Source organism: Embiotoca jacksoni, unplaced genomic scaffold (genome assembly GCF_022577435.1).
Source record: "Embiotoca jacksoni isolate LCO1_2020_lvr unplaced genomic scaffold, fEmbJac1.0.p SCAF_6, whole genome shotgun sequence".
NCBI classification, from domain to species: domain Eukaryota; kingdom Metazoa; phylum Chordata; class Actinopteri; family Embiotocidae; genus Embiotoca; species Embiotoca jacksoni.
This window is the reverse complement of record NW_027185414.1, coordinates 12,705,645-12,849,823: the sequence shown is the minus strand read 5'-3', so window position 1 is coordinate 12,849,823 and position 144,179 is coordinate 12,705,645. Positions and strand designations below refer to the sequence as shown.

Below are 144,179 nucleotides of genomic sequence, written 5' to 3'. Positions count from 1 at the left end.
GTCATGCTTCTTGGTAATGTGTTACACTGAAAGAAAATTATTATTTTTTTCCTTCACATGACCTCATTCAAACCTAAAAGTAGGTTTGTGTGAAAGTTTATTCATGCTGTTGATATATGTGGGTGGTCACGTGTGAGTGTAACATGATTGCATGGCAGGTCCAATTCTTGCGCTGACCACCCTGTGGTCTTCCACCGGCCAGCAACCAATTTTATGTGGTTTGTGGTCAACAAACAGCCTTTGACCTCAGAGAGTGGCTCGTGTGAGTTCTGAGGGCAAGGGTGGAAACGTCAGACAGCCAGCTCTGATTGAGTTACTTTAGGCCTCAGCTCTATTACCTACTCCTCTCTTGTTTTGTTGAATTATTTAATAAGTGTCCACAGCATCCCAAGGACAGACTACTAAGAGCTTAAATCACTGGACATCTCTTTCTTAAAAAAAAAAAAAAAAAAAAAAAAAAATGGCCTGGAAGAACTGTACTCTACCAAGTCATAAAATAAAGTTTATTTTCAATTCCATATTTACTTTTTGCTTTTAAGCTTCAAATGGCCAGCATATACAAAAAAATAAAAAAAATAAAATATATAAACAACGGAAACTTTTAGCTGACACAGTATTATTGTGTTGCCATGTACATTTTGTACCTATGCTGCCAAAACTAATCTTGTGAATGAGTCAGTTCCTCAAATTTTAAAAATATAGTTATGTAATTTTTCATACTTAAGTTAAAAGAACTATTTTAATAGTGTATTAATTTGATCAACTTACAATCATACTCTTTGCACTACAGGTAAATTTTTCTACAGTAAGTGCTATTCTTGTAATCTGTGCATTAAAGGGAAAATTATTTTGGGAAATAGGACAACAATTTTTGAAATTACTTCATTATTGAGTGAGATGGCTTCAACCGTCAGCCACAAAATAGGCTACAGTGTAATACTTGAGGGCAATTGTACCCTGCCAATGTACATGCATTAAAAGTGCTTTTTTTTTTTTTTCTTTTTCACTGACTAGCTCAGATATAGCTCTATATTAGCTTTTAATATAACTGACCAACTTCATAGAAAGGATCCCTTACAATAAATGGTTGTTTTGCTTTTAAATCTCACAAGAGACCAGTTGTTGCAGAAATACAACAGTGGAAATGCAAATAAACTCTTTTTCTCGTTTTGAATGTAGCTGATTGTTTTCCAAAAGATCATAAAAACAACAAGGGTTTGTCTTTGTGCATTTCTGAATTGCACTAACAAAATGTCTTGCAACACTTTATGCAGCTTTCATAGCCTGTCCATGTTAGATTGGGAAACACTAAAGTTGTGACTAATTGTGCTACAAATGGGTAATAACACTCCTGTCCATACACTGCGCCGGGCAGACCATCAGCTTGGCAGTGACCATTTTAATTGGGGTGACCTCTGCCAGCCAGAAGAGAATAAATCCACATCAAGGACAGAGTGGAGGTAATGCTTTCAGCTAAAGTTTTTGTGTAGGGAGAGAGTTTAGGGAGACTTCTGTTTCGGGTTAGGGATCCTTTTGATAATATTGTCAGACAGCCATATTAAAGCAAAAACAAGATCTTTTAGTAGTTGTACTTTGATGTGGCGCAACTGACCCAAAATATGACACTGCAGCCTGTTTTGTGGCTTCTCTCTTAGTACTGGACCAATTTCAAAAATTGTTGTCCCCATTAGTCACTTAAATGAAATGATAGGGAAAATAGGGTCCAGGTCAAAAATAATGCCGAACTTTGCCTTTAAACTACTTTGACGAGACGCTGCTACTCGATAGAGGGAGTTTGGCTGAGTTATGAGAGGTAGGCACTTTTCCAGGCAGGCCTATGAGGATCCAAGAAAACTTTTTAACACATGGCTCAATTGCTTGCAGGTTAAATGACAGTGGAATAGCCAGGCTGGTAATTTCCTTAACAGATCCAGATGTTGGGAGTGTGACAGAGGAGGACTTAGGTTTCACAGACGCATGCTAGGGATTGCGTGTCAGGGCTGCCTGGTGAGTTGTGTGTGTGTGTGTGTGTGTGTGTGTGTGTGTGTGTGTGTGTATGTAGTACTGCGTATCCACAAGATTGTTTATTTGAGTCCTTTTTTTTTATTTTTTATTATTATTAAAATAATTTCCCGTCTCCTCTCAATAAAAGCATTTGTGAGCACATCTGTACATGTATTTTAGGTGCCAAGAAAAAGTGCCCACACTCACCACATTGGTGGGACGTTATGTGACCATTCTTCTTCATGCATTCATCCAAGTTGCTTGGCAAACTGAACCAATGCGTGTCTCGGTCCACAAAGGCCTCCAATGCGATGCCCATTTGCTGGTAATGGCAATGGATTACTGTATTGTATTCTGTTTATGATCTGCATTGATCGCTTTCCTTCTGCTCTGCGCACTGTGCAATGTCATTTGCCCACTCACAGTCAGACATCCAATTTCTCGAGCAGTCTTTTTCAATATATATGAAGCATTGTCCCAGTTGCAAAACAGATCCTTGAAATCCTATTCAGCATGTCGACATGGGACTTTTCTGTGGTGAAGCGAGTGTGTAGACAGGCATGAAATAACATGATTTAGATATTTCATGTTCCACTAAAATTATATCATCAGACATGACTGTCCTTTGCTCCTGAGCTAAGTGACTAAAACACTGCTTTTCCCTTCATGTCTGTCTCATTGGCTTTACCATCTGTTCTCACAAACTCTTTAAAAAGACAAAAAAATCGGGTTTTAACAGATGTTGCTGTAGGTTAAAATGTAAATATAAAAGATTCAAAATATACAGTTTTCCTTTTATTAAATACTTTTTTTTTAAGGTTTAAGATCATTTGAGACAAAACATTTAAGACAAACTTTAAAATAACAGAACACGACATATGAAATACAATTTGTACTAATCTTCCGACTCTTAATACTACAATTAGTTCTAATAAAGGAAGTGTGTAATTGTACAATTATAGCATCTAGAGGTGGGCTTGCTGATTTCAACCCATTGAAAACTCTTTGCCTCACCATCCTCTTCCAAGTCTGTATGATAATCTATAATGGCTGTGAAACTCACTAGAAATGCCCATTCTTGAGCCAGAGTTTGCTTTGTCCCTTCTAGGCTGCTGTAGAAACATGGTGGTGCAACATGGAGCGTTCCGTGGAAGAGCACCCGCTCCTCTGTAGATATGAACCTCTCATTCTTGGGTAATTAAAACACAACAATTTTTTGTTTCAGTTGATTTTACATTTATGAAAACTTTATTGTGAATATTAAATTATATTTTTTGCCTATGGATACCCCCCAAATCTGTGACACTAGTTGTTGAAATACATATGTTATTTTATATAGATTATCAAATAAGTAGATATAAATATATCTATAAATTATATTATAAAATCTACAAAATTATCCTTTAATGGAATTGGTGCAAGCCCATCTTTCTAACATGTGAGCTCTTGGTTTTCCTGAGTGACAGATGCTTTTTCTGAAATAGTTCAGCCAGGGTTAGTGTGTGTATTCATGTGTGCAATCATGTGTGTATTCATGTGTGTGTTCATGTGTGTATTCTGTGTGAGTGATTGAGCACACCGCTGTGTGTCTGCATGTGTGAATGTCTGCATGTTGGCTGTTGGGTCGTTGGCTCCTGTTCATTATATTTTCATGAGGCATGCAGTATAAAGCGGACTGTTCCCCCCCACATGCTCCCTGTTGCCCTCCAGTCCAATCCACTCTGATGGCAGTGAGCTGCAGTACTCCCTACAGGCTGTATATCATCCCAACCTTCCTCTCACTGGGTTTCCTGTTTGTTTTTCCAGATGCTCTGCCCCGTCTCTCCCAATGAGACTATAAGGAAACGATTCTTAGAGCAGAGCAGTGCTGGACACACGACTTGGCTTCTTTAAAAGAGGGGGAAGGAGGCTGGGCTTCTCTAAATCAATACGATGGCTCTTCAATCTGAAGCAAAGCTGAGTGGTCAGGAGACTGTTGCGCATATGGTTGTTATGTACTGAGGTTAAGTGGATGCATGCACTGTACATATTGACAGTACAGAGTGCATATAACTCTTGTATAGTACAGCCACCTAAATGTTATGCTGAACCTTGTTGGATAGCTGAGAAATGGTCACTCCTCTCAGATTATGTCACGTAGTGATGAAAATAACAAGAGTCCTGTTTGATCAGTTCCAGTGAATTCTGAGAAAGTATTTTGTCATTTGTTTTTTTTCTTCAGAGCAACGATCCATTTGTTTAATATCTCATCCGTACATTCAATTCCTGCTTAGCACAAAGACACTCTCAACAACCTATCTTGCTGCCTGATTGGGCACCAAATGTTCTTGTTTTCAAATGGTTGTTAATGCTTTAAGGCAGTCTCTCTAAAACTCTGTGTCCATCTGTCCTGCTTCCCTCGTCGTCCTCTCAGTAATTAGCAATCGGTGAGATACATTTTTTTCAGTGGTGTATCCTCAAGGAGAGATTTGGCTGTGATGCCCTGGACCCTTTGAGAAAACATATAATTATCAAGAATGTGAATGACCCTTTTACAGTCTCTTTTACAGTCCGAGCTGGTAGCGAGTGGCTGGCGGTGGCCCTTCTCATCAGTGGGGAGACAGTAAAAATACAAGTTCACTGCAGTGGTTTTGATGAGACTGTAGTGATTGGTGGACAAAATGTAATGATCCTGGGAGTTCCTGTGAATGAAATGTGGGTATACTTTACAATGCACAGATTATTTCTTTCTCTTAATAATTTTGTGGCATAATGCCACATTTTTTTCCACCACTAAGCCATTTACATGTCTCAGTAAGGATTGGCTTTCTCCACACAGTCAGCCCCACCTGGCGTATCTACAGGCCACTAGTAAAGCAGAGTTTAAGAGGCTCAGTAGTATCCTGCTGTAATACCATTAATTATTATTGGCATTTAAGAGGATGAGCACGGCTGGTAGGTATACAGGGATATGGTTTTTACTGTGCGGTGCGCTCTCTGGTTTGCATTGAAGCTCTCTCCTGCACTGCTTGTGGTTCAGAGTGACAAATGTTGTGCGAAAAAAAAGAGCAGAGCGATAACCTGTAGGTGTTCTTAGGTTTCATACATTTGTTATGTAAAAAGTCTCTACTTCATGCATGTTTTCAGCCCTATTTACAGCAGGAAAGCATGAAAAAGTTGGATGTTAATAAAAGAACAGTCATTAGGTTCGATTTAATTAAAAAAGGCAGTAGTGTTGCCTCATATTTCCCCCTCTCTCTGTGTTCCCCAGAAAATGATAAAGATTTAATCCAATTAGCTCGGCACTGTTTCACCAGACTGCAGAGGGGAATAGACTCTAATTGGGCTGAAGACAATTAGCTGAATTAATTCCAACAGAAGTCAGAGAATAACGCCAGATTTAAACAGTATTCTCTCCGTCAGCTCCACCAGACGTTTTATTTAATTCAAATAAGACGATGCGAGCGAAGTTAAGCAGCAGTGTAACTCTGGCTCATCTCTTGTAGAGCAACTGCTAAAAACATATTTATTCATGTTGGTGTGCTTTTCATTTCTATTGTAAAATAGTTATCTGCGTAAACGCTTTAGGAATGAAACAACAGACTCTTCAAGATTAATGAGGAATGTGCCTTTTTTTTTAAACTCCTTTTGATATTGCACACATATTTATTTTTGTAATTAATTCCTTAATTTTCAAAATTGATTTTCTTGACAGTTTCACAGTCATGACGATGCCGCTGAACAGTTGCTTAATGTTTAGTGTTTATATTGCAAAAAGTAAAAGACTAACCCAGCATTAGATGGCTAATTGCCATGAAGGCAGAGTGGGAGCGAGCCAGACGTTTGTCGCGGCAGCCCAGTGCTTCGTCCCTCATCGGCTCGATGGCACCATTCGGCGTCTCTCACGGCCGACTGCAGCGAAAGACTGGAAAATAGACGGTGAACGGAGAGTGGAGAGCACGGAAGGGCTCATGGAAGGCCTCTGGTTGGATCAATAGAGATACGGCGAAACGGCGAGGTTCTCCGCGCGGACAGGTTTACCTTCCCCCCTTTTGCTCTTCTAAACAAATGCATTTCAAACAGGCTCAGGGAGCACCCCTGCTAACAATGACAAACGACAGCACATAGAGTTTTCTCTCTCTATTAACATAAAGTAATATAAACCGAAGGACACTAGTCTATAGAGAGAGTTAGAGGCTAATGTTCCATATCAGATGTGGACAATGTCAGGACTGAATACAGATTAGGCTGTGTCCTTCCCTCCCGGGGGGAATTAAGGGGTTGACACCATTCTAGCTGCCAAGTGTATTATTATAACATGTTGGTGCCAGGCCTGTCTTCCCTGGACTATTAACCCCACTGTTCCCAAAGCACTTTTCCCACTGTCCCTCAAAACCATAACACCAGATAGCCTTTTGCCACCTGCAGCCCAGTTGTACTTTAACTCTCTTACTTATTGGTAAGACTTTTCTCAGGCCTCTGCACAGTTATTTTATTGCACTGATCCATGTAAGATCAGTTTATGTGATGCCTCTCATTCAACACTACAATGTAATCAGTGTATGAAGGGGTCAGAGTTTGATGGGTGTAGTGCTGAGTGACTGAACCTGTGCACTTGCAGAGAGCAGTAGGAGTGCAGATGTCAGCTTCATCTGCTTGCTGACGATAGATTGCTGTCCATTTTCAGTATTGGTAAGGCTCATTGCTCATCAAGTGGGTGGGAAGATTATCGGAATAGCAACGCTTTGAAGAAAGCGGAAGCTGATTGTGTCCTGTTGCGGTTCTGTGGGTGTCTTTCGTATGAAATCTTAGTAGAGGTTGCTGGAACACCGTTTTGTATGTGCCATTTGTGTGTGTGTCTGTGTCTGTTTAGGTTTTTAATCAAGTTAGAGTAGTCGACATTGGGCATAAATCCACGCAGGCCGGTTTTAGTGGCGACACATGGAAAATATTCCATGATCTCTCTTCTGGGGATAATGAAACTGTTTTAAAACTGTCACTTCAATACTTTACAAGATAAAATGTGAGATTTCCTGTTCATTGTAGTATTTGAGCTGGTTGTGTGCGAGTTCTTTGTTAAAAGTGACGATCACACTGTCCATTCACAGAGACAACAAAGAACAATCACTGAAAACACAACCCGTATGAAGAGTGTTTTTAAAACTCTCCTGTGTGTTGATATCTTTTGTGATTCACAACAGAAGTCTTATGTACTATGTCAGTCGTGATATCTGGCTATTGGCTGCATCCATCAGTGAGTTTTTACATTACTCTGCTTTGCATGCGTTATGAGTTATTGCAGCTCATCATATAAAACATCTTCCCTCCGCTGTTGTTTTCACAGGTCTGGGGAAACACTGTGGCCTCTGCACACAGGAGCCAGTGTGGCTTCTGTTACCACTTCTGTGTTTGGGCACTTTAATTGCCACCACACATGGAAACATATTACGCTGGGTGATGAGATGCTGGTACTGGAAAATTCCATGCAATAATGCCTGTGGGTGTCGGTACCATGTGAGCGATAATGTGTGGGCAGAGGCTTATTTTCTCTTTAATACGGGCATGCCCACACTGGCACCCACAGAGCCCCCGTTTGAGCTCGGTAATGAAAGAAGCAAGCCGTCATGGAGGCTGGGGTTTGAGGTGTTGTTAAAGTCTTTGAGGTTTTCTCCCTGTGGGCCTCTGTCTGCTGCCCCGAATAAGAGGGGCTTTGTTAGATCAGCGACAGAGGCTTTGGTGAAGCTTGTTGGACAGGCCCTCCTCTGCTGGATCCTAGGCAGGCTCAACCCTGCATGTAACGAGCCCATTTCACCTCCCATCTCACGCTGTCAGACACAGAGAGACAGAGATCGCACACAGGCAGACGTAGACACCCACTCTCTTTTTGAGATATGATACAGTTCAGAAACAACATTGCTTTGATTAGTGGTAGTGATGTCACAGCTCAAGAGGAACTCCACGAAACCTCAGTGATTATGTTTTCACTGGTTCAGATCACTCACATCTTATTCTTGGTTTGGACAGTAAAAAAAACTTGTCCACTCAAAGAGAAGAGACATCATTTGGTTTATTACTGAATGACTGTTTTCATCAAATAATATAGAGTGAACACACAAAAACCTTTTAGTATTTTTGTATCCACTCTTCCTTCATTTACTCCATTGGAGGGTCGTTCACTCTCATTTTAACATTCACCCTCGACCTGACATTCAGTGGACTCCACATTAACCTCTCCGCATTCCTTCTGTCCAATCAAGGCATGCCTTACTGACCCGCCTGAATCCCCTCTTGACCAATCAAAAGTGCATGTGAGCAGCCAGCAGGAAGATGTCAGCATTCCTCTTCTCTCCTGACAGGAAGTCAGTCTCCTTAAAGGCCTGCTGGGAAACGTTTTCCTTCTTCTTTTCTTTTCCTTTTCCCTCCCCTGACAAACAGTGATAAACTAGTCATTAATATGGCTGCCACTCTGCCAAACAGACCCTTCTTTGTCAACTCCCTGTCCCATGTGAGCGAGAGATCTTCCAGGGCATGTCATTCCTCATGTCCCTTCTGTCTCCAACTCCCCACCCTTGACCGCTCAGCGGTGCAACCCTGCACAACAGGAGCATGTCAGCCATATGTCTCTTTCTTTACCTTTTCTCATTTTTCTCTTGGCTGTCGGCGCTGCCCTCTGAGCTCTTGAGATAATCAGGATTTACCTGGGTGTGTTAAAATCATCTGTGCTGCTGAGAAGACAGAGGACAAGCATGTTTCCATGTTATCTACATGAACAGTTTGGACAGTCCCATTGCTTGGCAGTTTACTGTGAAACATGAACCACAGTGATCCCTTCACACTCTATTCAAGATCTGCTCATTCAATTTTCTTTTCTCCATTTACTTGAAACTTCTTTTGGTCGGAAAGATTGTTTTGAGTTGGATAGCAGTTGTACACTGCATGGTATAAAAAAAAAATCCAATGTCTCCTCATTTAGTTGTTGTATACAAATGATGGGTACAAAGTTAAATCATTTGGAACGGTAAGGTAAGAGTGCTCAATTCTAACTTTGGCTTGTCAGAGTAAAGTTACAGTGTCATACTACTCATCTTTTTATAAACAGTGAATAGTGCTGCGAAACACAAGTGTCAAACAGTGCTTTATGAGGAGCAGTGGAGTTCTCTTAGTATTGCATCTGATGGTCAGCTAAATGGAGAGAGGATGTGTCTAGCCTATAGTGGTGTGTGTGTGTGTGTGTGTGTGTGTGTGTGTGTGTGTGTGTGTGTGTGTGTGTGCGCGCGCGTGCGCACGCACCTGTGTGTGTGTGTGAGTGCTTAGCGGGCAGTAGAGGGGCTTGGGGCAGTGCCATGCCCCCTACAGTAGTTTATCTTGGGCTTGTACATGCCCCCACTTGGCGGGGTCGATCCTCGGGGCGCCCTGCCCCAGTACAGCTCCATTAGCGGGTGTGCTAACCTTGCAACAATGCTGTGACACCCTCGTTTTTCATCAGGCCCTGCCTTCAGCCTTTCTTCCCTCAGCCCAGCCCCAGGGGTTTCCAGATGAGACAGAGGTGAGAGGGGCTCTCTGGTCCAGCTGTAAGAGACAGCCCTCTGCCATGCCACTCAAAGAAAAATATACTTAACATATCTTTTATATGACCCACACATTTATGCTGGAAGCATACACTTAACTTTTGGCACGTAAACTCCACACTGTATTAGCCTAGATTTTCAAGTCAGAGATTCAAGTTAAACAACACAAAAGACTGCATTAGGTTTTTGATTTGCATGTTTCTTATCTATATTCATGAGCAGTGAGTGTCATTGAATCTGGATGAAAGAGCAGTTCAACCTTTCCTTGTATACTGGAAAAACTGACTGCTCCCTATGTCTTCATCCTCTCATAAAAGAAACATTAAAGAAGCTGCGCTCCCCTTCATCGAAAGTGTCTTTTCAAGTGTTACAAAACGCTCCCTGCTTGCTTTTCTTCCTGTTGCCTCGTTTTTCTCTCTTTCTGCTGCCTCTCCCTTCATCTGTAGTGAAGTGTGAGTCCTTCAAAATCCCAACTTCAGACAAGGAGCAGTTAGGTTGAAAGTAGATGGCTCTATGTTGTTATTTGTTGGTGTTAAAGGCCTAACATGTGGCACAGGACTCTTTCAATTAAGGACAAGCGACATGTTTACATTTTAGTACTGCGAGCAGCTCGGCGTTCTGTAAATGAAATGCAGATGACATGTCCTGTAAAATCGATTTAAGACAAGATCTCTAATCACCATCAATCACATCATCACTGCGGAGATGTGTCTGGCAGCCCCGTCTCACAGCTCCTTTTTTTCCCCATTCATGCAGATCACACTTCATGAATACATTTATCCAGGATGACCTTAATGGCCCGGTTTCATGTGGGTGTAAAAGCTGCAAGTATTTTAACTCCGAGGTTAAATAAGGCCTAGGGCGTCAAGACAGATACGTGCTCGGAGATGATGATGAGATTCTAAATCCAGTGAGCACCTTATCAGTTTTCCATGTTTTTGTATGTATTCTTAATGACCTGCTTCCTTTTACAGGATAGTAATTCAGTATCCTCTAACTTACAGCTGTACAAACTACGATAACCTCACATCACTGATGAACTTTGGCCTCCAGTGTCCCAGTGCCACAGTGAGAAAACTTGTCACTGTGGCACTTAACAATCCACAAGTGGCAAACGGCTACGAGGGCAGTTTTTGGACTTGGAGTGGTACATCTGGTGCCGCTGTGGGAGGGAGATAGATTTCCATCAGTACTCTGCACACTAACAGTTATTTATCTGGGTAGCAAAGCAGTCATCCATTCTTTCCTTTCGCAGTGTCTCCTTCCATGTTTTTTGTGTATCAGTGAAAAAGCCCCCTCTTCTTGGCAGGTGTTTCGCAGCATTGCTCCCGGCCTCTCCGTATATAATCAATCTGCGCAAAGCTTTTGAAGGCGGCACGACTAGAGAAAGCAGGGTCCGCCTGCTTCCTAACTCGCGCGGATTATTAAATGGATGCCATGTATATTCCTGCCCGTTTTGGCCTCGCTGTATTTTGCGTTGCATGTCTATTCATCCCAGACACCGCTGTGATCCATCACATGCACTGCTGATGGATATCCATGCCCTTCCTAAGCTGCCCTGGACACATACTTATTGTATCCTTTTACTGAGGCGGAGTGATGAACTCATGTGGCCCTGGTACTACAGTGGCAGATACTCAATAGGTGAATGAGCGAGGGGGTTATAAAAAGCTGAATTACAGCACACGATACCTACCACACTGTGGAGCTGAGTGCAAGAAGAAAGAGGGATGAAAAGACATGAATAACATGACAAATCAAAGTGCTCTGAAATGGCAAAATCTCAGAGGAATTACATGGTTGTTACAGTTCTTTACTTGAGCAGGATGAATGAATTAGTTTCTTTATTTCCGCCACTCAGGATTGTCTGTGATAAAACATTCAATCAGAAGTAGCCGTGGGTGATACTATTTTAGTGCTGGGTAAAGTGTCCTCCTGCATTCTTCTTTCCAGGGAATTTAGCTTGATTTATGGTGAAGCCTGGGCTACATAGATGAGAGTTTTCCTGCTAGTGTGTTATATCCATGTATGCCTATAATGAAATTCTACAGCACACAATTCAAAATTTGTCATTGAAATGATGAAAGAACTAATTAAAGCTAGACACATATGGAGTTTGGTGATTTGTAAAAATGTAACCCCATCCATTAATCTCCATCATGGTTTAATACATTAGGCATTTATAGGGCAAAAATACTTTAGTTGCTCCTGTAGATAAATTAAAAGCGTAAAATAAATATGACCTGTGCTGTTAGGAAGGACTTGTACAAGTGAAATGAATAGGGACTCAGCCTTTTATCTGAGGACCTGCCACCCACTAGCTGTTATCAATAAAACAATCAGATCCAGATAAAACACTCAGATCTCTGTGAATTTCAAACAAAAATCCCTTTCAATCCTTTAGGCACTGGATTTAGCTCATGTATCTGACATCCACAACTATCACAAATTTGGGAGAAGTGAGGGCCAAATCTGATATTAGTGTGCGGTCTCCATCTGGTCCGTGCTGTTTAAACTTAAGATGAGGGTAGCTCTCTCATCAGCTGCAAATGTAGATGTAAGCCCCCTAATAAGGAGGCTTAGGGGCCGATAAGAGAGGGCCACACAATGAATTAGCTCCTGATTATTTGCTATCATGGCAGCATAATCTTTTATAAGCCGCCTTTTTCCCTAACCCTGTGCAGAACCTTTCTTTTACCCATACTGATGGGATGACCTGACTCACTGCTCTCCTGCCGGAGGGCATTAGTGGAACTGATAAGGGGAATGGTATGGAAGGAGTGAGAGGGAATACTACTTGTGTGTATGGAAAGGAATTAGAGAAAGTAGAAAGTCCTTCTCCTGTCAGCCCGACTGTGTGTGGAAAAGGGTTCTTTACACTGAGTGCCCTTCGGAGACCGGCCGAGCAGACATGTTTCCCGTGTGTAGCTCCATCTGGAGGGTTTCCACAAGGATATCATGTGAGGGTTGAGGAGAAGGACAGGTGTGGTTGGCAGAGGACCCAGGTGACCTCGGTGTGCCCTGGAGAGTGTGATGCCTGTGTGGGCACAGGTGTGGTTGGCACTGAGCTGCTGTGTAACAGCGCACAGCGTGTCCCATGCAGTCTCACCAGCCGGCGTGCCCTGGCAAGGAGCCGTGTCCTTCCCCTCTTCTGCCTTCACGGCCACAGATGTATAGAGTGTGATGACTTAATTCTCACAAGCTGTGTGTAATTAAATATGCTCTGATAGTGATTAAGAGTATAGCACGTACTGAGTGGTGTGTGAGTGTTCGTCCTGTTGTACTTTTGTTGTATTTACCCAAAGTCTTAAGCTGTAGGCAGGACGCATAGCGTGAGCAGCGCCTTGGCAGAGCAGCAGAAGCTCCGATACTCAGTATTGTGCCTCAGTACCTCCTGTGCAGACACATACTGAGTTGTAGGTCATCTGTGTTTAAGAAGCGCTAAGGCCCCAATACACTATTGTGCTAGTTACATGCATATAATGCAGGAAAATAGGATAGAGTTTTTGAGCGATACCCAGCCCTAAAAGAGACACACTTTTCCCTCCGGGATTTGTAGAGACCAAAGTGGAGACTGAAACCAGAGCTAAAAGAGAGTTATATTGAACTTCCGCCTGCCCGTTGTCCAGAAACACAGCTCCAAGTAAATCATCATATTGCTGCATAACTGCTGGATGTGTAAATGAGCAAAGTTTCCCTTATCAACTAAATAGATAATGCAACGTGAATGCTGTTTTCACAACTTTTATCTGTGGCCTCTGAAAGCCAAAACGATCAGGTCAACTTTAAACATCATAAGTTCCCCACTTCATCTTACATACATACATTGAACCTACAAAAAAATGATGCTTCAATCACAGTTCTTGTTTCATTGACACTGTTTTAAGATTCAGCAACAAGAGTGCAGTTCCCTCACATTTTTACGGCTAATTTCCGCACCCGTTTTCTGGCTCAAAGCCTTTCATCCATCTTACAGTGGTGAACATGTCGGAGACATGGAGATAACATTCTTTATGGCACCACAAATTAATGACTTTTACGGGGATATTTGTTTTGTCCCTGTGTGTTTTTTTTCTCTTTGTGAAAGCCAGTATCAAAGTGGGATAGTCATTATACAATATCAGTCCACGTGTTGTACATCAGAGATTTAAAATGTCCACAGGGGATTGCCTCTCTGCTAAAGACACTCCTCACATCTAAAACTTCAAGGACACCCTTTAATTTAAAGATCTGCTATAAATGATTAATTTAATATTGATGAATATTTAACATTTCTTAATAAATTATCATGTATGCTATTAGGCACTACATGTATCTGCATAAGAAGGACTGAGCTCTTTGGATGGCTGACTCTTCTAAGCATGTGTATCTGCTGTTTGCGTATGCGTGTGTGCTATTGTGCGTATGTGTGCGCCATGGGAATTGTCTTGCTCCGGTTGTATTTTGACATTTGATTTATGTTAGTGTGAAACCATTTTCATGCAAGCCATTATGCAATCTATAAAAGCGAACGTGTGGTTTTCACTGAGCATGGGGACCTGCTGCCGCATCACTGGCATACCAAGTGGCTCTTCTTCGTAAATTTCATTACACTATAGACACTGCTGCTGCTCTGGCCATAAGCTAAAGGTGCCATTGGCTAATGAAGGAGGAGGCTGCGGCTAAGTGTAGATGGATGCTGGCACCAGTGTTGTGGGGTTTGTCATAAATACGTGTGTATATTTCGGAGAGATATTAGGCTGATACTGTTGCCTTGTCCAAGATGGGACTGCTCTCGACTGACTTGTAAATAAAGTAATATGTATTGGCAAAAATAAAGAGGTTGGCACAGAAAAAAAAACAGAAAGTCAAAGAGGGAATAATTCTCATACCTTTTTGTCAAATCGTGGCTGTCGCAAACTTAGCCGTCCATACTTGTACTCATCCTCACTTGTCCAATAGATAACTCAGATGAAATAGGTTAAGACTTACATAATCCTATTAGCTGTCACTGCCATGTGAACAATGGAGTTGAGTGACAGGACCAAATATTTTTTATAACGGTCTGGTTTTGTGATTCTTGTGGTTTGAGTAATTATTTTTATTATTTATTTTTCAGCCTTTATATACAATATAATAGTATTTTTATGTCATCATTTATTCAATGGCCGATATGAAAACTATGAAATAAACTGTGCAATTAAAGCTTTCATCTACAATTTTTGTCTCTTCCTGATCAACTAAAATACAAATTTGATGGTTCTTGCCACAATTGTTCATGAGAGATTTTGGGCTGTATTTTAACAATCTAAGCACACGGTCTAAAGCGCATGAGGCAACTCCATGTGGGGCGTGTCCAAATCCTCTTTTACTAGTTTAACTGTGGATAATCTGAGCGCACAGTAAGAAGCATGCTTCAAAGGGGTTGTACTTAGTTTTGTAATTCATCATATGTGTTTTTTTTACCGTAACGTCAAATAAACCACTTAGTGTTATCTGCTTTTTTCTTTTAAAGCCCGGTGTGCTTGCTCTTTGGTTGATTGCTATTATAACAGTGGATTTGCCAAATAGTAGGAAAGAAAATTCAAGTAGAAAACCTTGAATGAAATAAAAATATCCAAAGGGGACAGTATAGCAAAAAAAACAACAACAACCTTCAAATGAATTCAGGTTGCAGTATATACAAAGGTTATGTCTGTATTCAGAAATGTGCACGAAAAAGACAAAGTAACTAAAGCATATTTTTTTAAGTAATGTTATATTTTGCTTCCCTGTAGTCACAGACATAAAAGATAAATTGTATGGCTATATTCGTTATTTTTATCGAGTTGTCAACACTCAGACCAGCAACTCTTTAAAACGAATATAGAAAATAAGGTAATACTGTATGCATACTGAAGATTAAAAGATGTGCAGTCATATGTGAGTATATTCAGCATGCAGTACAACATATGATGGATTAGTCAGGACAAGGAGGACAGCTTTCAAACAAATCATTGCCAAATGGAATAATTATCCAGATACTTGCTAACTCTTTTAAATGTATGCCTGTTAAAACACAATCAGATTGCCACTGGTTAAAGTACACAAATGAACCACATGATATTTACACTGCCCTCCATAATGTTTTGGACAAATCAAACAGTTCACATGTGATTAAAGTGCAGATGGGTGTACAGCAGACAATAAATAAATACATACAAAGAAAACACTCATTATGATTATGATTAACTCACAGCTACAAAGGGCTTTGGCTTCGTTAAGAGCTATACAGTTTAAACTATCAATATTATAGGTTGAATTAAATTACCACGATACATTTAATTCATCTCAATGGTCAAACAAGTCATCATGTTGAAATTAGCTTAAAGAATGTTCCTCTTTGCATATTTAATCATGAAGGAAGTTTAATGTGTACCGTGCTGAAAACCATTAAACTGCTCAAAAAGCGATCGAGACAGCAGCCAATCACCTGCATTTAGAAATGGCCAGTAAGTGTCAGCTGTGAGATGGCCCAAGGATAAGTAGACAGAACAGAGAGATGGAGACCTCTCTCTCTCCAAATGACCTTGAATCATGACCTGACATTAATTCAGATACTTTGGTTTTTCTTTTTGTCTTCATTCCTTTGTGTTTTTCTTTGTCTTCCTCTATTTTGCTTTATCATATTCTCCTTTTAAAAATCTTTTTCTGATGTTAAGGGATTTTCTTCAGGAAATAAGAATTGATTTGTCATAATAAGGATTGCTTTCTTAAAGTTTTACATTTTTGTAATAGATTCTTTCTTTAATCAGACTCCCTGTATTGTTACACATATTCTTGCCATTGTGTCGGTGTGTGTAAAGATGGCAGTAAATTGGGATGATACTGAGATGTTGGGTTTTGATTACTCCAGTGCATCATTCCAGCAGAGCTCTATTGTGAAGCCTGAATAACACCACTACTCCAAAGTGCATCTTAATACTATACCAGAGTCCTTTAAATCAGTTTAAAGTCACCTCCACAAGCCTCAGACCTATTCATCTACACTCCAATCTCTTCATGATACTGAAAAGAGATGCTTTTTACATTGAAAAGCAATACAATGACAATTACATTATGGTGGCTGCACTTTGGTCAGCCATGCGGCTGCTCTGACCCCAATGATTGGTTAAGCTCTGACTGCGTGGCTCAGCTGGGAGACAGAGGTGATGCTCATGGCAGCTCCATTGTTCACTGGAGAACTTCTTTATGTGCAGCTGGTGTTGCCTCTGATGTGATTTGGCCTTCCTCTCGTCCTCACTTTGGATGATAAAAAGCTTTCCTTTAGGGTGTGACTGGAGTGGCTCACAGGCCTGTTGTGGGATGAAAGTTATTGGAAAGACTGTAATTTAAAGAAGTTTTTGGATGATCCGCTGTCTACCAAACAAAATATCTCGAGTACCACTGCAGATACCAACAGTTTTTTTCATAAAAAAAAAACCAACAACTCAGACTCCTCTTTGGCGCTGAAAGATTCATCTGACCTGTCAGGTCCAACATTGTCACCTGCCTCTCGACTTTTCTTTTTGTTCTATCTAGTAGCCTTTTAAAAATTCCATTCATTCTTCTCACTAAAATCAACGACTGAGGAGTTTGAATTGGACTGTGTCAAGTTAACAACCAATTTTTCCATCATCGTAATGCAATGTGTCTATTGAATAACTGTTGGTCCAGTTGGAGTAGCTTGGTGTTATCAGACCTGTGGGTCTCGATACACTACATAGGGAATTTTTTCCAGTCATTTCATTCTATTCGGCTTACAGACTGGTTAAATTTAAAATGATTGCATTTAACCAATCGGCATTGACCACCATATGTGCTGAAACTCTACCACCACTGCAACGTTATTTACAAAAATTGACTTGACTTCCATGTCATCGCACTAAACCACCCCGACAGTTGGCTTGATGGTCAGCCCTTCAGAGTTGCTGACTAACCATCACAATATCTGCAGGAAGAAAACTGAAACTCTGGGAAATACCTGGTGGAGACATGCTTGAGTTGGAGAGCATTTGTTAGGCCTTTCAGAAAGACACTCCAGGTGGATCCTCCCATACTTCAGTTTGGGAATCACTTACTTAGAACGACAGTTACCCACCAATGCTTTTTGTCAAGTCTGACTTCACTTTAACGTTAATATAATTTCTTTGACCAACCATGAGCGTTTTTTTCACTGAGTGAATTAGTAGTATTCTGTCAATGGCACTGTGAATGAATAAAGTATAAAGTTGTTGAAAGTGTTTTCAACTTTTAGCACTCTGTCATTTCCAAAAGCACGTAAAGCAGAAATGAAAAAGATGACTGGCCGGGTCAAATGATATGCACAACTGTTAAGTAAGTTTATTGTTTCTTTTGAAGCCACTCTGTCTTCATCTACAAATGTCTCTGTTGCTGTCTCTCTAGCGGGTATATCTGATGAAGAGAAATAAGGCCTATTCTCTGATGCTCTACTTTTACATACTCCTTCTTACACATACCTCCATGCCAGCAACACCACAAGATCGAGATAAGAGAGCGTTCCTTTAACCACCCTCTTCGGTCAGGTCACCATTTCTCCGTTATGTACTCGTACCTACTAGTATCATATCACTGTGGTTGGGAAACAGAAAAAGCCCCGTAAACAGTCTCAAATAAACCACATATAACTGACTGTGCCTCAGTAGTAGAATATTGTTTCTTACTCAACCCATGAGGCTTTCTTAGATTGGCTAAGCATCTGCCTGTGGTGCTAGTTTGTATCTGGTGCAGGCTGTTCTTCCTTTCCTGTCAAACATACAGCAGAACACATAGGCCTGCTGTCAGAGAGTATTTTCCAGCAGCCAAAAGGTTTTAAGAAAGGGAGACAGAAGCCTCCCAGTATTCAGCCTGTTTGCTCCACACCTCTCAGAGCACCGTGGTACGTGGGAGAGTAGCTGTCTGACAAGACCACCTCTCTTGCCAGACTCCGAGAGAAGGTGGGAGAGGATGAAAGGAGAGAGGGAGAGAGGGAGAGAGAGAGAGAAAGAGAAAGAGAGAGAGGAGCCCAGAGACTCTTTCCCTAATCTTTATGTATTAACAAAAACAACATATTCACTCAAGCTTGCCAAAGCTTTCACAATCTCCTGAAGGAGGAGAGTCTTGGACAGGATTTGTTTATCTATCCGACAGAGATTGTGTGTGTGTGTGTGTGTGTGTGTGTGTGCGCGCGCGCGTGCATGTGTGAAAAAGAGAGTGTAGCATGACTTTTTGTTGGTTTGAGTGTGTCTACGTTTACCTCTATCAACATGCATGTGTTGTGTCCAGACAGTTGAGTTTTAGACTGTAATTGGTTCGTGTTTGTGAACTGTGTGCTCTCCGAACGGCGTCTAGGTAACAACAGTGTATGAATTTTTCATCACTGGGAGCAGCCGCTAGCTTCTCGCCCCTCTCTGGGCAGATCCGTGTTTGTCTAAACTAAACTTAGGGTGACATGGCATCTGCATCTGGGTGTCAACAGGAGTGTGAGAGTGGGGGAATTCATTAGCACCCCAGTCCCTCAGCCTCAGTGTGTCAGCTTGGGATACAGTAACTAGCACAATGTATTGTAACTCTTTTTCCCTAATGGGCAAGATATTTTCTACCAGCCACTCTATTCACAAGAGAATGACACGAAGAATTAAATGAAAATCTTTAATGAAAACATTTGATTTAGTCTGAGCCTTCCTCCACATTTCCACCCTTCTTGCTTTGATTTGATCTACCTCTGCATTTCTTTCTTTCTCTCTAACCTTTTCCTTGTCTTTCTTTCTCTGGCTGTGAGGATTCTCTGGGGCTCCTCATGTTATCCAGTCAGTTGATAGTGTATGCCTCCATGCATCACAGCTCCTAAGCTGTGATTGAAACATCAGACAAGGAGCACGGGGCCCCAGAGATGCTCCCAGCCTGACACCGCCTCTCAGCGCCAAGTTTTATCATACCCAGCGCCCGGCTCCCACACACATCAGGTATGCTCCACAGCACCAATGTATATTAATCAATGACAATATGATTACCTCTGAATGGGCCGTATACATTATTTAAAGCAGTGTCCCCTGGCTTACAGTACGTCTGCCTTTCAAATTAAACTCAGAGTCAATAATTAATGTTGAGATTAACTGAGAGCACATTCAGAGGGCAGGTGTTGAGAGCACATGGACAGAGAGAGAAAAAGAGAGAGAAACTCTGTGTGACTGCACACCCGTGTGTGTGTGTGTGTGTGTGTGTGTGTGTGTGTGTGTGTGTGTGTGTGTGTGTGCGCGCACTATTGACATGGAACCAGTCATGTGGAGGAGTGATCATGATCTTGGCCCTGTTCCCTCAGGGATCATCTCTGACAGCCTCAGGCAGAAACTGTAAACTTCCCCACTTCTGGTTGGTGAGACAATCTTTCCTCCCTCTCACAGACATGTGGATGACACTAACAGAAGCCGGGGGATGGCGAGGTTTTGTTTTTCTCACGGTGACGTGGCCCGAAGCGTTATCTCCATCTCTCAGAGGCAGGGGGTCATATTGTTTGAGCGAGAGCCTGGGCTTTCTCACACGTGGATGGACTCTCTGCATGGTTCAAGGCCCCTGAAATCTGTCTGGGTGATAAGCTGCCAGCGCAGAGGGGAACAACAGCAGATAGGGCTTTTAAAGCAGTTCAGCTCAACGCGAGGGCTTCTGTCTGCCTGCCAACAGTCTGATTACTCAATCCAGCTTTTCTGTTGCTCACAATCTGCCCAAAGAGCTCCCGGGGGCTGGGCCTCACGGCTACCTGTCAATACCTGATACTGGCATAAATACTGCTGCTCCACAAAGACAGTACATGGAAGGTTACAGGAAGTGTAATCTCATGTAGCAGCAGCACCTTCAGCTCTAAACAACCTTAAAACCCAGCAGCTAAATAGAAAAGGCTGCAAGGTCGCCTGTTGTCTTCAGTCCAGCCAGTAAACTTTCAGCACTTACAGCTGGAGAAATAACAAGCAACAGTTAGTCAATGCATAAAATCTAATACGGTAAATCTCCCTGGGAAGAGAAGCAAGCCACAGATGCCAGTTCAACAAGCGTGGGCAAGAATGAAACTTCTAACCAAACCTCCACCAAGGAAACCTTGTTTTGCTCTGTGTTGTGATGAACCTCTGTGGCTGTGAACAAAGGTGCAGCTGTACTGATTAGAGTAAGCATGACATCAAACTTCTGTCAGCTATACAGAAAAATCTGCAAACTGAAGAGTCTGTTTTTGCTATATTTTTTTTTACCAAAATAAGCTTTGAGTAAAAAGGAGTTAGTGGTGAGGAATTTCATATCATTTATTGATTAAAACAACAAAAAAAAATCTAACAATAATTATTTTTTCCGTGCATCTCAATAATCTACGCCTGATTTTATGGAACTGGTTGCCCCTCAGTCTTTGAAATTTGAGGACGAATAAGATGGCATAAGAAAACAACAGAAAAATAATAAAACTACTTAGTGTGGCAGGTTTTTAATACTAGCACACAACTAAATTGCAGCTCCACTGACAACAAAGGGCACGTTGTGTTTCAACATCTTAGTTATTGGCATTCTGTTAGAGTGTAGCAGTCAGTCAAACATGAAACACATACATCTTTTGAGAAGACATCCATTATGATCCACAGTTGTTTCATTACCTGCACAATTACAGTGCTCAGTGCAGTAATTTAAGTAAATTGATTTTGGCTCGAAATGAAGACTCGGTTTAGCAAACAAATTCTCTCCACAAGTAAATTGCTTAATTTTCTACAGGCCTAAGCCCTGGTTTAGGGCTTTGGTGGTTTAGATGCTTATTTTTTCACAAAGTGAAAAGCAAAATATCCCCACAAACACCCTTTCCTTACCCCCAACCCTTGCACACGCACATATCCCACACATATACCAAACCGAAACACACACACACACACACACACACACACACACACACACACACACACACACACACACACACACACACACACACACACACACACACACACACACGATCATCTCTGTGATGACCTCTGCTTTCAGTGTATGATGGATCATCCGGCGTTTCAGGGCATCTATTTTGCTGCGCAGGAAAAGACACCAGCTTTGAGCGAGGACAGTTAGGGCCAGATGTAGGACTTTCTTAGGACTGAATTTTTTGGGGGTATCACACCAAATAACTTGAATAACCACTAGGGGCTGTATAAATGCACGTCATTCATTTCAGTCCTTTGAATAAATACAACAAAAATGGAAACGTCAAAAACAACTCGGGATCAGTGAGATTGATTTTAAGCTCTTAAAGGTTCACACAAAACTGGGAAGGTTTCACTTCAAAAAATGTCAAAACTCTCATTATGGACCATTATGCATCATTACGCGCTGAACATAATGACTCATAATGAAGGCGATTTTTGTATTCTCACACATTTTGTGTAAGTTTCTTTCACTAGGAGGCTGATTTAAGGTTGGATTTTAAAACAAACATCTGAGAAGTAGATCAGCCCACGGTATGTAAAAACAGGAATTACCACTCCTTTAATGAGCGCCACTGAAAGGGTGAAGAGTCAGCCAGCCTACGCTTCTAAAAACGTGACAAGGACACGTGATAACGCATCAAGATGAGAACAAAAGGAAACTTTTTCTCACCAAAAGTGACACAGGACATGAAACATATTGCGGGGTAACATCTTCCCCCGCTTAAGATCAATTGAAATTAGAAATGTAAAGTTGAGTGATTGCTGTACTTTCACATTACCACTCTTGCACTACTATATTCCACACACAACCAACTTCAAAATGCATTAATTTGTAATGTGAGTCAAATGTCATGTTTTTGTTAATAAATGTCTAATCTCATGTATAAGAGAGTTTTATTTATCAATTTTGAATTGGATGTTTAAGGTTAAACACCAGGCTGATTTACTTCTAACTTTCAAGTCATTGTCTTTTTTGTAAATGCATAAAATGTGTTGTTAAAGTGTCAAAATACAAATATTTAACAAGCCTTCAAGAAAAGAGATCTAAATTTGATGTCACACAAAAAACATGTTGCCAATTTTTTTTAAAGACACTTTTTGTTTTTTTATTTGACATGCCCCTGTAATTACCACGAGATCATAATGTTTTCCCTAGGCCTTATTCGACTCTTCCTCATTAGTCATTTAAAAATGTTTCAGTCTTTGTTATGTGTTGTGCAACACATGTCAACATGTGTTGCACAACATGACCTCCATAATAGATGAGGGGAAAAATGTCCTCTTTCTGTTTTCTTTGCAGAGAGCGTGACGGCCGGGCAGAAGTCTGTAGTGGTTAACAACGATGTATGAACCCACCATACAGAACATGCACAAATTTCCAGGTTTCTTCCCCGCCCTGCTAACCTATTTTTTCAATTGCAAAGGTTTACTTGTGGTAGCACAACAGACAAACGGCACATCTATTTTTGACTAATAGGACAACAAATGTCCCATTTATTTGTGGTAGCTGAATTTTCCGTGAAGGCTAGCATTTCTCAGCTAGACAGTGTGGGGCCCTTACAACCGCATAACACAATACAGCTAAGTGATGCCACTTTATCCCTTTTTTTTTTTTTTTTTTTTTTTAATAGTTTTTATCTTTAAGCTTTATCCTTTTTCATCTTGTTATCTTATTTGTCTTCAGTGGGCATGAAATGAAAACTGTAAAATTAAGAGGTTTTATCTTTTTACCATCATAATCTTCCAACATTCAAACAACTTAGGCCTAGCTATGAAGTCATCTCCATGCCATAGACAGCATGTGCTGTTATTCTATTGCTGTGTATCAACATTGGGACTGGGCTGATCCCTGAACACTTCAGACCTTTTCCCTGTAATTACCTACCTCTCACGTTGTTCTGGAAGAGTTGAGGTGAGCTTCCTCCTGCTCCTCCTGCACACTTTGGGGCATTATCATAAATACGGCACATTAACACTTGTTCCCAGCTTGTCAGGATATAAATTAAGTCTGCAGGTGTCCCACTGAGGTTTACCCCTGATACTAATTAAAGCATGATAATTAGGTTTGTTAAATTCGGTCCTTTCAGCCCTGATACCCCCCTTGGAATACAACAATCGCAGATTGCAGACAAGAGAAGGGCTTAGAGGATCCTCCCCTAGCTAACACACAAGAACAGACCAATGGGTGCCTGATAAAGTCATTTCGCAGCGCTGGGGGGAATATGTGGGCTTGTAATTATGATTTTGCGCGTGACAATTCTCATTCATCTGACTTGAATGTAGTCTCGTTTTGTGAAGGGAAGACACAACATTTTGATGAGGTTCTTCCTCTTCATCTTGAGAGAGATAGAACTATTCATTTACACCAGAGAAATAACCCCCAGCCCCCCTCTTCTTCTTCTCTCTCCTGTCTCCATGACCTTGGCGGCTGGCATGCCTTATCAAGCAAGAGACAAGAACAAAGAACCCGAAGAATAACAGAAGGTTATGGCAGCTCTTTAAAGCATTATGGAGGCTTAAGCACAAGTTCTCTCTCTTATAAGAGTGAAAACAAAGTCAGTGTAGCTGGTGATGCTCAGCTCATTAGGTGAAGCCAAGATGTAGGCAGAGGACTGTGCACCTTTACAAAGAGGTCAATAAAGGACAAAGATCTGACTATCATTAATCACTAGATCGAGAGCATCCATGCTACGATGCAGCTCATCTCTTCTTCTTTTAATACACTACAAGAGAAGCGCAGCTGATATTTATTGTATTATATTCCAGAAAAGACAAATAGAACACGTATTGAGAGTGGAGGGTCATTTTCCTTCATGAAATAAACATACTGTGACACCCAATACTGATTAATGACCTGAAAGTTGTTGCGATGTGTCACCGTTCATTACGACCCTCCTCCGAGGCTGCACATGTAGAGGGTCCCTCAGCTCCCTCCCTCCCTGCCACACTGGAATGAGGAAGAGGTGCAATGAGGAGATATGACGCGCAAAATTAAAGGGAGAAAGTGAGGAAGAGGAGAGAATGAAGGGAACAAGGGGACAGTTCTGCTGCTAAAGATTCAGCTGGCTCAGTTGTAGAGCTGTTCATCATCCTTTCCCCAGTGACTGCGACCTGTGGACCCTCCCGTAGAAGGCTAGAGAAAAGAGAGGAGAGAGAGTGGGAGTTACAAACAGAGACAAAGATGGATAGAGTGAGATAGAAAGAGAGGCAGTAAGATACAAAAAAAAATATATAAAAATTGTGAGAATGGGAAGGATCCCTCCCTCCTGTGTAGTCCAGATGTCAGACTGTGTGCAGGCCTCCCAGTACAGGCCTTTGGGACAGGCCCGGCCTGGTGAAGCCTACTGACAGCACGGGGAGAACAGCTGTGCACAGGTCCTCAGCTCTGCTGCTCGCCGCGCAGATGTGGGACAAATAGATACCGCTCTTTGTTTACACTTGGTCATTGTGTACGTATTGTGCTTGTTTACTTGCTTTTTGTGTACGCGTTGTTTTTTGATGTGCTCCCTTGACAGACATTGTTCTGCATGGTCATCATTTTCAAGTTCTAGCGTCTGGCAGCTGATGGACCTCGTGGGGTGCACGCCACAATGAGCATTTCTAAGAGACAGTTACATTTTAGGCCTCTTATTGAACAAGACTGCACCTGATGTCTGCGCCTGCAATTGTTCTACCGCTGATCTACTTTCATTGATTGAAATACACCCTGTATTCCCTTTTGTATTCTATTTTCCTTATGGAGTTATTAGTGCTACAGTCATGCGTGGTTAGAAAGTCACCTGGCTTCCATTATCCTAGTCGGCTCAGTTGTGATCTGTTATTTTGAACTTGATCTGTTTTCAGCGTGAACATGACAACAAGTGGATTGTAGGTCTTTAAGTGATTTCTCCTCTCTGAGAAACGCAGTTGGATTTTCAGTCATTGATAGACTCTTGGTGACAGCAGCCCCAAAGAGCTATCCATTATGAATGAAGCAGCGCGAAAGAGGACTGAATAGAGTGAAACTGAAGAAGGCCAGGCAGAGTGCCTCACATCACAGAACACTTGACTGAGTCCACAGACTGGATTGCTTTAGTAATGTCGTACAAAGAACAATAAACGTCTCCACTTTATGTGGTGGATGTGGAAGGGGGCAGAAGGTACCTGGATCCTGTTGCAACTACCTCTGTTTTGTGTGTGTGCTTGTGTGGTTTAATGCCAGTTATGCTATGAAAACATCACAACCAACATGCTGTTTAGGTTTTTGTTTTATTTGACAGTTGACAGGGGGAAATGACAGGAGGGATGGGATATCGGTACGATACAGTTTTGTAATGCCTCAAAACAAGACATCTAGAGAACAGGACACGAGTTATATTTTATTTGGGTATTTAATTAACATTTTTAATTTAATTAATTGCCGTTGTTTTTCTTTTCTCGATTGTCCGGTTTGTTTGTATGTTTATTGCGAGTATTGTTGTGTGTTGCACTGTTAATTAGCAGCTGTGGGTGTATGCACGTAGTGTATCATACTTTACACAGTGCATACGTACATACAGTATGCTGCCACGTAATGAGTGGCTGGAGGAGTGAAAGGGACCAAGAAGTGCATTGTTGCAGCTAAAGCTCCTCCCCAGCCATATTATCAGTATGTGTGCAGGACCTGAGTGGTTCCTGGCTTTCTGCTCTTCAAATGTGATAACCTGTCCCAACCCCCCTGTGATAACTCCAAGGTCTAGGGGGTGCTCTGGCAGCACTGCGTCCCTGTAAGAGGAGGGGGTAGCTGGGCCACAGGCATCCTGAAGACTGTCTTTATGGAGGGGAAACACAAGCGAACAAACAAAGGGGTCTGCAGCCAGGAAGCCTTAATCACTGCCACTACCATTAGAGTAATGAGGCCTGATGGACGCACAGTCTAGTGAGAGACGAGGGAGAGGAGAGGAGAGGGGGGGGGGGATTTTCCTCACAGATGAGGACTGATAACCCCCCTCTCATTCTTCTGCTACTGCCACCGTGGTCTCAGGGGCATATTAATGAAACAACACTGCCCCCCTCTCATTTCTTTCTTTCAAGGGTTTCTTTTTCTTCCTGAGATTAGCAGGGTATTGTTTGAAGGGGCGCCGTGTTGTTTTAAAGGAAACCCTGGTGAGATGTGTCGAGTTTTAAGGAGGTGCATATGAGAGACGAGGCTGAACTTGTGACTTCCTTCAGAAAATTTGAGATCAGATGATCTTGTCCCATAAAGATGTTTAAAGTCACCATCAAAGACTCAGACCCTGACACTTAAAGACAAAAAGGAAAGAGACCGATCCTTTTAAAGTGAGATCAAATGAAACGCCATCCCATAACTGTCAGAAGTGTGCCAATATGTTAAAGATGCTGTTGATTTTAACTGTAAGCCTCAGAAATTATGCGAGGCTGTGGTTATATGTGACCATCGTGCTTTGTGAGCTGTGTTGTGACCATCACTATCCAGGGATTGCCTGTTGTGTACTCTCCTGTTTATGGATCTCATAGCTCTTTACAACACACTTCAAAAATTAATCACCCCAGAGTCCTATACAAGTCTCTAGCATGCATCTGCTGAACTGCTCTGGCCAGGCTCCCTCACAATGGAAGCAGCTGCAACGACGCGTTCCTGTAGATACATGCTGCACAACATCAGGAGAATACGTCCTCTTCTCACTCAGAAGGCGGCGCAGGTTCTGGTCCAGGTTCTGGTCATCTCACGTCTGGACTACTGTAACTCCCTCCTGGCAGGTCTACCTGTTAGCGCCATCCGACCTCTGCAGCTCATCCAGAACGCTGCAGCTCGACTGGTCTTTAACCTCCCGAAATTCACTCGCACTACTCCGCTCCTCCGCTCCCTTCACTGGTTACCAGTAGCTGCCCGCATCCGTTTCAAAACATTGGTACTTGCGTACCGTGCTGCGAACAGATCGGGTCCAGTCTACATCCAGGACATGGTCCAACTCTACATCCCAGCCCGCTCCCTCCGCTCTGCTTCTACCAATCGGCTTGTTGCTCCCTCGCTACGAGCTAAACACTCTACAAAATCACGACTGTTTGCTGTCCTGGCTCCTAAATGGTGGAATGAGCTCCTCACTGACATCAGGACAGCAGAAACTCTGTACATCTTCCGCCGCAAACTAAAAACACACCTCTTCAGACTTTACCTTGAACAGTAGAACTTTAGTAGCACTTAAAATGACACTTACTGATAGAACTTTGTAGTTTGGCTTTCTTGAAGAAATTGTATTTTCTTGATTCCTGTTGTTCTGGGTTTTGTACCCTCATGGTTGAAATGCGCTTATTGTAAGTCGCCTTGGATAAAAGCTAAATGTAATGTAAAAGCAGCCACCAGTGAACAAACTGCTGCAGCACTGCATCTGCATTTCATTGAATACAAAGAAAATAATCTGTATATGGCTGTTGTTCAATAAAGTAGTTTGCTATTACCCATCACCCTTGAGAAGAATTAATAACACACTTGTGAAATGTCACGTAGCACAGTTGACACTGATGGCTTGTCACGACGGCGCTTGCTAATGCTACATGCTGCCGGTTCCCCCGTCTGCCTGTGTTGGCTAATATTTCCACCAGGTTTCAGTTTTAAAGCTCTCAGGTGGGCCTTTAAACGGTTGCTCAGACAACAGTGAAGGCCTCCCTCCGTTTTTCCATCGCTCTCTCCTCCTGTCCACTGTCCTTTTCAATGGCTGATTTATGGCCCACATAAGTGTGCAAGAGACGCTGAGATTTCAGAGGAAGTCATAAATAGAACAAAACCAAAGGAAGAGAGGAGGGAAGAGGAAACAGACTGAAGAGGTGACAGGGACATGCAGACTGAAAGCGAGAGCGTGAGAGGGAGACTTTGGCTTATTATTTCAGTCGGTTTTACCGTAGAGAGCCGGCTTTCTCTGCAACTCTATCTACTGTACTCGCTGTCTGTCTGGCTGCCTTATTTCTTTCCTTCCTGTCAGCTGACCTTTGAACTCCTGATGGTGGGTATGCCTCCCTGTGGTTTGTTCTCCTAATTGGAGTCAGGATGCAGATGCTCTGGCAGCTTGAGAGCGGCATGCGTACACACACCCTCTTTTTGAGACTGAACCAACGTGGAGAAGGGAGGATGATTTAAGGACAGTCGGTGTAGGAGCGAAGGTAAAAGAAGACGTGACGATTGAAGATTTGGACCTGTTATTATTATTATTTTTTTTTTTACATTAGCAGGGATTTAACTCAATAGATTGTAGGTAAATGCAACTTTTCCTGCATTTTAATGCAGTTGCTTTTTAAGAAATGGTGCTAAAAAAAATGTCAATCATAAAGAATATCATAGGCAGTGGCACAAATAAATTCCTTGCCAATCAGTTAAGAAAATTCCAATGCAGATTTTTCACGTAGATTCAAGAGGATCCCAGTTCACCTTGAACAGCCTGGTTGAATGGTCCAAGCCTGGTAATGATCCCGTGTCTCTGGGCTTGCATCTCATCGAGACAGTTGGCTCCCGAACACCACATTGGAGAAATGGTCTCACCATCAGATAACCTCTTTATCATAATGATGAGGAGGCTACTGCTCCTAGGTGTCCAATAAAGCCATAACTAGCCTACCTATCATCTGTCCCACTCAGGCACTAATCCAGGCTGGTATAAAACAGAATAGCTGGCAATCACAGACTGTATTTGTCCCTGTTAGACTGGTCTGACTGTCAGTTTTACTGATTGGTGACTGTTGAGTAATAAACATATGCTTCCAGGTCTGTGATCAAAGCATGATGGACTGCATATCCCAAAATGTTCCATTATTACTCATTTTAAGGTGTGTGGAATTGAATATAATTTATTTTAATGCTATGCAGTCTGATCCTCTATGTGCAGTATTAAGCAGTTTAACATGGTAAACATAAGAAATTCCGTTAGAAATAACTGTTTTATTTGTGCTTTGAAAGCAAAACCATCTCTATAAAGGAAAGAGAGAGATACTTTCGCCAGACCAACACTTAGCTTATGAAGGTGACCTTTTGATGACCTTTTTATAATAAAGACCTCTGCTGTACATGAGAGGAAACTGCTCCTCCTTTTCTCTTCTGGTTCATTTGCAGCTGTTGAGCCTGCAGTGTGATCCGGTGCACAAATCTGCCCTCTTCTGTCTCTCATGTTGAGATTCTCCTTAAAAACTCCCTACAAGAACTTTCACATGGCCTGTACTTTATACTGCATTCTTTGCTGAATGCATGTATGGATTTGCGTGTGCGTTGTGTGAATGTCTCTCCAGCATCATGCTGTTTTGCTTTACACCCTAATCAAACCAGATTACAGGCAGAGAGCTTTCTCTGAGTTTGAATTAGTATTGTAAGAAGAAGTAAAATTCATGTACCGCACCGGTCTGATGACCTTTACAGTATCAAACAGTAAGTAATGCATTTCATTTATATTGGTAGTTATGTGGGGAAGAAGAAAAAGGCAAACTATTTCTGTAGGTTGTTCTGTGAAGTACTGTTTCTTTGTTGTTTGTGTTGTTACTGTTTTGGTGTGTGTGTGTGTGTGTGTGTGTGGTGCACAGACGGCCCATACATCACATCCTCTTTACAGTGTTTCCCTGTAAGTCATTTGCATGTCATTACAGCTTTGTTTTATAAGTGAGTGGCTATTAAGGAAGCTGCTCCATAAAACGCCTGTTAAAATGGAGGAAGGCAGCAATACGGATCTTAAAAAGCCAAGAGCGTTCTCCATTTTCTCACCTTACGTGGTTGATGAAAAGTGTGTGTGAGTGTGCACGTGTCTCTGTGTGTGTGTGTGTGTGTGTGTGTGTGTGTGTGTGTGTGTGTGTGTGTGTGTGTGTGTGTGTGTGTGTGTGTGTGTGTGTGTGTGAGACAAGCCAGATGTCTTTCCTTTGGGACTCCCACATCTGTTGGGTTTTTTTTTAATGACAGAAAAATTCATGCAATCCCATTTCTCTTCCCACTTTCTCTACCCTCCCTCCCTGCTGCAGTCCCTCTGTTCTCCCTCTTTTCACACATCTGGACTTGGCTGTGTGAGCCCTGATGTGGTCCCCATCTGTGAAGGACGACACAACTGTTGGCACGATTGTTTCTCGTTGGACCCAGGATTGGACAGGGCATCCAGGGAGTCTCTGCATCCAAACTGTTGACTCCTTGATGATTTAACTGTGTGTCTACATTCATTCAACAGTCTGTACTTCCCTTAATCGTTGGAACCGAAACAGGCCGAGACTTCTTGCTCGTGTCTATCTTTTTAAACAACCTTTTTTCTTTAAAAATACACATTACATTATCAGTTTTCTGTAGTGTGTGTGTATGTAGATTCATAGATTTCACCTTTGAGCTTAATCACAGAGTCACTTTAAATGTTGTCGTTCAAGGACGGGATCTTTTGCATCGTATGAGACCGACTTGTTGAAGGCACATTTATACAGTAAGACAACTCTGAACAAGAGCAGAAGGCCTACATGTTGGCGTGTTTGTTTTTTTGTGAAACCCTTTTGCTGATGAAACTAACTGGAGTGTGAGGCCTCATTTCAGTTGTTAATAGTTAGCTGATTTGGGGTGTACTAGGCAAACCTCAGCTTTGGATTGGAAGCATGTGGCTCACATCTGGATCTGCTTACAGTGTCAAGGAGGGCACTTTCGTGACAGCTAGGCACGTGGCAGCAAAGTAAAAACTTTTGCAGAGAAAATGTCCCTGTAACTGACTCGTGAAATAAATATTAGTGTGGCAAGCAATTTTCACCTGCTTAGCATTGTATTTATAACAGACAAGAGAGGAGAGGTTGTGCAGAGTTGAACAACTTTTGGCATGAGGAGCAGAGGTTTCCGCTGCAAGTCCAGAGATATGAAGTGTCATTTTGGATTTCAATAACGGTCTGTTTCCATCGCCCTTGCATCCAGCACTCCAATTAATATGGTCTTACTTCACAACTGCATTTAAACCTTTGGATGTGTTCTTCAAATGAACCGTAACTTTGATGCTATGTAATAAATTGGTAGTCTGTGAATAATTCTGCGCAACCTTTTGACTGTTGTCCAGTTAGTAAGTAAATATGTCACAACTAATTTTTTGGAACATGAGACTATATTTTTCCATGTTGATACAACAGTCATGGATACAATATCCAACAAAGTCTTTTGAATTTTACAAAGTGTCAAATTTGTCTTCATGGCCAAGCAGGGTTTCCTCTTCTTTTTAATTCCTGTCTTGTCAAACAGTTAGTTGGAGAACTTTGGTCCAGACAACTGGTTCTCATTTGTAGCACAAAGGCCAGTCTGTTTGCAGGGGGTGTATCAGTGAGATTACATTCCTTTCCTTCGTTCCATGCATATGGTGTATTAAAAGAGGGATTTTAAAAGGTTTCTACGGCCGCACTGCTTTTTCCTCCCTCCTTCGTGCGTAAAAAAACAAACTTGTTTTATGTCTGTCAGGCTGGTATACTGCGGTGTGTACTATTCATATGTCTAGTTTACACTTTGTCCTTTCATGACTGTTCTTCACCAGCACTTTCTCTTTCGCCCTCTTCTCCTTCTAACTCCTCTGTCCTTCTCTCAGTCCACTCTCTCCCAACACTGTTTCTCACAGCTATTTCTCTCCCTCCCCCTCTGGCCCACTCCCTCTCATGGACATGACAGTGCGGGGGGATAAGGGAAGAGTAATTATGGTTCAGTGAGGCTGCCAGGTGTGATAAATGACTAATAAGGGGAGCGGAGCCCTGGGTCCTCTAAGGAGGACTATTACAGTCTTATCAGCACAGGGCTGCAGCTCACAGCCTGGCCTGGGACAGAGGCCCTTGTAGCTGTGCTCACTCCTCTCCTAACCCCTTCACCTCAGTCATCCTCCGCAGCCAGCATCAGTCCAGCCCACCCCAGAGACAAGCTTCAGCTTTAACGCCTTAGCTGCTGGTCCTGAAAGTGTGTTTATTCCTTATTAAGGGGTTTTCATGTCATATACATTTGTGTACTGGTGAATTTAAATGAGGAGACAATAAGCATGCTTACTGTGCTCTTGATCATAAAAGTAAGAAAATACAGTGAAATCCTGAGGTCAACAAAATGTCTTTGCTATGGTCAGCAATGAAATCTAAGGCCAACTATTTGTTCATCTAAAGTGCAGTACTAAAAATTAAGCTGTGTACTGTGGTAAAAAAAAAAAAAAAAAGGAGACAACCCTCAATTGCTTCAAGCTGTGTTTATATGTAATTCATCCGCAGATGCTACTTCTGATGGAGACCATTATCTGTGGCTTTGGGAACATTTTTCATTGGTCTCTTAAAGGCTTTTTTTCCCTTGCAAATATACAAAGTGTAATCTATAATACCAATAACGGTTAGCTTACCCATTTTATTTTTTCCAGTAGGTGGTTATCATGCATCTCTGTCAATTACTGCGTGGAAAAGAATTCATTTTCCCTCACTTTGGTAAATTAAATAATATTTCTATTTGTGACTGATGAGAGCTCGTTGCCTCTAAAGGAGATTTACAGGACGGTGTTAAATAAGACGACACAACCATGCAGTCGGTGCATTGAATACCTTCACATTCTACCAAATTGGAAAAGCTGATACATTTGAATTATGTGTTTCCTGTTTATTGCCAGTAAACTTTTAATCTCATTTTATGGTAAACAGCAGGAGTTTTTTTGTTTTCTCTTGTAGCCATACAAGTTCCACATATGCACTGTTCATGAAGGGACCACTGCTCGGGGCACACAATGCGGACATTCTTAGCCGGTTGAATGATATCACGTCTGGTTTAAATTGCCTTGCAGACAGTTTTATCTGATGGTAGTATGCCTTTCTCTATGAATTACAACAGAGAGATGGTGTTAAAACATGATAAGCCTTTGCTTAAAAAAAAACCCTCCAGTGTGACCGCTTGCTGTATGCTCTTCTATGTCTCCTTCCAACCATCATAATGGAGAAATTCGTATTCTAACCACTGTGCTTTTAATAGCTGAAAATGACTGGAGCATTCCTTAATGATGTAATTTTCTTGTCCTTAAGCTTGCACGACCGCAAACAATTCAGGTGTTATTATAACTTAAGCAGGGGCTCCACTGTATACAGTTTTCACACAACCTAAATTTCCTGGCTACCTGCAAATATTTCCAAAACGCCAGAATGAGGTTATCTACAGAACATAAAACAGCTTTTTCCATTTTCATTTTCTTTCCTTTTTTGATTTTGAAAAAAAAACAAAATAATTTTGAAGCTGTTAAAGAAAATGAGAGAGGGAAACGGTAAAGTGTTTGTGAGAATGAGCCAGAGACTAAATGAGATACAAAGAGGCGGAAACAGAGCGACGGATACTAATAGAAGTTCCCCTGATTAGCCTCTGCTTATGCTGGTTCATGCCTAAATGGCAGCAAACTAGTAGTAGCCCTCAACCACATCCCCCACGCTCCTGAGTGATCCTGATATGAGCTTGAATAATCCCCTGCTTTTCTGGATCCGTCCTTGGTTTGACTCCCAGTAGGATGCTCCCAGAATATCTCCATGGGGAGACGTCCCCAAGTCATTGTGATCGTGTGTTTTACTCACCTCTCATTGTCCTTGAGCTCCTTTGAGTTTTTTCCAGGTGAGCAATTTGACCATGCATGTCGACAATCGGGTTAGTCCGGTCACTGTGCAAAGCCTATGACCTAAACTGTGATCTTTCTACTTCTTCATTTGAGCAGCAACTCACTTCCAAACCACAGATGGAAGTTCACTGTTTTTTGACAGTCTACTATGACCTCAGATGTTGGCACTAATCTCCCACAGCTTCACACATTGCTTAAAACTGCCCCAGGGCGAAGTGGAGTTAATAGCTTGGTAAAGCCAGCAAAGCTACATCATCTGTAACTAACAGAGATACAAGCCTGAGGCCACCAAACTGGACATTGTCTTGATGCAACCTGACGTCCTCAAAAATAACTGGCTCTTGAGTTTCAAAAAGCGTGTGGTTCGTCCTCTAATCTGAGTTTTAATTATTGTCAACATTCTTAACACATCTCTAAGTCATTGTGGTGAAGCTTATTGAGCAAAGAACACAGTCTTCCATTAAAACCTTACATACAGGTAGACTGGATCGGCAGACTCTTGTGACCCCATCCGCATTAAGATCAAGGATAACACGTTCATCCAGCAACAACTGCATCTGTTTCTCTTACTAAGATTTCACATTCAGCCGCATGCTCGGTTTCAGCACCGTTTTAAAGCTCTCCAGATGGGGATGACCAGCCTGTCACCACAACCCACCCTTCCATTGTCTTCTGCCTCCAGGACCTTCTTTATCTGAAGATAAATTGTGCCACTCTATGCTTACGAACCACCTCTGTGTTCTCCAGGAAGATGGACTAGTTTACCTTAAAGTGTGACTGCTTTCTCCTGGCTCGGTCTATCAGCTTTTGTAAGCAGTAATGGGAAAATGAGCCCACATGGATACTTCAGGACTAAAGGTGATTTCACACCTATCTTGTTCGGTCCATACCTTTGGACTTTTCAGTTTAGTCTGAAGCAAGGTAGCAACTGTAAAAGGTCCCTGGGACCTTGGTCCACACCAAAGGCCCAAAATTGTATCTGACCAGAAGAGGTTGTCTTGGTCCTAATCAAACTGAACTATAGTTCATTTAATTTGCATTGTGAAAACCCTTTGGATGGCTCTGTTTAATGCAAAAGCACAGATAATCTGATAACAGTATGTCCTCCTCCTCCAGCGTGCAGACACTCAGTGTCGACCTTCTTGTTGTGCTTCGACAAACGCCAACTTAAAAAAAACCTTGTGAGCATCCAGTGCCGCATCTACATAAAGAACGTAGATCGCACTTGTGTGCATTTACCCTCCACATTTCCCTCTTCAAATGCCATCGAGTCCCAGTTCCTTCTCTGACCATAGATAGGAGAGCATATCGTTTTTAGCATCTTCTCTGGGTGGATGTTTTCAGAAGGAATGAATGACAAATGAGTAAAACATGCACCCAATCCTTTAACCCCCCGTCTAAAACTTACGGCTAATTCATAGCCCCGTTGATTACCCAGGGGAATTCTTTTATCTCCCCCATTTCATTCCTGAAGCGCTCGGCGGACATTTTAATGGCTGCACTTTCATCGTCTGTCAGATATTTAAATGGAGAAGCGTGTGTGTGTGGTGAGGAGTGAGGCAGCGCGGGGGCCATCTCAGATTCTGCATGTCAATCTTTAATGCCTAGAGATATGGACGGGCTCTGACCTCTCACTCTGTCATTCTGCCTCTCCCTTGCATAAATTGACCTCTTGATAATCATTTCCTGCTCCTATCTGCTGTAACGAGTGTTCTAGAGCACTTGGCGGTCACGTGATCCGAAGACAGCCATTAGGGTTGAGAGATTGACCCCAGTGCAATGGCTAGGCCATAGAGCCTTCCTCTGACATATGGACTACAGTAAGGCTGTCATGGCAAGTGACTTTCATTCTTCCTGTTACGACCATGAACATCACAGGGCGGCATGTAATAGAAGGTAGGGCCATTGGTATAATGGAACTGCAAGTGCGAGTCATTTGCCATTATTGCTATCCATTGGTAGTTGGAGCTAAAGGAATGCGTAGTTAAAGAAACAGAGTGAGAAGATGAATGAAGGACGAGGGTGCAGTTTGATAAATGTTAAGTTCTTTGTCAAATTTGGGGTATTCTCTTGTTGTTTGTTTTATATTGCCATGGTATTCTTTAATCTTTTGGCTTGAGTGCCACCAACCCATTAAGACATTGTCCCCTGATGGTACTTCCTATTGAGCACTGCTGCTTACCTGGTTTAGCACCAGTTTAATGAGTCCCCAGTTTCCTGTGTCCTTCCTCGGCCACACTACTGCAGCCAAGTGCATATGGTTACACACCTGCTCCACCGCAGTGGCTGTTCACAAATGACCCGACACCGCAGTCAACAGAGGCTGAGACCAGCAGAGCCAGTATAGCACTCCATTCTTGTTTCAGTCTTTCTCTCTTGTCCCTAATGATACCCTCACACGTTTGTGTGTTCTAGCCATGATCCCTTAATTTCTTCTGGTTTATGACTTGATGCCAATTTTACTCCTTCTGAACGGTAAGAAAGAAGGATAGCACACGAGTCTGACCTCATAGATCCTCCAATTCACTAAATGTATACACCCAATTAGCTCCAGATGCAAATTCTGCTTAATTCGTTTACTTAATCCTTACAAGAGTAATGGCCACACACCAGCAGTCCTCAAATGAACATTTAATCCTTTTGGGGGCACCTCTAATCTTTTCATATTAAAAGCTAAATAATCAAATGTGAGTATCGATCTAATTACACATGGATTTCTCTGGAGAGCTCAGGAAATTAAATGTGTTCCACATGTAGCATCCAGTCCACGTTGATATATCGGCAAAAAGGTAGTAATATTAAACAAGATCCCAGTTTGGTAATAATGGAGACTTTGGTATAATTGGATGCCAAATAAATAGACAAAAAAAAAAATCAAGTAAATCAATGTAGGCCCTGTCATAGAGATTAGAAGATTTGTGCTCATACTCAATGAAACAACAGCAGAGCTACTGTACTGCCTCAAGCCTTTTTCTGACATGGAATATACAACAGGGCTGATTTCATCTATCTGCTAAAGTCACTTTTTGTCATAATATAGCAGTCTTTTACCTCCTTTACAGTTTTAATACCATTGTGAGCATAAGTGATGCTTAACAATGCTTCTCGCAATGAACGTGCTGAAAATTTTATGTATCTCTTTCTCCATTTCATGTTATTAAAGTGAATACTGCATAAAATAGGACGTTAATTTGGGATGCTTTATTCCTGTTTGCTCACATGCTGTATATAAAGTATTTTTCTGAATAGCCTTTTTTTTTTTCATCTGTACAGTTGTCATAAATTAATGATGAAAATATAGAGTCTGTGCTGGACAAATTATTAGTTTAGTTGTATGAGAAAGAAATTTCTTTTAACGTCAAACTTAACCACCAAAATTGGCTCTTTACTGTGTTTTACAGTGTTCAAAGATTATTTGATTGTCTCTGTGCATTCAAAAAAAAGATTGAGATAGTACAACCATCAGGTGATTTTAGATGGTTGAACAAGATGCCCATTTAATCTCTCTCTTCACGTAGATGGTGTTGTGTTAAAGGTTTTTAACGGTTTTACGTGTGACCTAGTGAGGTCACTATTGTGACTTTTAGGTCAAAGTGACGTGGCTGCTTATTCAGACATGAGGCCAGATATGTTTACATCAGATTAATGTAAAAGATTTCATCCCTTCATCTTTATATGAGATTTGTTCAACTACTTGTCTCCAAACCTGGAGTCACATGGACCAGGACATTTTGTTTCCTTACAAAACATTTAGTGCGTTGCTAAAGGACACATGTTTTGTGCCCTTGGTTGTAGGTGGTGTACTGGACTGGAAATGTAATTGGTTTTGTTTATTTTGTGAGGAAATGCAGTTTTGTGCTTAGTAAGTGAATCGTTTTTAGACAAATATGTACCTCAACTCGGCTGGCTCATAGGAATACCACAGCTGTGTGTTGAAAAATAGATGGTTGATATAATCGCTGAGCAAGAATAATGTGTGGAGTCAAATCTTTTTAAATAACTACGTTTGTTCAAAGCAAGAGGACCAAACACCTCCCGATTTAGTAAATTATATTAGTGTTCTTGAAGGCTGTTTGTTTTTCTAATTTAGTTTCACCTTATCTGATAGAGGTTTCCTGTTGTGTGATCATGTATAAAAAAATAATTCAGCCAACCTGTGGTTATCTCAGTGGTAAACTTGCTTACTAAGACTTGTATCAGAAAAGAGGAGCATAAGGCAGAGGAAGGACAAGAAAAATTTAGGATTTTGTTGAAAGCAATAAATAACATCTTTCTGACTGAAATGAAGCCATACCGAGCTGATATTACCGTATCTGTATACCACCTTACTGGAAGTAAAACAAAACCTTAGCATTTAGCTACATGGTAATTAAGAGAATAATCTCCCTTTTACATAATGCAATCATGAAAATAAGAATTGGCATCTTTACATGCTTGGGATGTGTAAGCTGTCACTGTCATTGTTACAGTTATATGAGTGAGGTGCAGTTTTAGTGCATATTCTTCAGTGTGGCCTCAACAGTAATTTATATTGAACAAAAACACATGGAAACCGATTTGTTGTTGCTGATGACGTTTTCTATGATGGAATGCACAGCTGAAGAATATCTGCTACTTGATTTTCATACGGTGGGGAAAGAAAAAGAGGCTTGGAACGGTAAAAAAAATACATTGGCTTTACTAAAACACAACAGGTTTGCTGAATGCTTCACTGTGATGTAAAGTACACTTGAAATGCAATAAATGGGCTAAGACATGCAAACCACTGGTGTGGGCCTTCACAGACCCTGGGATGCTTATGAGGTCTGATGGGACTTCTGAGAAGTCTGCAGCACTAAACGGTTGATTCCTCCAGTCTATGAGCTCTCCCGGCCTGTCAGTGTTATCTCCCTCTCCCTGGTGGGAGGAGACATGCTCCATGGGAAGGGCTATCACCGTGGGCTGGTGTGGAATCAGGTTCTCCTATCACAGCTCCTGACCTCACTGTTATATGATAGAATGTGAAAGTTAACCTGGATCAGTGCCTGGGGACAGTGTCTGCCTTTGTCGGGGGACTATGATGTTTCACCGTTTCAAGACTCTTCTCTCTCCTCACACTGCACACATTAAATGACTGAAAGCTAGACCAGCCTGCAGAGCAAGTTTCTGCGATGTTACAGGTTACTTACAAATTTCTGTCACATTTTTTCTTTCATCATCCTATTTACTCACCAAAGGACATAAATCTCTCAAAAAATGCTTGCTAGTAAAAAAAAATATATGAAGTATATTTACAGAGAGTAAAGTAAAGTACATTATCTACAGACATACATGTTTATTGGCAGTTAATTCATGAAATTACTTATTCAGTTTAAAAAAAAAAAATCATAGTTGGTGCTCTAAACGCACACAGCAAGAGTGTCACCTTTTTATAGGGAGCAAGTCTTCTCCACAAAAGGGTAAAGAATGATGAATACTACTATCTGTGTTGAGTAAACCGTGTTCAGAACACCACAGCAATGCAGGTTATCACCAAAGCTGCACCCAAAATCAAGGTAACTAACAATGTTTCAGATTCTCACGTTAAACTTTTACCCTACAGCTGTAACTTTCACTCGATGTGTGGGAGGACGCGCTGCCTATAATCTGCTGGGAGGATCTGTACGTGCACTGTTATACCTTTATAGTATAAAGGTTAATGAAATTACACAGGAGGTTTTTGCCACAGCTGCAGGTGTGCTCGCTCTCACACACACACACACACACACACACACACACACACACACACACACACACACACACACACACACACACACACACACACACACACACACACAGAGGCTTCAGAGGGAGTTGGAAAACAGAACACAGTTCTTTGGTTGAAAACAGACTCATGTAAAGGTTTCTACTCGCAGTACAGTGGACCAGATGGAGATGTCCAATACACAGCACTGCTCATGATGGCATTGTTGATAGGATAACTTTGACTATTCTCCAAATAGGACTGTGAATGTGGCCGTCGAACACAACTCTGTCTGAGAAGGAACTCCACGTGCAGCAACTGTGTGTAGTGTTTGCAGCATTTGTGCTTCGCATCATAAAGTTATACTCTCATTAAGTCAGTGATGAATTTATAAATATTCAAGCCAAGTTTTGTATTGATTTGAAGCTCGATGTGTCGTGACACTTTTCTTAATGTCTTAGTTTGCTGCAGCAGGTCAGAGGTCACATAGTGATGAATTTCTCTCTGCCCCAGTGGGTATAAGTGAGCCAAGGATTAGAAGGAGCCAAAATACAAAAATGACAGAAGGACAAAGATATTAAGTTTCACTGTCTTCAGTCTGTTCTCTATTCTTACAGCTGTTTACAACTATGTCTGATCCCAGGGAACAGATGGTAGTCTCCTGCTCACTCTTTTTTTCTTCTTCTTCTTCTTTCATGTGTAGCAGCATTTGTTCGTATGTGTTCCAGTGTTCACATGTGAGTTGTATTTGTAATCTAGCGCCTATTCATTATATTTATTGTTTTTGTTTTATTTAGCTCTACTTTTTAGAGTTTCAAATTTATCTTTTTAAAGTTTATCTAACATTTTATAGTTAGCCACTTTGCAACAAACCATAAACAGATTTTATAGCTTAATCCCATGCATGGTTTATTAGCGGAATAAAAAATGCTGCATTTGGCTTCATGACATTAAGTCCAGAGCAGGTGGGAGGTGCATGCAAGAGTTTACCAACAAAGAGCAGATTCTGACAGTTCATGAGGATTTAAAGATGAAACATAGATTGTCATGGCATTGATAGGGAAAAGAAAAGAAGTTGCAACGATCGAAAAATTAGTAGATTGGAGGGGAGGATGGTGAAAGTGAAAACAAATGAGATAGAGTTGCATAGAGAGATCGAGTTCGAGACAGGGAGAGCTAGAGGGATACAGGCAGTGTTCTAATGACTTCACACCCCATTAGCCACTTAGTCTGATGCGTCACACCTCATTATGCTGCTGGAGCAGCAGTGCATGAACGCGTGAAACCGTCCACTCAGCCAGACCTGTCCACCCGCTCCAAACGCTCACTCACTTACAGCAATTAGAGTGTGTGTGTGTGTGTGTGTGTGTGTGTGTGTGTGTGTGTGTGTGTGTGTGTGTGTGTGTGTTTGTGTGTGTTTGTGTGTTGCTTGCATGCATGCATGCATGTGTGTGCAAAGGTAAAATCCAAGTGGGCCCGCCTGTTCGTAAAAACAAATGGTTAAAATTGATTGCTTAAAGCCCAATAAAGACCTTCTCAACAGAGATGTAGCATCTCCCACTCTGTGGCATTTCAACACAAGTTCGCCATGGCTACCCCGCAGCTCAAGCGGGAAATGCTGTGAACAGGCTAGAGCAGCGCTTTTTTTTTTGTCAGCCTACATGAGGGAGGAGGACTGAGTAGTGTGCTCCAGAGGACTCTCCTTAATCACTCTCCCTTAAACACGCAAATGCACATGCACACACCCGTGCACGGTGATGAACACGCACGCACACACACACACACACACACACACGAGGAGATTGAGAAGAGAGAGGTCCCTCCATGCCATCCCCTGCTCGGGCAGCCCCAGTTGGCAGAGTGTGAAGTGTTCCTCTCCAGGACAAGGCCTGCTAACTCAAATCCCTGGCTAGCAGCCACACTCCTCTCCATTACAAACACTGGACCCATTTATCCCGGTGTCCCCCCTCTCCAGTCACACTGCCACCCCAGGGGGAATGCCACATAATGGCTCTGTAGCCACTGTAACTGACATCTCTATTCAGCCAATGTTTATTGTTTTGCTCTGCTTGGTTTGTTGATATTCAACAAAAACGAAGAGCACAGAAGAAAAAAAAAAACTAAATGAGTAAATAATTGTATCATTGTTCCAAGCTTTGTATAATTTATGGATCCCAGACAAATATTTCATATTTAATCCAAATATTCTCCTGTTTCCAGCCAAGTTAGACTGTGTTAATACCCAGGAGATGAAGGAGCTACTCTATTATGCAGTTTAAATTTCTCAGACGGGCACTTCACTATGTCGTCGAACACTTGGATTATCTCTCCAGCTGCCCTTAAATGAGCCGTTCTTTCCGCCTGTCCTGAACATTTCTTTTGCCCCATGCCAAATCTGAACTGCGCTCTCACATTGTTTACTCTTTGGATTTCATTCATGTGCCAATTTGATAATATTTAAGAACTGCTTCCCTGATCTCTCAGCAGCCTTTGCTTGCTTTAGCCGTGCTGTGAGCCGGCTCCTTCTCTGTCTGGCTCCCTCCCAAGGTGACTTCTAGTTTTTGGAGGTTTTGTGTGTTTGTCTTTATTTTGTCATTTGTTCTGATGGCTCAGATTTTATGTTCTCAAATACGCTGAAGTTGATGTATGCCATTACCACCTGCGATAAAGAGCCAGCTGGATTGCATCAGGACACATGACCACATTAACATGACACATGGAAAAGTGTGAATTGCTGTTTAAATGATGCATAAACTATACAATACAAACTCATTCTGGCTGTTATGATAGTTGCGGCAATGTGTTATGAAATGCACGTTGCTTATCCTCTCAAAACAAACAAACAAGCAAAACAAAACAACCTCTTGGTAAATGTGAGGGTCCTAAAAGATGCAGTTTAGACTTGGTTTGTCAGGAAAACACCACACGAGAATAGAACCAGCCTGCTTATCGAGTATTAGCAGACCAAATTATTTGTAAATACTAATGTCGCATTGATTGATCATCATTCTGAAAAGATAGTTTTCCCTGTGTGCCATGAATATTAACAACTTGATAGCCGTCTAATATAGGGCAAATTAAAACTCAAAGTCCTTTCGATAATTGTAAATCAATCGTAAAGTCTTTCTTTACGATTGTCTCGCTAGTGTTTGGTTTTCCACACAATATAACCGGGGCTCTCCCCTGACCTTCAGCAACACACCGAGAGATAATGTAATCATGGTCAGGGAGTCGCTGCTGTCAAACCCGTCTCCTGTCTGTGATGAACGCATGCTGTGTGAGCATGTCAAACATCACACACCTGAGCACCTGCCTGTTTCCGTCTCCAGCCCCACCTCGCCCCCATCAGCCGGGACGAGCGAGGGAAAGGACAAAACCGGGGGAGGGGTTGTTGAAAAATGCAATGAAAGAGGAGAAATCCTCCTGTGTGCTCTGAGCACACAGTAAATTATGACTCCGAATAATTGCGTTGTTAATTTGCTGAAATGCGGGTTTAATTAAAGAGTCTTTATCAGTGTGTGGTACACATGGCGGGGTACATAGGTATCATAATTTGTTAGTGATCAAACCTAGCTGACTGGCAGCTGTGACAGCGGGCACAGCTTGGAGTGTGTTGGCCCCTGTGGTGTCCTGTTACTGGGTCACCGAGGCCTTGCAGCGACGCTGTGTGCTGCAGACACGGGGTGGCCTTTAGTGTCAGTCTTCCGTGACCTCGTGCTTGCATCCTCGCCTCTCTTCACCCTCTTCATCTCTGTGTGCCATCCTCCGGGATAAAATAGAGCTAAGTCGTATTAGCTGGCATGCAAAACATGTCTCACATGCTGGGATAAGAGTTTAGAGGGAGTGGATTCATTCTAGTGCAGTCACACGGATGCTTGTCTATTGTTGTGTGTGTGTGTGTGTGTGTGTGTGTGTGTGTGTGTGTGTGTGTGTGTGTGTGTGTGTGTGTGTGTGTGTGTGTTGAGTTGTGCATTTAAGAGGATAACAAGGTGAATAAGTGGTATATACCCTCTGTCATTTCTAGACATCCCGAACACGGGCAGGCTGTAACTTTTCAACCGTTGAACTTAACCCTCGCCGCTGGGAGGAAACAGCATCAGCGGACATGTCATGAACATGCCCTTGTCCAACACAGATGTATATACAGAATAAATATAACACTTTATTTTGAAGACAGAAGTGTGTGGGGGAGGGGTGATAATAGACTATGGTCAAACATTCTCATTATCCCTCTCAGTTCATTATTCCTTCCACTGCCTCCATTCACTGACCCCCCAAGTCTGCTTTCTCTTGCTCTCCACCTCCCCTCCTCTCTCTCGTTCACTCTCTTTTACTTCTACTTTCTACTCCTACCTCTCTTTTGGACAGAGGCATGGGTGAGATCATAATTATGTTTTGACACATGGCGTTAGCCCCCAGAGCGCCAGGATTTTAACTCAAAGTGGGAGTTGTCAGTGCGACAGCCCTTACCGCTCTTAATTGGAGGGGAGGGCCAAGAGGCCCGCCCACAGACCAGGGTGGCAGTTTTAATGAGGTTATGTTCATACAGGAAGTCAGAGTTGTGACAGGAGGAAACTGTCATTGGCCTGTTAAAGAGAGCGGCTGACATCTCAAAGCCTACTGTGTTTGTCAGTGAGAGGGGAAAACCTCTCCACTCCTCTCTCTACAGGTGGAAACAGGCAATTAAAACAGAAATGAAGAACTAGAAAACACTCAGGGCAGCCACAACAACTTGAGTACCACCAATCAGAGGAGGAAAAGCTTCGTATAGAATAATAGCTAAATGAAATACGTATTAAACTCCCTGGACTCACTTCAACAGGACTTAGTTGAAAGTGAGCAGCATAATTACCCCTATTAAATGGCAATTAACACAAATCATTAACATTATCTCTGTGCTTCTGTCTTTGCCTGTGCATTTACACATGTATGAAGTTCCCATCTTTGCATGCACATGCACTCTGTATGCTATTACATGTCTGTAAGCACAGTATGTCCATATTGTGTGCGAGTGTGTACCTCTGTTACTTTTCTCTAATATTTTTCAGCCTGTGCGTAGGTCTCAGTAAAAGGGGGAGAGAAGGTGTTGAAAGCAAACCTGCAGACTTCTCTAGCCAAAACACTGGCCTCAGTGTTCTCCAGGTGCACCCTGTTGAGAAAGGGCGCTGTTGCCAGAGTAATGTGGCTGTTGGTAGTCCGCCCTAACAAACAGGCAGTGCACAACCTTTGATCTGCACCACCCTCCAAGTGAGTTCCCACTTCCACGAAAAGTCCATTTACAAAATGTATTTCATTCTTTCTCGCAGTAACAACCAAATCCAAAATATTGGTCCAACATTTCATTTCAAACAGACATTTATTTGGAGAGGGGGCTGAGTTTATTTTCCTAAGTAGTTTTTGAACAGGTTTGAGTTTCACCGATGCTTTTAAGCACACACACGATGTGTGTCGGCGTCCAACCAAAATCATCACAGAGATCCTAGCCATTTCCTCGCAGCGTGTCCCTCCACAGACCTCTGCGTGTTTCAGGCACGGCAGTTTGTTTTTAAGACGAGACTACCTTTGCAGGCCAGGAATTTTGTGGGATGAAGGAAAGGATTTTTACAAAAAAAAAAAAAGGAAAGAAAAGAAAGAAAGGAAAAGAGATGGTTCAGCGGTTTTGATCTTGCAAAATGTTTCACTTTGTTCGTGCTTTGTTGGGTGTAGAGAGAGAAAGTTACCGTGGTGCTCGCTCCTGAGCTATATAAGAAAAAATATGTGGTCTTATTGAAGAAATTTGAGGACTGTGTCCACAAATTTGTGCCACATGGGCCTAAGCTGCACACGCAGAGCTGATGGCAGCTGGCCTGGTTTTGACATGTCACAGTCTGTGGACTGCTTCACCTGAACCTCATAGCATCAACTTAATAGACCCTCTTTGTCCACCATGACAATATGAGGCTTCAAACAATTAGAGAGGACTCCTTCCTGCCACACTATAGATAAGCATCACCTGCTGGCTCTATAGATTGGAACAGGCTCTTCAAGGTTGTCTGGAGGTCTTTCTGTGTTCGGCTCCTCATTCACACAAACACCACACAGAGTTTGCTTCTCTGAGGAGGTGGAAAGGAACGTGGGAGGATCTGTCACGACCTTGGGTGGCATGGGTCATGAGGAGTAAAATAGGGACGAGGTAAAGCAGTTGGTCCCAAGCAGAGAATAAAGACAAGGTCACTGTGCTTTTCTATGGACTGGAGGAGGTTGTTTAGTTAGTTGACATGGACCACAGCAAATGGGCTTATCAGGAGATGTGGACACCAAGGTGAGAAGGGGCAAAGTCTCATTTAAATCCAATCTGAATTTAATGCTATGGTGAACATGATTCTTTCCCATGTTGCACATCAAAGGCTTTTGTGAGTGTTTTCTTGTGATTTGATCAGAAAAAAAACAAGCGAGCAAGGTGCCTTTTAATAGCTACTCCATCAGGATGCAGGATTTCTAAGATCTAACAAGTATATTGAGTGGCTGCTGCCCTCAGGCGCGCAGGTTCCAGCGATAGTGTTCAGCTTATGGCCACTGTTCTGCTGTTAGCGTCGCCTGTGAGAACTGTGGAGATGTGACTTTTGAGGTGAAACTGTGTCGCCCGAGCTGGATTGCTTGTTTTTGTTTGAAATGAATATATATGTGTGTGTGTGTGTGTGTGTGTGTGTGTGTGTGTGTGTGTGTGTGTGTGTGTGTGTGTGTGTGTGTGTGTGTGTGTGTGAAGTTTTGGCTCAGAACTGAGCTCATCCCACCTACGAGGTATCCGTCAATGTGCTGCATTAAGGTCTGACTGTGTTCTTACCACAACTCGGGCTCACATTCACCTCCGGAACATTGTCATGAGTTTCAGTGGAGAGCACGGTTGCCTAACTACGAAAGCTGTCTGTAAGAGCTGCTAGATTGTGAGAACTGACATGCTGATGTCGTGTCCTTAGTGTGTCGGAGATGGAAATAAAATGTGCCAGAGATACGAACATGCATTTTCACTGATAACGCAGAAAGTTCTGAGCACCTAAATTATTTCACAACGGGTGAAAATGAAGATTCACACCTTTTTCCAATGAGCTTCATTATTGGTTTGACATGATCAGGAAATAGTTAAAAAGGTCATAGACATCATCAAATCGGACTAAATGTCACCATGAGTTTGGGTTGAATCATTGCAGATTCATTAGTGTGAAGGTTTCTTGTAAATCCTTCTGTCACACTGTTGTAGAATCATGTTGTACCATGTAGACTTTGTGAGTCTCTACAGTGATCACCTCTGGTTAAACCAAGAATCTATAATGCTCTAAGGTCCACTTAGCTGGGCTTCTCTAACATTAATAATGCAGAACATTTTCCTAATGAAGGAACATATTTTTTCTTTTCCATTTTTCTTTCAACATGTTGGATAACTGTGTTAATCAAGGCTTTACTTTCAGATTTCCTCTCTAATGGAATATCCAGTGAAGGGAAAAGGTCATGGTGGTAATAGACTGATCTGTAGTCCTCAGGGAGATTCTCTCTCTCTCTCCCTCCTCTATCCTTTTTCTCTACACCTCTCTCTCTCTTTCTCTCTCGTTCTGCTCGCTCCCAGACAGACAGTCTCAGTCCCAGACATCCTCATCTGCCTCCCACTGCGCTCAGCCCAGGATTTCAATCACAGGGCCAAATGAAATTATTAAGAGGTGTTAAACTTATTAATCATTAAATTAGCTAAATGATCCTCCAAGTACAGCCCAGATGAATGACATGTCATTCTCTAATGCAATTTGCCTCTCCACCTCTCCAGCAGGTGAAGGTCAGGAGAGGGCCTACAGCACAGCAGTTGATGGCTTCTCCTTTTCCTTCTTTTTTTTTTCAAAATTGCCGTTTCAGCTCATCTTCGTGTCCACTTCAAAGCACTCTCGGAGCTGTGAGGGAAACTGACATCACGTTCTTTAAAAATGCAAAATCCAGCACATAATTTAGCTGCACATGCACTGGCAGAAAAAAAAAAAAAAAAAAAAAAAAAAAGCAAAAATTGATGTATACCTGACACTTCCTGTCGTCATTTCCCTTTTGATAATAAGACATGTACCAAACCAGTTCTCGAGTTTCGGTTTTCTTCTTATCTTGATTTGATTGGTGGGAAAGTAGGTGAGCATATGAAATGCACCTCCTACTTAAAACTTGTGCTCTCTGTTAGTATACACACATTCTGTTGATATCATGTATAAACATCCCACGAGAACTAGAGAGCAGATACCACTGAGTTGATGTCAGCTATCTCCTGATGGCTGATTCAGGAACTCCTAGTGTCACCATGCGCTGATGTAGGTTTTAGTGGTTCAGTTAGAAATATGCAAAATTTGAAAACTGATATTAATCATCACGACATGCAGTTTTTTCCTCTTTCTTTGGTAACATCGACGTATTCTGCATTTACTCAGTAATATTACGAGCCTTTTCTCCTTTCAGCATCAGCTCACCTTCCCTTTCTGATTTATCTTCAGTGCAACACTTCAGAGCCATTCAAACTGTGACAGTGTCCAGTAATGAGTGAAGTTATTACAAAATTTACAGAAGGCAAACGCGTACCTGTGGTCCGCCAATTACTGCTGTAGTTAAAGTCAGTGCTGTGGATGAGGAGGCTGAGTGGATGGGGGGGTTTGAGGAGGCATCCACAAGGTCAAACCAGCCAAACATAGGAAAACTTTGGACTGAAAAGATCTTTACAATGTATGATTTTAGCTTCAATAGAACGAATCATGAAATCCTTCAATGTTTCAAATACAGGCAGGGTGGAGTAACCGTCTTTGTTTGTGCCTTCTGATCTTTTGTGATTTGTTCACTGGTCACATGAATATTTCTGCTTATCTGCAAATTATTAATCTTCCCTTCACCATCCACTCCTATGCAATGTTTGCTGCCATACATTTATATATATATGTGTGTGTGTGTGTGTGTGTGTGTGTGTGTGTGTGTGTGTGTGTGTGTGTGTGTGTGTGTGTGTGTGTGTGTGTGAGAGTGTGTGTGAGTGTGTGACACGTACCAAAGTAGTGCAGATTACAGTCCTGAGGGATTTAAATATCATTTTAATTAATCTGCTCACCTGAATTTAATGAGACATGTCCAAGGGGCTGCATGCATGTGTGAATGTGTCCATGTGTGTGTCCATACATTGTATGAATGTGGGTGAAGGGGTGTGTGTGTGTGTGTGTGTGTGTGTGTGTGTGTGTGTGTGTGTGTGTGTGTGTGTGCTGCATGTGCATCTGTATGTTCAAGTGTGCATGCCTGTGACTAATGAAGTTCATTGCAGGACTTCAAATAGCCTCCTTCATTCGGTCCTTCCCAAATTTGCATATATTACCTGTGTTGTAGCCAGAAAGACAAAGGCAAGGAGACTCTCTGTGTTTTACAATGTGAATTGCACTATATAATAGGACTATCTTGAAATCAATTCCATCTGTTATTAATGCAAGTATGATTATATAATTAGTCTGAGATCAATATGACATTGATTCCAATGCAAACAAGGGATTAGAGCATTCTGTGTTCTCTGGACAGTTCAGCAGACATGATCTGGACATGTTCGAAAGGCTGACCAACTGGCCTGTGCAACCTTGACCAAGTTTACATCAATACACAATTGAACAGAACACAGAGGTTATGGGAAAATGTAGCATTAGAAGTTACCAAAAGCAAATATCTTTTAACATCATGTCAATACACATTCAGAGTGGTATAATCATGTGATTTTTACAGATTGCGCTGCTTCTTGATGAAAATATCTCATAACAGGTTCGGAGTGAAAGTTGCAATGCAGGTCAGCGATGACATCTCAATATGATTTTAGCTAATATTTGCTTCCTTACAGAACTTTACAAAAATTGAAGATTCTTATCAGAGGTCAACAGATTAATACGTGGAGATAGGACATTTTCCAAACGAGCAAAAGCGATGAATGGCTCCGATAGTTGCCGATGGCCACGCAGCCTCCAGCAGTCACACGAAGACGTTACATCACAGTTTTGCATGAAGGCTCCATTCACACAAGTCAGGTGAATGTCATTGTGTACCTGAGATGAATTATGTTCAAATGAAAGTTAACTTTATACAAGACAGATCTATTCATTTATTATAACCAATACGAACAAGGAAGACGGGGAGGAAAAAAAAAAACCGCTCAACCGTTACTTTACTCAGCGTTTTTGTGTTATTTCTTAAGTATTTCAGCCACTTAACTATCCAGTCATGACATGAAATCAAACCTTACCCCGGGAACATTAACAAACATTTTTTTTTTTATTTGAGTGGCACGTGAAACAGAAGTAATTCTGACCTTGTAAATAGAACATATTCCAAATACCAAATTGCACTGCAGGATGTTCTGTTACCAGCGATGCAATCCAGGAAATCATACTTCAGTATATTCTGTTACTGATAATGACATTCAGAGTGACAACAAACCTGAAAATGGCATGCTAAAGAAGCCAACTAGCTAACGTTACTTCTTCTTTTGAGTCATTGTCAGATCACAAACACACTTTCAGATGCATCCAGCCACCTCCTGTAACATAGTGTGTAGATTCATGGCATTAGATGCATCAGCTTTTTTATTTGTTCTAAACTGTCATAACATATATTGGCCTTTAAAAACCCAGTATCACTCTACTGCTACTTTGTTTTTGCAGAACAACAAATAAACTGTTTCTTAGTGTTAGTGTCTTAGTGTTTTTCTTAGATTTCAGAAAAACATTGCTTCTTTTTAAGTGGTCTCGCAAGATACAAAAACAAGGAGGGAATGAAGGGAGAAAAGAGGGTGTCTGAAAAATCAGTCAAAGATTAATGATTGTTTAAAATATTAACAATGGTTATGGAAAATATGACTTTAATGTTTATGCAACTTTATATTTATACAGTATATCTAAGTAAATAATATGCTGAATTTTCTGAAACATCATTTGGTGTGTGTGCTTGTGTTGGTGTTGAGTGTGACTGCTGTCAGAACCTGGTTGTCAGTGTGAAAAACGACAACAAACATGCGAGCGTGTTGCCAGACGATACACAATAGGCTGACACAAAACCCTCCCTCCCTTCACCACAATTGCCTGTTTCTCTCTGTTCTGCTTTTGTTTTGTCCAGCCTCATTTGTGATGGTATTTATCTCAGTAAAGGATACAAAACCCTCGCTCTCGTCTGAAAGAGGAGTCATTTACAATCATTTACATTAACAAAAACTGTATTTTACCATTACAATAACCTCAGACAATAGCACATATCTGCCTCGTTCATTTTGTGCAACAAATGAACAGAGGTACAGGCGCTTCCATTGTTCTGGTTAAAATGTGCCGTAGCATAATCATCTCCCTCTCCACTTCGTGTATTAGATAACGAGAAGATGCTGATACGTTCCTCAATACAATCTGCTCCCCACTGGCTAATCCACATCATTCAGTATTGTGAGGATCACAATGATGGTTTATTATTGCTCATTCTGAGCTCAACAATGATTTAAATGTTCGCAATATAGGAACAAACACGCTGTCTCAGATCACTCATCCATTTAAGAGGATGCCAGTTCTGCTTAGTAGCAGCTGTTTGTTGCTTGGAGGGTGTTGATCATTGTTAGTCTCTGCAGATGATACCTAATTTTGAAAAGCTGTATATTTGAACAAGAGACTGTAAAAGGAAATCAGACCAAGAATGCCAGATGTGCAGTAGTTGTGCTGATAAAATGAAATGCACGACACACTTAATTATACATATACTGTAAGTTTACTGTGAAACACAGAAAATGAATCGATAATGGAATTTCGATATGATGTGGCTGCAGTAAATGTTCCCATTTCCCCAGGATCTTATAAAGAGAGGGCATCTTTCTGTTTAGCTCATCTGTCCCTCTGCTGTCAGGCACATGGAGTATTGAATTTCACTGACACTCAGGCCCTTAATGAGAAGCAGAACGACACCTTCATATTATAGCTTGTGCCCTACCTCTCTCCATTTCTATGACTTGCTTTAATAAATTACTGTCCAATAAGAACTTTTATGATCTTGGCATATGTTGCCTTTTATAGGTGAAAATAATTGCGTTCCTAGATCACCCTGCCCATTCTGAACATGAGAATGAGACTAGCGGAGCCTACAAAATGAGATAGTTTCACAGTGTCTGCACAAGTCCTTCTCATTTGGGTCGTTACGCCTCCCCCTCCTTCTTTCTCAGTTTCCTGGCATACCTTCACAAGCACCAACCCCCCTTCGCCACTCTCAACTCCACTCATGCCTAAAGAGGCCTGCGCTTGCATGCCAACAGGCACTCTTAAACCCACAACACCATCCCCCAGTCAACTTCACGCACACCACACACACACACACACACACACACACACACACACACACACACACACACACACACACATACACACACATACAGAGAGTCTTGTTTTTGAGTTCCCACTGAAGTGTGACAGAAGCCACTTGACAGGTGACACACACACACTTGATGTTATCGGGTCAGGGCCAGAGATTCAGCCTCTTGAGTGATGAGAGACTGTCACTCGCATTGTTTATCTATGCTGCAGGAGGGGAGAGGCAGGGATGACAGAGAGAAAGCCAGTGCTTCTTTCTTTCTTTGCCATATATCACTCAAGGGGAAAGCGGGAGCAAAGGAAAAAAGGCAGAACTTTGCACCCTGCCGAAGACAGTCTACATGGGGAGTTCCTGGCCACAACCAGCGACTCAAATAACTTCTGTACCCTCAAATCTGAAAAGATTCCCATGGTATACATGATAATATGATCTGTTATGTAGGTTTCTGCTTAAACGTCAGAGCAAACAAGCACTCATGGGGGTCTGGAATAGAAGTGCTACTCAGTCATTTAGAGAAATGTGCTGGAGTCGGCTCACAAATTGATGTGGCTTTGTTATCGGCATTGTCAATTGATTACACCTAGGGCGATAATGAAATAACTAATTGAATGTGTCCTCTTGTAAACAATTTGTTGAAACGTACAAAACACAAACTTGCCTCGCTCTGTGTGAGTGGCTTTTAATTAATTGAAGAATGAGTCTGATAACCTTCACAAAACTGTCAGCCATGCCTTTAGTTGCAGGCAAGGAGTAATCTCAATGATAAACTTGCAGAAATCCCATTTATTATCTGGCAAATAATCTGTGTGGCATTTATGTTTGGCGGTTGAGCAGCTGAAGTGAGATATGATAACCAACGACAGTCCGTTTCGCCAAGGTGAAGTGAAACCTAACCTCTCTGCTCCATCTTACACAGCTGGGAACCCGGGGTCAAAGGTAATTGGGTCTGAGTCTTTGCCTATTTTGGATTTTGTCAAGGATATAATGAGTAAAATCAAATCCAGCTCTTAAGCTTCCTTGCAGATGAGAGCAGTTTACCAGGACACAAATGCCCCTAAATGTCCGTTATAACTAAATTATTGCATCCTCTTTAGTTTCTGGTTCTCTAGTCTCCTTTTATCCTTTAAAGTCTGGACAGTATCATCATGGGAAATATGCACAGGTTAAAGTGATAGATCAGAATTTACCACAATGCGACATGTTTTCTTGTTACAATAATTATTTATTAAATTTAAAATATCTTTAGTACAGGTTAAAAATTAGACACCTCCATCTACCATGAGCGCCTTGGGTTTTAACATGGTTTTAACATGGTTGAAAATAAACACTCTTAGAAACAAAACAAAACAACAAAATCTTCTCACTTCCTTCATTTCTGTTTTCATAAAATGTCACTTTAGAGTTGCTAGGGCAGAGGCAAATTTGGCATATAAATAATTATTTTTCATTGTACTTTGTATTAGAAATGCAGAAAGGAAAAAAAAAACTATTTCAAAAGCTATTTTTCCCTTTAAAGTCATGATTTGAAAATTTGGAATGAGTCAAAATTGCTCGTTTTACCAGCTTCATAGTTTGTTTAATGGGTTTGGATTCATTTATTAGAAACAAATAAATGCCATTTTAAAACAGCACACTTTAAAGCTGGTGATTTTTTTTGGAGAGACAACTGAAATGGCAGCCCAGTTTTTACCACTTTTATGCTAAATGCTTTTGCCACAACATTTTATTGGTTGTGGAAGACACTAAGGATATGTAATCAATTATTAAGTGTATGCATGTGAACGTGCAGTGGCAATGAGAAAACTACAAACAGTAATGGTCAGACTGCCATCCTTCCCCTCATCTTCTTATTCCCCAACCCAACAATTCCACAAACCAGTGATTTATGGTAATTATTTTGCCTCAGCCCTACCTTATGAAACATAAAAAAGATAACAAGTAACATGAGCAGAGCACTGTAGTAAATGGCAGGCCAATGCATTAGTTATCAGTAAGAAAACATTAACAGCAAAGACATATATTTTTCAGTTTTGAAGTTGTTTACAAACCATATCCTTGTTCACAATTTCTTGTTTTTCCATGTTTGCTTTTTGTTGTTATTACATGCCATATGAGAAGTCTGGATTACAAAAGTACCTGAACAAATTGCTTGTATATTAGCATGCATAGCTGTTTGGTATTTACATCCTATTTACAGACTCGGACTAAGAAGAGAATGATCTACAATACAGTTTTTCTTTCACGTGTTTCATTTACATTTCTAGGATGGGGAACAAAAAAAAGCAGCCTCATACCGATTTGCAGAGTACACAGGACATGCACATAAAATAGAATGTTTGCTTGACTGAACAAAGTGTGTTGTTTTAATCCCTATCACTGAAAAAAGGAATAGCTCAATCCCGTAACAGGCTATGTCTCTGACCAGTGCTACCGCATTGCATAACAGAGAGACTACTGCGCAATACAGACAAAGGAAAAAAAATAGATCTGAGCACAGGGGGCTTGGAAAGGTTAATTTACGATGTTAACCGTGCCGTGAAGGGAAAAGCAAATAGGAAAGAGCATGCACAGCACCGGAGAAGGACATTAAGCTGCGGCTACATCTTTCTCTTTCTTGCTCCCTCTATCTGTCCGGCGACAACGGTAGGCCCCCCTGATGTGTACAAAGACACAGGGCTATCACCATCCATCATTGCAGACATACTGAGAGGATGTTACACCAGTCACCGGCCTGTAAGCAGGCACTCACTACTGACACTTCAGGTTTTTTTTTAAGCATGGTGCCTTTCATAGCCACAGGAAAATGTCCATAAGTGGCACATCCATGGAAATAAAGAAAACACAGACAGAACATTTTAGTTGATAGAATCAGTGTAAGACAAAGGAGAAGACAGTAACAGAAGACTCTGTCACAACCGAATAAACAACTCCAAAATAATGTTACATCATATTTATAAGCATATTTCATGTCTCTTATGTTATTGTAGTGTCCATTTTTGTATAAAGAGTGGAAGACGTGGATATATTTAGACTGCAGACAGTATTTGCAGTCCAGGGGCTAGTAACCTGCTCATGGGGTGTTGCAGTCGTTAAAGATATTGCTCATTTAGTGAGAATAACATCAGTATCACATCCTCAATTCTCCCCACTACTACAAGTCCTTTGTCCACCTCCAGCTCATTTACAGTCAACCTCTAATAAAGGCAATCAGCAGCACTATGCCCTCACTGGGGGTCCATAAACACTTGATTTCACAGAACTGCCTTTGATAAAGGAGGGAGGTGACTGCCAGAGCATGTTAATGTGCTTTCCCATAAAGCTTATCTGTGACTGGGGTCACGGAGGCCAAGTGGCAAGGGGCTGATCGCCATAGCAATAAGACCCTAGAAGCTGTTACTGCAGCTTACGACCCCTCTGACAATAACAGAGCCAACCAAGGTCTACCTTAGGATAATCAAACCCCTCATCCAGGCCCATGTGGGAAATAATGTGGACATTTACTACAGTACAATTGAAATGAGGGGCGAGCACAAATTAACCTCTGGTAACAGTGAAGGGGCTCATTGTGATAGGAATCATAAATTTTTAATTGTTCACCAGAAGCAGTATTTTAAAAGCATGTAAAAACAAAATTATGAGCTGGCCCACACTGTCGGGCCGCGGCCGCAGTACAAACCAAGTTTACACCAAGTAAAGAAAAAAAAAAAACCGTTCAAAGCCAACAGATTTCTTAAAACATATTTTTCAAGAAACGTGTTTTTTTTTCTTCTGTTAGTACACTGAGCTGCATAATTATGTTTCTTCTGTTTTTGCCAGGTGTATGTGATGATACTGTATAATTTCGTGGACTAAAGATGGGAGCTTTGAAGAACACTTTGATAGCATATGGTTATCCCCTGCTGTCTCACACTCTCTACTCTGTAGGGGGCCCAGAAGGGATCTATTCATAACTTTTTGGACTCTACAAACTTTTCCATTCTGTAAAAGTGAAGGATTACACCCTGTTCACAGCAGGAAAAACAGCATGTATCCAAGAATCTCTGCTTGAGCCACTATAATCTCCATTTTATACCCTAAAGACAAAGCTTAATGTCCCACCCAAACAGGCCCAGTCTCAAATGGCATAAAAGGGTGAATGTAATCAGTGCCTTTACCTTCCTGACTGCACAGTGTATTTCACCCTGAATTAGTGCACACAATCTTTGCATGATCAAAGTAAGCTTTGTACAGCTACCCATAAGTCCCTTCTGTGTTTTCCACGTGCATCAACTTCATCAATTGTGTTTCAAAGCAGGCAAATTGGAATCTAGTTAAGCTGTTTTTTTCCTGCCGTTGATTTCTCTGTTTTCTGGCTCACGTGCAGGAGACTAAATCAAGCTGTCAGAAACCAGACTGCACGGCTAAATGGTGCAGGCTGAAATGCCACCTGTCCACAGCTTCTGGAAATTTATTATTTCCCCATTTATTTGTTTCTAGAGTAGCAACATGGATATTTCAAGTTTTGAAACGTTCACCTACCACCTTTACGACAGCTATTTCACTACTGCTAAAGGTTGTGATTTCCTCCATTACCTAATCAGATGCTAAAGATTTGGTTTACAGCAATTATCAATGGTATTACACTGAGGTCAGACCAGAGCATTTCTTCCAATTGAGGCATTTTGGTTAATCCGATTCTCTTTGACTCTCCAGCCCCCTATCCCCAATCTTCTTGGGAGCCCACCTCATCTTAGTGAGGGGCTTGATGGCTAACTGCCCACCTAGAGCTCAAGCTTATGTGCAGGCCAGAATGAGGTGGGAGTAAGGGCTTTAAGGGCTCTATTATTTATCCCTGTCATTAACTATGTGACATAAGAAGGTCTGCTCTGTCTTTGCTGCTGTCTAGCTATTAGAGCAACCCTCATCCATGGTATCCCTACATCCAAAACCCATGCCTCTTCATATGGTACATTTAAAGCATTTTTACAAGTCCTCTTTTCATCCAAATTTCCCAAAAAATGAGATATATTGTGAGTAATGTGGCACTGTGCCCACAATATGTTGAGCTCATGCATGTGAATCATTTTGGTTGGCCTGGAGGTCAGGATTACAGCAGAGCAGTTGACATGGGTTGCTTCATTGTAATCCTTTCACCTCTGACCCCACTCCCACTACCCCAGCCATGTCTGGCTTGAGGTCACTGCTAATCATGTCATTCCAACAGACATAGACACTCACAGGCATAGAGCGTGTGTGTGTGTGTGTGTGTGTGTGTGTGTGTGTGTGTGTGTGTGTGTGTGGGTGGGGGGGGGGGGGGTGTTGGTGTGCGTGTGCGTGAGAAAGAGAAAAAAAAAGAGCATGGCTGTGTCTGTTGCAGTATGTTTCTACATGACAGAGTTTCAGAGTGGGAGGAGCTGTTGTGAAATACTTTTACCCAATTATGTATTCCAAATTAGAATTTTACTTTTTACAATATTTGCAATGTTACGTAACAGAAATAAAAGGGTGCCCCGGTAATGTTACAATCCACTGGGTTTATGTTGTAGCCACTAGTCTTCATTATTTCATCTCTGATTCTGAGAAATCATGGCAGATGGTTCTCAATATGATCCCAATAAGATACCAGGCCGAGGTGATCGTCAGATGGGTACCAAATTCAAAACCCTTCGTTTTTGCAGCTGGGAATTAAACATTGCGGCATAGTTGCTGAAATCATTCAAAATGTATTTAATTGTAAACTTGAGCTTCTTCCCTCTTAGTGGTAACCTGGCTCAGCCTCAGTCTTCGATTTTATAATAGTTTTGGAAACCCTGTTTGCATGACGGTCCGCTCAGCCACTCTGAAGGGCGGACCAACCAGCTACCAGCGAGGATGGTAATTGCGATAACGCTTCAGTGTTGTTGTTTTGTTTTTTTAAATGTAGTTCTAACAATAGTGATGGTGGTAGAGTGAAAAGAAAGTATAAGACTAAAAAAAAAGTCTGCAAAGGTCATTTATTGACATGGCGCGTTGCACTCTACTTACATTGGGTGATGGTTTCTGAGGTCTACGGCCATTAGGATGCAATGACTGGAAACAATCTTCATTTAGTGTGGCTGGATCCTTAAATTCACACAGTGAATTTAGGTCTGGTAATTAAAGGCTATCTTAGTGGTGTATACAACAGAAATCTTGCCAAAATGCACATTTGTGTTATAACTTATTCCTTGAGGTTTTTATGTACAGAGGCTCGAACCTTCAACTTTTATCAAACAACCAGGTATTTTCGAACACAGTTGTCACTCTTTTATACTGACATTTGAAGCCATAGAGGCCTTCCAACTGTTACATAACGTTGACTGTGTATAGGAAGAAATGAGACTTTTACCTCGGCTTTTAGCCGGCACAATTAGCTCCCCCAGCTTCTCAACTTTATTATGCCATATGATGTGAATCTATTGTAGCCTTCTGACTAAGTGGAAGTGTTATGTCTTACTGGCAATTTTACTTTCTAAAGGATGCATTCTTACTAGCCAATAACTGTTGACTTAAAAATAACATGTTGTATCTTTGCTGACATCTTTACTGTATTGGGTTATGTATTGGTTGTCCATACTAAAGCCTTAAACCATATCCGAAGCCAAACATCCATGTGGCAGAGAGTCTTGATATAATCAATCCGACCACCTTTGTACCTATTGTCTGTCTCAGGTTGTTTTTTTCTCTCGCTGTTCTGCCTCTGTGTTTACTCTGTCACTTGGCATCAATGTGTATCAGCTTCAGTGGTCCACAGACATACGCAGTACACACACAGGCAAGCCAGTGATGACACTAATGGAGTGTTGCACTCAGGGGCACATGGACTTATTAAACAGTTGAAAGAATGGGCTAGATAATAATCAAATAAAGTGGAGGTAAGTTAATAGGCTGTGAGCTTTTACACTGTGTTCACAATTATTAGGCAAGTGAGTATTTTGACCATATCATAATTTGTATGCATATTTTCCAACTCCAAGCTTTATAAACTTGAATGCCCATTGGATTTAAGCATATCAGGTGATGTGTATTTGTGTAATGAGGGAGGGTGTGGCCTAAGGAGATCAACACCTTATATCAAGGTGTGCATAATTATTAGGCAGCTTTATTTGCTCAGGCAAAATGGGCCAAAAAAGAGATTTAACGGACTCTGAAAAGTCACACATTTTATAAAGTCTTTCAGAGGGATGCTGCCCTCTTGAAATTGCTAAGATATTGGGGCGTGATCAAAGAACCATCAAACGTTTAGTTGCAAATAGTCAGCAGGGTCGCAAGAAACGTGTTGAGAAAAAAAGACGCAAATTAACTGCCAAAGATTTGAGAAGAATCAAGCAAGGTGGAGGTGGGGTACTGGTTTGGACTGGTATTATTAAAGATGAGCTAGTTGGACCTTTTCGGGTTGAAGATGGACTCAAAATCAACTCCCAAACCTACTGCCAGTTTTTAGAAGACACTTTCTTCAAGCAGTGGTCCAGGAAAAAGTCTGCATCTTTCAAGAAGACCATGATTTTTATGCAGGGCAATGCTCCATTGCATGCATCGAAGTAGTCCTCACCTGACCTAAACCCTATTGAGAACTTGTGGGCCCTTCTTAAACGGGAGATTTACAGTGAAGGAAAACAGTCCACCTCTCTGAACAGTGTCTGGGAGGCTGTGGTTGCTGCTGCACAAAAAGTTGATCATCAACAGATCTAGAAACTGACAGAATCCATGAATGGACGGCTTATTACTGTTATTGAAAAGAAGGGTGGCTATATTGGTCACTGATTTTTTTTTGTTGTTGTTGAAATGTCAGAAATGTTTATTTGTAAATGTGTAGTTGTTTGTTTATTATTCTCACTTTTACAGATGAAAATAAACAAGTGAGATGGGAACATTTTCGTTTTTCATTTAGTTGCATAATAATTCTGCCCACTAATAGTTACCCAATAATTGTGCACACACAGATATTCTCCTAAGAAAGCCAAAACCAAAATTTTACTTTCTTAAATATTCAGGTTTGAGGTTTATTAACATTTTGGATTGACCGAGAGCACTGTAGTTGTTCAATAATAAAATTAATCCTCAAAAATACAACTTGGCTAATAATTGTGCACACAGTGTAGAGGAGGCTATGCAGGATTTATCGCGACTGACATGGCACTTGTATGCTGCTACTCATTGAGACACATAAGCGCAGTGCTTTAAACATGATTAAGTGGCGTGAACATCCATCTTTAGCAACCACAAAGCTGATCTGTTTAACACGTTGTTCATAGAAATATCTGTATAATTATCTCCAACATGGTGCTGTCTATCTGTCTCTGCCTTGCTCTTTCCCTGCTTGTGTTTATTTGTCAGACATGGCTGAAGTGCCTCAATTGCCCAATTTCACTCAGACCTCTCTTTGCTTAATCCAAAAACAAGATTGTGGAGCTACTTTATCCTGGTATCCCACTGACTACAGAGATGGATTGTCTGCTTTGCTGAAACAGATTATATCTGCGCAGGACAAGAGGGAGATGGAAGAAGGATGAAAGGGGTGCAGATAGGAACAGACAGGAATGAGGTATTAGAGGGGGGGACATGGTAAAGAAAGGGAAGAACCTGGTTTCTAAGAAAGAGGCGGCTGAACGGGGAAAGAGAAGAAGGACCGCTGATTAAGTGGGGCCCATATGAAGGAGGTAGAGGAGAGAAAGGCAGCGGACGGGGCCCTATAGGGGGTAAATCTGAATCAGTAGAGCTCCATATCCCACACATCCCTGCCCCCTCCTCTCTCCCACATATCCATCATGTTAATATACATACAGCGTGGCCCTCTGAGTAATATATCTTTGACCTGTGATTACGCTAACAGCTTATTGTTTGCACACTGAACAATCCCATTATGTCCACGATCTGTTTACATACAGCCTTGCTGTTTAGATTAGCATGGAGTGTGTGTGTGTGTGTGTGTACTTGTGTGTGTATATCACAAAAACACTAGGGATGTGCTTCTGTGTGTTTGTGCCCACATTCTGCATCTGAAGGTGTACAAATATGCATATTGTTTTGATCCTGGTTAGGGTCTGGTTAGATGAAAGCTTACGTGCTGCCTGACTATCAGGGTGGAGCAACATAGTATTTCTTTCAGTACTTCAGGACTGCATTTAAAGATACAGAAAGGCAAAATAAACCTGTCATACCTTGCCACATCTGTGCAGAAAAGGGGCTTTGTTTCGCTTCTATAACAGTGGAAAGCCTTGAGGCTCAAAGAAGCAATGCGTCAGTGTCTTGTCACATGCAACGTCTGCTATTTGAGTGACATCTTCATCCTTCCTGTATTTTAAATCTTCTTTAACTAATCACAGCTAAGTCGTAAGTCTTAATTTTAAGTTTGTTTACATGTTGACTGTAAATACCTTCATGTGACTCCGTGTGCTCTGACAATATTTTGTGAAGAAGATTTCTTCATATGAATTAGCTGTACAGTTGGGCATACAAAGTAGGTAACCATGTGTATTTTTGCTAAAATCAAATTTTTTTTTAGTGATAAGCTGATAACGTTTGAATCAGATTTTTATTATTTTGAGTCAAAAATGAAAAAAAGTTCCTCCTCACTCAGTGTCATTTTTCACTTGGTAAGATGTTTCTGTTGCTGTGTCCAGTGAGAGTACAGATGTAGTAGGCAGGTATGAAAGAATCACAGAGGGTAACGGGTATTTAACCGCGAGGCCGAACATCAGGTTGAGCCAAGGGCTATGCTCATTAACACAAAGTTAACCTCAGACAGGAAGTGAGGTCGTGACAGCCCAGAGAGCTGCATGACTGTGTAACAGTATGAGGTGAATGGGTTATGAAACTCGTCACGGAGGTCAGAAAGAAATATCCTATAGGTGGTCAGATCAGTATAATACTGAACCATAGGCTTCAACACATCCTTAAAATTTTGTCAAAATTGTCTCTTTTTCTCTCCATCCTTTCTGCCAAGCCTTGCTTCCTTTCTCTGCTCTCCTTTGCTTTGCTCTTGGACTTCTCTGTCAGTGCGTAGACTCATTGAGACGTGCAAATCCCTGTGACACAGGATGAATAGACAGTTGCTGGCAGGATGCCCCATGCCACTTTGTGTGCTGCCACTTAATTGGAGCGCCCCAGTTTGCCTTCCCTCCTCTCTTCTTCTACCCACGCTCACTGTTGCCAGGTTCTGTCTGACATCAAAAGGGAGGCTGTGTCCCTTCAAAGAGTTCAAACTATATCAGCACTGCTGTTTGGCGGAAGACAACCTTTCACAATAAGAGTGGGAGACATGAAACTAACGGAGATGTAAAGCTGACAGCAGTTGCATTGGTTTAGAGAGTCAACCCACTGACTACCTGCACATCCTCTTCTATGAGTAATGGTCACGTTCCAACTACAAGTCAACATGCAAAGTACAGCATCTGAAACTATACATACTGCACATATATACAGCAGCATATTGGAGTGGTGCTTTGTCTGATTGTGTATCTGTATGCATGCGCTCATATGTGTGAGCATTGTTTCAAAGTGAGCATTTGTTTTGTTTCCCTCGTTGCCATATGCATCCGTCAGTAGCATTCAACATTGAACTCTCCTCATGAGGCTCTATAGGGACATGCAGCAGAAAAGTGGACTGTGGGGCCTATAGAGGGGGTCGCTGAAAAGACATGGGCTCCTCGATGCACAGCACACACTGAGAGGTAGAGGATGCATGATGGTGTAGATGAGGTGTTCAACAAGCTCGTATTTTCCCTTTTGTCCATGCAAAGGTTTTCTGTCTTCACCAGTGACGGGCTAATCTTTGAGGTCGTGTGTTCATTGGCTTGGCGTGTTATCTGTCAGTCTGTTTGGTTATCTTCGTAGTCCACAGAAGATGGAGGTCAGAGTCCTCATGTCTACATTGCAGTGAGTGAGGTGTTCTTTTTGCCCCCGTCTGTAGGCTCAGGTTAGGAGCTCCGCTTCAAACCATGCAAAGGAAAAAAAGCGTGTCCCTCTCAGACTGAGCTTTGCTACAGCAGGTACAACGTGGACATGGAAAGGGTGGAGGCAATTATTAAAATAAGAAATAAAAAATTTTATAAAAAAGATAGATACTGGGAGAAAATGTTAACTAATAGCATCAGATGATATAGTGAATGTTAAAAACTAATGCTTAAAAGTGCAAAGTCAGGTTAGTGTCTTGAGTGAATTGCCTGCTTTTCCTCTTCAGTTTGTTTCCCAGTGGAGCTTATCAAAGAATGTCCTCCTTATAATCCTTGTAAGATGGTCAAATAATAACATTACCTATAGCTAATGCCTTTATCCATCTATTCAAATACATAGGAAAAGTGTCCCGGTACCTGGGACTATGTCTACCAGAAAACAAGTTCAAGTATTTTAAACTTTTAAAAAGGTTGTCTGAAATATCCATTTGTGACCTAACAGGGTGGTAAATATACATTATAGTCTGGTCCATGCTGTTGTCTTCATTCATCTCTATTTACATGTACTAGTATGGATATTGGAGAGGAAGACTAGGCTGTTAAGTAAAGTGAATAAGAAGGAATAAGAAGTACAATTTTTACAGTCCAAAGAACTCCAAAGACTAGAGAAATAATATTTGAAATGATAACTACATGGGCTCTGAATAGGTAAGAAGAATACTGACTTTATATGGAAAATATCGAACCATGAGTACTCTATCCACAGTAATGAATGTTTATGAATTTGGTGAGAGCGACTTGGTAGGTTTCCTATATTAGGAATAAGAATAGGGTTTTATTATGATCTATTTACAGAAGCATGCATCAATGATCTTCCCACCGAAGAGAAAATAGTCCTTCCGATGTATTTATCTGGCATTGTCAACCATCTCATGATTCTGAGTCTGTTTTTTTCCTTTTTTTCCATGTTTTTGTAGAAAAAAGCTGGAGGTAAAATATCAGGGAGGGAAACAGGAGTAGTAAGAGGCTTTTGAGGATTTCACTGTAGGGATTTTGAAGGATTCTAGCGGGTCTTGTCTGTTGTTCTTCAGTGAAGTCATTTTGAATGTTGTGCTTTGTAGGTGTCTTGGTGCGATTGGTCAGCCGCTCTGATGTCATCACTGCTCAGTCGTTAGGTTATCTGTTAACACAAAGAGAAAGACGGACGGGAGAGAGGAGAAGGAGGGGGTTGGACAAGAACAGAAAAAGAAAAGTCATTAAAGTGTGACTCAGACCACAATCTTCTCACACACTTTAGTGTCGTTCTTACACACACACACACACACACACACACACACACACACACACACACACACACACACTGCACCATGAGAACTGTGAGTGAAGTTCACATTGTGAGCTATACTGGACCCTTGTCTGAACTCGGTCTCCTTGTCTGGGCTTTATGGTGACACACAGTGAGTCACAGTCACTGTATTTGGAGAGAAGGGTGGGCTCGGCTGTCACTGGTGCCAGTGTAAAAAGAAAGGCAGAGTGACCACCCTGTGAGTGTACATGGCAAGCCCAGTTGGCTGAGATTCAGAGTGACAGTGGCGTCAGCATGGGGGGTGACTCTATAATCAGCTTCAATTAAGGCCAAGGAGAGATGAGCAAATTCACTAAGTGTGTGGATGAGTCTACTTCATGTCTACATTATTCAATCTGTTTGTCATTTACTCCACTAAAACTTAAAAACATTGTTCTTTACTCGGGTTTGTGTCTTGAAATGCCCAAAGTTAATAGAGACTTTTTAGCATCTTGTGTGCTGTGTAAGGGTGATTCATGTAGCCAGAAGGAGGTCTTTGTGGGTGGGCTATTACACACAGCAACTACAGTATCTACTGGAGATCTAATTACATGAACCTACTGTAAAGGAGTCGCCTGCACCCATTATAAATCACCATAAACAAAGAATGTATTGACATTGCATTGCGTGCCATTACAGCTCCAGTCATTCCTGTGAAATATGAAGTTATTATTTTTCATATTCATATTTCCAAAGATTACGTTATTTATTAGTTGTTTATGTTAATTTTTGTTTTTAATTTATACTGAACATTATTTTAGTATTCTTGTGGAGATGTATAAGGTTATAGACAATTTGTGCAATGTGTTACTAAAAAAATACAGAAGACAAAGACGAGCTGATGTCTATATTGCAACAATATTGTTGGGTTGACTTTTTGTGCTTTCACAAAATGTTTACTCAGTGAGATATCTCTGATACATAATCATCAGTATTGCCGATATAATGACTAAGGTATAATGATTAATGGTAAAGGAAAATAATAGAACAGCCTGAACAGTTTGGTAAGTTCAGAAAATGACACCACTTTACAGTAATGCAGCCTTTAAAACCAGGAAAAGATGACACTTATACCATATCACAATAATATCACATCCATCTTGTCTCATATTACGATATCGATATATAATACCCCTAATTTGATCTGCCCCATTCAAGACTATCATTTGAATTAATTGTCACATGATGATTCAGTCATTTCCAATATTACTGTTATTTGTAGCCACACATACAGATAAATACACACACATCATCCAGCATTGCCAGTCGCCCCTCTCCATGTGACATTGTTTCTATTTGCTTTCTGTTACTCACACAAATCACTGCAAGCTACGGGTCTCTGTTTTGTCCACATTTTGCACAGCAGTGAGCCATGTTCCATGAGCTAATATCCTCACAACTGAGATCACAGCCATTGCCCCGGGGCATGCTGCATCCACTCTCAGAGAACAGCAACCGTCAAGACTCCAGCCCTTCAAGACAGAATGTGGTCCCAGGGTGTGTGATAACAGAGTATGTGATGGGAATGCAGGGCCATTTGGACCTCCAAAGCCAGGTGTTAGCACTTCAGCTCACTGCCTCATCAATAATTGACAGAGGCAAACCAATCAGAACAATTTGCTCCCCACAGCGAAGTGCTAGAGCAGCCTAACACCAGTGAATCATTAATGAGGCAATTAGCTGAAATGGTTAGACGGTTAGCCCTCACTGGCAGCACTCCTGTGACTCTACTGTGACGGTCCTCCTTATACAGGAGCTGTGCATGAAGGAGTGATGTAGAGGCCAACACGGGCTCGCACAACAGCGCCTGGATACAGAGCTCAGGCTCCTTAAGGTTGGAGTGTAACTTGGGTCGGTGATGCCAGCTCTCCATCTGTTGACCACAGCTCAGAGCTCCAATAATGGGAACAAACCCAATTGGCCATTACCATGGGAGATTGACCTTTATTGGTTGTTGTTACCATTGCACAGACCAACAGAAGCCGTCTCCCGGGTGATTCAAGTGTGGGAGAGCCTGCATGGATGTCTAAGAAATCGACCTCAGTGATATCACTCAAACATGAGGAAAGCAACAACAACAATAACAGCAAAGATGGAGTTTGCCTTTGAAGAGCAGAGATCCTGGATTGTTGTTTGAGAGGAAAATCAAAGCCCCATGGGAGCTGCTCACAAAGCCTCATCGATTGGCCATATTGGAACCATTTCATAGTTTATCGATGCTCCTCTGCCTGCTCTCTCAGCCCTGCGTCCTGTACAGGCTCAATTAAACCAGCAACCTTGATCTCAGGAACAAACCCCACTACATAGATTATTCCCAAACACACACTTTTGCACACTCTCATCTAAAGTAAATATTTTTTTTTCACATTGTCCATTTTATTCAGCCCAAAGGGGATTTGAATTATGTTGTTTACTGTTCCTCATTCACAGATTTCCCGTCCACCCACCCCCCCTCCTCCCGCCAACCACACACACACACACACACAAACACACTAAATTTCGCTTTAATTTTTCAGCTTCCCAATCATTCTAATGCATTCTCCGTTTCAATATATCTTTTTGATGGAAGGATCTGGAATGGAAGTGAAAAAGCACGAGTATAGGAGGGAGCACGAGTGATAGAGAGGAGGGGCAGGAATACGTATTAAAGTATTTAGGTTAATATAGGCGGCAGTGCTGTGAAAGGACTATTCAAAGGTTGTATTGTCACTGTTAGTATACAACCAGAAATAATACAGATGCTAAGATGGGATACTACAGCCAGTTATTTACTTGTTTTTTTATTTATTCCAAGCCATCACAGGAGCTGTTTTGCCTCGGTCCAGTTTTACTGTGCATGCTGGCTTTTTTAAGTATTTTGACATTTTTATCGTGTAAACTAACTGCATACTAAAAACAGTCTGAAACACTTTAAAGTGAAGTATGCGATTGAGGCAAAGGCTAATGATGACTACAAAGACCTGCACAGCCACAGGCCTCCATGACTCCATGCCTGCTATGAAGAGGTCGAGAATAACTTTTTGGCTTCCTGTGATTCACTTTGAAACCGTTCTTCACAGGTCATATGTGAAGCTCCATGTGGGCAGAAAAGAAACAGGAAAAAAAACATGATCCTTCATCAATACACTGCTTTCTAATTAGTTATGATGACATACTTTAAAACCCATATGAGATAAGGCAATCCGCTGAAAGATGAAAATAGCTCCAATGTTCGCCCCATTATTTGCCTCCATTTTAAAACTCTCGTGCTTGATTCCCTGCAAAGTCTGAGAAATTCCCTGCGGTGATCAGTAAGTTACGCTTCACAAAGCAATCAGTTTGGGAAATAATTTTGAATGATGATAACAAGACCTTATGGAGCACAGTTAATGGTTGTTATCTAAATTCATTTGATAATCATACATTTTTATATATTTTACACCAAAAAAAGCCGGGCTAAATAATCTGTCAAAAATAGGCCTGGGTATTGTTCAAATATTTTTCGATAGTAGTACTGATACTGATAGTTGCCTTCAATACTCATTCCTGAATGATACGTTTTTCCCTATTCATTTCTTAAAAAACATTTTAAGGAGAAAATTACTCCTCACATTATGGTATGAATCTTGAGTTGTCAGAGTTCAGAGGCAGAAGTTGAAGCCCATGTTGTTTTCTGTAGTTTTCTGAATGACTCATGCAAACTGTCGCGAGAGGCTACACTTTATTAATGATGCACAAAGGCCTCACCAGGAAGCTATCACTCTGATGTAAAATGTATTCAGGTTGAAACTGAGTGATTTTATCTACAGGGCATTTTTTGAGAGTAGATTGAACCAAAGCAACTTGGCACCATAAAAGCATAAATCATTCCCCAGCCCTAGTCAAAAAAATATAAACTATTAAAAGGATTGGGTTACTTGTAATTAAAAAATAATAATAATAATAATAATAATAATAATAATAATAATAATAATAATAAAAAAAAAAATATATATATATATATATATATATATATATGATCTTATCTGGTCATTCCAGGCTTTTGTCAGGCTTTTGTCAGGGTTTTTCCATGTATTCTTAGATTTAATCATTTTTTGATCATAAGTTGTACTAGAACTACATGAATTGTAACTGCTTCCAGGTTGTCTGTTTAACACCAATTTGTCAAAAAAAACAAAAAACAAAAAAACGTCATTCTTCACCTTCTAATTAACTAAAAGAATTGGGAAAATTCAGTTCATTTGACAAGTTCAAATAAAATTTTATTTTTTGATTTAGTACTGTTCAGGTAAAATAGAGTTTAAAAAAAAGATTTTTAATAATGGAAATTAAAGATTTTGAAATTATATGTAACTCTTTTTGTGCCCTTGTAGTTATAGCTTAAAAAAAAAAAAAAAGAGTACAAACAATTGATTAGAAGCTGGGTCAACTTGTGATGCTGATTTTGACACTTGTGCAGATATTGTAGACAGCTAGTCTCTCTTTAATGGTTGCTATTCACTTTTATAGCCCTCTCAGGATGCCATCCTCAATAAATATTTGCAAACAGGAAATTTGCAGTATGACTTGAGAGAGTCATAACTCTGGCACCTAAGTGTTTTGAGATTAACATGTAATTAAAATAGTAAATCAATATTTATTAAGCAGTAGTACAAAACAAATGAGAAATAGAGTCAGGTCATATAATGAGTCACTGGATCGAGGAAATGCCCTTTAAAGTAGCTTAATACAATGCAAACCTTACAGGCAACTTAAATATCTAAATAATTGCTCCACTCTAAGCCACTAGAAGGACACACACACACACACACACACACACACACACACACACACACACACACACACACACACACACACACACACACACACACACACATGCACTGCACACTCATAAACGAATGCAGGTACAGAAACCTCACTTCCCCCTGAGACCCCCTCTCTCTCCAAACCACACTTTTTAAATGTGGAGTCTACACTTTTTCATTTACCCACCACAGCTTTCCAACAGTTATCATTTTAACATTTTCATGCTTACAATAGCTACAACTGCAGAGCAAAAACACCTGAAATCAACCCGTTTCTCACAATACCGAGCACAAAGCACAAAGAGAGAAAGCGGCCCACAGGCTCCTGTCCTTACTTTCCAGCTTCTACTGGAGTATAAAGAGAGGATGGTAAAATCTTAATGGACTGCTCTTCTTATTGTTTAAAAATTGCTCAACATGTAAACGGCTGAAGAAAGAAAGAACAACCATCATTGGTTTGCCTCAATTATGCATTGAAAATAAAGTTATGAGCTGGTGGCTGAATTATTGATGCTGGCACCGGGAACAAGAGCATGTTGGCAATGTGTCACTGCTTTTTTGCTGATGCTTCATCTTGTATTGATAATTTTTCATCTAAAAAGCCTATGAAGTCTTGATCTGTGAAAGATGGAAAAACACACCATGAATATTGGAAATCTAATGCAATATTACTGGAAGAAGGAAACAGATAACACAACATCGAGTAACATAATGGAAAAATAAAAAAATAATAAATAAACAATGTAGCTTTAAGACCGGACTTAGATGCAGTGTAAGCTCTCTGAAATGTTAAAAGTTTTTCCGTTTGCAGAATTGGAACAAACCACTGCATTTCAGGTCTTGCATTGATTCCAATATCTGTCAACATGTCCATATATGTCCATCTGTGTGTGTATGAAACAGGGCTAAAGCGCTGTAATGCTCTCGATCTTGGGACTGTCCCGCACGGCTGACGCACTTCCTGAGATGCAAATGTTTGTGGTTCATCTGCCGATAGCCTCTCTTGATCCTCTTTGTCTCACTGACTCAGTTAACTATGCCAACACACACACAGGCGAGTATGCACATTAGCAGAGCAAGGAAGAAGTACAAACACTGTAATGTCACTATTTTTGCACAATTAAAGGAATACATTAGAAATAACCGTCACTTGAATTAACTAGAACTTACTTTGCAGAGTAAAAAAAAAAAGAAAGACTACAGAGAAACGAAGTAAAAAAAAAAAAAAAAGTTGCATATGAGCTTCCTTCCTTCACTTTTCTGTAAAGTGAACTAAGTGGTCTCCGGAGGGTCTCAGGTGAGCTGATGATTTGATGTGTGGAAAAGTTCAGATGACCTTCCACTGATCCTTTCACCACGTAAAACACGACACACATCAGTCCACAGGGATGTACATTTTTCTTTTCCATTTTTATAGACATTATTTCAGTGGCAAATAGTTCATACACTGATTATTTTACTTTTTTTTCAAAGTTTTGTTAAAAATTCTGTTTCGCAAATCACCCCTAGTATTGTTGTTCAGAACGTGTACATTGGAAGTTAAACATGCACATACTGTTCTGTATGTTGTGCTTTACCGTCCTCGGTGTCTCGGAGAGTGAAGTGTCCTTATTTTGGAGCAAGACAGCACAGGGTTTTTTTTGTCCATCAGGTCAGTGAAGTGTGAATTTATGAGTCCACAGTGAGAAGTGTACTGTAGCAGAGTCTGCTAGTCGGCAGTCTTTAAGGTCGCCATCCTGATTTCACCTCAAAGGAAAGCTTATTGTGAGAGCAGTCCTAATAAAGAAACTCATAAATAACACAAATATATCACTAATCGGAGCAGATCATTATTACTTATCATGATGGACTTCAGCGTGGAAATTCCCTCATTAATATTGGTAATGACTACTCACCTCTTATCTGTGTGGATATTTCCGAGCATTATTCTGAAGAGCTTTCTCCAGTTCATTGGGGGTAAGTTTAATGTTTATGTTAGTGGAGACACAGACTACCCAATCAAGTCCTGTGTTTATAGAGTAAGCCACAATGAGAGCGACACTGCACTCTTAGCGTTTCACAGTCTGCGGCCATTCAGCAGCGTCTGTGCAGCCAAACAAATTGTGAAGTGAATACCTCACAGCTGTGACTGAAGAGCTCAAACAAGACTCGTGTTTTTTAAATCTTGTTTGAGTGCAAACTGAGCTGCAATTCTTCCAATTACAATTCATTCTACCAATTTTTGAATTAAAATTAACAGATACTTTTTCAGGTTGAAATACGTTAACAAAATCCTTCATCACGTTTCTCTTTTCAGTTCGATTATGGAGACAAATATATTATTATTATTGTTTAATTTAAGAGACATCAAATTCTGTCTTTGCAAATGAGAAAATATTTACATTTTGCTTTATTTTATTTTATTTTACATCATGATTGCCAAATCATTAATGGTTTCAATCTAAATTATTATTATTATTATTATTATTATTATTATTATTATTATTATTATTATTATTATTATTATTTTAACCTTTATTTAACCGGGAGAGTCCCATTGAGATTAAAAATCTCTTTTTCAAGGGAGACCTAGCCAAGACAGGCAGCAACATAAGAAACACATAGTTACAGACAGAAGAACACAGAATGAGACAAGTTAAAAGAAACTAAAAGTTAAGAGTCAGTTATTTTAGCAGACATTTGTTAAGGGTTATAATCTATTAAAATGCAATGCTATAAGCTATCTTTTGTTAGAATTCAAATTGAGTGGTTATATTGAGTATAACGGTGAATAATATACATGTAAATCTATTTTGTACACACGCTTTTAGTAGTAATATCAACTCATAAATATGATTCTCTTAAGTTAAAAGAAGTAAATAGAAGTTTACCATTTAAATTCTGTCTGACCCTCTCACAAAGCAGCTGACATTTTCAGTTAGCATTCAAAAAAAAAAAAAAGCTCAATGAATCATCTTCCACCGTTTTAACACCAAAAGGTTGAACAAAGTAGAGAAAGACGGGAAGATCAAAAGACAAATAGAGAAGTGAAACTCAGCTTAAAAGCAATTGTATATTTTTCATGAAGCACTATGAGTGTGCTCAGCCCGCTCTATTGAACCAATCACTATATTTCCCTGCATGATTCACCGCAATCACCGTTAATGCGCTGGGAAGATGATGTTGTCGTGGACGTTTGAGTCAAGCGACCACAGGTCGTGTCTACGCTTCGGTTGTACATGCTCGTGAGTGCCTTTGGAGCTGCACCACAGTCTTAAAAAAAAGAACTGCATGTGGATATGTTTTCTGCTCTGTGTCAGTTTCATGTTGCTGTGACTCAACTTTTGTCATGCTTCTGTCTTTTCTCTCGGCACACCCTAACTTTTATTTCCGATAAATGACTGATTTTATGTTCGACTGGCAGTCAAAGGCCACTGTTAACGTTTCCACACCTCCGCAGCAGAGTGTGTTTTTCACCTCATTTGTGAGGTGTGAGATGTGTGCTGTTAGTGTCGCCCACTCTCTTCCCTTCCAAGGCCTCCATAATGTTAACCTGTGGTGGAGATCAATACCCATCACACTACTAAAATAAATACATTTATCACGCTATGCTACTACAGCCTGTTACATCTGATTAGAGGCAGAGATACTCGGGCTCATCCTCCAGCTACAGAAGCTGCCATCAAACTGTCCTCTATAGTTTCGGTTTTAAAGAAAAAGTCGCATAACATTGGGATTTTCATTTTCTATGGTCTTGAACAAGATGACAGGCTTATGGCTCTTTCCCGCTCAAAAAGAACAATACTTTTGACTGTTCTCCATCTTTTGCTGTGGGTTAAGCAAGCTCTGGGTTTTAAAATCTCATCTGAGGAAAATGTTCCTTCTGCGCTCCCTCTGCTGCAGATAAAGAACAGGCGTTTGAGTAATTATGGTGCATTATCGCCAAGGAACGTTTCATTGCTACATTTTAAGCTGTGTAGTGAGCGGTGACAAACGAACGACCATTTTAATTTCTATCAGGAGGAAAAACACATGGCTGGAGCCAATGAAGTCAGCTCTCTCATTCTGCCACTGACTGAGACCATCTGGACCAAATAAAGTTTTTCCCTTTGAATCAACAGCTGTTGGAAATTACACGGGAACACTCCTTGTCTATATATCAGTCTTTTTTTTTTTTTCTTTCTTTTTCTTGTACTCCTTTTAAAATCAACAATATTTGTTTTATGGTTTTAGTTTAGTGCCAGATTTGATCAGTGCTCGCAGAAGAAAGCAAAATAAAACACGACTTTCTAGATGCACCTGTTTCCCCTCGTGTGTCCTCCATGCACGGCTCTCGCTCGGTGTCTTTTTCTCTCTCACCAGGCGCGCTCTGTGGTGGTAATCGAAGGGTTGACCATGTCAGTCAATCTGTCAGCGGCTGACAGTTTTACAACACATGCACTACACTGATGGGTACCATCACTCACGTAACGATTGCCCTCCACACTGAAATCAAAAGACAAGACAGAGTGAGAGGGTTGGAGGGGATTGAACACACGGAAGTCGAAGCAGCTGAGTAAGAATAACAGTTTGCATGAACACAGTGAGAGCCAAAAAAAAAGAGTCAGACTATAGAGTATAGAGATCAAACTGAGATAAAACGGTTTCTTTTCAAGATTTTTATAATGCTTTGAACTCAGAGGTAGATTTTCCTCTGTGTGCTGCAGAGATGGAATCACAGTGGTTTTCTCTTTCCACTGGCCAGAGAAGAATTTGTTCCACTCTGCTGGCAGATAGGATTTTTAACACTTCATTTTGTTCCAGATTATTATTATAAGGCCAAGGCATTAACATATTTTTGCTGATGATTGTTTTTTGTTTTTTTTAACCTTAAACCATCTGATATGTGTTTAAAGTCGTATTTTCTGTGCATTTTGAGAAATCCTGAAATGCTGTTTACAACATGAAGAACTGAAATGTAATGAAAAACAAAAGCATGCTCAAGTATGACACTTGACACTGTTGCCAAGTACTGCTTTTTAATTAGTTTTTTGTGCCACTAAGATGGCACTTTCAATCATTTTGTCCATATATTCACATTTAAGTTGTTATTTTTAACAGCATTTTTTTTTTCTAGCTGACAGCAGACAGTGAACATGAGGAAAAAGTTCCTGGTCGAAGCTGACGGCACATGTCCTAGACGGCTGGGTCAGCAGGAACCCACATGTATGCACATTTGAGTCTGGAGGTTTACTTACATTTGAGGATATTAATGACCTGGTGGTTTTAAGAAATTGTAGTTACAGTTGGCCAAATATGAACAAGAAAAGTATTTTTATTTATTTGATTCAATGAAAATATCCACTTTTAATTTGTTTTCAGCATTGCTTATTTTCTGCTGTTTTGGCAGTGGACACAAACCACTGTGTGTCTGCACATGGCCATGGGACACCTTTACGGATCCATCTCAGAGGGTTTAGAAAGTGTTGCATACTGTAACCTGGTCGACTGAGTAGAAAGAGGGAAAGGAGAGCAGCTATTTAAGGAGCAACATGCATCGGGTTCTTTCACTAAAACATGTTCTGTTTCATTCATGTTCATTAGTCAAATTCAGATTTACATTTTTAATCACTGGGATTTACAGACGAAATAGTAATTTGACATGTGTTGATAAACGAAAGGAAGCTGTACTATAAATTGAAACACAGCACAAAAACTAGTTTTTCCGGAGAGCCACGGAGGGAAAAGTCCTAAGTGTTCCCCAGAAAGCAGGAGGCAAAGGCTGCCCAGAGGAGAGAGGCTGTAGAGCCAATCTGTTTGTCTGTTTACGGGGAAAAGGCAGCAGAAGCATCCTGCCACCCCGCGCTGTCATATGGGAGCCAGGCTCCCACAAACACATGCTTAATGACTCCATTTATTCACCCTGTCACTATCTCTTCATCTTTGCCTTTCTGTTTTTTCTAATGGTTTCGCACATATGTACTTCCAGTTTTCTGTCTCCCATTGGTATATTCAAGTTGTGGGTGCACGGTTAACATCCAGTTTCTGTGCCATGTGGAGGATTGTACATGCGGATGGCGACCTATCGTAGAAGACAGGAACATGGCCTGTCGAACAGATGCCACATCCCACTACAAACTTGGTAGTAAGGTTGAATAGTTCCCAGTGATGCAGTTACAGAAGGGTCGGCTGTGTTTTGAGAGAGTGTGTGATGCATGTCAGTGACATCTGGGCCAACACCGCCAGAGCATTGATCAGACTGTAGCTCTGGAAGGTCTCTCAAAAGCTTTATTCTTAAATCTATGCTGACAGGCGATGACATGATGGAGACGGGGCTGCTGAATTGATTGTGTCCTCTCTCTCCTTTCACTCTCCCACTCCCACTTCCCTCGTTCTCTCTCTCTCCTCCCTCTCCTCTTTGTCCCATCACTCTGCCTTCTATCTCTTCTTACCCCCTGCCTCCTTTTTTTCCCCCCCCCCCTCCTTTTCCATCCTGCTCTACTCATCGCTTGGATGTGTCGAGCACAAGATGTCAGATTATTTCCCAGCAGACACTGCGCTGTGTGACAGAGGACTGGAGCTGTATATCACTGGATGACACTCCCCCCCTAACCCCCTCCTTCACTCTTAACAGACAACATCAAATATCGCCAGGCCTTTTTGATCACTTAAAAGGCTTGTATTAGGAGTGGAGGCTGTGCCTAAACAAAAGCAAACAAAGTGTGTCATCTGTCATGTTTGTCAGTGGGCCATATGTGCCGTGTTACAGTTTTTCTATCAGAAAGGTGGTAAACCAAATAATTTCACACGTTATGGGACTCGAAAAACAGGCTCTGCTCCGACACTCAGACGTTTAAAGATGCAACGTGGCCGTTCTTCAGGAAGTCCTGTTTTATATTTAAAGGTTAAGCTCTGCATAGGCACAATTTTGAAAAACTAATTTGAAACTTAACTTATAATAATAAAACATGAAATCCCTTCAGTTTTCAGATTTTTTTTTTTTTTTTATGCTTTCTAAAACTGGGCTCCAGTCCATATCTTGTAATTCTAATTGAATGCACTGAGGGCTTTGGCACGGGTGGGGTCGGCCCAGTATCCAGGCCAACCGCTCAGCATATTGTTTCTGTGGCACCTGTCCCCCCAGATTAATAACTCCAAGGTCTGTGCTGGCAAAGCATGCATGGATACCAGAAATTACAATACTAATTCAGCACTAGGGATTTATACGCCAGCCTCTCCCAGGATTTATGACGAGAGAGAGAGAGAGGGTGAGAGAGGGTGAGAGAGGGTGAGGGAGAGGGAGAGAGAGAGAGAAGGGGGGGGGCTAATAATGCTAGCGAAAGTGATTAGCTCAATGGGAGAAATTGTGCGTTTGTAGTCCTGCGATTATTATTGTGTTTCTCATCACATAATGAGTTTGAACAATGCAGTTAATGGTATTATTGGCGGGCCACCAGAAACGGGGTGTATATAAGCTTGATAGCACTTTTTCATCAATAAATCACCCCAGTGCACATGGCAATATTTAAATCCATGTTATTAAAATTGTTGGAACAACACTATCAGATTTATGTTGTGTTATTTTATTATGGATTGATTATCATCATCACAGGCATATCTGATTTGCGTGGAGGCAGCTGGAGCGTGGTTGGTTTAATCCATTTTGATTGCTCTGCAGAGGAATTCAACTGCTGTGCTTGAATGGACAGCAGCCTGGCGTGTACCTCTGATGATTGGCTCAAAGAAAATAAACCAAAGTGTTTTCCTTTCTCTCTTTTGTTCCTTTGTATGTGCAGTATTTGTTTCTACAACAATTGTGTTCACATCTTCTGAAAATCTTTAAAATATCTCTGTCCTGGTATCATCTCAAGAGAAAACAAATTAGGAATGAAAAACAGAATAGTGAAAACAGTACATCATCTGCTATTATCACCCCCTCTTTTTACTGTACTCGAGGTCATTTATCTTGGTAAGACTTGAGAGATAGGGATTATTTAGAATCATTACTAGTTTGATGAAAGCATTATGAATCACATCAATCCAGGAGCCAATTGTATTCAGGGGATGAAGACAAATGGAAAAGAGTTGCAGAAAAGGCACACAGGCTTGTCCGAGTGATTTTAGAAGCATTAAAATGGAAAAGAGACAGTGTGAAGAAAATGTGTTCAACCAGGGAAACACAGCAGCGAAATAGGAGGAGCAGGAGTGTGACCGCTGTATAGACACATATCTCTGCTGTCTGTTTACAAAGTAGCCCGATGTGAATCTAATTAGAGTCCGTTTGTTTACTTGATTTGAGATGAATGAAAATGTAGGTAGGCTGCACAATGAGGGAAGAGATCAGTCTCAGCACGGAGAGGCAGTCTAGTACGACCACTCACTGATACGGCAGCGGAATTACCGGCTCTCACAACTGTGACAGCCCTGAAATTACAATTGAGTTTCACTCTTTCCCGCTTTCACACCTACCTCCTTTTTCCTTTCCTTGTTCTCTCTCCCTCCCCATATTCTCTCTCTTCTCATTCTCTCTCTCCCTCTCTCTGACGGCTCAATAACAGGTGCCATGCTAAGAGAGCTGTTACAGCCGTCCCTGAGTGGTTGTGTCAGCAGCAATGTTAGGGCTGAGCTTTCCAACCTGCTCACCATGCAGGAAAAAGGAAAGAGAGAATGAGGAAAAAAAACCTCTCTCTGGTCCCCAAATGACGCCCGCTGGGAGCCATCGTGCGCTAAATTTCGCCGGGTGGTTCTCCTCTGTTTTCTGTCTTGTGGCCCCCGGACTCCGATTTACAGACAGAGCCATATTGGGCCTTTCTGCATGGCGGGGCCCAAGCAGCTGTGTTCAGCAGAAAAAAAAAAATTACAACAACAAAATAAATAAACAAATCAACAAACACGTAAGAAAAGCTTATTTCATTGCAAATGCTCGAATAAGGACTTTTTATGTGCCATCTGCAGAAAATGAACCACAGAGTCGGGCCCGGACTGCAGTTAGACAGGTTTGGCCTCTATTAAAAAAAAAAAACACTGTTGTGGAAAATCCACTGAAGTGTTAGAAATCCTCCCAATCACATGAAAACAAGTTGATAAGTTTTTGTGGGCCCTCTCTGACTTAAAGAGCCAATTTACTCTCGTGCAACTCAGCTGATACTGATATTGCCTGCCTTTAACAACAAACCAGGCGATGTGTCGTTATGATTGCTCATCTTAACTCGTCTTCAAGCACACTCCCGGAGATTTGAGAGGTTCTTGGCAAAATCTATGCAAATGAAGCTGCTTTGTGAAAAGACGCATCACCGTGCATGAAGCCTGAAGCGGGCAATAATCACAGACGGATTGTGTGCAAACAAGAGATGCTAAGCACCTCAAACCTCGGCAAGCGACAGAAACACAGAGAGGAAAACACACCACGAGGACGAAAGAGATAAGTCAAACACTGAGGTGATTGCTAAAAAAAAAATTCTCCCCCGCTGATGAGCAACAAAGCACCTTTTCACATTATGTTTACCTTTAAAACTTTCAGATTCGGTGCATTTGCTTTTAAAGACAGGTACATCATTTTACATGTAAAAATTTAAATTCAGTGCCGCAAACCTGTGACTGTGGACTGAAGAAAGTCAAATGTCCGAGCTCAGGCTTTCGGTAATAGCACACTAGCATATGGTCTCAGTATCTCAGCATAATTCATAAGCTTTTTTTTTTTTTTTTCTTTCCCCTTTTTTGTGAGGGGAGGAGGGGTAGAGATATGTTAGCATATAGGTAATCTAAATATAGCTTCCATACCATCAAGGGGCGTTTCATTTTACGCACACAAAAAAATGATAAATTTCAAAGGTGACCTGATGGGTTTCATTACAGCTGATTGATCGGCTTATGTGAGGGTGTCACAAAATGGACAGAGCAGACATAGTACACCTTCTGGAATCCTACATAGGACACATCTGAGTACGGCACCTATAGAAGCCAGTGATATACAGTAAATCGTCTAAATATGTGCATGTAGTTCTTGATGTTGTAAAATAGTTGTTAATGAATGAATGGATCTGACATTTTATAGTTGGACATTCAAATTAATAAAAAAAAAAAAATCTTGTTTTAACACTTGAAATTGTAAAAAATAGTTTGCAATTTGCAAAAAAGAAGTCAGAATCACAAAAACTTAATTTTCAATTACAGGGAAATGGAAATGAGCCTCTGATGTTATTAGAGTAAGATCACCCAGAATATAGAGTAAACAAATAGTTAAAAAGGTATTAAAACAACATACTGTGCAATGGCTCAACTCCTAATATATTCTATATTCAGGCCAGCAATAATTATTATTTTATTTTTATTATTTATTCTCTTAAAAAAAAAAAGGCAACTCATCTAATTTGTTTGGACAAAACCAGGAGACACCAGCTGTAGAAATGATCATTTCCAAATTTATAGTTATTATAAAATCTAAAAATGTTATTTAGAACATCATAAATTAGCCAGCTAAATAATTTGAGGTTATTTTGGGTCCAATTAGTGTTAGTTCTACTAACACTCCAGTTAATAGAACAACGAATCTTACGATTAGGAATGACAGTGAAAGTTCCAGAGCAGTTATTTTTATGGATGTCTCTGCATTCTTTGCGAGTGTTTGGGAACAAAGCAGGGATCTGTGATTCTCTCCCATGAACTAGTAAATAACCCCTGCAATTCATCATAAGAACAAGAAGGAAATGTCAAGGGCACAGGAGTCTCTTTTTTTGTCGAGGTCACACACACAGCATAAACAGGAACACGCATGCAAAAACATACACACACATTTAACATGCTGCATTGTGACCACACTGCGCTACATAGAAGTTGAGGCATTGACAAATCACTGAGACCTGAAAGTGGGGCCGAGGTGGGACTAATTGAAATGAACTTTAGAAAAGGGGGGGACACCTAATTAACGATGAACTTTCTATCCTGTGTTTGTGTTGACATCATGGGGCCTAAATTTAAGCTCTTCTTTGTTTGGCCAAACCTGGCGATGCAGGCAGACTGGATATGAACACGGAGAAGGAATAAGGTCATTGCTTTTCCTCAGTGAAAACATATTTTCCTTCCAGTCACATGCGACACTTTTCTGGAATGTGTGAGGGGCCCATTCATTATCTACCGCTTTTCCTCCGAGAGACCGTCGTACATATGGTACCTCGGGTTGCACGTGTTTACATGTTTATCTGTGCTGGTTTGAAGCGGATATCCGCAGTGCCTTGCTTATTGGTATACACGTCCTAATGCACCTGTGTGTGTGTGTGTGTGTGTGTGTGTGTGTGTGTGTGTGTGTGTGTGTGTGTGTGTGCGTGCGCGTGTGTGCGGGGGATAGATGCGTGTGTGCATTTGTTTGTTGCTGCTTATTGCCTGTTCTATTTTCTGTATTACTTAGTCGGGGACACGGCCCAGTACAGGAGCTGTGAAGTTTCCCAGTAACAGGCTAATTCCTCAGTGGCTGTTTAGAGTGTCTCCAGCAGTGCTAAGTGTTCTCCTCTCTGTGCCTGATCAGAAAACAGGACCACTTTAGTCAGTTTGTTTAAGGTCCCCCGAGAAGGCTCTCGTATCCTCCCTCTACTCACCCCTTCCTCCTCTCTGCTCTGTCTCTCTCACGCTCGCACACACACACACACACACACACACACACACACACACACACACACACACATAGACACGCACACACACACACGCACACACACACACACACACACACACACACACACATAAACACACTTGTAGTGCCACTTTGACGCTCCCTAACTAACATCGCATATTAATAGATCCACATAGAGCTCGACACGTGCAAATTTCTCAAGTGGTCATGTTTTCCGAGGTTGTGCATATTTCATCATCATTCTTAATTTTGTTTAAATCATTTTTAGTTTATGTTAAGCATTTAAGCTGTGTTTTAAATAAATACAAGGAAAGGGAGAAAGCTGAGACCGTTTTCACTGCTAATTAATTGTACACTTATGAAAAGCTTAATTTGCTCCAAGCATGAATATAGAAGATGCTGCAGCAACAGAGATAATATCCAGTTGTGTAATGTGCATCTTTAAAAAGCAACTGTTTTGGCACATTTGATACAAAGCTACGAGGAAGCGCTGTGTGTTTGTAAGAATAAGAAATCCATGTATGATGTTAGACTTTGAACAGACTGCAGCTAAAATATATGCTGAGGATAAGTGTTTGTATCAGGCACATTAAGCAACACATAAAACAACACATAAAGCTTTTTTTTTTTTTTTACTTAGTGAGTTATACCCAACAGGTGTCTCTTTAACATAAACCAACAGTTAAAACAGGTGACTGTTAAAGTTTCCTGTCCTCGCTGCAAATTGGAGCCCAGTTACAAAACCTCATAAAGAAACGGTAGCATCAAGCTGGAGAAAATCAGATGCATGCTCCTGGCAGGTGAGCGGGATAGCAGCCTTTCATCCCACATCCCATGTGAGGATTTGACTCATACGTACCCAAAAATTATTAATGAACAATATTTCACATCAGTGTGTGCTGAATTCCATCATTGAGGTAAAGGTGCTCTTTAAGATGCAGGTTGATAATGTGTTTGTACTTCATGTATCAGTTTAATTAGATACCACTCGATGCTTTGTGTGTGTGTGTGTGTGTGTGTGTGTGTGTGTGTGTGTGTGTGTGTGTGTGTGTGTGTGTGTGTGTGTGTGTGTGTTGTACATGTACTATATGATAGGTGCTTCATCCGTGTCTATATAGCAGTCATGTAAGATATAGTGCGCTCATCAGAGTCCCCCCAACACAGCTCCCTTCCACATATTCATATACCTCAAACCAACTTCATCACTCATACAATAATTGCAGGTGACATTAGTAGTACTTTAATTTTATTTTGTTCTATTGATTTATCATTTTTTCAGTGTATATTGTATGCTTATCAAACTACTTTTTGTATTGACAGCTGAGACATTATGTTGTTTAAATGTCAGTATTTTAAGATGAATTCTGCGATCTTTCAGTGGAGTTGAGGATAGGAGATATTTGCAAGGGAAATTCTTTGCATAAAGAATTTATCTCACAACATGAAGACATTCTCTCTGTTTTCTATGGCCTGGTCTGTTCTGCTATCCTTGTGTAAAGGTGAAGTTTCCTCACAAGAGCTGACAAGTGTGAAATTACGATAGGAAGTGCTTCATACCCTGCCATTTACCTTCATTCATTACCACGCCATACACACACACACTCGCACCTACACGTTCCTTACCGTTCACAGCTGACTGGCTGATATGGCAGTCATTTCTTTAACCGGGAGTCAAGGAAAATACCACACGTATTATGCATGACAGTTTTGCCTTCAGAATCTCTTCAGAGTTGGTGGAGTCCTCAAAGGCATCAGCTTACCTTTTGAGCGGTATTCAATGTAGAGGTACAAAGGTATTGGAGAGGAGGTTTTAGGTCGAAACAGAACTACATGGATTATAGCTCATCTATACATCTATACCACTAGTCTCCAGCTGTAGACGAGATCTATATGATGTTCAAAGGAGCGCTGGACCACAGAGATTTTTTACAGAGGGGAGACAGGTCACGAGGTGTGACATTGTCCTTTGAGGAAACCCCCATGTACTTTGTCTTTCAAATTATTCAACTGATAAAGGTAAAAAAAATTAGGTACCTGTACAGCATTATTACAGAGTATATTATAGAACAGACTATACAGTCCAGACCATATTAAGTATTTAGACAGTTACACAGTTTGATTTTCAGGTTCTCTGCTTCAGCACATTCAATTTGAAATAACATAATGAATACTACATTAAAGTGCATGGTGGCAGCTTTAATTTGAGTAGGTTTACATCTCTATTGAAAGACCAATGTGTGGAATTTAGCCCTTTTTAAAAGCTTAAAACATTGTGTCTCTGAGTCTTTCTCGTTCCTAGTTAGTGTGTATTGTCTGAAGGTTATCCAGCTGACTCTGTGGCCAGAGGAACTGAGACGCTGGGCGGTCATAAGTCTTTGTCTTTGAAGACCGCACGCTGTGTCCGTATCGCTGCTGCAGCGTAATTGATACAGGCTCACGCTGTTGAGCTTAACTGAGCCCCATCATGGTCTTACACTCAGATCTCTCACAGCTGTAGGGCTCAGAGCACTGAGCTCTCACAAAATCACACAAGCTCACATACACACACACTCACATAACACCCAGCTGGCTTCTGGCGAGATCACAGCTAAAGAGATCCAGAGCGGAGCTGGTTAGACTAACACTAATGGAGATGAGCTGCCTGGTTAGCTCAATGGAAAATTGAGCAGAGTTGATGCTTATTTCATCACAGCAGTAGTTCGTTCCCCGGGGAATACACAGTCAACTTACACTGGTTTTAAATCTCTCTGAAACAAAGACAAATAAATATCGTGGGTTTTATGAGGGATCTGGTAGCCCACTACAGAGAGTGCTCTATAATCTGACGTCTTATACTGTATGAAACCACGTGTGATGGATGATTTTTTTCTCCTAAGTAGCATGCACAAAGGATACATTTGTGGGAGCCTGCTGTGCTCAATCAGTGTTCCTCGACTGACATGGGGCTCTTCTCACTTGGCTCCTTAGTAGCAAGTGCATTAAATCATGTCACCAGCCGGTCCGGTGAAATCTGGGCCACACCTGAGTGCATATGTCCTGCCCGGCAGCACTGTAGCATAGTAAAAACTACAGAGGATCACTGGCAAGCACGAGGAGGTCCTCTGCTTTTATCCCTCCGCCTGACATTCTGTGACATTTAAGAAGTCGTTAAAGGTGTGAGCGTGTGGAGGGGAAGAGCGCACCTCCTCAGGCAGAGAAAGAACCTCAGTGCTGTCACCAAATAAACCTTGTTGGATGAACTGATTATGCTGCCCAAAAAAAAAAAAAAAAAAATCATGCCATTGCATAACATTTTCCTGAAATTATGTATTTACTGTGTTTTCAAATCACGTATGATAGCGTGCGCTACAAAGACGGTTAGACGGCCGTTGCAGCGTTGTATTAAAATTCCTTCCTGTGGCCGGTCTAGATAGGAGGATGCACTGCAATTATCAGATGGAGTGCAGTCCATCTCTGGCCTGCACTGATCTGGTTGTGTTTCATTGTGGTCAGTCTTGGCTGTGACACAAACACACAGGGTCCGCAGAAGATAAGAGTCTCCTCTTTTATGAGCCTCTTCCTCTCCACCAACAAACAGCTATTAAAGTGCGGCCAGATCTGGCTCCTGCTGGTGCTGCTGACAGCTAATGTCCTGCTATTTGTCCATCTCTGGCATCCGTCTCCATAAAGGCCGCGCTGTAAAAAAAAGCCCCGCTGACCTACATCGTTAGGGGCCGACCCTCTCTTTACAGCAGTAAATGTTTGTTTAGGGGCAGTCCCCCTGTTCTGAAGTAGCGATTAGCCTCTGGTAGAGAGAGGAGCCCTCAGGTTCAAAGCCCTTCCTCCACTGAGAGGCTGTCAGCTCCAATACTAACAAAAAACACAGACAGAGAAATGCAGAGGCAGAGACAGGACAGTGATTACAACGCCTCAGCTCGCAGCTCAGGGCCGTGTGCTGCTTCTCTGGAGGAAAAAAAAAAACACTGCTCTCTTCAACCCAGTGAACTGACAACTGGATGTGTTCGGGCGCTGTAGTGTGGAAGTGGGAAGAATTCCTCCACTGAAGAAGGTAGCTTTACATACCAGTAGTTTACCCAGGCAGTACATCAAAGCACACAGTATTGTGCATGTCACGAGTATGTTGTTGAATATTCATAATAATTTCTACAAAAAAGTTAAAAAAAAAAAAAAAAAGTGTCACATTTTCTGTCACCAACATTGTAGTTTGACCCCACTTCACAGTAACCTGACATTGAAACACTGTCTAGTGTGTTTGTCCAAAACACTTCAGATTAGTCAAAAACTATCTTGAACCTTTACATTGTAATTCATCAGTTCAACAGTGCTGTTGTGCCATAAAGGTTTGAGGGGTTATTCATGTCGAGGCAAGCGTGCATAACCGCCCACTACCTTACACAGTTACACGGTTTCATGTCAGATTACACTTTAGTCATCAGATTATTATCTCAAGACATTTTCACTCCAACCTTCTGAGCCTTTTTCATGTCTATGTACAGTCCTACACAATAGGATCATGACCAAAAAAAAAATTCAGGAACCATGCGCTTGTAAATTCGTCAAAATCTTTACATTGTTTATCCAGGGACGTGGCACTCCTCCTCCATGCCTGCGCCATGTAAAGAGTGAAAGTCAGCCAGGACACGGTCAGACCTCCGCCCATCAATCTGACACGCATGCTCTCCACACAGGGAGGTCCTGACTTTCCCACAATACACGCAGAGGTAATGGAGTCCCAGAGATGCCTGGGGGGGACATAAGTCACTGAGAAAAAGAGATGGTGACAAAAGCTTGCCACAGATGGGTGCCTTCAGTCTCAGGTACAAGCCCGGAGGTCGCTCCAGTCCCAAATCCTTCATTGTTTCCAGCTCATGTCTGTCCTCAGCCACATCCCTCTTCCCACGGTGAGGAGCGGAGAGCTTTATGATGGATGTTACAAAGTTGACGGCTAGAGGTTTGGCGGTTTAAATAGGGAGCACATCTGTAATATCCTGTGTGGTCTCTCAACCGCTACAGTATACAGTTAAAATATCTCTCTCTCTCTCTCTCTGTCTCCTGGATGACAGCTACAGGCCGACATGCCACTCTGTGAGCAGGTACAGAACCCCACAAGGCAGATACGGAAGGCAGCAACCCGAGGAAGTTCGTTATCTTCACATAAACATTCCTCACTACCTGTGACTGCAGATTTAATAGCATCTTTGTACATCATAAGCTGCGGCTAGCTGCTATACGACCACAACGTGCAGATATAGTGGAAACACCATAGAGGTTTAAGTATCTGCGTGCACAAGACTCTGTACACTCACATTATGCAGTTAGCCAGGCATCAACAAACCAATGCAGTGATATATTCTCAATAAACACATTTAGTCACGACAGTAAAGAACATAAAAAAATGGAATACAGCCATATTGAGAGTTTCCTTGGCTTTATAGCCACACTTGATTAATAATTCAAGTGGCATTTTAAATTATTTACATAAAGGTTATAGTTTAATATTATGCAAAAAACTAGCTTGCCTGTTAGTGTAGAGCTGTCCTGAAGTTATGTAGTGATATTGCTATCCCTCTATGATAACATATGCTTTACTACATGCTCTCACTGTTGTTATGATATGGTTTTCATTACTGTAACTTTCAGCACCTGGGAACACTGCGGCTTCGAATAGAAAGAGATGCACAATTTATAGGAACAGACATTTTTTTTTTTTTTTTTTTTTTTTTCTTGGGAAGTCACTCCGGTCAGTCTGACCCAAATCTGTCTGGTCTAAAGCCAAAACTAAACAGACAGACATCTGGTCCCCGTAATCCTCTTACAACTGCCCCCCAATTCACACATCGTCCTCAATAGCGAGTCTGTGGTGTCTGTGACATTGTAACATAGCAATTAACTTTAACTTATGTTCATTGATTATTCAAAAGTAGCTTACCCTAGCAAAGGTCAAGGAACAGACTTAGAGTGTTTGTACTGAAAAAGACATGAAGACACAGGTCAAGGGTCAGTCACACCCATCTGACCATCAGTCTGTGTCTGTGCACAATATGAAGTGCACATTACTTTCCTGACATAATGCGTCAGATGATGAAGAGCATGGACCCTTAACACTTAACCTCTATACATTATTTGTTTACAACTTCACTTGCATGGTTTTCTAAACCTTTTGAGAAAACAAAATAAAACATAAAGCAATGACCAGACTCCATATATGGAGTGAAGAAAAATCCCTTGTGTGCTCGTCTGAGTGATGTTACAACATTAATATTCTTGACAGAGTAACATAATATCTTGTCATTTGTTCTCTTCTCTGTCCTTTAGACATATGTCATTAGGGCTGGGTACTGAATGTCGATACTTGAATTCCTCCAGCGGCGTAAAGTATCAAAAAATGCCTTGTCATTCAGTACCAAATTATGGTAGCTCGCGAGGCCTTTAGGGAACATCTGTAAATTGCAGTGCCAACCAGCAGTTTGCATATGACGCATTTAGGGAGCATCTGCAAATTGTATCTTCAAAAATCTTGTATCTTGAAAACTAAAGACTTTGCACTTCTATAAAATCAAAGTCAAGGCATTGCTACAGGTAGCAAACATTTTTCAACAAAACCCAGCAAGAGTGTGACATGGGTCTTTTTCTCTTTCACTCTCTGTCTCTGTCAGATCCAATATTTAGATTTTTAAAGTATAATTTAACTTGTAGCCTGTAGTGTGGTCTGTAAGTTAAACATTAGATGAACGAGAAAAGCTGTTCACCAAACACAAATGCAGAAATACTGCATGCCTGCACTTTGGGGTTTATACTTTATAGCCATCAGTCTTTTTCCCTGACTGGGCCAGTTGACTTCCCACACAAGCAGCTGATGATACAGCTGCCAGTGGCTTTTAAATCTGTATTAGACCTAATAGATTAAATTCGAGCAATGTTTTTAACAATGTGTTTCATGCTTTCCTTCATTGTTTGACAGTCCTTTTATTTTATTATGGTTGTGGCAAAAAAATCGTATTGGACTTGGGACACTATGCCAAGAAGCACTGAACTGTTTTGTGGGTTTTGGCGTGTGATTTGTTGAAGTCAGTGGCCAGGTCAAGACATTTGTTTTATATCATGTTCAAAGATTGTATTACATATAACACTGTGCTATATAGTGCAGTTTGAGACGTGAACATTTATCCAAACAATGCATCTGTATTCCCCTTAGTATTTATAAAGCAAAAGCGCAGTTGTTTCCAAGGAAAAGAAGAAAAAAGTTTGAGAGCAACAGGAAAGTTCGAGTGAGGGCTTTGAGATAACAAAGAGGAAACTGCTGTCCCTGCCACGGTGCACGGCCCTGCTGTCATCACTCACAGGAACATCCGCCATCATCCAAGTTTGCATCTCGTTGTTCTTAATTTATTACATGTTCCACATGTTAAGCGTGCAGACCTCCAGGGTGCAATTTTAGCAGCAGCAAACCATCAACAAATCTTTGTTTCTCCCCCTAGCAGGGCGCTTAGTAGAAGCGATAAAAGCTTTTTGAGAGAAACAGACTGGAACAATGGCGGGGACTTTACTCTAAACGGCTTCCTGTTGCGCTGCAGCGCAAGATTGAGCACTGCTTCAGAAGAGCACAGAGAGAGAGAGCAAGAGAGAGAGAAAAAGGCTTTTCATATCATGAGCACACAGAGCTAAGCAAGGGATACACAGAGCGAATGAAAGTGAGAGAGACACTTAAAACAAACAGTTTATTGACTCTGCCGGGGAGAGCTTGTGTGTGAACTGAAAGCAGTGCAGAGATGCATGCGTGCTCACAGAGGCATGTCTTTAGTCTTCTACGCAAGCCTCTCCCAGTCCTCTCAACCACTTAGCACCCTGCCCGAGGGAACTCAAGTGGCTGTTGTTGTAATGCCTCAGGGGTAAAAAATACGAAAGAGTCATTTGAAAGTACAAAAAAAACAAAACAGAACTGTGCTTCAGATCTGCATCCTTAAATCATAAAGGACAATACACAGTTTTTACAGTAGTGCCTCTTTAACGAAAGAGTTATTTCACTCTCTATTCTTAGACACATTCATAGAGGTTAGGACTTGTTGAGTCTCTGTTCTCAGATGAAAAGATGAGAAGCAGCTGTAAAGAATTGCTTAGAAGAGATTCAAACTCTGCTTCCAAGGACCAAGCAGCATTTCTGCCTTTTGTATCTTTTTCAGACAACTTTCGAGTTTTGAAATCTTCACATTGAACTTTGTATTACACATCCCTGTGCCTTAGATTTAATTCCCTTTTTAATGGAAATTATGTTCATATTGAAATGAATTACAATAGAACATACTGTATGTTTGTATAAATTGAATGCTAGCTGGATTTGTGGTTTATTATCACAAGGAGTTCAGTCTCTACGAGTGTTTCCATTCATCTATTGTCAAAAATGTTTTTTTTGGTCTGCTGGGCTGTAAAAGTGAATGTATTGTCATAACAAATGTGACAGTGCAATGGAAACAAACTTGAGTAAATCATAATGAATTAAACATCACTCAAGCTTCTGCTCCCAAGAGACGGCAGCAGACAAAACGTGTGATCTGCGTGGAGCGACGAGGGGACTGTAACATCACTTATCATGATTAGTTTCTAAGAATTATTTATGTTCAACAGCTTCGAGCTATTGGTCAAGGTTAGGGAAAGATCATGTTCTTTGTTAAATGAAAACAAAACTTACAAGGCTCACTTGAAGCTTGAAAAGAGACATTTTGACAATTTAAAAAATGTATTCAATGGTGTTATCTTCCCCTGAAGTGTTTCAGTAGCCTAAAGGCCAGTTCATGGTTTCTTTGCCAATGTGGTTCCACATGATTTAATTTTTTCGGCTGCCCAAGGGAAAGAATACCAGCGTAGCCTTTAGCAGGAATTATGTTTTTTCCAAAATATATTTGGTAAAGCAAATTAGTGGTACAGAAATATGTTTTGTAGGGGATGCACAGTAAGCTCTGACAGATTTAATCATCTAAACCCATAGCTGTACCGTCTCCTTCCTAATTATAAGTTGCGTTCGTTGATGACTGAAGGTGTGACATATTCTAACCCCCATATCGCTTCCCAAGCCGCCAGAGTGTCCCCGGGAAAGCACCCATAGCCTTGAACCAGAATACCTAGCAGGGCCTCACCCAACTTAAATCCAGGGTGTTCCTTATTAGCATCGAGCTCAAGTTAGGACCGTGAAGTCTGGATAGGTGAGAACCCCCTTGGGGGAAGTTTGAAGGATAGATAACACTTTGGCTTTGACCCAGATGTGTTTGAATTTAGTAGCACTTTGTCACTGTCTTGACTTGCAGACATAAAAAGGGAGCTGCCATGAAAGCTCTGTACCACACATCTGATTAAGGAGAAAAGAGCATGCATACGCTGACTCGAAAAGACGAAAAAGAAAATAGCAATGTAACTTTAATCACATCCAGACCCATAAATGTAACTCTGAGCTGTAGTAATGGTAATCAGAAACAGAGTGGTCCCGTCAGGAGCCAATTCACTCTCTGTTTTTCATTAAAATGCTGGCCACCACTCCTCACATCTCGGTGTGCATTTAAATAGTTAATGGACTGCCCATCCGCTTGGCTACTGTAAGTTGGGGGTTTAGAGGAGGCGGGGTCGAGCTCTTCAAAAGTTTTCTCTTTCAGATCAGAAAGAGTGACTTTACAATGTTGCAATATTCATGATGTGTTTAGGAACTCTATACCCTTTCCTGGCTTTGAAGTGAAAGTAATACCATATTTCATCCGTTTCTGAAAATCCCTCGGTCTCTTTGACTGGTCAGTAATTGGGCACCAATATAAATACATACAGTACAGATATATATATATATATATATATATATATATATATATATATATGTATTTTCATATATATTTTCTTTGCCTCTTGTTGTTTTTTATCCACATGTTCAGAGTGAGGTTGGACCTTCATGTGCTAATTCCAGTTTTCTTGTGAGAAATCGGCTTGTCGGTACACCGATCACGTTACACTGCACGTCGGTACGCTCACGCCAGTTCGACTAGAACCGTTTCATGTGCCGACCGAGTCCTTTCCTCGTGTTTCTTCATCTTAACGCAGCTCAAAAGGTGTCCGATCATATCCACTGACTGTGTTTTGGTGGATTTCTGCTCGTGGGCTCAGGTGAACTGCTCTGTCACTGTTCTGGGGAAATACAGTAAAGCGTTTGAGGAAGGAGATCAGTAAAGGAGAGAGGGTAACTCTATACAGGTCCAGGATACCAGGTAGGAAGTCAGAATTCTTGCGCTGAACCCATACAGGGACTTTAGCACGGGCGGCAGGGCCTCTTTGAAGGAAACCATAAAATATTAAGGGGAAGTGGATACCTCACTTGGCTTATTGCGGACATGAGTCAGGCCACACATAGGCTCATAAGAAAAATCCTCTTTTTCTCTCTTTATCTCGCTCTTGCTTCCTCCCTTGCTGCGGTGAGAAAAGTTTCACGGAGCTTTAAGCATCAGAGACGTCAAGCATTGTCTGTGGGGGTTCAAGTCAAGTCACCGCTATCAGACTGTACAATAAATCACCTCTGGTTAAATCCATCGCCTAACGATAATACCGTTGGTTGTATGTTTGCTGCTTAAATCTTTGCACTATTGTTTAGTTAGTTTAATTGAATATTATTCTATTTTATTGTATATATTGTGCATTTTCATATTTAATATTTAATATTTTTTACTCTGTTATTTTTATTTCTTTACCTGTGACTATAATGCTGTTGTAGTGAAAAAATGTCCCCTTGTGGGATTAATAAAGTACTGTACCTATCTATCTACCTATCTACCTATCTATCTACCTACCTACCTATCTATCTATCTATCTATCTATCTATCTATCTATCTATCTATCTATCTATCTATCTATCTATCTATCTATCTATCTATCTATCTATCTATCTATCTACCTACCTACCTACCTACCTACCTACCTATCTACCTACCTATCTACCCACCTATCTATCTACCTATCTATCTACCTATCTACCAATCTAAGTTCCTCAGCCTCTGCACCCCACAAACACCAGCTCCACCTGCAGCTATTATTCTTCACCTGAGCATTCCCAAGTGAAGCCTATTTTCCTTTACTTATGTACGGCATATGTGATAAAGTATTTTTTTGTACCTTTCAGTAGCTACAAATCTAATTAAGTCACTGATTTTCAGCCTTTTCACTCTCATTATTCAAAAGACATTGCTAATTTTATGCAATTAAATGCCAGCATTGTATTGAAATAAAATAAATTTGTCAATAAATTCATTAGCCAAATGGTTCAGAGCCTTTTTAAGCATAAATGCCCAGGTTTCAGTCGTCTATCACCTCTATATTAGCAAAGTAAATATCTTTAAAGATCCCCTCCAGATATGTCTTATGGTGTTTATAAAGTACTCTACTTTATTTTAATTTCTTGTGGAAAAAACAATATCAGACACAAACAGTTGAAACACAAACAACATTCAGTTATGTTGTAAAAATACTTAAAATGACATCTACTCCTTCTCGCTCGTCCAAATTCCAGACTTTATGAATATGTTAATATACATAAATAAACATTTCTATTGTTTAACTTCGGGACACAAGATGTGTCTTAGTTCACTGTAAAGTCTGTTTTCAGTGTATGTGCACTGGAGATTTCACATTTCTACACCATACTTGTGTATGTTAAACATTGAACCAGTATTGGCTTCCAAACTATTAATGATCATGAATCCCACTCATAGGCCTGCCCCTTAAAGTCCGATTTTCAATGAGCACACAGAAACTTTGCACTTTCAGCAGATTCATGTGAAAATAGACTTCTGTCTTTAATCGCTGCAGAGTGAAGCTCAAACATGCAACTGTAGCAACAAGAAGAAAAAACTTCTTTAAGTTTTTTTAAGTTTTGGACCTTTGCTTGGACAAAAAAAATCTCCCAAGTAAGAGTGCAAAGAAGTGTACAGATAGTGTGCCTGCAAAACTGACAAGTTTACTTTCCTAACACAGCACAAGAGAATGATAGAATGAGGGAGAGAGGGAGGCAGAGAGACCACACCATACAGAATACATCCATCAAATTGGTGGCACTGTGCTCTGGCTGCTTTTAACCCTACAGCTATCTCCCCCTCTGTCTCCATCCATCCATCTCCCCTCCTCCTCCTCTCTCTTGCAGGACTGCTCAAAGTTACTGATACACAGTATGCCAAGCCAGATGGTCAGCCGCACGGTCGAAGCATGTACCACTCGGTTTCAACACCCCTCTAACAAACCCTCCTCCCAACTCCAGATGGCATGCCATGCCTGGTTCTAGTGCCACAGGGGGACTGCGACAGTATCGGTGTGACTCGAGTGCCTTGGGGCTTGGTCCATGTGCATGTGTGTGTGGGCGTGCGCACTTGTTTGGGTATGCGTACATAAGCGTGCGTGCTTGTCCCTTAAGTGCTCTTGTTTGGATGTGTGTTTTCGAGAGTCCCACCATCAAATGCGTTCGTCTCGTGGGCTGCGGATTTCTCCCCGTTGGCCAAATTTGGCTGCTGTGGTTCAACATGGAGTTCCGTCACTAATAATCCTCCCCACTGAGCCTCGCTGTTTAAGTAAGTGATTTCAGAGAGGGGAAATAGGGCCTGTGAAAACTTGACACAGATTTTATAAATACACTTCACTGCTGGAGGCATATTATATACTAAATGTGTATGTGTTCAGCCAGGCAGAACACTGAAGTTGTGTTTCAATCAACTCATTGACACATCAGCCTATCTGCTATCAGTTGACAAGTGAGATTCAGTCATATCTATACAAGTGCACTTCACGGGGTCAATGCCAGCCTTGTCTTTCATTTTGGCTCAATTGGCCACACGCACATTATGCAGAAACACACAATCTTTAGCATTACACAGAGAAGAAACACACCAAAGGAGATGTATTGTAGCGTTTGTGTTGTTAAAATAACAGAGAGTGCTCTCTCCTGTGGTGTTTATCCTCCTGCTTCACCCTGTAAATGTCAGGGGGCTTTGAAAAGCAGTGAAAGGAGAAACCCGAGGAGGAACTTTGCCTCTGATCTGGGAATATTTCTGCTGATCACCCTTCTAAATTAAAAAGCAGTTATGAATAATCCTCACTGGAGACTCTACTTAAATTAATGCCTCAATTAGATTGGGAACATTAAAGGTAGTAATGATTCCACTCCTCTGTATTGTAATTTAAGGCCTGCTTGCTCTTCCCTGGGATAGCAGCTCTTTGCAGTGAATATATTAGAGTAGATTAATGAGGGAAGGATATGGAGGTGGCTTGCACTGAAAGCCAGGCCACTCTGCATCCTCTCTTTTCACACACCCTTAATGGCATGAAAAGAGGAGGATTATCAATCACGCAGTCTTTGTCAGTCAGACATCGCAGGCTACCTTTGCCAAAAGTTTCAGATACCATTCTTGAACTTTACATGAACGGCAAACAACAGCATGTAGTAAAAAAGTGCTAAGCTGCCATTCGAGCAAGGGCAATGATTCAGTCAGGACCATCACCTCTCTGTGCCACTGTGAGTCACTCCATGGCTCCACCTGAGCGCTGGGGTGGGGTTGTAACGATCGCTGCGTGTAAGTGATCCATCCCTAATCGATCCAGACTGTCAGCATGGACTAGACATTCACCTCTGCCTGTTATCTCTATCTGTAAGGAAGCCTGCCTCAGCCGCGGCAGTGACCACAGCCTAACCTAGCTGGTCAGCTCCAGTCACAACCTACTGTAGTGGAGATGAGTCACCTGTGACTTCCAGCCAGGTTTTTGTCGGTTTGGATCTGCATCCAAAGTCAGCTTTAACTTTGGTGAAATTAACAGCAGAAGGATGTACGCTGGCTTATATTGCATTAATAGGTTAAATCTATGGTGACCTTATTTTTGGTGAAGCAGCGTGATAATTGGAAGTCCTGCACAACACTGGGGATTACCATGTTTATCCTCCTATAATCCCCATAAACATTAAGACACAACGAGCTACATGCTGATTAGCTTCAGGCAGGAGCAATCAATCAGAGAGAGATAAAGAGCCCCCTGGCTTTCTAGCCACATGAAAGAAGGCTAAGTAAACAGCTAATATCTTGCGGCTTTTCCACCTCTGCAGGCACCATGTGAAATGATACAATGTGAAATACTAGTTAACAGCTACAAAAGAGCCGAATAAAATACTGGCAACAAAAATATTTCTAATACTGCGTTTTTCAGTAATATTTTGAATGAAGTTTGAAACTTTAAATTAAAGTGGATTTTTTTAACGCAAGTGATTCAGATAAATAGTCAATTCTTTCCATAACTCTGAGTTGACAATCAAATGTGTAAACATTTATCACATGCCCCAGGCCTGTGGGTAGGATGGCTCCTTTGGCAGACAGGAGGCCATTTTGCCATGCTGCATATTTGCCTATTCAGACAGGGAATGGGCAGAACCCCTCAAGCAGAACATATTCAGGAGGTGCGTTTTGAGGACTTCATGTTTGCAAATGACTTGCAGGTACACACATAAAACCCCCTACCTGCTCTCGATAAAGAGACTTGTTGAAACCCAGACAAGCGCGGCTGCTCAGCGACTCTAACCAGATGCAGGCTGGAGGAGACAGGTTGTGCGGTGAGATGGAAGAAGGAGGGGAGGAGGGGGGACGCGTACGCTCTTTCCTTGTCCGTGCGACGCCATGATAAGGAGACACTAGAGCTTGTTTACATGCGGCAATGGGAAAACAAATTGAAAATCCCTGCCGGGACGCAGATGCATATCAAAACAGGATTATTTTAGAAATAATCGCCCATGCCACAAACTGTCACCAGCTAATCTCCACTTTGTTAGAATTCAAATTACTTTCCCATGTTTACATTGCCATTACTGCAAGGGCAGGGACCAGGGACTCTATGGGGGCCTATTTGCACAAGAGTAGCAATAAAAAACAGATAAAATAAACTTTCCATAAATATTCCAGACCAGGGAGAATGCTCAGGTCCTGTTGGTGCAATAGGAATATTGAATAGGACAAGCTTTTGGAATAATGGAGACTGAAAGGCTCAGCTATAAAGCAGAGGCAGCAGACAGATTGAAATTGTGATGGTCTGTCTATTTGGTGGTGAGATAGACTGGCAAAGGACAGAGACAGTGAGGAGTGGACAAAGAAAACTATGGTAGTAGCCTCCACTGACCTCCACCTGGACAGAATATGTCGGGCTCAGCGGGAGTGCAGCGAGCAAATCTGGACTTGGCTAAGAAGAATAGAGGTGCATTAAGTTTGAGCTCTGTTGGAGGCAGAGGCGTCTCTTGTCTCTGGATCGGGTTGCTGGTGTTTATCACTTCTAGCTGTGCTGGCACTGAGGGCAGACACACGATCCCTTATCCCGGCCTGTCAGTCAGTGGGCCGAGCCATCTCAGTCATAGCAGCCCCGAGCATCAGCCTGCTTCAGCGCTGGAGGGAGCCATGGAAAAACACACAAGGCTTATTGCCCCATATCCCAACCGATCAATGGGGCTTGTCCTTAAGTGAGAACGGAAGTGCAAAGCTGTGCGAAACAGTTCTCATGTATCAGAAGCCCTGCCAAGTCATTACATTGTTAATTCTGAATATGCAGATACAAAAAAAATATTTAAAAAATACACATTTACACCTCTCACACTTAATTGAATTAAAAAACGTCAGCCAAGACAAGGAGGAGACGAGCTTCTGTACATGCAGAGACAAGTGGTCCCTCTTTAAGCAGAATGAGAGATACCATCAGCCTGCATGTGTCTTGAAAAACTCCTTTCTCGCGGTCAGAGTCTCTGCGCGAGTCTATTTGTTGCTTTGCCGTGCTGTCACAGAGGTTGGCCTTATGGTTCCCAGAAGGATAGGGGATGTGTCTTGTGGTGAAAACCACACTGTGTGACAGACACAGAGGAGACATGAGGAAAGCGGTTCTCATCCATGTTCACTGCAGCAGTGGTCACATCAAAGACCATTAACTTGTTTTCCTTCGGCTCTCCAAAGGCTCCGGCATTCTTATTCTACAGAATCCGGACAAATTCACAAACAAATTCATTTACAAATTACGCATTCACAATGTCCTTGGAAAGAGAAAATAGTGTCATTTTGAGGCTTCTATATTGTGATGCGTGACCAAACATAATGACTGAGTTAACCCAGAATGTTCAGTTCACAATGTGGGTCTGTTTCTGTGAAGCAAAGCGATGCAGTCTGAGAGGAGACACTGTGGTGGTGACTCCAATCCACGACTCCGCTGCTCTGACTTTGCTCTTATGTTCCCAGCCCTTGCCTGAGGCGGCAAACGGCTTTGCTCGCTAAGGGAGGGAGGAGAGGGAGTGCGGCGTGGGATGGGAGGGGAGAGCAGACAGAGGTAGGTTAGATTAGGTTTGACAGGGTAATGCTTTGAAAAGGGGCCTGTAAGATGATTTATTCTCAAACACCTATCCATAATGGGCCGGTGCGTGTTTCTATTAAGGCTGATGGAAACGGTGCCAGGCTCACTTTCTTCGACACTCACTGGTCTGCTGTGCTGTTTCGTCCCCCTTTATATCATCTCTTCATATTTTCTGCTGTCCCTTATGCATTCCCACTGAGATGCACTCATGAAGGCTCTAGCCCCTCTTCTTTCTTTCATTCTTCAACGATACCCACTCATCAAAGATTCCCAGCAGATATTGTGTCAGTTAGTTCAGCTTTGGATCTTTAACAGCCGAACAGGCACGCAACATCACAACTCAGGAGACAGAGCTTTGCTGGAGCTTACGTCTTCTGTCCTCCGACTCAGCATGAGACTTTGCGCCTACTAGCTGTCTGTGACTGCCCCTGTAACTAAGCAAAAGGAGGCCTGTCTTTTTAAATTTTTTTACTTGTTTTTTCACCCTTCAGCTGCTGGGCTGCAGCGCTCCGTGTGGGAGTGTAGCGGTTTAGAGTACACCAGAAATGGAGGAGGACGGTGGAGACAGTCAAATAGGAAACGTCACTGAACGGGTGAATGAAAGATGATGGTTATGCCACAGTGAGACTCCAGACGCGATCAAAACCTGAAGCTGTTTGTCTTATCTAAATGAGACTGCAATATACAAATCCATTCTGCACGACGTAAATAATATTTAGCCCAGTGAAAGCGACAGAACTCCTAACATCACTGCTCTTTATGTTCTGTTTTTATATCTTTGAGCTCCTGGAGAGTTTTTATTGAATTCAAAACAAGTTTACACTAGTTCTACTACAAGCCTCCACTGCCGAAAGTACATACAAAGTGTCTGTGTTGCACTTAATTTCACTTTTCACTCTTTTTATTTCTTTTACCTGCTTTCATAACCACCTCAGAGGCCACGAGTTCAGAGCATAACTTCCTGAGACTGGGGCGAACCAGGCTGATAACAGTGGTTTCTGTTAAGTAGGGTCAAAGTTGACGCAGGCACATCAGAGCAGCCTGAGAGAGAGAACTGGCACAGCTCGGACAAAACCAAACAGGAAGCAGCGTTTCACTCTGAGGCTGACAGAGATATCGGTGGAGAGAGGACTACGATGGGGTTATGGTGAGATATGGATGCCTGCTCTAAAACCATGGCAGGAAGGAGCAGAAATAGATACCATTCTTTCCGCAATGCTGGGAAGGTGCAGCACGTATCGGACAATCGCATTAAAGAAAAACACGCACACAACTGCAAGACAAGGAATTAGACATTTACTGGTACAATGTAGACTCACAGTGAGAGAGTAATGCTGGATATAAATACACTTCTGTTAAAAGTGATCACCGATTTCCTTTTATCTGCACCCTGTCACAGATCAAGTCCAGCAGCAGAGACCGCAGTCAGTATCGACCACCTGCTGTAATCTGAGGATTAAACAGCAGAGCGGAGCAAATCCTGTGGTCATTCTCTATTTAGGTGATGAAAGTAGTGATTATTCATTTTTCCATGTGACTTTCTGTTTAATTTTGCAGTAATTTAGCCAATCTTCACTGTATGGATTAATTTCCTCTCACCTCCGCTTGTGCACACACTTGCGCTTCGCCTAGTCTCACTTCTACAAACGGGTATTTGACTGAAGTGCATGCATTTTATTTTCATTCATATACAGGGCAGCAGGAGAGGCCTCTACTGTATGTGTATCGTTACAGCAGTGACGTACATGGTGCCCAAGCAGCCTGCTGATGTTCAGCCCACAAATACTACCCTCCATCCTTAATTCTCCTGTATCAACATTTGTTTATGGGCCTGAAAACAGCATCTCCAAGGCAATTAAATACCCTCCTTTCACAAGTAATGCATTTTTAGGATTCTCAAACAATATAAGTATGAATAAAAAAACCTTCCCACAACACACCCAGCTACAAAAGCAGCCCAGCTACAGTACATAACTGGAAGCATTAGTGTTTTGTTTCAAACAGCAGAAAGCCTGGGTCACTATGTACCATTGCAATAAATCCAGTTAATTCATTGTCAAGGCAGTTTGCTGAAAACCAACATTCATTATGTAAGCTCGCTCCGCGGAACATGTCAGCGGGCATTTTAGATGTTCAGAGTCTGTTAGCGTTTTCGTTTGCACAGCAGTGGCAGAAGCTGCAGTCTCGCATTCCGGTGACTTTTGAGGTGGTGAGAATAGATACGCTATCTGTGGCAACAGAAACTTCACTACCTGCCTCTCCCTCTTTTGGGCCCCCCCCGCGGATGTAGGTTTGTGCCTGCACTTGTGCACGAGCTCACGTAAACAAAGAACGGCACTCTCACACATCTGTGAACCTCGGTGCGACCACCTTTACCACAGGTTGTCATAACCCCTCTCACTCATCCCCCTCCGAGCTTCTGGAGCTTGTATTTGAGAGGGACCGCTTCTTTAATGAAATGCTGTTGAAAAGAGGTGAAACGATAATAATCTGTATGAGTTGTAATTCGCCGAAAAGCCCGGCGAAAATGGCAAAGACTTGAACAAATTTGTAGTAGTGCGATACTCTTGAACAATGATAGTAGATTAATTTGCTTTTGAATACACATAACGATGAAGCGGCTCTACTTTGTTCTTTGGCCATGCTGAGCAGAGAGCATGACAGAGACCAAGAGTCGAAGGGCGGTATAAGAAAGCGTGGAGAAGGAAGTATGAAGCGAGCGTCTTGGTTGGCTCACACATTACTAGAAAACAAGGCTGGAGCGGTCACAACCCCCATACTGTGTCCCTGAAGGAGGAGTGTGATGATGATGATGAAACATCTGATGATTCACACTTTACTGTCAGAGGTTGTCAAGGGAACGCTCGCTCACATGCCTCGAAAAACAGCGTGCGATTGCACCGTTGTGGCTGGCATTGACTCACGTCTCCTCCATCGTGTCTCTGCGCCAGTTGTATTTAGTCAGCCTGAAACACTATGTCTAAAAACACGTAGTCCTCTTGATTCATCAGTACCTGTGTGACTGCACCTGTATACTGTATATACGCATGCAATGTGTGTGTTTGTGTATCCTTTGAGCTGCAGATAGGGAAGTCTCTGGTCTCCATCGGTGGGATTTCAGTCGAAACAGATGCCTATGTAGGCATGCGTGTATGTTCCCATTGTGTCTAAACCTGTCTTTGCTCCTCGCCTTGGTTTCTGTCTCCTCCTCAACCCAGTCCCATGAACTCCTTACCATGAAGAGGTTGGGACAAAGAGGATTACTCTATAAAACACTGTTAAACGTGCTGCCAAGCGGGCCACCTCCAGTCACAATGAAAGCTTGAAGTAGGGCAAACATACACTGTAAAAACATCCACTGGCCATGTTGAAACATTCCAAATAGTATTTATTCGCGATGAATGGTCAGGAAAATACAGACTTTGTACTTCTTTTTTTTTTTACTTTTCTGCGATTGACAGTACACATTTCTGAAATGCTTCTGACACAGTAAAACATCTGATGCAGGGTATTGCCATTATTAATTGACAATGGTATTTTGTGGCCATTGTGCTCTATGTGTCCTGGAGGCCTGAGGGTTGCGTGTGTGTCCTTCAGGCCCGGTGGTATCTGTCTAAACACTGATAGAGCTCTTCCAGAGCTTCCTCTTGTCATCCAAAGACTTGGCTGCTAAAACAAACTCTGACCCGTGCATCTGTCAGTGACATGCCACAGGTATGTGAGAAGCAGGAAATCATCTTTTCTTCCACTGTTTGTGTGTGCATTTCTGCCTGCATATGGTCACATGTGGCCTGTAGACAGGTACATTTTGCTGTGTGTGAATTTGAGAGGAATATTTATGGTAGTATGTGTTCACGGCTGCTACTTTATGTACATCATCACATGTATAAATCCAAGCCTTTGCGGGTTATAGAAGTAACCCACTTTGACACTTGCTCTTGTGAATGGGAAGACCTTCCTCAGATAAGAATGAACTCGGACCAAACAGGCATCCTGTCCCTGTCCTCCTTGCTTTTCTAACCCTAACCCAGGGAGCAGCTGAAGGCCTGGAAGCCTGTGTCTTTATGGTCCCCCTGGGCTCATAAAGCTGCCAGGCCCAGGATGCAGCACACTCCACCAACCATGTCACTCCCAGCTCCCTTCACATCAGTGAGAGTCTGCTCATGTCAAGTGTGGTGCTGGATGTTTGATGGTTGTCGCTTGCATGCCGCTGTGTGTTAAGATAACAAAGGCAGGTAGTTTCTCACCCCCTCACTCTGAAGCACCCTCTTGGAAGCCGTTTACTATCAGTCATTTTTGTGACAGAGAGTGAGGGAGGAGTGGAAGGGATGAGGAGGCAGAATAAACAGGATCGTAAAAAGTTTTTAAAGTAGGCGGACAGCAAGCAGGTAATGTCTTTCTTAAATGTCTTCAAGTTTCTTATATGCGAGTGCTCCAGTGAACACCTTCTACCTGCAATGACTCCCATTCTCTTATTTGTGTGTTAACTTTCTCTTTGGTCTTCTTAGGAAACTACCTAAAACGCTGCTCTCTATCAGCGCTTTGGCCATGCGAGGCCCTCGAAGACTCCTCCTTTAGTTGAAGTGCTGAATGCTTGAAGGCCGTGAGAGTGGAGCCAAGAGCCCAGAACAGACTCCCATGGACCAGGTTAAGTTACAGCACAACTGGGGATGGGCCTATACACTTTCATCACACACACAAACACATGCAGTGATGAATCACATACAAGCCTCGTGACCACAAACCAAATACTTGGGTTTGGTTTTAATGAGTGTACCAGGTTCAAGCTTAATCTGGAATGCTGTTGACTGACCAGCCAAGCAGAGAATCCTATTGATAGAGATCTGGGTTGGGTTGCTCTCTAATTAGCAAGCAGGAGGAAGTTATCTTACACAGGTACTGTGAGGTTACTGACTATTGCCATGCTGTCAAAATGTGGGCTGTACGTTTTGTGTCGGAGGCACTTGTAGGAAAATTTTTGATGATTTTTCAAAGGGATTTCTGACTCATTTCGATAATTACAAAAGAAAACCACATAGTTCACTTCTGTGTATTTATCTAAGTATCTGTGACTCACCTAGAGAAAAAAGAGACCACACAACACAAGGCAAAGGGTCATGTAAGGGTTAATGTTTAGTATTTATAGATCTTATCGTATCATCATCGAATCACAGATTCAACACATAGTGAATATTTGTCAACCTAAAACACAGTATATGACACTGGAATATGTTCAATAAGATTGGAAACCCATAACTGCATGGTGCATGTACAGTATATTTTAACACACCTCTGTCTGAAGCTTTATCAGGAGTATCAGGAGTATCACTTCACTTCTTAAAGACACACCAAGGTGGAAAAAAGAGGCTTTGAAAGGGAGTCTACATAAATGTAAAACAATAACTGAAGGAATACAGACTGCAGTAAGTGAAGCATTCGTAAGAGAGAGAAAGAAAAACCGAAGGCCCACAAAAAGTACATTTCAGGAAAAGCCTTTATCCTGAGCCACAGTGCTTGGCAGCCTGTGTGATCAATATAAATAGCACCAAATGGGTTGTTATAAAATTGTCAAGAGTTGTAAATGATCCCCAAAGACAAAACTGGAACACAACACGAGCACCAACTCTCATGCACAAGTAGACATGCAGTCAAACATATATTCTCAGTATACACACACATATAGAGTACCGCCTTCTCATCACCACTTTCACACACACACACACACACACACACACACACACACACACACACACACACACACACACACACACACACACCATAGAGCTGATTTCTGATTGGCTGAGCAGTCAGAAATACTGTTACTGATTTGCTTTTGAAAAAAAAGAAGGTAAACTCAACAAAACCTGCTTTTCTTATGCAAATTACTTTTTTTACAAGCAAAATAAAAATTGGCATGCACACAACCAAGTGAACATGTATTTTTAAGAATGCATGCATGCATGCATGCACGCACACACCACTACTTAAAGCTGACCTAAGGCAATACTTTTCTTTCAATAATGCAAACAAACATCTTTATTGCTTTGTTTGGTGGATGGCATGATTTATGAGAAAAACTTCCCATCAGCAGTATTTCAGTTGCCGTATACCAGGGGACAGTGAAAGGGCTGACTGCAAGGGAGAGGAGAAGGAGACACCGCAGCTGAGATAGACATGCTGTGTATGCTGCCCCTTGTGGTCGTAAGGAGCACATACAACTGTAAAAGTCATTAACCATTATGCTATTTTACTGCTCTTTATTTGAGAATGATTAATTTTAAGTTTGCATGGTTTTGTTTTTTCCCTCTTTTTAAGCCTATTCATTTATCCCAGGTGAGTCGAGTGAAAGAGATCCAGTGATTATAGGGACTTATTGTATTATAAGTCAGACAAAGATTAAAGAGAGAAACAGGGGTGGAAGGATGAGGGAAGGCAAAAGTGCTGCGCTGGCATTTTATACACACAAAGACTTTTTAATGCATATGCATCCCCCAATTCTTCTTCACAAATGGGTGCACCTTGAGCAGTATATTCCAAGATATCTTTCCAACTAACTTTTGAGGTAAAACAAAAATGGGGGGAGAAAAAAAAAAAAAGGGAAGAATGAGTTGGATTCCGGCTGACAACAGAGGAGCGTGCGTAACCACTCCATGCACTCGCTTCGCCAGAGTGCTCCCGGTGATGGTCGCTAACAGTAGCCGTGATTCGGCGGATATCACACAGACTGGCTAATGAGCATTAGCATTATAGCTAAGAGACGCACAGGTAAAAACGCAGAGGAAGGAACCTCCTGAGGATATGTCTAACTTTTTAAACCCCCCCGCCCCCCACTTTTTTTTTTTTTTTTCTCCTCTTCTTTATTTCCCCCCTACGGACCATTAGCCAGTAGATCCCTCCCACCTCCCCACTGCGCCTCCCTCCCTTTTTTCTTTCTTTCAGCACAGTGCAATTAGCGCTCTCATTGAATATTGAAGGTATGAAGAAGAATGGGGCTTTTTAGCCGTTTCTCTTCCGCTAAGACCATAGCCCCGCTGAGGGATGGCTGAAGGCTTCGACTAAATCAGGATGCTGAGCTACAGCAACAGCACTTAGAGCCAAACAATCACTGATCATTTATTTAGTCAGCCTTATTTATTCATCCCCGTTTGCTGTTGCTCAGAGCTGTGATTATTTCACTTAGGATTATTCTCATGTGATTCTCTCGTCTTAAAGCAGACAACTCTTCTGAGATCCTCACATTAATAAGAATCCTCAAGCTTAGTTATGCCAATTCAGATCATTTTAAAACATTGCAGGTAGAAAAGTCAGCAATGTATTGCATCAGTTGAGGGAAACATTTGATTTGAGTCACAGCCTTTTTTATTTCCTATCAGTTTTTGGACCCTATCATCGCGATCTTTTCCTCTGAAATGTTTTCTGTTGTGTTACACAGTGTTCTCAGTATGTATCATATCTCTGCTTTGTGTAATTCAGAACAGCGAGAATAGCCCGGCTGTACTCTGTTGTGTTGCACGGATGTTTGCCTGAGGGCTGTGTAGCAGGTTACTGGCGGAGGGGCCAGGCTAGATCTGCCAGCAGACTTTCTCAGGACCCAACACACCAGCCTGCCAGCACCAAACACCAGCGTTGTCAAGAAATGCTCTGTGCCCTATGGCCACATAATCAGACATGATCTTGATTAATACAAGCCTTCTACAGCCATGTAGAAACATCCACGCATGAACACAGACACACACAGGCACACACAGGCAACAAACAGGCACACACAGGCACACACAGACACACACAGGCACACACAGGCACACACAGACACACACAGACACACACAGGCACACACAGGCACACACACAAACACAGACGGTATGTGCTCTCTCCTAGACCTCGCACTTTCACACGACCAAACACCAGACATTGATTCTCACACATGGTAGATTACAACGTCTCATTCTCTCGCCGTCTAATACCCAAACTCAGCTCACATTGCCCTCTATAAATACATTTACAGTCTTAACAGGAATGAGTATCAGGTCTGGTATGCTGCTGAACACACTTGTTGGTTGTGGGGCAGATCTCCCAGGGCAAGGCTCGGCTGGGTATGGATGGGTGAGGTAGGGTGAAGGTAACTAAATCCTTAGTGGTTGTGTTGGTGTTTGGACTTGTCACTAGTCATGTTCTGCCGGCCTTGTGGATGAATCAATTTCACTTCAGTACTCACTGCAGATACAGTTGTATGTTATTATCTCTTAATGAAGCCAACGTGTCTTCACATTTCGAGAAAATGAAGTTAAGATCAGGCTTCGATGTTATGCAGTAGTACTGGAACACAAGCACGGAAGGGAAGTATTGCCGTCTTGTGTCTCCTACCACTTCCTTTCATATAGCTGTGCTCTGTGGTAAGAGTCATAATGCATAACATAAATGCACCACACATAGACAATGATGCAAATACAGGAATCAAATACACACAGAGTCATTTCCAGGAAGTCACATCTCTGCTGTGCAACTGGCCACAGGCAGAAGCAGACACTTATCACTCTCATTTCTTTAGATTTGATGTGTCTCCTCACAGTAAACAACACTTGCTGCAGACAGCTCCATTTGACCACATTCAAATTACCACAATAGTCGCAAATGTATAAATCTCAAAAGGAGGGAGAGGTTGAAAGGAGACAGGTTGCAGCCAGAGACTTGCTATAGGCCAGGGCCAGACCACAGTAGGAGACAGGCTCCAGCCTTCCCTTACAGCTCCATCAATGTTTAATGCAGTGGGGCAGAGAGGGGGCCGAGCCTGGGCTGCCTCCCACATAGAGGAGGTCATCTCTGTAGTCGACAGGCTGGAGGGAGACCACAGCGACTTTAAAGACTGTGACAGGAGACAAGGTTCTGTCACACAAAGCGTCTTTTGGGAGACACTCCATCTCAGAGGTCAGACTTTTGTAAAGCTTTGTCTCAACAGAGCGGACCTGTCTCATAAAAAGTGTGTTCATATATAAGATTTATACATTTTTTTTTAATTAGCCACTGTGTTTTGCAGGAAATGTAAAACCACAAGGAGACATTTAAATTTAAACAATCTGAAAACTGTACCCTGACAGTAGTTTCTTAAAGCCTACAATATCTTTGTTATGTTTAGTCAACTCAAACTAATAAATATTTAAAAATAAATCCAGGTTGATTTTTTTTACACATCTATGTTGTTTCCTGATGAATGCACAGTCCGCGTTGTCACACATTTTGGGCTGCACGTGGACGTGTACAGAGAAGAGAAGTCTGTGCAGACCCCACATTACCCTTTTGGACCAAGTGGCAATTCACCGTGATGTCACCCATTGGTTTTTCAACTGCCGTTTTGAAGCCTCAAAGTCTCCATTTTGGTGTTTTTGAGCAAGAGGTGATCGTTTTTGGAGGAGCTGGGGAGGAGTGAGAGTTGGATCTGACTGAGAACATGAGGACACTTTTTGAGGCTTAATTTGTAATTAATTACAGAATTATATTCAGAAAGATCACCAAAGCACTGATCAGAAAGTGGGAATTTAGCTAATGGCATCATAATGACTCGAAAAAAATTACTGACTTTGTATTTTATGAGACAAGTTGATGCTTTTTGAATGGGAGTCTATTGGAGGAGGATTTTTTTGGACCCAGCCCCTGGCAGCCCTCAGTGGTATTGCACTTAAAAGCAGTTCCATGTTGGCTTCACTTTTCAGATCCAAAGACGACATTCATTTTTATACACAGTCCATTTTGCGGAGGCAGAAAGTGTAAATTGGCCTTAAGTCTCGCAAAATTCTGTGACAACAGTGTCTATGAAATTGTTTTCTGTCAACCTTAACTGCAAAGAAAACACGGCACAGACGAACAGTATTTACCCTCTGGCACGAACACAAGAAGGTAGAGGATACTACTTTATGAGTGCGAGTTAGCGTCAGGCTCTCAAAGTTTGAGCCAATTTGTGAGAGGACATCCTGCGATGATAAACACACAGCACCGGGCCGGGGCCAGCCAGGCACCTACTCTGTGATCAGACCAGGAAAAGGCCTGCTTTCTTCAAGTCCACTCTAACTCAGTGGGATACACTTCACAGTCATCTCTTCTCACAGTATGAAAAGCCGCACGCACTCACAGAGGAAGCGTCCGTGCACATTTTCGAACACAGACACCTACAAGCTGTGATTACCTGGACTAGAGTCTACCTTCCCTGTCATTGGGGCCATCGGCTAAAGGAGTGTATGTACATGTTTGGGGGGAGGGGCGACATAAACAGAGTTACATAGTGACCTTCATCTGCTGTGCCCATGGAGAGGGCTGTGTCTGTGGGTTGAGACAGATACAGAGGACAGAAGGAGACAATGACAGCAGGTATAGATGGATAGATTAGCAGCAAGGAGTACACACTGAGCATCGCTGAGCAATGTGCAGAGAAATACACTTAAAACAGTTAAATCTTCACATCAAAATGTAATTTTAATATTTGACTACATTTATAACATACTTTTTTTTTTCTTTTTTTTTTTTTTTTACAGCTGTTTGGATTTATTCGTTAAACTGGTAGCAGCCAGGCCACGCCTCAATTCCCTGTCAACACACAAACAATCCAGCAATGCACATATTAGCTCAGGCATGTGTCCTGAAGGGATGTCAAACCTGCGGCATCTGTGGCTGGCAGGCAGGGAGGGATGGAGAAAGGGAAAAGGAGAGGGAACGAGGGAGGGAAAATGCTGACTCTGACACCGTCTCTGTGTGCCGCTAACACAGGAACCAATTAGCTAGGAGCCAGCTTCCGTTGCCTGCGCTGTTATAGGACCTCCTCTCCGAGTCCCCAGGGCTGACTGCAGCTTCAGGACTACGGTGGCACATATACTGTATACAGTAGACAAGCTATAGGAGAGACACGGATACTCGGCAGACACGCCACGGACAGAGGCCTTCCAGACCAAAGAAAAAAAAAGGACAGATGAGAGAGCAGACAGTCACGACAGGTCAAAGAGGTAAAGGGCAACACACTGGGGTTATAGCACACATAAAAACAACACGAGCGCAAGCTGTTGACAAGATTCAGCAGCACACCGTGACTGACCTATGTCCACCCATCTTTATATCAAATACTGTAACACGTCCAAAAGCACCTCAGCCTCACATACCACACTGTCTGCAACCATTTCCTTTCACATAACTAACACATTTCACAATTTCAATAGAATCTGACATCGTCTTTAAAATAAACCACAAGCACTTCTCGTCAGCTCACTCCTTATCTCATGAGAAACAGATGCAAAACATACATATTGCTTTGCTCACACACAAATGTTGCATGTTGCACACAGTAACCCAAACATTCACTGCCTCTTACACACTTCTCAAAACAGCCAAAAATGTTACACTTGGACGTGTAACCCCCCCCCCCCCCCACACACACACACACACACACTTCCCTAACCTACACACACCACTTCACTGTCCTGCTCAAAGAGGGCACCGGGTGACGCAGTCTTTTTATGACAATTATTGATCCACTGGAGCGCAGTAAAAACTATCCCCAGACAGACAACAAAAATAACTGTAACCATATAACAGCTTCCTGCCAGGGGAACAGATCCCACAGAGCGGCCACGTGACTGGACTATTCCTGGAGCACACTGTAGACCCCTCGCAGGCCCAGGGCACTGACCAGGCACACACTCGCATACAGCACAGGGAGAGGAGAAGGTTATGGGAACGTGAATGTTTAGACTTTGTCAGGTGAAAAATGAGCATTTCATGTATTTCTGTTCACTGAGAGGCTTTCAGTTTGATTGTTTATGTGCAGCTCCTCTCCCTCACCATATGGTGCTGCTCACTTTTAATTATGATAATATCAAAGTCTTTGTCTTGCATAGTCCATTTATGTAATAACATTTTCTCGATGCAGTACTCACGACATACATCGCCCTTCATGCCCACACTCTCTGCACATTTCCTTCAGTAGAGACATAACTTATCAGTTCTATCCTTTTCGAAGACATAACTGTATTTACAGTGTCAAACTGCAGAGCAGAAACAGAGAGGAGGCTGAATACGACTTATTTCCAGTGTGGAAGTCTTCTGTTGTATTCATTGCTCTGTGGTTGGATTTGTTATACAGGGACAATGGACATGAAAAGTCAGTATTTCTCCCACAGACCAATTTGGCCGTCAGTAGGGAGGAATAACCGTTATAAAAGGTGTGTTTGATTCTGCCCCCCTGTCATTAACCGTCAGGTGAAACCCAGCTGCTAGAAGGATGGTGACTACCTGACATAAATCAGACATTGACAACGAGCAGGACAGCTACAAAAAGTGGAGGTCAAACGGTTTGATGTTAGCCAACCTTTTTGTTTGACATTTTCCAACTCAATCCATCAAATGCCCCTCCATCAGTCTTATGGCACAAATTGGACCGCTTCATCAAGATGTTTGAAATATTTTCACCTATCCAGCAAAGTGTGCGTTACACACCCATTAGTCTAGTACAGGATACCCCCTCCAGTGTCATGGTTTTACTATGCGTGAAAAGTAAGTTGCCTTCTGTCTTGGCACTAAAAGGCGGGTGGTCAGGTTCAGGGAAAGATCAGGGTTTGGGATAAATGTGACACCGTCGTAATTCAGTTAGGGTCGGCACAAAAGCTACTTGTTTAAGGTTAACTTAGAGTAAATAAAGTTAACGTACATCCCTTAAGTTACTTAACGTATGATATATGCAAGCCATTTTACTTAAAAGAAATCCAGGTTGACTTTTGCCTTTGCATGGATTTGAACACTGGTCTTCCACTTGTTTGTTCCATCCAAACACCCCTGACCTCCTTGGCGAGGCGTAACCTGATCCCGACACAATATCCTCTAGTGGACTGATGGGTGTATTACACACTTTGGTCCTTGACATTTGCAGGATCACTGTGTCTTCTATACGGATTCCTGCGCAGCATAACCATTATCTCGCCAATGTGTAGGCTTTGCTTTTTTTCTCTTAAGATGCAACAGCTGACTCAGATTGATGGGAAACTGAGGCGCTAGACAATACATATAGTAAATATTATAACTGCACCAGTTTAAAAAAAACTAAGAAATATATGGATTTACAGCATATACAGGAGAAAAACTCAAACTGCATTTAAAAAAAAGAAAAAAAGAACAAGCCACATGAAAGCAGAAGAGGTCTGGATATGATTTGGACTCCGATTCAGAGCAGTGAGCTGGCTGTCAGACAAACAGCGTTCAGTCTTGTCAAACTCTAACAATCTACAATCCACATTAGTTTCTGGCTCCCAGCCAGCAGTGACAGAAACCTTTCATCAATGCCATTCCTCATCTGTCCTCAGAGTCCCATTGTCTGCCGTGTTTGGACTACTTCAGCTCTGATCTCAGTTCAGACCAACATATAATACAGTCACTGATGTACTGAAATCATAGTCTGTGTTTACATACTGTACACACAGTTTATTCTGAAAGATGCCATTAAATACAACCCATAGAATAACATAGACGGAGTGAGCACAGAAAGTGACATGACAGATCTTATTTCATTTTCCTAATAACTTATCATCTGTCTGTGTTATCACCTCGTTAGCAGTTGCGGTCCCCTAAATGAGACGCACGTCACACTGATTCGTACTTTGCAGCCCTCCTGCCCCTCTCGAGGAGCTTTGAACTGGGGGAAAGGTCTGTTTGATCTCAACACTTATCTTCTTCATTTCTGTTCTCTTATGTGGTACTCACCAACCATCACTTTGATTCGTGGTCAGACTCAAGTCAAGTGCATTAACCACATATGACACAGACGTGTACATTTTGCTGGGTAAACATACACACAAATACACACACCATCAAAACGAAATAGTCCTTTTGCAAACCTCAGGCGGGCTGAAATTAGTGTGTTTGTTTGCCAGGTGTTTAATAGCGTTTCAGAAAGTGTTTGTTTGGCCTGTCATCATGTGCTGCTGAAGAAAATACCAGCATACTGTCGTAACTGCTGTGTTACGTATTTCAACAAGTCCAGATCCAAATCATTTTTTTTTCTTTTGCCAGAATGACTCATTTGCTCAGTATTCACTCACAGACAAATCTGTAAATTGCTCCCTTTCTTGCATCCAGATGTCCAATCCCATAATTATTCCACTTTCAAGCTAAGTTGTACGCTAAAACAGAATGACTCACAACTCCTACAACTACTCTTGAAAATTTAAAATTGAATCACTTTTGCCCAAACAGAGAACAGAGCTGTAATCTCTGCATCAAAACCAATGATTAAGAGTTGCTCCTTTAACAGGCTTTTGTACAATGTTTATTTTTTATTTTCAAATTAGCCTTTAGCTTAAAAAAAAAAATGCACCCATAGCCTTGCACATTTACAAAAGCTACTCTCTGTGTCACAATTTGTTCAGCTATGGCATGATGATTGGATTTTTATCTGTTCTCTGCTACATTCATGCAATGTAGGCAGAATGGAAAAGACAGGAAACCATCCTGTGATTTCAATTCACGTTGACACATATTTCCAATATGGTTACCTCCACAGCCACTTTGTAGGATCAACATTTAGACAGCCTAAAGTAGCTGTTTGTAATGTGCTATGCAAAACAAAACTAATCCAAACAAACAGTTGACAAACAACTGGTGCCCTGGTTTAATGCAGCTATTCTGTGTATAAACTCACAAAGTTATGAAGTAATCAGAATTGAAAGGAAAGTGTTTATTACTATCTTTAAAGTTTGTTAGAAAGCTGCCTTAAAACTGTTCTCTAAAGCTACCAGACGTCAAAGAAACACCGAAATAAATCAAATTAGACAACGTATAACGATCGCACAATACAAATGAGGGTCAGTGAAATTGAAAACATACTTTTCCTGCTCTGTATCCTATTCCTGTTCGCTAGCTCTGTGCATCTGTATGTGAAATAGATTCTTATGCCATCCAGAGTCCTTCACGCTGCTTGGTGGCGTCGTCCCTAAATATAAAGGAAGGTAAGTATGCATGTAGATTAGGTCGAGCGCAGGAGATGCACCCCTAGAAGCAGTTGGCCTGTTTTAGTGGAGAAAAAATATTTTCTGTTGGAGAACGAGAAGCACTGGAGGGCAGGTTTTTCTGCAGTGTCTGCAATAAGAGTGTTAATTTCTGGAGGTATCTCCTTTCGAGGGGGGGAGGGGGGGTTGCTGTTGTTAAAGACTAGGAGGCAAGAAGGGGAGTAGGGAGGTTTGGGGGATGCTGGGGGCTCCTGGTAGCAGGTTATCTGTTTAAATAAAGCCTTGCAAAGCTGTGTGATCGGGGAGGAAAAACACACATGCAGAAAAATAAATTCAAGGTATCCCTGCAGACGCAATCTCATGCACATGCATGCATAAAAAGCAACACAGTTTAGAGGTTAACATGCAAGAGGTCACACACAAACAAGCACAAACGGTATGTTTTCTTTTTTCCCCAGAGCATTATGACTTATTGTTTGTCTGTTGTGTGTCAAACATGTTTTATAGAGAGTTGAGTTTCTGTGAGCAGACGCAGGCAGCACTGGGAAACGAGCAGATTTATTTTTGTGGTTTTGGTTCTGTTTTTGTTTTTTACTCAAACAGCAAAATTACGACAATAAGCACGAGTTTACCATCTCGAACGCGACATAGACATACAAGACATTTCATAGGCCAAAAGACCAATAATACTAAAATAAAATATAATTTAAGTTTCCTTTGCTGCTTTGATTACCCCGAGTGTGAGAAGTAATGAAATACATGAGCTTGTGCTCGCTTAGTATCCACTCACTTATCTTAATGTCTGCAAGAAACCCAGAGGCAGAAAGAGAGATGGTGAGAGAAAGAGAGGAAGAGACGCCGACAGACACAGAGAATGAAAGTGCGGTAGATAAAGAGTGGAGATTTCAGAGATAGCCTTTAGCAGTTCAGCCATGATGGTGGCTGAACACAGCTGTCAGACCCAGATGGTGAGGTGCTAATAACATTCAGAGTTTTGCAGCGCACCGTTTATTTTCTAATAATAAAACTGTTAGCGCTTGCTAATAGCATAGCCACTGCCTGCCAAGCACACGTTCCGGCTGACACTCATACCACTCCGCTGCCATTTACGTGCCGTACTGCCGAGCCGAATGGGTCTACAGTGGGTCCTTACGCAGCCGGAGAGAGAGGCACACACACACTCACACACACACACACACACACACACACACACTCACACACACTGACCAGGGATTTACTCTGTGTAACCACGCAGATCGTAACAGTCATGCAAATGTCTTATAAACATGAAGAAATAAATACACATGGAAAGGTGAATGTAAACACACGCTTCCTTATGAACACATTTGAGAAAACACATTAGGTGATTATTTATTAACTTGTTTCAAACATAACCCTGCGTTGTGTAGATGACTTTAACTCTGGAAAACATCAAATTCAAATAAAATATGACTTAATGTGAATATAACTTACTTCTGAGGAGAGGCACCCTGTAATGATTAGACAATTTGTCCTGTGATCACCTTTCATCCACTCTTTAACAGAGGCTGCTGAGGTGTTCTTGAGCAATCAACCAAATCCACTGCAGACAGATACAGTATCAGACTACAGGGTTTACTTTGCTTTGGCAGACGATTATTCAAAAGCTGTTAAAACATGTAAATTAAAAGTAACTTTTTGCTAGAAGGTAAATATTAATATAATTTCAGAAATAAGAAGTCATAGGAACAGTAATCTAGGTGCAAAAAGAATGAAACCTTCTAATATATACAGAATAAGTAACATTGTGGAACAAGTATCCCAACGTTTTTTTTTTTTTTTAAGAAAAATCAAATTTATGAATGGCTTGTGTCTGGACAGTAGTTCTGGGCAGAACACCCAGACTCCCAGGGACAAACACAAAAGGTGCTATTCTGCAAAAGCGCTGACTCATCACTGTGCGCCCTACAATAGAGAGCTACTGTGGTGTGACACTATGTCAGTGACCCTAAAATACTGCTGTTTCTTTTTATAGACTTTCCCCTTTTAGGTTAGATCGATTGTGTGCGGCCGTATCTTATTCAAAATTATCTGAACACATTTTTACCCTCGTGTGTTTAAAAATAGAGATTTATTTACTTTTATTATTAGCTGACATTAGGAGATGACAGGAAGTATGAGGTGAGAAAGACAAAGATCCCGAGGTGAACCTGTGACTTATGTATGCCTCTTTATAACCCCAGCTCATGTGAGAATGGTCACTTACAGTATATATGAGCAGTTCATTAACTTGAAGTGCGTGTGTGTGTTAGTGTGTTAAAGAAACAGAAAGAACAAGCTGCGTTTGTCAGTATCATACTAGGTTGTTTCACCTCACAACTTATTTATTTAATATTTCAACAGGAGCCAATTTCCCGTTAAGTGTCATTACAGTGTTTCTGCACACACGTACGCCTGCAAAGTGCCACAATTAATTGGACTTCATTTCCGGGAGATAATTTCCGACGGTTAGGCAGGCTGTAAAGGCACATCACCGTGCGCATAATTACATAGGAAGGCAGCAGCAGCCAGCAGAATTTATCTTCCGCCCCAAATATGAGAGGCTGGTGAGTGGGGCTCCGCTACAGCCTTTGAAGAGGCATTTATGTCTGTATGCTAACAGTCTCTAAATGAGCTAGCACTGTCATATCACTAAGATGCAGCTTCATTTAGGTTTAAACTAACTGAGTCGGTGCTTCTGTATCACCAAATCCCTCAAAATATTTACTGAATGAATGAATTACACAGACGCTGATTTGATTTACATCATCGTGGTGGACAGAAAATAATTCAAACAGGACAGAAATGACAAACCTGAATAAGAAAATAAACCTCTTAGAGCATACAACGTGAATTAACTTTAAATTAACTCTGTGTATGGCACCGGGTCTCCAGCTGTCTCATGTAGCTGAAAGCAGAAACCTGTGTCTTGGGTAATTGAGCTCCCCTCTGCCAGAGTTATCATTTTGCTTATCATTATGCAGAGATGTGTTACCAGAAAAGATTATTTCTAGCTGGCTCATGAGTGAAATCACCCACGGCACGGCGAGGTTTGAAATGGACAGTGATAAAGACGATATTTGAAATGTGTTTAGGAAAGGAGGAGCGCCAAGTGTCACAGCAGGGGGGCTTTTGTTAGAGGTCTTTCCAGTCAGTTTGTGGAAAATTGGAAAAGAGCAAAATGATGAAAGAAAGATTGTTGACTTAAAAAACGAAATTAAATGATTCGTGGAAAATCTATGAGGTGGATGAAGCACTCGTAGGTTGTTAACATGGGAAAATCTGGTGTGTGTGTGTGTGTGTGTGTGTGTGTGTGTGTGTGTGTGTGTGTGTGTGTGTGTGTGTGTGTGTGTGACAGAAGGTTCCGGGGCTGCTGTGTGCAGTACCGGCTGGCAGGGTGGCTGTCAGAATGGCCCTGTTTCCTGTGTCAGCTCTAAAATAGGTCCAAACACAGCAGAGATGCACGACACACTCTGGCTATTTACAGCACTCACACAGTGTGTGCGCGGGATGTTGCCAAGTGTATAGAAGCAGACGCACTGTGTTGTATTGTATCTGCTTCCAGACTGAAGAAAATAATGTAGTCACGTTTAAAAGCAAATATAACAATGCAAAAAAATGTTGCAAGGAAATAGACAAAATCTTATGTGGATTTTTTTTTACACACATTGAAATGTGTGTGTGTGTGTGTGTGTGTGTGTGTGTGTGTGTGTGTGTGTGTGTGTGTGTGTGTGTGTGTGAGTGAGTCACGCCCTTGACCCCTCCATATGTAGGTGTTGTGCGAGTATCGTGTATGGTAGGGGCACTGCGCCCCGCTTATGTCACTGCACCCACCTCCTGTTCACTGGAACGATGCCCTCTGTGTGTCCGTGACAACCAGCAAACCTCCCAAATGACTCCGACACGCTACCACCTTGCTGCCTTGCTGTGGGCATAAATCTTTCCATGTGCACAGGTAAACAGATCCTTGACACTCCAGTATAGAGGAGCAGGTTATTGCATAAATTTGTGTTCACAAATTTTTGTATCATTTGGTTGTATCCCACATTGACTATTAACAATGCACAGCCAATTTCATCTCATTTAAACAGTTCTTAGAAAGAGCTAGTTCTCTGTGTTTGTCCAACCTGACCATGAAATACTGCTGTTTTGTTCCGACCTGCTGGCGTCTCATACATACGCACAAGATGTCTTACCTTTCAGCATCGGAAACTACGTGGTTAGGTTTAGGAAAAGATGATGGTTTGGGTTTTAAAAAAAAAAAAAAAAAAAAAGTTTTTTTATGTAAGTAAATCATGTTGATTAAATTAAATATTCCACGCAAGGATATTGTAACTTACTTTTGTTACTTGGTGCTTTCTCATGGACTCTAATTGTGGTCTCTCAAGTAAAAGTCCTGTGTTTGTGCCATCCTTCCAACCAACCTCCCGACACAGACTCTGTCACTCTCTCTACTCCGTCACGTGACCTCCCTCCTCGAGCCGCGCTCATCGCACCAACGCCGAAGGGCACCTTGTCTCTCTGACGCCAACAGCTTTGACAAAACGTCCATATTTGACGCCCTGGGACTGACAGCGAGTTGTCTCTCTCTTTTTTTTTTCTCATCTCTTTTATAGAACACACTCTGGTGGTGGCCATTTGGAGCCATTTGTGAATACAACTGTAGCAGATCACTGTTTCACACTTGACCCAATGCTCTGACACTAGGCTACCTGAAACATTGTGACACACACGCCGCGGACCTTTTCCCGACAGTTGTTGAAGTAAATCAGAAAAATGTCAGTTGTCAAGTGTCACATCATGTCAACTGCCAACAGTTTAACTACAATGATATCACTGTAGACTGTATGTGAAAAAGTTAATCTGTCTGTGTAACCATTGCTTTATTATTGTAATACTTAGTCCCTCACTTTCCTATGATGTACGTTGTTAGTTACGGTGCCTGTTTACCCACAAGACCAGCTCAAGTCAAGTTGGACTCGATTTAATTGTCATCACACATTTGGCAGTGCCTTGTTGCCGCCCTACTGTTCCCAAGCAATGCTGCATGATTTCATCATGTCCCATCAAAGATGCTTTGCAAGATGCCTCACTCGCGATGTCACTTACACAAATAGAATTTTTAGTAATTTTGTCATTACATGTTTGCCCACTCCATGACTCTTTTGAGTTTTATCCGCTGCTATTTTTAGGTCCGCAAGTAACCTCCATAAATAGAGACAACATTATGTTTCAGGGTCTGTTTAGTTTCGCTTTGCCGCTCGCCCACACTTTCTCTAGTGTGCGCTCCTCTCTTTCGCTTAGTGTTTTTTTCGTCAAAATTTCCATCTCTTGATTCAGTTAAAAAAAAAAAAAGATTAACGAATATTTCTCAGTGAGGTGGAAAACAGAGAGACAAGACCAACAGATACATGATACAGTATGAAAAACTATGTCAGTGCTAAACAACAAAACGAAAGCCACACTTACACATAAACACACACGCACATAACTAGTGCATTTTCCAAAACAAAACAAGAAACAGGATGAGTTCACAGTTTAGCTGTTGCTCAGTTTTAGGTGCGGTTGCTGCCCTTTCATATACGTTGTTCTGTCTGTCAGTCGACCTGTGTCTTCATGTTTGTGTGTGTGTGTGTGTGTGTGTGTGTGTGTGTGTGTGTGTGTGTGTGTGTGTGTGTGTGCGTGCGTGCGTGTGTGTTTGTGGGTGTTTGTGGGTGTGTGTGTGTGTGTTTGTGTGTGTGTGTGTGTGTGAGCGTGTGAGCGCATGCATCTGTAAGTGTATGAGCAGGAGGAAGAGCTGCAAGTGAAATGAATTGAGTGGAGAGGAGGCAGCCATATGGTAGTAGCTATCAGTGCATTCTGTCAGTTTTCAGTCATGAGGGCCTCTCATGCATCTGGCTGAGGAAGAGGAGGAGGAGGATAAGAAGGAGGAGTCGACTTATCTGGGAACTGATAAGGCAGCTCAGGCCTTTCTCAAATTATACAGAAATTATTTTAATTGCTTGTGAGAGCAGCAGAGCTTTGAATTTTATCTCCCTGTTTCTGCTTGCCTGCATCAGTTTCTCTGTCTCTCACAATCCCACCCCATATGGCTCCCCTCCTCCTCCATCCTGACTCGCTTCACCTCATTGTCTATCAAGTTTTCCCCAAAATATCTTTTTATGCGCATGCAACTGTCAGCCTCCATCTGGGGCTGCTGAGAAGGGATTGTGAGTGCTTATTTCTTTCAGTGTTTTCTGTGTGTGTGTGTGTGTGTGTGTGTGTGTGTGTGTGTGTGTGTGTGTGTGTGTGTGTGTGCCTGTGTGTGCCTGTGTGTGCGCTTGGAGCGTGTTAATATACAGAGGTCATGGTGTCAGTGTTTAACACCCAGGCATCACATGACCAAGCTTTGAACCAGAAAAGGGAACCAAGAAATCTTATCTCAGTCGATTTGGGTGTATGTGTGTGTGTGTGTGTGTTTATATACACATGCATGTCTTGTGTGCACTTGTGCTCCATGAACCAGAGAGCTCGGGTCAGATGCTTCCAGTGTTGGGCTTAAAGTTGCTTTGAATGGGCCAGGCTGTGCTCATCTTCTGTCTAATCTTGCTGCTCTGGTGAGTGTAGGGAGGAGGAGAAAAAAATCCATAGTCTTTTCATCCTCCTGTGACCACTGTGCCTGTGAGACAGCAGCCGTGGGAATGGAGATGGATACAGGCAGCCCTGCCTCTGACCTCCCTCTACTCCAACACAAGGGTGGAGATAAACAGGGCCACAAGGATCGCTAACATCTTTCTTTCTCAGGCACACACAGTCACTTGAGCGCACACTCATACCAGCACACACATACACACACACACACACACACACACACACACACACACACACACACACACACACACACAACGCCACAGACATCTCATTAAAGCAATAGTAGGTGATTGTTGCAACAGCAGAGTGCCACTGGGAGAGAGGTCTGTTAGGGATACTATCAAGAGACGAGGGAAGGAAATGAGAGTCAGTGTGCTGGTCCTGTGTGCAAATCTAATTCTGGTTTGGTGTACGTGTTTGACGTATGTCTAATTTTGACCCAAAGGATTCAGTCACAGATCCCATATTAATACGTATTGGCTGAATCATTATGATAATGTAGAGACTAGAGAGTTAATAAAATAATTTATACAATACATATCTAGTACCCAAAGCGTGCACGTGTCAAAGTGAAAATGACTTGTTCATATGAAAGTTTATGTGTACGTCCAACAGTGAGAGAGACAACAAAAAGAGACTGCTGAGAGAGCGAGAGAGAGAGCGAGAGAGAGAGAGAGAAAGAGAGAGAGAGAGAGAGAGAGAGAGAGAGAGAGAGCGAGCATACGGCAGGCAGTTCATCCTAAATTACTCTTTCCTCCTCTCTGTTTCCTGGGGATTTTGGAGTGATACTCCCCTCCTGCTCCCTCGCTCCCTCAGCTGTCACAACCCGTCACCACAACTATTCCACTTCAGCCGCAGGGACGGAGGGAAAGCTTTGTCCCTCTCCATCACCCTGCTTTCACAGCCCTCTCACTAATGGCAATTGTGGCATACAGGGTTGTACGATGAGAATTCACTAGGTTTTATCCTTATACAAATATATATTTTTTTTAATTTATTTTATTTTATAAAATGTTTTAACAATGACCTATTGGTTTAAGGATACAACAGGAAACTAGTGTTTTACTGCAGAATGTCAAATTGGAAAGTAAACACAAAACCATTCCTCTAGTCATGGCTGATATCCATAGAGATGCATGTGTCTTATTATGGTTTGTCAGGGGTCATTAGTGTAATCCAAGCAGACATAAGTTTATACTGAGAGAAGTACGCCTTAGTATTCTCTTTCTGTTTGTGTCTTTTTTTTTTTTTTTTGTCTTAGCGTCTATATGCAGCCACTTCCGATAATGTAATCCTACACTGTTCTCCGCTTCTTGCAACCAGACACTATCAGCTGTGAACTCATCACTCTCCGTTAATGACCAGGTCACAGAGAGGAAGAAGGGAAACTAAACGAAGAGCACTGCAGAGTGGTGAAGATGTGTTGTATGTTGATTAAGGAGGCTGTGCACAGGTGTGTGATGGAGATGAGAGAGGTTCTTAAATTCCACAAAAGCGTGAGTCAATCAGGACTCTGCATCTTCTGTTTCTGTCCCTGACACAACGTTCTTCCGAAGGGTCTCTCACCCTCTTTAATAAAAAAAAAAAAAAAAGAGAGAGAAGTGACTACTGAAGTTCACAGTCTGGTCAGCCTGGCGTGCCTGTGTTTTACTTCACAGAGTAACCTCCCAACCTTTGGCCATTAACCGAGCACGCCTCTTTGACAGTAGTGACATGTAGAAGTGTGCCGCTGCCCAGCCTCCTCACTTTACACTGCATTGTGTCCACAGAGAGCTACATGTACTCTCTAAGGGTGACACTACCCAAACTCTGTAATTATAAAACGGACAGAGCATTCCTCAGCCTGGTTAACCAGAACTATGAGAGGGAGGGACAAATATTTACCTCCCCCACCCCTTCCCTCTGTTCCTCCTCCTTTAACGCACCCCCACCCCAATAATTTAAGAGTAAGAGCAACTCAGCCTTGTAAACACAATAGTTATGTCTGCGCTCACAGAGCCATGAAGCAGACATACAGGCTCCACTACCCCTGCAGCTACTACTAATACAACCTCTCCTCTCCTCTCCTCTCCTCTCCTCTCCTCTCCTCTCCTCTCCTCCCCTCCTCCTCCTCATCCTCCTCCTCCTCCTCCCCCCCCCCCCAACCTCCTCTTCTTCTCCCCCCCCCTCCTCCTTCTCCTCCTCCTGCTCGCCCTCCCCTCCCAACAACAGATTGCCTGCAACAGACCGTCTAGGAAGCGATTACTTGCTTAAGTTGTCAAATCACAACATTTGGCAAAAATAAAATGTGAGACAGTGAAACAGAGTACAGTAGAAGTTATTTTTTTCTTAAAGTAAAGGTCCAGACCTTTTCAAACTTTGTTGTTCCACTTCTCGCATCCCTACATTGGTTCCTTGTTAGGTAAAGAATAACATTATAAATCCTGATGTGTTAAACTGTTTTTCTTCTTATATTAAAGCCCTCCTCTCCCCATATCACACTGACAGCAGTCTGACTCATTGAATGTAGAACTATAAACCTGTCATTGGCCGACTATTTCAGTCACCGCTCTCGTTCCTTCACACTGTCTGTGTTTTTACTGCTGCTTTGGGAACCACTACAGCAGCTTCTGAGTTAGCAAACTACATGGTGAAAATGGAAAGTTTTGACAAAGATTTGGATACAAAAAAAAAAAAAAGGCAAACCTGTTCTGTCTTTGGGATTCAGAAATTTGTAATAGCAGACTCGCTTCCCCAAATGTTTCACTGAAACAAGTAGCTTAACGCTGCCCGAGATTATTGTGATTTGTTTAAAAAAAAAAACCACACAAACAACCCAGGGCGTTTTTTTTTTTCCCGCTCCATGAATGATATATGGGTGCACCCAGACCATTCTCCAGCGCTGCCACAGCACTGTTGAGATTGCTCTGTCTATGTGAGACTACGCTGACTGAGAGCAGAGATCTTAGGACTAATCGCTTTAGAGAAGGCACAAGACTCTCTGAAGCTGCACCCAAACAATGGGATGCTCTTCCTCCGACCATACGATTCTCCCTGTCTGTTGAGATCTGTTGAGACTCATTAGCCTTTAAGTGCCCCCATCCTAACCAACACAGGCATTTCTTGAGCTCTCTGTAGGTCTGTGTTGTCTCAGTGTGCAATGTGTGTTTATGTGCTTTTATAGCGGTGATGTATTATTTCATTATTGTCATTAATAATGATGTTGTTATCAGTATCGTCAACCTGTCTTTTAGTATTTTGTCTCGTTACTTTTGCATTGTGTTCCTGCTGTACAGCGCTTCATTCAAATCTGCTGTGTACGGAGTGTTATTGAAAAGTCGAGTTAAATCAAATGGTGGCCGAGTTATACATCTAAAACTATGACAGTAAACCGCTTTCATCAAAACTGTCTCACAGACACATATTTGTGCTGTACACTGATTCAGTAGGACAGCCTTGCAAAGCTGAAATCAATAAATTAGCGAGATATCAAGAATACATCAGCAAATTAAGGAAGTCTGTATGTTTATTAATGTGAGATCAAATATTGTTTTAATTGCAGAGGGAAACAAAAGCCTCGTGGCTGCAGAGCTCAGACTACACAACTGAGGACATGTGAATGTGTCTCGTGTATTAATAGGATTGTCCACCAGACTGTTTGTCTTAACACTTTGTAAACAGTGAAATAATATCTTTGGCTTTAATTTCTGTGTCTGCGCATGCATTATGGTGATCCTCGATCCTAACATTTTAATTGAATAATAAAAACGAGAATAACAACTTTTGGTCCAAGTGTTCCTGTCTGACGACGAGAAATTGAGGAAATTGTATTGTTGTCAGAGGCTATTTGTGTTTGACGTTAACAGGCAAGCACAATGCATTAAGCCTGGAATGTAAGTAATGTGCACTTAGACATACAGCCCCAGCCTCAGTGTGTGGACAGCATCGTTTAATGTGCAGCCATAACTCTGTTAGGCTGCTGCTTCTCATTGCCTTATTTCTCGCCGCTTCTTCTCTCTCTCTCTCTTCCCATTGTCACTCTCTGTATCCATTTCTTAAATGGTGCACTAGTGTGAAAGATGAAAGATGAGAGAGGACGCTGCAAGTCTCATCAGAGCTGTTTGCTTTGTACCATTCTGTCTCCCTCTGGTCCTGTTTGTCTGAGTGAAGCAAGACACTGAAAAAATACTCCAGAAACATTTGATATGACGCAGTGGTCGACTTTAAAAAATATGGAGGCATGTTGTGGTTCAAGAGTGAAGCTGAACTCGATCAGTATAAATGCCGACTTGGCTTCCACGGAGGACCCCGCAGCCTGGGTGAATGACTGTAGGAGCCGCTGTATGGCAGAATGAAGTGTGTTCATTTCCTTATTTATTGACTCACTTGCTTTTCTCTGAGTGTTTGAAATTAATAACAGCCAGCAGAAATCAGACAGAGGGATGAAAATCAGCACTTTCCCTGCAGTGAAGCCATTCATCAAGCTAACGAGGGGGAGAATAGGAGTGGAGGAGGAGAGCAGGGGAAATGTGACGTTTGGAGAGGGAGCGGAGAGCGGGAGGGAAGCAGGTGCAGTGTGAGGCAGAGGGAGGGGGGGGGGGAGGGAGGGGGGAGGAGGAAGGGGGGAGGGAGGGGGAAGGTAGGAGGGGAGTGACGCTGGGAACAGAGGCAAGGGGAAGGAAGCTAAGTTTGTTTGGGAGGAGTGTCATTTGGAGGATAGCAGGGCAGACAGAAGAAGAAGAGGAGCTGCGTGTCACTCGAAAAAACAGGGCAGAGATAGAAAGAAGGACAAGTTTGACATTGGAGTACAAATAGAGATGCAGACTGTTTCCTCCGGACTGAATGTTGACATATTTTCACAGAGATCAAGTCAGAAATCACCAAGCCATCGAAAAACTAACAATGATGTGTTTGTACACGTTTAGCTCCATGCCTTTGCTAATTGCTGACGAGTGGATCTTGCGGCTTCATGTTCGCATTGGTTCGGCTCTTTGGGCCTCTGTTGGTGGAGACCGGACGTTCCTTACAATCAGCAAACTGCTCAAACAGTCCAACAGTGATGTTTCCTTTGAACAGCTTGTGATGATGCAGAATGAGCTTCGAAACTTAATTCTCGTTCACGGTTCCCATCAGCAGTATGTTACTTCCTTTCACTGATGGGTGACGGTGGGTCTGCCCTCAACGCAAAGACTTCACCTTGTCATGGCTTTTGGTCTCACGCTGCTCCGCCTCCCCCACAGTCCACCAGAGACCCAACAGTATCTCACACCCAGGGCAGGGCTGACTAAGCACTTACCACCAAGCCTCTCTTCTATGAGCGAGAAAGGAGCGCCATGCTGAGAACTCTGCCACAGGAAAATAATTAGCAAAGTGGAGCTCTGCCCAAACACCCTGGGCTAAATCTAGCAGCACTTCACAGTCAAATGGAGCCATAAATCTCACTCTTCCTTTTCTCTGTTTATGTGTTTGCTTCCTTCTTTCTTTGCTCAGAAAGTATTATTTTCCCAATTTTGAAGTCTGAGCAAAGTCTGCAGTCACAAGTCTGAGCAAAGTTTCATCTTTGTGATCACACATATTCATTTAACAATTTATTGCAGTCATGCATGATTAATGTACGATAACTGCATGTGACGAACAGTGAGTTTTTAGTCTTCTGATCAAAAAGCGCTCAGTGAAAGCCACAAGCTGATTTGCACTCTTTCCTCAATCTGAGCCAGTTCAAGCTGAGAAACTTGTGCTTGATGTCCTGTAATGACGCAAACCTTGCCCATCTCACTGTACATGGATATCTGTATTTTTAACTTTAAAGTTAGACCACAGTGTCTTTGGTCACCAAGGCTAAATATAATCAGCTCCTCCTGAGTGGTCTCCAGTTTCTCACTCCTTTCCAAGAGGCAGGTGGAGCAGAGAGGAGGAGGAGGGGGAAGGAGGGATAACACGCAGTCTTGAATAAATCATCCCCCGACTTTTGACCCATATGGAGCAGGAGGTTGTTTTTATACTTCTGCGCTGGCCCCCTTTCTCTCTATGGCCTCTGCACCCCTCTTCTGTCTCTAATTCATTTTCTCCTCCACACGACAGGTCAATCTGGATCGATTTCATCTGCCCTCAACAACTGAGACCAACATCCTGGCACCCAGAAATAGAGCTCTCTGTGATAGAAGAGCCTCTGACCAACCATTACCATTAGAGAGCCGTCTGAGAAGGATGGGGGAACAAAACTATTTTGAAAACATTCAGAAGACATAATTTAGTGCGCAGATGAACTACACTGACAAAGGTCACTTGTTAAGATGGATGGTTGTCATGAGATGTGATCTGTGGGAGATACTGCTTCAGCAGGTTTCACCCAAATCATCTTGCCATGCACAAGTGAGGGTGACATGGCTATTGGCCTTGCCTACCTGTTACAGTTTGCTCATGTGATCACTCATCTACACAGAAACACACACAAGCATGCTTTTTCCCAACCTATATTTGCACTCCACTCTCTTCCTCGCAGCCTCTTTCACACACTTACAGTGCATATACACACACCTGCCGTTTTATCTTTGTCAGCATATTCTGGGTCCTTCAACTCCCTGCTGGGCTCTGAACTCCAGTGTCTCTTTGCATGGCAAACCCCCGATGTGCGCCTACCTTTACAACACGCACTCACTCGTCGAAGGTGAGGCACACTGGCAGCTTCCTAGCATTGTTAACTCTCTTTATCTCCACACCAACTCCACATCTTGCAGAGTAAATACATTTGTGACTGGAAAAACCTTCTTTCTCTGGGATTAGTGGGTAGAGGCAGTGACACAGTGTCCTGGTGGTGTCTACGCAGTCCAGGCTGGAGTCAGGACACTCTTTCCCCAGGCAAGGACACCAAGACCTGGCTCTCCGTCTCCATCACTCAGCTTGTCCTCCTGGAGCTACGTGGCCAGACTGCTCATCACCCCACCCCCCTCCCCCCTCTCCTCATATGCATGGATTTGCATAAAACAAAGACATGGCTCTGCCTGCAACGTCTGCCACGGTTGAAACCGCTAAGAACAGGATCGACCAGACCACACCGCACGCAGCCCCTCCAAGCTCGGCTGGCAGGTTGTCAGAGCGCAACATCAGTATAGTGCGGCGGCTACGGCGAGGCAACTTAGATTTACGAGGCTGACTAAGATAGACACCCTCATGGTTTTCCACTTTCATTCGTTTAACATCCGTTCCCTTGGCATTGTTTATATTCGACACCCCTCAGCAGTGAGCAGAGGGCACCTAATTCACAGTGATGACGTGGGAGGAGAATCAGAGCACTTAAAACACTTCATCTAAAGATGATTTGTCCTTGTCTTCCCTGATGGCTTTTGTCCTGCTTCCCCTCCTAAAGTTAAGTGGATCTGGAGAAAGGCCAGCTACTGATCCCACGCCCCTCTTACACACAATCAAGTAAATAACAACAAATAAATGTATACACACACACACACACACATACATATAAGCTCAAATCTTCTGTCATTCTTATGTGTCGTCACCACACACACCACAGAGGTTTTCTGTGGACCATCCGTGAAACCATCACAGAAACAGTTAGGTTTGTAATATACATTTGCCCAGGTTCCTGTCCTTTCTCTGTGAATTGATTTTAAGCCCAGAAGCTTATTCTTCACTCTTCCTCTCTCCTGTTGTCTGAGACAAAAGACAAAATCTGAACATGTAATTTACATTTGAATGAGTAGCTATAATCTGCTGGCTGCGCTGTTGATCCTGGACAGCTGGGAACTTCATATATGTGTTGTGTGTGTGTGTGTGTATAATTTTTCTTTTTCGGGGATTTTAATAAGGTGGTAAATACATACAATACCAGGCAAAGTCACTGTATTGGAGAGTTAGAGAGAGATGTGATGGAGAGATATTAACAACATGAAGAAGGTGTGTGCTCTTTAGCATATGAATAGGAACTGACAAAATAAGGTACATTTTGTTTCGGTTATTGAAGCCATGTGCATTATGCTTGAAAAAAGTCACTACTATTTGTGATGACCATATTCTGCTCTTTTTAATATGCAAGTCGAATATAATTTAACATTGATTTGTGTTTAATTGTGCTATAATAGGAAAATACAAAAAACATGATCGGTAATAATACTCCATATATTATAATCATGTTTGATAGTATGTGTACAGCTGGGATAATGAAGGAGGGATATTTTATAGATTTCACAAATCCTACCTCACTCACTGCTATAATGTTGAAATAACAGGAAAAGAAAAAAAATTCAAAAAGCCAAAGGAGATCAAGTGTTTTACCTCTGGGGTCCGAGGGCGCGGAGGAATGGGGCTTGAAATCACAGATGGAGGAATTTTCTTGATGACCTAAAAAAGTAGAAAAGATTGGACAAAACACATCAGAGTAGATAAATGAATATCAAGGCAAATAAGCATGGTGTCTCCTTTTGTCCCTCTGCTTTGTCTCCTGTGTGTGTCACTCTTTGCCACCCTGTCAAACACACACACACACACACACACACACACACACACACACACACACACACACACACACACACACACACACACACACACACACACACACACACACACACACACACACACACACACATCCAGAGCCACACAAACAATCACAAAGAAACAAGTAGACCCATTCTGAGTGTGATTCACTCTCACCTTGTCTGTCTGGTGAGATACAGTACATGTATCATAGTAAGCGTTTGATGCGAAGGGAAATGTAAAAATTTGCATGCAAATAGATTCCACAGGCAGAGCCCATGCATCAAAACACTGAAACCGCAAGAGACAAAACTAAAATATCTAAGCGCACAGTGTGCCATCACACTGAAAAGGCAAAATATTTTAATGGCAAAGCCTTTATTCCTGCTTATTCCATTAAATTACATAATTAATTGTTCTAAAAGGGGAGAAATTTATCGTGCAGACAAACAAATAGTGGAAGAGAAGGTCCGTTTTCCCGACTACGTCCTGAATGTAATTTTCATAAGCACCCCTAACAAAACACACATTGAGTTATTCATATCCCCTATAAATGTTACTACACAAGTGAAAACAGTAGTTTAGCGCTGAGCTCCCTGATGCCAAGCAGCGCCCCTTTAAAACACGGTGGAAAATGACAGTTGTGGAAATACTTTGCCAATGCACTGCAGTGAAGGAAATTTTAAATCACTGTATTTTCAAATAAATGCCACATAACTCACCTCTGCAAAGTATATAGAATCTGCAGGAGAACAGCAGTGATGCAGCGCAATGATATGTGTACTGCAGCAGAAAACACGGCATTGCATCTAAATCACAAAGTGTGAACTTTCATGAAACAAAAATCAAAAATTTTCGCTGTACTAAATTGTGCTCAGTAAGAAATACTCGAGAGCAGGCATGGTGCATAGGATTATATGGAAATATGTTATTTATATTGTAAAGTAGGCTTTATTTCTCCTGTCACTCTTGTCATTCTCTATTGATCCAATATTGATTATTGTTGAAATTGTCTATTGATTATTGTCTTGCTAAATGACTAAATCCTCCTTGGATGTGTGATCTCATGTGCAATGCTCTGCTGCAGATCCACATTTCATGGTAACATGCTTTAAAAGTTACAACTGCGGAGACAATTGACCCATACTGAGGAAAACTCTAACATGATTTTGATCATATAAAAGGTTTTTTTTTATTTGTAGAAATGAGACACTTAAAGGAATGGAACTTTAAAGGACTATTCACTTCTTCTTCTTCTTCTTCTTCTTCTTCTTCTTCTTCTTCTTCTTCTTCTTCTTCTTCTTCTTCTATTAACTGTTACCTTTTGCATAGGCACTGCTAAAAGATGATGTTGCATTTATTTAAGTCACAGACTGTTGGTTTGGGTCCATTTACAGACATATAAAATTACCCCAGCAAGTCCCTACCACCTCATTACCAACATAACCTGCAGCCAGTCTTTCAAGGACAACTCTCTAATGACACCACGTGTATCCGCTTAATGTCTATTTGAAGCTCCCTCACTGCCACAAAGAAGGAGAGAAAACGTATAGAAAGAGCAAAGAATACTCTGACAAAACAAGTAACTTAATTGATCCCTGAAGTCTATTTAAGTCTGCGTGAGTGTTTCTGTGCTGCACCTCTCATATACTCTGCAAAGCTAGAAGATGTGTTGTTGTTTTTTGTCTCTGTATCTGCTGTGAATCTGGACAGACCATCCACAGATGTGGCTGCCACCTGGTTGTGTTGAAACACCTGACTGCTGTTACTGTTAGCTCCCTGTTCATCCCGTGATCTAATCCTGCTGTTTTTCAGAACCGAATACACTCAAAATGTTTTGTGAATTCACATTATTTTGAGTTAAAATAATCTTGTAAATTCACAATTTAATGGAATACATGCACCTGTGACCAGTGCATGAACAAGCTGCAACCATGCAAACATGCAAATGATTAAAACCACAGAAGGAAATAATGTGGCAAACTTCAAGCAAAAGTTGATCTGCTAGAAGGACAAGCAAATAAAAAAATGTAAAAAACAGATCTATTTAAAAAAAAAAAGAAAAAGAATTATCTTTACATTATATATGTTTTAATGAACCCCAATTAAAGTCTAAACTCAAGACTGACACTGAAAGTCTTATTTCAGTGCACCCAGTCTGAGTCAGTGGATATGTAGTAAGAGGAGGAACGAGTTTTGCTTAAATATTACTGGTTGGTTTGTTGTGTCTTTGCAACACCCACAATACAAAGCTTGAATAATGTGGGTGTGAGAATAAAATTAACTGTTCATCCCAGGAGTCACACACCCTACTGGACAATCCCCATTACACTGCTGTGATGAGTTAAAATAGTACAAAGACCGGCTTATTTCTTTTTATCATCCCTATGTCCACCTAACAGTGACTGTAGTTTTTTCTGTTTAGCTACATAAGGTGGAAAAAAAACAAAAAAAGAAATGTTTGGCAGCAGGAAACTAAACCTGCAAGGCTGCAGCCGAGTGCGACGTGTGCCCCGCTCGACACACTTTGTGGAAACACGGGTGCTGCATACTGCACGTAAACACCTTTTGTGTATTTTGCCTACCATTTACATAGAGCTACGTTATATTTTCATGATAGCTAATAATGTAGTTTTTACATAGTGAAAAAACAAGAAATCCTTCTTCTAAAAATGGGTCTTGACCTTAAAATGACTCTTTTTGTTAAAATGCTCTGAAACATCAAAAGTGTGCTGCAAGAGTGACTCTCTAAGACAGGAAATGGGTGAAAAAAAAATTGCCCGTGAGTAGTCTTAGATTTACTGCGTACTGTACCATGTCGGATGTGCATGTACATCTCATCCAGTGGGTTCTGGGCAGAGGAAATGAGAATGAGTTCCCCAGGGCAGGGATTACTCTAATGACTTTGAGAGCAGCCTTGTGCACTGTAACTTTTGACCTCTGCTCAACGTCTTCTCCAAAAGAAAGCAAGAGAGACGCACACATGCATGCACAGACACAGACTCACACATTTACACAGGGGAGCGCACATTTTACCTACACGGGAGCTAATGTAGGCCGGTGTGAGTTAGAACTCACAGAATCAAACACAAACAGCAGCGCAAAGATCGCAGAAGAGCCCTTCCTACCGCTCCGTCTCCAGCCTGTGAGAATTCAGACCCCCAACCAGCCCTTATTTTTGGTTCTGTCAACTGGCATACTGCAACTTGAGTGAACATTGTGCTGCATCTTATGCTGTCAACCCGCATAGCGCCAACGTTCCACATGAGTGCATCACTGGAAGATCGATCGTTTTATCACTTACATAAGCGATGCGCACTGGTTCCACAGATAGAAGAGGAAACATCTTTTTGCAAATTAGATCTGTCGTCACGCTCATGTCATTTAGCTCAGAGACTCAAGTATATGAGTTACAAAAATGCAAGAGAGAAACACAATGAATACCATGCTGTGAACCCAAAAGGTGGGGAGCAACTCTATGCCGGGCCACCATTGGTATGTCTGTGTGTTTGTGTTTTGGTTGTTGCATGAAGAGTGGTGTGTATATTTTCATGTTAAGCGCATGGACATTAAAGGTCTAACTGATCTATTCCAGTGAGGAAACAATCAAAATAAACAGAGCAGCCTTAAAGAGAAACCCAAGTTTTCATTTTTTACATACCACTCAAAACACATCAAAAAGCCCACCACACAAATGCACTGCCTTTAGAGAAGCAAAGCTCAACTCATAACTAAAGAGGAAATTATTTTCTCTTTGAAATGGCGAGTACAGAAAGGCGTACTTTTAAAGGGGGGGAAAAGCAAACAGTTATCCTCCCTGAAGTCATTCCGCACATTGTTGTGGTTAATATGAAGTATCAAAATATAGCAGCGCCACTCCTTAGATCAAATAGATGTAATTAGATAAATTGATGAAGAAGGAGAGCGGCTTGGCTGTAAATTGCATGGTGTGTGCATGCTAAGACCCAACACTGGCACAGATGCACGGAGCTGCACTCACGATTTATCATCTCTACATCGCAGGAGCCAGTGGCCCACACCACTATTAATCATCAGCAAAATCATTTAATTCAGCCCAAGCCCGACTATTGTCTCAGTCTCTCCCCTCACTCTGGGCAAATCAGCCACCACAGCAGCAGCACACACCTCAGATGGGATACAAGTGTCGGGTTAAAACTCCCTTTTTTCTTTTCCTCTTTGGCAGATGGTGCAGAAGATGGCATTTTTAAAAAAATATATTTAACAAGTATGAAATTCATATCTGCAAACACTGCTGTTTGTAGTATAGAATAACACTTGGTCACTTTGGCTTTGTTAACACTCGGACAGCGTGTTTAATTTTTATGAAAGGTGTCCTTTGTGTTTGTCCTTTGCTCACAGCCGTGTGCACACAAATTGTGGCTAAGTTGCAAAAAGCTGACGAATCCAGATTGACTCTGTCCTCAGAAACCTTAGTGTTTCTTCAAAGTGTATTTTGGCCCATTGGTCTTCCTGTTTCAACAAACAAATTGTTCTCGAACAGTGAAACAAGATGCCCACGAGGCTATTCCTTGTCCCAGAACTTACAAAAGAACTTTCCCTCTTGTGTTTCAGCAAAGTGGCCTCTTCAGTTAATGCACCAGTGCAGTACAGCAGTTATGTTGAAAGAAGATGTCTAAACAGCAACTGTAATGCAAGATTGGGTACAGCAAGCGCGCAGGCTCTGACATAAATTGGCACCTTCTCCGTCGCCCCCTCACATGCCTGACATGGCTGTGCCCTCACTGCACCCCCTCTCCCAGAGCACAAGGCCAACATCCACACCCACTGACGAACGGGATAAAGTCGGGTGAAATTGGGAAAGCCAAACGATGATGACATGCTAATGACAGCGAGCACACGGTGTCCGAAAAACACGGACAGCGGGAACACCAGACTTACACGGATCAGGAAGCAAAGAAAGTGAAAAAGAGCAAATGAAGGATGCAAATATGGAACATGCAGAGCCACGAGAAATTCCCATAGAGATGTCATCATTACTGTCATTCAAGGAAACACACGTATACAACATTCACACTGTAAGCTCACAGACATGCCAGCGCACACGCACACACATGAGCACTCACATAAGCACACACACATGCAGAAAGAAAGAGACTCACACACACTAATCACAGATCACAATTTACAATAAAATTAACAGGATGAAGTTGTCGGCTATAAAACCCCACTGGGCTTCCATAAACACAAATGAGGATGGAATTGTCGGAATAAAAGATTTTAAATAGAGTATGCAAAGATAACATTTTACTATATCTAATAAGAAGAATGGAAAAGGAGCCTAAATTATGAAAGAAAAATGGCTACAAGTAAGATTTCAGTCTGAGTCTAAGTTTTGAGAATTTCTCACTCAATTTGTAGTTTGAAAAAAACATTAAATCTTTATCGGACAATACTAAAACAGAATTCAAATATAGTCCACCGTGTGTCTTACTGTGCTTTCATTAAGTTATCTGTAACACCAGACGAGCATCTCCTAATTTTTACATGCAACACCCCTTGTGTTAAAATAAATGAATTGTCAGCCTGAATTGATATCTACATTTATTTCTTTATCTGATTTTTAAATATAAACATAACTAATATGAAAATCATGTTTCTGATTGGTTCAGAGTGGCCCAGTCTTAAAATGGTGTTGGAAGAAAAAACATTAAAAAGGGGCAGCCACAGCCATTCTAAACAGTGCTAAAATGTGGTGCAGTAATCTCCATCAGATTTTCATTCTATAATGTCATTACTGTACCTTTCAAACACAAAAGAAAATATTCTCAGGACAAGTCAAAAGAAAAGTGAGAAACTTATTGAAGACAGTTACATACATTTATTGCATATCATTTAATTGTATGAAATGAAAAACGAGCACATATGAACATCACATATGGTTAGTGAGTGAAATAATTTTGCACAGCAAAATATATTTATATATATACTATATGTAAGATGAAAGATTAATTAACATACTTTCAAGATTTATTGGCGAATGATACTCCCTCGTTTTGTACATGCAGGGTGGCAATCCCTGACGGTCTAACAATGTCCAGACATTATTGATTATAATAATTAGTTATTGCTTCGCAATTATTGAGTTCGTTTAAGACAAAACAACAGTCTCTCCTGAACTGATAATAAAATCTCCATATGTTACGATTAGGTCGTAACAGAATGTCAAACGTATCTTCTTGAGAGGTGGAGATTTCTAACTTTTCTTTAACTGCCACAAGACAACAGGCGAACATTTTTTTTTTTTTTTTTTTTTTTTTTTTTTTTTTTTTTTTTCAGTTCAAAATACTCCAGTTCGTTGAAGAAACACAGTTCCAAAAGCATGGCAAATTACTTTCTGCTTTGAGAATGATCTTCTCCAGTAATACTTCTTTTTAAATACAATAATGAAACGTGGTAGACCAGAGCTCTCACACTTCGGTTTAAAGCACATGCTGCAAAAGCGCTGTTTATGCACTGCACAATACTGCTCACTGTATAAATTGTTAATTGTTAATTATTAATCTATATGCTTTAACCTGTAGCACACGTTTGCACCTTAGATTATAAAACTTTGTACTTAAATTATGCTTTAAAAATTATTCAAAGGTTGACAAATGCACAATGGAATATCTTTAAATAACAAGCAACAGACTACACTTCCAAGAAAATGGATTGGTGATTTCCTTAACAGTGAAGTGTTTTCTTTCTTTTCCCCTTGCAGGATCCCCGCCGACAAAACTTCCATCAGGAATGCATAGCGCATTCACTGCAGCCTATAATGACAGCCGATGGTGGTGCACTTCAGCACAGCTGAAATGCACGTATAGATTACAAGGGGGTGGGAAGTCCTGTCACTTTTTTGTCGCTGTCCCAAAAAAGTGAGGAGGCCTTAATGAAGTATGAATGCCATGCTGGAGTCATCCGACAAAAAGGACATCTTCAAGCACAGAAAGAAAAAAAAGAAAAAAACCCGTACATGTCCAGCATGCAGGGCAGTTCAATAACACATCTCTGTCAAAAACAATAAACAGTTTGTCATGAATATAGTCTTTTGTTGCTCAACACAATAACAAGCAAACGCATGAGATGAGGTGGCTTCAAACGGCAGGCTCGCAATCCTCCAAGTTTGGCAGACAAAAAAAAAAAAAAGAAAGGTAAAAAAGACCAAAAACATATTGTCGATGGGTGCAGGCTTGACAGGAATCTGTACACTGAATTCAAAGTAAAATGATGAAAAAAAAGGGGAAGCTGATGAACTTCAAATGGGTATACTTAGTGCTTACATGCACACCTCGTATACTGCGGCATGAAGTTGGATCAACTTTCAAAAATCAAACTGCAAATCTAATGAACAGCGACAAAAAAAAAAAAAATCTTGACAAACAGGCGATGCATAATATACTGAGTATGATAGCAAAAAAGTAGATGAAAGTTTTTTCAATATGCCTCTCCAAAATTAAAAACACGGATGATAAAGCCCTCCAAATCTAAAACAGTCTGGTGAGGAAATTCTTGTTTTCAAAAAAACGTATAAAGTAAAAAAAAAAAAAAGAAAGAAAAAAAAAGTTGACAAATTAGTTCTTGGTCTAGTCGGCTTTGTGCCAAATTAAAAGATACAAAAAAAGTTTCACAATGAAAACTGTTTAAGCGGGGTGATAACTCATCAGATATTGTTGTTTTTTTTTCGCGATATGTCGAGACTCACATGAAAAACTCCGGGGATGAAGGGTTGTTGTCACTGCTGGATCCATTTTCTCTGAAGCCGTTGCTGATGAGCTTCTCATACTTTTCTTTGTACGCGTCCCTCTCCCGGACCAGCCTGGAGATCTCCTGCTTTAGGTGCTCGACCTGCTGGATGAGTTGCGTCTTCTCTCCCTCCAGGACGTGCCGCTGCTGGACCCGCTTGTACCGGCAGGACTGAGCGTAGCCTCTGTTCTTTAGGGTCCTCCTCTTCTGTTTCAATCTGATCACTTCTTCCTTGCTGACCCCTCGTAGCTGCCGGTTGAGCTCCCGCACTGACATGGTCACCAGCTGGTCGTCTGAAAACCGATCATCCAAGCGCATGTGTGGGTGATTTGTTCCAGAAGTGCCGTTGGACTGGACGCCGGGTGCCTGGTGGTGGTTGCTGCTGTGGTGGTGATGGTGGTGGTGGTGGTGTTGACCTCCGTTCTGAGCTGCTGCCGCAGCGATAACTGCCGATACCACCGCCGCGGCGGACCCCATCTCTTCCCCGGCCATGGTGCCTCCTGCTCCGGCTGCGCCAGCAAACTGCTGGCCCCTGGCATAGCCATCGAAAGACTGGAGCTGGTGACTGCTGTTGATCAGCGCCTCGACTGCGTCTTCGGGGCTGAAGCCCAGCGCTTCTGGATTCAACTGCTGTTGATAACCGGACATCCAGTAGAAATCCTCTATGTGTGTCTTCTGCTCGCTCCCCGAGCCCGGACTGGGCGCCGAGAAGCTTGGGGAAGGGGGCACCGAGCTGCAAGGCGTGCTCATCGGGGTGGAAGACAAGGATCCCCCGGCGATAAGGCGACTGCACTGGCTGATGTTGCGATCGGGCTCCACCGGCTCCTTTTTCACTTCAAACTTCATCAGATCGAAGTCATTAACATATTCCATGGCCAGGGGACTGGTGGGCAGGTCGGAGTTGCTCATTGCCAGCTCTGATGCCATCCTCTTGCTGCTGACAGTCCTCCAAACGGGGTGAAGAGCAGCTGTCAAACTGGGTTGGTTGGGAAGAACGTTAGCCAGTTTGATTTTTAAGCGTTTGTCTTGAAACTGAAAAACGAGGTTTTCAGCGTCCTTTTTGCAGCCACGGACTTGCAGGCGTGAGAAGAGTTTTTCTTTGCTGAATCTATTGCACAGACACAGCAGTGCCGCGCGCACGAGTAGCGGAGTCCTTTTTCAGCATGTGAAATTCGGCGGTTTTGTATTTCAAACATTTAACACTTTACGGTTTCTTCATGAATACATTACGCAAGCGGAGAGGGAAACAAGCCGAGAGTGAGGGAGTAAATGCAGCCTCGCACGTTATAAGCCGCTGACTGGTGGGGCGATTTTTTTTTAGTGGGATCACAGCAGATGAGTTTAAGAGCATTGTAGCTGCCCTGACGTCAGGCTGGAAATGGGAAATTGACTCGGACGAAGAGCCAATAGGGTCGCACACTCCGAGAGCTAATTAACATATTAGTAACCCACAGAAACAAAACTTTTCTCAACTGTCAAAGGCCACCAGCTGACTTGTCAGCTGCGACATAGAATCTTTTACTACTCCGGTCGTCATTTTAATCTCCGATTATATATTAAACTACAATTTAGCTATTTTAGTTTAACTTATTTTGACGTGAAACAACGGATGCATGCCGGCATTCATTAACACGGGAATTATAATGCATAGCATTTAGAGAAAGAGACAAAGCAAAGAAGATAGATAGATAGATAGATAGATAGATAGATAGATAGATAGATAGATAGATAGATAGATAGATAGATAGATAGATAGATAGATAGATAGATAGAAATATAAAAATAAATAAATCCATCTCAAATCTACATTTGTTCATCTTTTAATGAGCAGAGAACATTTAACTCGTTTTTTTTTTAATGTAGCCTACACCATTTTATATTTTATTTTTATTGTTTTAATGGAACTTATTCATGTTGTTTCTCTACAGTAAAATCATTTCAATTTATTAATGACAATATCTAATATTTGTCTAATTTTGAAGCACATACATATATGAAACATATATATAAACTATGTTGTATGAAACACAAATGGCATATATGAACAATGTACAGAGGTAACTTGACCAAAAAATGGAAAGGTGGATTGAAGAGGTTTATCGTGCCTCTGCGCACCATTATAAAACTCAACACTGCCACCTTTTGGACATGCCAGTGCAAGGATTTCCCCTTCCAGTCAGTCTGCACACACTTCAAACAGAATAAAAGTTCACATAACGCGATGAAACATATTCTGTTTGAAAAACTCACTTACACATACAGCAAGTGTGTCATTATTTTCTATATTTCAATTAGAAAAAAAGACCAGTATTCCTTATGAATATCGACCGACTAATATAATCCATTTTATGTTGGGTGGAAGAAGTCGTGTTAGAGGAAGTGAAGTCAAGGAACCCAGTGTTCAGTTCAAGCATGTCCAACAGCCATAAAAATCACTTTATCTGAGCCATATAAACCACTCACGGACATTGCACTTTATCTCAGTTCAGAGGTCTCCTACTTTTAATTGACTTGTGTACAACAGTAAAATGAGGTAGTCTGGGTAATCCTGCTTCCCATATGACCGTGTGTCCTTTTAAGTTACGTGCTCGTAATGTGTTTGACCATGTCGACCCAACACTGTATGTCAACACTGTAAAGTATGAATGTTCAACTGAATGTGTTATTTTAGCTGGAGGATAAAGGGACTCTTTCCTTGTGAGTATGTATAGTCGAGTGTGTAAAGGCTTTTGAATTCTTCATATGCTGTAGAAACACCTGGTGGTAGTTTATTCAGTTTGATTTCAATGCATTAAGCTGAATTCATCAACAGCAATGACATGACTTTAGTAAGGGATTTATACCCCGAAGTTTCAGCTCCTCATTGTATCTGCATTATTGGCAAAATGCAGTTAACTGGTGACACATGGCTGTTTACTCATTCAATAATAATGCAATTTGTTTGGGAAAAGAGTGATGTAAGCTACACTAAGGCCTGCTCTCACTGGCCAGTCACAGTGTTGATTTCTTTTGTGGCCTCTCTTGACATGGTGCTGACAAATAACCATTTCTTTCCCGTGATGAAACCCTATAATCATGGTCTGTCTCTCTCCGTCTCCAAGTGCATGATCTCATCGTTGCATCGGTGTATATTTTTAGATTTTTGGGTGCACACTACGGCAGGCCAAATCAGTCGTGTCCGTGCTGCAAAAAGCAGTGGAGCATGATCCTGGCAATCAAACAGATATTTTGATAACCATAAGGCGTTCTACACTTTTATATGGTTGTCCAAAACTGAAGCTCAGGTCGTGTCTTTCAGTTTTCTCCCCTTTAAATTAAAGGTACTGTTGACAGTACTTCTTTAGTAAGTGCACAATCATACTTTCAGATTGTGTATATCATTTATGTCAACAATGAAATATTGATCAGAATGAAGGCGGGGTTATTAAATGTAGAATCAAAACAATTTTCATAATACTTTCACTCGTATTAAGGGTAGCAGAGTATTTATGAAAGAAACCAAAATGAAGTTCACCAGACACATGATCATCATTTTGGTAAAGTTTTAGTAAATGGTGTATCTGGTTGTATGTTTGCACAACACTGTGCATGTGGCTCAAACAAAACCCTATTGTTTCTATTTCCATTCTGTTGCCTTGTCATCTGTTTGGGCTTACCTGCTCATGGGAAGGCACAGCAGTGGCCCGTTCCCTGGGGTACGGCCACAGCAGAGCGAGACTAATATACAAACGAAGGGAGAGCTCATTAGTCATGACAGAAGAAAGTGGCGGACCTAATTTAGCTGCTTTTGTGCCTTTGAAGTTATTGATGATGCAGAGCTGAGAGAGCCGTTGTGAGGAGAAGGGAAGAAGTTCATGTGATGAGGTGGAAGAGTAGCGCGGGTTGTCTTACAACGATGTGACGCATCATAATATCATTAAAAGGGTCATTCCCATTTTTCTGGCTTTTTAGTAGTTTGTAAAACTGGAAGATTTTTGAAACCACAGCGACCACATGAAAATTAGGAGTTCATTTGTTCGAATGCTGTAGAAAATGTTGTTCTTATCATTAATGTTCATAAAGTTTCAAGCTCAGAACCTCTAAATCACAACTGTTTGACAAGGTGATAAGTGCACATTTTCACTGTGCATGCGGGTCCAACACATTTGATTTAAAACAGCTGTGTTGGGGTTGACGACGAACACATTTTGAATTTAATCGGTGTTGACTGAATTTAGATTTGCAAATCTGAAATCGTAAATCATTAAGAGTTTCTGTGGGACGTCTAATTGTTATTAGAGCATTGTTTATATAGGTCACCAAACCCCTTGGAGATCACTGAATACATTATGTCCTTTACAGCTCTTTGCATCAAGATGATCAAAATGACTTCTGGTTTTGTTTTACAACGGTGTTTGGTCAATTTAAGGAGTCGGTCCCAGAGTCATACCCCTAACACAAACAGTAGACCTGTAGATAGAGGTAGCGATGCTGTGCGTAGGTAAGTCTTTCTTTTAACGAGATCAGGGCTCACTTTCTAACGTCCCTCCTTACGCACTTACGCTGATGTGTGCTTCTGATCGGTGTGTGAGGGCTCAGCACTGTCGTGCTGTGAAACTGGAAAGCATTTGAGGGGTATATGGTTGACTTTTTTTTTAGCCTTTTATGCACACTTATGCACACTTGTCTGCAACTCTGCAGGTTTGATTAAGAAAATACCCAAAATGCAGTGTTCAAAGGGCAATACATTGATGTCAAGATTATATTATAAACACACTTAACAGGAGACTTGCTTGTCTTATGATGGCAAGATGGTGACTTCCAAAATTTTGGCTTGGTTTAACAGACTTGTTTTTATTCATAAAAAAAAATGTATCCTCAGAGGTCTTCGTGCAGTTAAAGGCTTCACACTCCCACTCTAAGTTTGAGGCCCTCACATGCAACAGACCAGGCAGAGAGTTTTATAAAAAACAGAATAAAAAAAAATCAGAGGCTCAAGAATGTCCTCTCTGTCCGGGGTGAAAGAAACTAACACAGGAGGAAGTCAGGAATTACATGTTGTCAGATTTACAACCCTATTCCACTTACAGTACAGCTAGTCTATATAAAGTGACCTTTTTTAGTTTGTAAAGTTATGCAAGAGATATGCTCATAACACTAATCTCAGAAACATACTGAACTATAAACATTAAATTGATAAACCTCAGCAATAACACGAAGACTGGCATTTAGAATACATGCTGCTATCAGTCTGAACACCTCTCATTCTGGAGAGCAAAAGTAGCAGCTGAGCAGAAAGATCAGAGGTCAGTGAATTGTTTTCTGCATATCTGTTAGACTCTGTGTGTTTGTGGTGGTTGTGGGGGTTGCTCTGTTCCAGGCAGGGCTCGATAAGGCCATTTAATCAGCCTCTTTGCATTCCAACACTTAGTAAGCCGCCCCCAACCTGAGCTTATTACTGTATCCATGTCGGCACTGGTGAATACCTGAAAGCTGATAGCACCTCCAAACAAACAACCATAAACGGAGTCACATAGCCTTTAATATGACAAAAAACACTTTGTCTGAGCGTCGCTTTTACCTGTAGAAATTAAGAAGATGGAGACTAGCCGTGCTTTACACCTCTACTGATGCAAAGAGCTGGTATTGCTCTGGGGTGATGCAATTTCATCAACAGTTTAGTGAGAACAACAAAGCTGGAATATCAATTTTCACCCCACCAACAGAATGTGGGCACAGCCATGTCATAATTACCTTAATCCATTAGTCAGAAGGAGGGTGAGGCTGAGAAGGGTGCGATAGAGGACGGAGCAGACAAAAGAAGGTCAGGAAGAGAGCAGATCTGTAGCTTGAGGTGGATTTTGGATGGCCTCTCTGACACTGGTGGAAAGTATTTAGTAGCTTACAGCCTAGCGGGGTTTATGTGAGCGGAGAACTCCGAGTATGACCCCGAGCTAGTATCAACTCTGTGGCTTGATGGCAAGGAACCAGCAGTAAAGCAGTGAATGTGTTACAGTGCTGTGAACAGCAGAGTCACACGTGTTTTCTAGACTGTCTCACTGTCATATGACCCGGGGTGACACAGAGTTTTGTGGTTTTCTTTCTCATATTTTTTCCCCTTCCAACATAATATTTGTCAAGTTAAATAACACGGTTGCTAATTAATACTGGGTGGCCCATGAACATAGGCTAATCTGTTCAGCCCATGCAGAGGAATCGAAGAAGACTAGTCAATATTGCAAAAGAGTTGGCAGATTGGTTTGCATATTAGCCATAATTAAATTCACATGAACATAATGTATTGGTTTACTGTCATGTGTAAGGTTAATGTGTATCGCAATTTAATGACATATTAACTGCTAGATAGCTTTCCAGGGTTATCTCCTTTGACCGTCCTTCAATGGTGTCACACGACTTAGACTTTTGTCTTTAACTGTGTGTGTGTGTGTGTGTGTGTGTGTGTGTGTGTGTGTGAGTGTGTGTGTGTGTGTGTGTGTGTGAGTGTGTGCGATGCCTGAATGTGCCCTTTTAACTTGTGCGTCAATGTGCATGTGTCAGTGTCTCCATGTTGCGTGCATGTCTGTGTGTGTGTGTGTGTGTGTGTGTGTGTGTGTGTGTGTGTGTGTGTGTGTGTGTGTGTGTGTGTGTGTGTGTGTGTGTGTGTGTGTGTTTAGGTTTTGATATGGCTTCATGATGTACAGGGACACAGACTGAGCTGGTATACTTTACATGATAACAAGCATTTCTAAGAAAGTGGAGCAGTTCTGAGAGCTATATTTTGCAAGGAAAACATGAACAAATATATTTACTTCATTGTTTGCATTTGCTGTTTTAGAAGTAAGAGCTGGTATTTTTGTATACAGTTAGAAGCAAAGTATTTTGGTGCAGCATGGCAGTTCAGCACAGATACAACTAAATATGGCACGAACGTTACTATAAAATCCGAAACACTTATTGTAAACACTTAGACTTATTGAAACACTTAGACTTTTGTCTTTAACACACACACACACACACACACACACACACACACACACACACACACACACACACACACACACATGTCTGATCATACAATGTGCTTGCCTCCCACTCTGACATTCCACCACACTGGTAATGGCAGACTAAAAAAAAACATTTAATAAGGTGGATTTAGCTGTATGCATTTTATAATTTATTGTATCATAATTCTTGCTATTGTGTCCACCTCCTTTCAGTTGTCTACACAGGGCCAAGAGGAATTGCAGCAATGTTTGCAGGGCTTGTCACCTTTTACACAAATTTCTGGCAAATCCTTTGCCTCCAGCCCCTCCTTTCCACCCCCTCACCCGGCCCCTCGGAGCTGCTGTGCCCTTGAGCTACTGTAGCCTGGAACTGACACTAACAATAAAGTATAATTTTCACAATTACAGAGAGTTAGCAACCTAATTCGTGCAGCGGTCCAGAAAAAATATCACGGAACAAGACTTTTCAGTCTCCCTCGCGGCAATATATTATAACACTTTTTTACCCTGTCAACTATTGGCAAGAAGATGATGGTGGGAGCGGTGGACTATAACTCGACCTAAATGTTACACCTATCCACATGACCCCATGTAAATGCCTCTGTTGCTGTTTAACGCATGGATGTTATCTTGTTTATGGTGTTTTCCCATTCATTCATTATCTCTTATATGGTCATTACAATGAACTAAATTAGACTATCTCTTCTTTGTGTTCAACACAATGTTTGTCAAATATGCCAATACTGACCATTGACTTTGTGAAGATACTCAGGAGCAGTTGCTGTCTGCCTCCACCAAACCTCAGTTTGATAAGAGCCACATAATTTCTAGAGGGGAACTAAACATGGTCGGTTATCGGGGCTTAAGTCTCACTCTCTTCTTACACAACAGAGAATGCAGCCTTATATAATTTCATGATTTCTAGAAAGGATTAATTTCCCTTTTTCTTACTTTCTTATGCAGATGGTCACTCAGCAATGACAGATGAATGCACATTTGTGCATGGATGATCAGGATGCTGTTTGGCCCTCCCGTCAACCCCACATTAACAGGTAAGTAGAGACACTCGAGCAGACACAGTGACACATTCCCAAATGTATGCACGCTTACACAAACGCACATAGAGGGACACGCGTACGCATGCTCATAGCCTAATGAGAGATTTTCTGACCTTTCTTTATGTACCCCTGGAGAATATTGATGAATCCCCTTTTAAAAATAACTCTCGCCTTGTAGGGTCATTAAATGATTTACAGTTATTTCACCAACCCATAATTATTGCATTTATTATGTTGGACTGTACAGGGTTGGGCCATTGTGGTAGGAGGTGGTCCTTTTAACGCACAATAGAGATGATTAAAAGTTTATTTTCTGAGAATACACTCTGAAGTTAACATCACAAGAAAACACTTTACAGCTTTTACAGTGATGCATTATGAAACTAAACATGCAGCCTTTAAAGAATACCTATTACAAGAGAAGGAGAGATCACAAAGTTTTCCTATGTGCTTAATCATATTTAAGTTTTCCATAATGTCCTGCAACTCTAAAACTCTGGTCTTAAATTTCAGCCATTTCTAATCATAGGATTTGCAATGACATTTAAGTATTTTACTGTTATACAATCTAAACCTTTATGAGGAAAACCTCTGTCACAATGAAACGTGAGTGGATGAGTTTTGTCCCCTCTCAGATCATTCCTATTACCCATCTCAAATCAGACATAATCTAACACGGTGAGCTAAGTAATCACAGGTAATGTCACAGTTGCTCCTATGGCAAAAAGACCAATCGCCACATTAAGACTGCAAGGTTATGGAATCATCTTAATCATCTGACTATCCCTGACCTGCAAATATGCATCACCGGCCTCATTGTGCAACCAATATCATTAGACCCTTTGTATGTTTAAATCCTGCAGTCTGGATCTCTTCAGAATAATTATATTTTCTCGATTGTTCTGCTGCTAAGCTGGTTAAAATGTCATCCGACTGTGATTGCGAGCGTGGCCCTTCAAACACTCCCAGTGGGTGAAGCGCTTAATGTTCATTTGAGCTCTGCGTCGAACACACGGCATTAAAAGCCCAACTGAAGCCCAAATGAAGATGATTTAAATGAACTCATTTGAGGAACATTTAATTACCATTGGAGCGTAATTGAATGTTTCTCTGAAGTGCTGAGTGATTCCTAATGAAATGAGAAAGACTGGGGAGATACTGACGAGGC

The 144,179-nt window shown here is 41.6% G+C and overlaps 1 protein-coding gene across 1 annotated transcript; it reads right to left on the bottom strand.

The window, feature by feature from the left end:
- Positions 1-53,342: 53,342 nt before the first annotated feature.
- Positions 53,343-136,272, bottom strand: mafa (MAF bZIP transcription factor a). Its single transcript, XM_069173787.1, has 3 exons — positions 134,930-136,272; positions 127,006-127,071; positions 53,343-64,213 (listed from the first exon to the last, which is right to left on the bottom strand). Exons 1-2 carry the CDS (start codon positions 135,895-135,897, stop codon positions 127,044-127,046), a joined length of 996 nt encoding a protein of 331 aa, XP_069029888.1. The 5' UTR covers positions 135,898-136,272; the 3' UTR covers positions 53,343-64,213; positions 127,006-127,043.
- Positions 136,273-144,179: the final 7,907 nt, after the last annotated feature.

Coding starts and splice junctions, on each gene's coding strand:
- mafa (XM_069173787.1), bottom strand. CDS start 135,897: ATGGCATCAGAGCTGGCAATGAGCAACTCCGACCTGCCCACCAGTCCC. Junction 127,072..134,929: donor TCATCCCCGGAGTTTTTCAT/GTGAGTCTCGAC, acceptor CTACTTTTTTAG/GTCATCAAGAAAATTCCTCC.